Source organism: Anolis sagrei, chromosome 3 (genome assembly GCF_037176765.1).
Source record: "Anolis sagrei isolate rAnoSag1 chromosome 3, rAnoSag1.mat, whole genome shotgun sequence".
NCBI lineage: Eukaryota > Metazoa > Chordata > Lepidosauria > Squamata > Dactyloidae > Anolis > Anolis sagrei.
The window spans coordinates 163,409,360-163,553,538 of NC_090023.1; the positions used below are offsets into that span (position 1 = coordinate 163,409,360).

Sequence of the window (144,179 nt, forward strand, 5' to 3'; positions counted from 1 at the left end):
TGGGAGGGTTAGCTAATACTCCAGGAGAATTCAAAATTATCTTAACAGATTGGAGAGATGGCCCGAAACTAACAAAATGAAATTCAACAGAGACAAATGCAAGATACTCCACTTAGGCAGAAAAAATGAAATGCAAAGATACAGAATGGGGGAGGCATGGCTCGAAAGCAGTACGTATGAAAAAGAGATTGAAGTCCTCGTGGACAACAAGTTAGACATGAGCCAACAATATGATGTGGCAGCTTAAAAAGCCAATGGGATTTTGACCTGCATAAATAGGAGTATAGTGTCCAAGGAAGTCATTCTACCCCTCTATTTTGCCTTGGTCAGACCACACCAGGAATACTGTCTCCAATTCTGGGCACCACAATTTAAGAGAGATATTGACAGGCTGGAATGTATCCAGAGGTGGGCGACTAAAATGACCAAGTGTCTGGAGAACAAGCCCTATAAGGAGCAGCTTAAAGAGCTGGATATGTTTAGCCTGTAGAAGAGAAGGTTGAGAGGAGACATTATGGCCACGTATAAATATGTGAGGGGAAGTCATAAACAGTAGGGAGCAAGCTTGTTTTCTGCTGCCCTGGAGACTAGGACACGGAACAATGGCTTCAAACTACAAGAGAGGAGATTCCATCTGAACATAAGGAAGGACTTCCTGACTGTGAGAGCCATTCAGCAGTGGAACTCTCTGCCCCAGAGTGTGGTGGAGGCTCCTTCTTTGGAAGCTTTTAAACAGAGGCTGGATAGTCATCTGTCAGGGGTGATTTGAATGCAATATTCCTGCTTCTTGGCAGGGTGTTGGACTGGATGGCCCATGAGGTCTCTTCCAACTTTTTGATTCTTTGATTCTATTATTCTATGATTCTATCAAATTAGGTAAATGGCATCCTCCACTCTCCATTCTCCATACACTGAGTAAACCAATTTCTGGGGTTTGTCATGACTCTTGCCAGCATAGCAGGCGTTATGTTGGCAATTTCTTCCTGGATGCTGGTCTTCAAATCTTGTAGGGTCCTTGGATGGTTCACATAAACATGGGATTTCAAAAAGATGGGGAAATAATCACAAGGGGCCAAATCTGGAGAGCAGGCCGGCCACTCCAAATCCGCTTGAAAAGTAGGCTTCAATGGCAAAAGTATGCTCCTCACTGTTTCAACGCTTGATGGCAACTGAACTGTGTCAGGACAAAATTTATACTCTGGCGTCTCGAATGAGACCACTAGCACTCCGCTACATCTTCAACCGACTGAATGGTGTGCATTTTAAAAAAGGAAGTTATGCTGCCTCACCCTGTATAGAGCAACTTAAAGAGCTGGATATGTTTAGCTTGTAGAAGAGAAGGTTGAGAGGAGACATTATGACCATGTATATATATGTGAGGGGAAGTCATAGACAGTAGGGAGCAAGATGGTTTTCTGCTGCCCTGGAGACTAGGACACGGAACAATAGTTTCAAATTACAGGAAAGGAGATTCCACCTGAACACTTGGAAGAACTTCCTAACTGTGAGAGCTGTTCAGCAGTGGAACTCTCTGCCCCGGGAGTATATTGGAGGCTTTGTGAAACTTCCAGGGATTGATGCCCTGGTTATCTTATGCATTGTAAATAAAATTCACATCGATAGCTCTTGTGGTTGTGTGTGTGAGTGTGTATTGTTTATTTAAAAAATCAATAATTCACCCCAAAATTAGTGGATGAGTGTAACATTCTGAAATTTGGTGGGACAAGTGAGGCACAGTTGTAGCAAGTTTCATCACAATCACTCATTTTTAGAGGAAGAAATGAGCACCTGAAGTTTCCCCACTTGCTCAATTATTTAATGAAAAAATAATTAAAAAACGTTACTTTGTTAAAGTTACAAAAAAATTTAGGTCCATCATTTTGGTAACACCCTAAAAATGATTCAACCCCACCCCCCCCCCCCAAATTTCTTAATGAGTATTGAAACACCTTTTTTCATTGATCACACAGCCCTAATAGGTAGTGACGATCATCTCTAGTGGTATGCCTTAGTATTTTTTACTCAGAGGTAAACTATCCCCTAATATCAAGCAATAATTTGCCTCCCAATTGAGAATTCATTGCTTGACAAATAACTGGAAGAAATCATTAACACAGCCTTTCTCAACCTGGGGGTCGGGACCCCTGGGGGGGGGTCGTGAGGGGGTGTCAGAGGGATCACCAAAGATGATTAGAAAACACCGTATTTTCTGTTGGTCATGGGGGTTCTGTGTGGGAAGTTTGGCCCAATTCCATCGTTGGTGGGGTTCAGAATGCTCTGTGACTGTAGGTGAACTAGAAATCCCAGCAACTACAGCTCCCAAATGTCAGGGTCTAATTTCCACAAACTCCACCGGTGTTCAGATTTGGGCATATTGAGTATTCATGCCAAGTCTGGTCTAGATCCACAGTGCTCTCTGGATGGAGGTGAACTACAACTCCTAAACCCAAGGTCAGTGCCCACCAAACCCTCCCAGTATTTTCTGTTGGTCATTTTTGTTGGAGTTCTGTGTGCCAAGTTTGGTTCAGTTCCATCGTTGGTGGAGTTCAAAATGCTCTTTGATTGTAGGTGAACTATAAATCCCAGCAACTACAACTCCCAAAGGACAAAATCAATAACCCTCCCAACCCCACCAGTATTCAAATTTGGGCTTATCGGGTATTTGGTCCAGTGAATAAAAATACATCCTGCATATCAGATATTTACATGACGATTCATAACAGTCGCAAAATGGCAGTTATGAAGTAGCAACGGAAATAATTTTATGGTTGGGGGTCACCACAACACGAGGATCTGTATTAAGGGGTCGCAGCATTAGGAAGGTTGAGAAACACTGCATTAACAGGAAAGAGTCAGCTTCCATCTGCAAGCCTGTTCTTTAGTCTATAAAGGCCATTAGTTCGTCTTAAAATACAAAGTGCATGGCAGAGCAGAATTAGTTGTGCCTGACACTAATGTACAGTTTGGAAACCTAGTTGGGAAGTGGGATCTTAAATTCACTTGACCAGAATAGCGATGTGTCAAAACCTTTGCAAACTGAAACCAACAGGAGGTATTGAGCTGCAAATAGGTCACTTAATTCTAAGTGCCTATTAACTCCTGCTTAACCAATGATGAAGCAGGCAGTATAGCAATAACTGTAAAGTTCTCCTGAATACTAAGGAATGGTAGATTAATACATTGGCAGCCCAGGCCATTACAGTAAAGGGAAAATGAAATCTTTCTTTAATGGCGCAGTTAAAGTATTATAGGCACAGTAGATGAAGGGCGTTTGGGTAATGAAATGGGCCCTTTCCTAGCAACTGGTGACCTGTTTCTTTCATTAAGTTTAAAATCAGTTATTACAGAATGGCACGTTTTGGAGACAAGTCTTGTGTAGTCCTCAGGCTCCTGCTAGGAGAGAAGTGGGTTACTGGTTAATACACTGAAAGAAAACACCTTCCTTCCCTTTATTCTCCTGTCAAGTAATTTTATCACCTCTTAACCTTTCACAGAGAAATGAACAAAGTCAGACATATATGAGATTGCGTAGAATGGCCTTTCCAACATTGATTCCCAGACACAAGGATATTCAGTTGTATCATTGTGCTTTATACTGCTTGGCTCACACATAGTCATGGGTCAGATTTACTGCACCTTTATTCCCTTATATGTCTGGACCTAACAGATGGAAAAGTACATTTTTCACTAGACAGAAGTATATTTGTGACCAAGCTATCTTAGTGTGAAAAATTAACACCAAGTGGAACCCCAGACTTTGGAATCCTTTCCTCATTGCCCATGAATTCAATTACGTTTGAGGGCAGCAAGAAAGTATACAAAGTATTGGCCTTGACAATGTAATTGTACCTACTATTGCACTCCAGAACAGGAATAACCCTCTGACTTTAAACACCACACGTTGAATAGGAAAAATACTCCTTTTATTGAAGATAAGTAAAAAGCAGCAAAGTAAAAAAGCACTTTGAGGAAATAGGTACATCCAATTAGGTAAGAAGATAAGCATCTGGGCTGATCCCAGATGGTGAAGCTGGGAGACGCCTGCTCAGACCCCTGGCCTTTGACCTGTGGGGTCCCGCAAGGCCCTATTTTATCTTCCATGCTTTTTAACATCTACATGAAACCGCTGGGAGAGGTCATCCGGAGTTTTGGAGTTGGGTGCCACCTCTACGCATATTACTCATTTCCACCTAATTCCAAGGAAGCCCCTTGAGTGCTGGACGAGTGCCTGGCTGCTGTGGCTGGCTGGATGAGGAGGAACAAGCTGAAGATCAATCCTGACAAGACAGAGGTCCTCCTGGTCGATCGACAACCGGATCGGGGTATAGGGTGGCAGCCTGTGCTGGACGGGGTTACACTCCCCCTGAAATCACAGGTCCGCAGTTTGGGAGTCCTCTTGGATGCATCTCTAACGCTTGAGGCTCAGGCATCGGCAGTGTCCGGGAGGGCTTTTGCACAATTGAGACTCGTGTGCCAACTGCGACCTTACCTCGTAAAGGCTGATCTGGCCGGGGTGGTCCACGCCTTGGTCACCTCTAGATTGGACTACTGTAATGCGCTCTACGTGGGGCTACCCTTGAAAACGGCTCAGAAATTTCAGCTAGTTCAGCAGGCGGCGACCAGGATGTTAACTGATGCTCCGTACAGAGAGAGGTCAACCCTCCTGTACAAGGAGCTCCATTGGCTGCCGTTCATTTTCCGGTCCCAATTCAAGGTGCAGGTTCTCACCTACAAAGCCCTAAACGGTTTGGGACCTGCCTACCTGCGAGACCGAATCTCTGTTTACGAACCCGCACGTTCTCTCCGATCATCTGGAGAGGCCCTGCTCACGATCCTACCTGCGTTGCAGGCACACTTGGTGGGGACGAGGGACAGGGCCTTCTCTGTAGTAGCCCCCCCAACTCTGGAACTCTCTCCCCAAGGATATCAGACAAGCCCCAATGTTGTCTGTCTTTAGGAAGAGTCTGAAGACCTGGCTGTTCCAGTGTGCCTTTCCAGAATAGGAAACTCCTGGCCTCAAGTCCCAAATGCACCTTGTTAGAGATTCAGGATTATCTGCACATTGCACCTACGTCCAACACCCTTCACATTTTACTTGTCAAGCTCCGCACTTTTAATTTTGTCCATTACATTTGGCCCAGCCCTTGGTTTTAATTGTGTCACGATGTTATTGTTTATTGTTTTATTGTCTTGCTTGATGTTTATTATTTTCTTATGTGTTTATTGTGTATTGTATGCTGTGTTGTCGGCGGCCTTGGCCTTTGGAAGCCGCATCGAGTCCTTCGGGAGATTTTGTGGGGTATAAATAAAGTTAATATAAATAAATAAATAAATAAAAGCAGGAACAAATTAGTCCAAGGTAGAATACAGCAATGTCCATAAAAGCAAAGTCCACACATCTCCAATACAATCCAAAAAAATCAGGAATACATTGATCCAAGGCTTGGGTAAGCAATCGTGAAATATAGGAATCCAAAACCATGAACAAGAAATGTCTTAGCATGAAACTTCAAAGCAAGGTTTCCATAAAACAAGAATGAGAACTTGGCGTGATTCTAAACAATGCTTCATCTGGCTACACATCCCAAACTTAAGACTTTTATCCCCTCATTAGCTAGGTCACTAGCAGTCAGAAATTGGTTTCTTTTTAGTTGAGGCTTTGTTATTGTTTTATGCCGAAGCCTGGCAGATTGCCTAAACCTTTGCACAGTCCTGTTTTGACTGAACTCTTCTTGTCTATCTCTTCGCTCGTTACCTATTTACTCTCTTGGCTCATTATCTATTTGCTCATTAATTTCTGCAGGTGCATCTCCACACACCTCAGGGACATTCTCTCGGGAAACTACAGGGATCTCCTGGTCATTCTCTGCATCAATATCACTGACCAAACCATTGTCATCTTGAAACCCATCTTGAACCTCATTAACATCATTCTGCACATCCAAAGCACCCTGATCCTGAAACACAATCACAGGTTGAACTCCAACACCTACTAGGATGTAGTTGGCTATGGTAGTCCATACCTTAATCACACCCTGTTTCAACTATTGCAATACATTCTTTTGGAGGTTCTCTTTGAAGAGTGTTCTGAAATTTCAGCTGGTCCAAAGAGCTGTAATCAGACTGTTAACTAGGGCAGGTTGCAGAGACCATACTATGGACCTGTTTCCACATAGTTTCTGGACACAATTCAAAGAGCTAGTATAACCTATGAGGCCTCATATGGTTTAGGTCCATGTTATCTGACAGATCATATCTCCCTAGAGCAGTGGTTCTCAACCTGGGGTCCCCAGATGTTTTTTTGCCTACAACTCCCAGAAATCCCAGCCAGTTGACCAGCTGTTAGGATTTCTGGGAGTTGAAGGCCAAAAACATCTGGGAACCCCAGGTTGAGAACCACTGTCCTAGAGGAATCAGTTTAGATTCTGAGATCAGGATGAGCCATTATCTCAGTGTCATCAGCACCATTAGCATGGTGCAGACGTGCGAGATGGCCTTCTGTCCCATAACTTTGGATTTCCCTCCCGAAGATGACTAGAAAGCACCTCAACCACTTTGTTGTCCTTCCATTGGAAGTATAAAACCTTTTTATTCTGACAGGACTTTTTCTAAAAAGAAAGTTTTAAAAGTATGGGTTAATATGTGCTATATTGTGCTAGCAGAATTGTGCTTTTTAATCTGATTTAATTGTGTTTCTTTGTTTTAATTTTAAAACTATAAGCTGTTCTGTCGCGCTCTGGGCCTGTAAAGAATTTCCTTTAGAACAGGACGTGCAACCTTTGTCCAGCAGGAAGCCAGGGGGCCCAAAGAGAAGCTCTTAGGAATTTTCCACCACAAACAGTCTTTAGAGGGGTTGTGAAAAATAACAAAGTTTTTTATTGAGTAACAATCAAACAGAAACATCTCTTGTCTTCAAAAGGTTAAACCAATGCTTCCAGGTTTTTGTGCAACTGGTGGCTACTAACTGTTACTTTACTTTAAAGGAAAATCCCTTTTTAACTTCTCCCAGGCTGACTGTGAACCTAAACCTAACTGATGTGGGCTCCACTACCGGGTTGAACTGCATCTCAAAGCACTGAGTGGACCTATCAGCAAGGCCTGTAGTCTCTTCAGCTGGAGTTCTTTGATATTCAAAGCTGTTTTTTCCCTCCAAAATTCCTCAGAGCTTTAAGGCTGTTTCCCTGGGAATCTTTGGGAAACTTTTGATGCTCTTAAGACTGTTTCCCCCGGAAAGTCTTAAGGGTTGAAGCTTTTGTACAGGGGAAGCTTGAACACATCCTGCACATTAGCTTTCCTTGCTGAGACTAACTAAAAATGGCTCCCTTCCCAATTGCCCTGAGCAAGGGGTGGGACCAAAACTTAACGATGATGGACAGGTGACTTGCCCTACAACTGCAACCAAAGGAAGCCACCTATCTGCAGAGTCCCTGAAACCTAGGACTGCAAACAAACATTTAATACAAAGCAAATAAAGTTGGAGCTTCTGGTACAGCCGTACCAGAACATAAGCAGTTTAATTACATTTTAATGTCCATGTTTTGTGCATTTTATATGTATTGTTCTTTTAAAATGTGAGTCATTTTGAGTTTGAATTTTGGTTTTAAAAAGATAGAAGGAGAAGAACAAGGAGGAGAAGAGGTGGTGGTGGCAGCAGCTATCATTTTTTCTTAGCAAGTAGAAAAAAATAACAGTTTGCCTATGAGGAAAGGCTTCAGCTCTTTGATTTTTATAGACTTGCGGATAATATGGAGCATATAGACAGGGAGATTTTTTTTCTTACCTTAGAATCCTTAAATCGGCATCAGGATATAAAAATAATATTTCATTTTCTCACAATAAAATTACATTTCTTTTCAGCATAGATGAGATGACTACCAGCTGATACACCTTTAAAGGAAGGGGAAAATTGTACAAATAGTGGGCTGCTGGAAAAATGTGTGAAATGAACAATTTTGCTGCAAAAAGCCATAATGGGGCATGGTGGCCATTTCAGTGCTATTTAGGTCTGCAAAGCTTTCAGGGGTCCCAGAAAGCCTCTTTTCAAAATCAGATGTGATATTTCAGCTGCTTCGAGAAGGATGGGCATGGCCTGCAGAGTGAAAACGAGATAGGTGTCATCCGAGGAAATGAAACATTTAGAGGGCCATGCATTAGTTGTCCCAGCTATATTGGAATATTTCATCTTCTCTAGCAAGGTGATTTCACAGGGGTTTGAGTCTTAAGATCTTAAGATCTTCACGGGAGCCCCTCTCTCTGTTCTACCTTCTTTCTGTATACGAACCCACACAATCCTTTCAATCATCCAGAGAGGCCCTGCTCTCAATCCCACCAGCATCGCAGGCATGGTTGGTGGGGACGAGAGAGAGGGCCTTTTTGGTGGTGGCCCCTCGACTCTGGAACTCACACCCTAAAGACATCAGACGGGCCCCAACTTTGGCAGTCTTTAGGAGGAGCTTGAAGACGTGGTTGTTCCAGTGTGCCTTCCTGGAATAATGATCCCATAGCACTTTGTCCTCCAAAGCACTTTACATTTTTTAGATCTGCTCGTATGCCCTTGCACAAACGCTACTATCACTTTTCGTCCATGTCCCAGCATTATTTCCATTTTAACTTTACATTTTACTGTTACTTTACATTTTACTTTACTGTTTTTAATTGCGTGTTGTCTTATTGATAATGTTGTATATCTTATTGTCTATGTTTATTTTAATTGCTTGTACTGTTGTTGTTTTGCTTGTATTGTTGTGTTTGGGCTCGGCCTCATGTAAGCCGCACCGAGTCCCTTGGGGAAATGGTAGCGGGGTACAAATAAAGTGTTGTTGTTGTTGTTATTATTATTATTATTATTATTATTATTATTATTATTATTATTATTATTATTATTTCTACGCTCATTTAGTAGAAAGGAGGGAGAGTACCTTCTTAGTAGATGTTCCCATATTTTGGAAATACCTCCCTGGGGAATCTAGGATGGCTTCTTGTTGTCCTTCTACCGGCAAGTAAATTTTTTCTGATTGCATCTGCCTTTTGCATCTGCTGCTGAGTACGCATGCCCAGTGTGGAACACATCTCACCACGCTAAAACAGTGGCTGTGGCTCTTAATAAGACATGCCACATTATCATAGCCTGTCTGCACCCTACACCACTGGAGAAATTACACTGTCTAGCTGGTATTGCACCACTTGACCTCCACCGGGAAGCAGCAGCCAATAGTGAAATAACCAAGGCAGTGACATCTCCGGCCCATTCCCTGTTTGGATATCAGCCAGCACGCCAATGCCTTAAATCAAGAAATAGTTTTCTAAGATCTACAGAGATACTCACAGGAACACCTCAGCAAACGAGAATCCAAAGTGGCAGGCTAAAACCCAGCATCTTAATCCATTTTTTGTTGTGTCAGGAGCGACTTGAGAAACTGCAAGTCGCTTCTGGTGTGAGAGAATTGGTTGTCTGCAAGGACGTTGCCCTGGGGACGCCCGGATGTTTTGATGTTTTATCATCTTTGTGGGAGGCTTCTCTCATGTCCCCGCATGAGAAGCTGAAGCTGATAGAGGGAACTCTATCTGGCCACAGTGGTCCACACTCTTGTTACATCCACAGATCTGGCCACAGTGGTCCACACTCTTGTTACACCCCGAATAGATTCCTGCAACACACTCTACGTCGGGTTGCCTTTGAAGACTGTTCAGAAACTTCAATTAGTCCAACGGGCAGCGGCCAGATTACTCACTGGAGCGTCATATAGAGAACATACCACCCCTCTGCTATGTCAGCTTCACTGGCTGCCGATCCAGTTCCGAACACAATTCAAAATGCTGGTTTTGACCTACAAAATCCTATACGGCTCTGGCCCAGTGTACCTGTCCGAACGCATCTCCTTCTACGTCCTGCCTCGGAGTTTAAGATCTTCTGGGGAGGCCCTGCTCTCGGCTCCACCTCTATCACAAGTGAGGTTGGTGGGGACGAGGAGCAGGGCCTTCTCGGTGGTGGCCTCTCGCCTGTGGAATTCGCTTCCCGGGGAAATTTGGTCATCGACATCCCTCCTCTCTTTTATAAGGAAACTAAAAACATGGATATGGGACCAGGCCTTTGGGTAATTTGGCAGACAGACAAAGGACAATGACGACTAGAACTGGATAGGATTATGACAATGCGGAATGAACTTACAGATTTTGAGCTTGGCGAACATTGATATGGGACCAGGCCTTTGGGTAATTTGGCAGACAGACAAAGGACAATGACGACTAGAACTGGATAGGATTATGACAATGCGGAATGAACTTACAGATTTTGAGCTTGGCGAACATTGATCATAGCAGAGGGGTGGTATGTTCTCTAGTTTAGTTTTTGTTAGTTGTATTGTATAATTGGATTGTTTTAATTATTTTAAAATTGTTGCTGCTATGTATTTTATCTCACTATGTGTATTGCTGGCATCGAATTGTGCCTTTCGTAAGCCGCCCTGAGTGCCCCTTCGGGGGTTGAGAAGGGTGGGGTAGAAATGCTCAAAATAAATAAATAAACTCATCCGTGCTCTCCCCAGATACAAACCTGCGACTGGTCGGTCTTCAGTCCTGCCAGCACAGGGGTTTAAACCACTGCACTACTGAGGGCTCCTACCAAAATCCATGACTGATACTAAATGAGAGACTCCCTCCTGGGCACACAGAAGACTGGGCGACTTGGAAGACACTGAACAGACTGCTCTCTGGTAACACAAGATGCAGAGCCAACCTTAAGAAATGGTGCTACAAAGTGGAATCCATGACATATGAGTGGGGAGAAGAGAAAACCACAGACTACCTATTACAATGCAGCCTGAACCCTGCCACATGCACAATGGAGGATCTTCTTATACCAACACCAGAGGCACTCCAAGTGGCTAGCAACTGGTGAAAGAACATTCAACAGAATGCCAAGTTTTTAAACTTTGTTTTCTCAAACACATCACAATTGTATGCTTGGTTCGCTCCTGACACAATAAATAAATAATAATCTGCCTTTTATGGATTGGTTGTGAGGGACTTTTAATGTGCTATTTTGTCAAATGAACATGTTCTGTCTTTGAATTAATTTCAAGTCATGCTTTTTAAAAAACCAAAAAATCTGTACTGGGGTTAATCATTTATAAGCCACTTTTTGGGGAAAGTTGGTATATCAATGAATAAAAGGAGGAGGGATGGATATTAGGGCTGGGCGGTTTCATTTCGTAATTTCGTAATTCGTTAAAAATTCGTTATTTTTTTTTGTTACGAAGCGATAACGAACCATTCAGGAGCATCTAAAAAACGAAACGAATGTTTCAATTCGTTTCGTAATTGCTTCATATTCGTTTCGTATTCGTTTCGAAATCGTTTCGTTATTATTTCCGCATGTCTGGGGCAAGTTTTATAGCTGTTGTTTGTTTAATCAGTGAAAAAAATTTATAAATATCACACCAACAGTCAACAACAGAGGGAGGGGGAAGCTTCAGAAGTTCCCCCTGTCCCATATGGAGGTTTTTTAGTGTATTGCGCGGTCGCGTCCGCCATTAACGAATCGATTCGTATTCGTTTCGTATTCGTTTCGTAATTTTACGAAATTTCGTAAATATCGAACTTTTTTAAAGAAAAATTTTGGAATTCTTTTAAATATCAAAACGCAAAAAACCCCAAAAAACGAATCGAGTTTAGAAACAAATTTTTCCGTGGTTGCCCAGCCCTAATGGATATGTTAGCATGCTCTAAAGTGCAGACAATTCTCAATTCTGTGTTGAATTCTAGACAGTTTCAGCTGATGCAGTTGGGATTCCAATAAGCCTAGCAACCCTGGAATCTAATCCAGGCCTTCAACCATTTTGCTGATCGCATTATCCATAGGAACATTGTTCTGCTCACATAATGTAAAGAACAACCCTCCCACGCAACATAGCCTGACAACTGCAATAGACAACTGCTGTGTTCAAGCTGGGTGGAGAGGAGTCTCCAAAGGTGATGATGAGATTATTCACATTCTTTACTGAAGTAGATTAAAGGCAGCCCATGGAGATGATATCCTTTTATGAAAGCTGCAGAGCTGTGGAAATGAGAAAAGTGACTGAGAATAAATTCTGACAATGTTTATTTTGTTTGTCTAAGAAATAACCCAAACCCCCAAAGTACAGAAAAATTAATTATTACCAAACCTTTGATGGAAAGAAGATGGATACTGCAGGCTTCAGACAGCAGGCAAATACCTCCAAGGTGCAGGAACACAGCTGAAAAGAGATTTCTGCAGTTTTGCTGGTAAGAGGTTAATTCAATGTCAATTTACCTAATGCTGATGAAAGGCTGGTGTCAGCCAGAGTTATGATGATAAAAGGCTCAGCAATACTTACAATACCCCAGGGTCACCATGTAAAGGGGTAATTTAGAGGCAACCAACAAGCCACAAAAATATAATCAGACTGAAATGTGAGCCTGAGGGAAGAGACAATAGCACTGAGTAAGTGGGGACCAATTGGTAAAGAAGCTGGGACAAGTAATTGATCTCAAGATAGGTTTTTAGAAAGGAAAATGAAATGTTTGCTTTAAAAATATAATTGAGCAGTGATTGTTATTACTAGCAAAATGGCTTCCTGAAACAATATACAGGGTGGGGCAGCATAACATCCTTTTTTCAAAACTTAATAACACTCATTGTACGAATCAGACTTTTTAAATATAATATAGGCGCATACCTAAAGTTTTGTTTTACGTAGTTTTGAAGATCAAATTAGGTAGGTGACGTCCTCCATTCTCCGTACACTGAGTAAACTGATTTCTGGCGTTTGTCATGACTCTTGCCAGCATAGCAAGCGTTATGTTGGCAATTTCTTCCTGGATGTTGGTCTTCAAATCTTGTAGGGTCCTTGGACGGTTCACATAAACACAGGATTTCAAAAAACCCCATAGAAAAAAATCACAAGGGGCCAAATCTGGAGAGCGGGCCGGCCACTTCAAATCCGCTCGAAAAGTAGGCCTCAATGGCAAAAGCACGCTCCTCACTGTTCCAACGCATGATGGTGACTGAACTGTGTCAGGACAAAACTTTAGACTCCTGCCTCTCGAACGAGACTACTAGCACTCTGCTACGTCTTCAACCGACTGAATGGTGCACATTTTAAAAAAAGAAGTTATGCTGCCTCACCCTGTACAATATATATCATCTGTTTGTAAAACACTATGGACCTCGTCACACATGTCACTAGAATCACCACGGATTGTCCTGGGATGTGGGGAACTCATTGCCCCATGCCCCACATCACCCATCCCACAGGGTGTAGTGTCTACCACCCAGCTTCTCCCTGTTGATTCAAGGCAACATGAGAAGCCTCCCATGTTGTCACAGTGGTGGCATGTACATCTTTACCTTCTCCTTTACAATGGAGCCATGCCTGAAGTTGCAGTACATCATGGGATAGGAGCCGGTGGTCTCCGTCATAAAGTAGAATCAGCACATGCTGCTGATTTTGCCCTTATCTGATGAGGTCATAATAAGTGGAACTTAGGAAAGATCATATTCATTTCAAAAACACCGAAGCATTAACTTAGGAAAATATACAGTGGAACCCCCTTATCCAAGGATTTGGTATTCACAGTTTCATTTTCCCATGTTCCAAAATATATTTTCCCCGCAGAAGTGTTTTTGAACCTCTCTAGGCCCTCCAATGCAGTTGTATGGCACATTTCCAGCCCAAGTATAATTAAAATATAGGGTTTAGTATTATTTACTAGGCCTGGGTAACAACGCAAAAATTTGTTTCTAAAATCGATTTGTATTTGGGGTTTTTTTTGTTTCGATATTTAAAATAATTACAAAATTTTCCCTTAAAAAAGTTCGGTATTTACGAAATTTCGTTAATATTTACAAAACATTTTGTAAAGATGGCGCCCTTTTTTTTCAATATTTTTAAAATATTTTTTAATTTAATTATTAATTTAGTAGAATAGGGAGGAGAAATTATTATTAAGGAGGGAAGGTAGGAACTCACTCTGGCGGGCCCTCTCGCTCGCCCTCTCGCTCGCCGTTCGCCCTCTCGCTCGCCCTCTCGCTCGCCGCTCGCCCTCTCGCTCGCCACTCGCCCTCTCCTCCTCCTCCTCTTTCAGGCTCTGCCTCTGACTGGCTAAGAGAGGAGAGAGAGGAGAGCTCCCAGCAAGCATCGCCAGGCGGCCATCTTACGTATTTCCGAAATGGACGGAAATACAAAATTTTTTGGCGCCTGCCATTTCGATATTTAAAAACATTTCCGGGTTTAAAAATAAGTTTTGTAATAGTTTTGTAATTGCTAAAATTAACGAATATTTAACGAATTACAAAATTAACGAACGAAACCGCCCAGGCCTATTATTTACAGGTCCAAGTACTTGAGCATATTCCCTACAGATGTGGAAATTGTGCTATACAAAGGTAAATCAGCCTTTGCATTGCTGCTTAAAGAAAAATACAAAATAATATCTTCCCCTCATCTCATTTACTCAAGGTGTTGAACTTGAAGTTGAAACATACGGCAACACTGGTAACAGGATTGTGTCTTCCACAAAACTTTGAGATACATGGCCACTTCATGGAGTCAAGGAAAAGCTGAGTGACATATACTGACTTTTCCTTCTAACAGAACAGCTGGAGAATTAAGCAGGAGGCTTCCCCAACCAACCCCAAATCATCCACCTGACTCCCAATTGCTACACTGAAGCAGCGTGTTGCTCTGTATTGTCCACAATAATTAGTAATGATCTCTCAGGAGTTTAGACAGAAGTCTTCATGTAAAATGTGCAAGGTGTGACCTTTGCCAGGAAACTGTCCAGAATGCACACAGCATGCTGCCAGTGATCCCTGTTAGTGCAAAACCAACCACTGATGGCAAATTAACACTGGTGGAGAAGGCTGGAAACAATAGACTATCCTTTTCTGCCGTTTCTCCAAGTTCCACATGGAAATGGGAGATCTGTGCTTTTGGCAAAAGTATGATCGTTGGGACCCTATGCTGGTTGTGCACCGCAAGTCAGAATTAATGAAGGGAACACGTGGGCAAGACAGCTCAGCAAGTGAGAGTCGCAGCTGCGAGGGAGGGAGGAAGAGGGGGTCTACGGCTCACACATCCTGCCCTCCCAGAGCCCCGGCTCCTCCACTGTAAGAAAGTGTGTAGGGGAAAGCACAAGAAGAAGGGAAAGGCGTGGAATCTGGTTCCTGCCACTCTGTTTGCACTAGGGCCTTGTAAAAACCTTCCCTGGCCACCAGCACACTTTCTGCCCTTTGGAGAAAGCAGCCCCAGCAGCTGGGAGTAGTCCAAGCAGACTTCCCTTCATTAATTCTGCTGTGCATTGCACAACCAACGTACGGGTTCCAGCTATGCGTAGGGTCCCAACTATCATACTTTTGCTGTGCTCTTTAATATTAAATGTTTGCTGATACAGTACTTATTTTTTAAATGATGCATGCAGATCCAAGTAAGGTGGCCTTTTGCAGTTGACAAATCATGATTTTTTTCAATGTTTATTGTTTCCAAATGCCGGCTGAGAGCTTTTGGCACGGTACCCAGTGTGCCAATTACCACTGGGACCTCCTGTACTGGTTTATTATATTTATATCCTGCCTTTCTATCCATGGGGACTTTCTGTATCGCACTAAACAGTTTAAGAAGAGCAATGCAAAAGTTTTTTTAAAAAAATAATGAGAGTTTGGTATTTTGTTGCTGTGGTTGTTATGGCAAGTGCCTTAGGCGGAAAGAAACATTTGTTCATATTCAGTTGAGCATCTATCATGAAAAACATGTCGCATATACGAAGAGTGGTGTCCTAGTTTGGATTGAGAAAAGCTATATGGGATATGGAATAAAGAGGATTTTTAAAAGACTGTCAGCATTTTTCTAAAGAAGTGCAAACTTGGGCAGCTTTAAATGGAAATGTTTGAATTGGTATTTATCCAAATGTATTATGCAAGGTAGAATTATTGATTGAGTTTTATTCTGTGTGCAGGTTGAATATAAAATACTTGAATCCTTTACATTTCAAGAAAGATGATGGCATAGTAATGCTACAGCCCTGACAGATGGCCATCCATCTGTTTAAACGCTTCCAACGAAGAAGCTTCCACCACACTCCGGGGCAGAGAGTTCCACTGCTGAACAGCTCTCACAGTCAGGAAGTTCTTCCTCATGTTCAGATGGAATCTCCTCTCTTGTTTGAAGCCATTGTTCCGCATCCTAGTCTCCAAGGAAGCAGAAAACAAGCTTGCTCCCTCCTCCCTGTGACTTCCTCTCACAAATTTATACATGGCTATCATATCTCCTCTCAGCCTTCTCTTCTTCAGGTTAAACATGCCCAGCTCTTTAAGCCACTCTTCATAGGGCTTGTTCTCCAGACCCTTGATCATTTTAGTCGCCCTCCTCTGGACACATTCCAGCTTGTCAATATCTCTCTTGAATTGTGGTGCCCAGAATTGGACACAATATTCCAGATGTGGTCTAATCAAAGCGGAATAGAGGGGTAGCATTACTTCCTTACATCTAGACACTATGCTCCTATTGATGCAGGCCAAAATCCCATTGGCTTTTTTTGCTGCCACATCACATTGTTGGCTCATGTTTAACTTCTTGTCCACGAGGACTCCGAGATCCTTTTCACACGTACTGCTCTTGAGCCAGGCATCCCCCATTCTGTATCTTTGCATTTCATTTTTCCTGCCAAAGTGGAGTATCTTGCATTTGTCACTGTTGAACTTCATTTTGTTAATTTTGGCCCATCTCTCTAATCTGTCAAGATCGTTTTGAATCCTGCTCCTGTCCTCTGGAGTATTGGCTATCCCTCCCAATTTGGTGTCGTCTGCAAACTTGATGATCCTGCCTTCTAACCCTTCATCTAAGTCATTAATAAAGATGTTGAACAGGACCGGGCCCAGGACGGAACCCTGCGACACTCCGCTCGTCACTTCTTTCCAGGATGAAGAGGAAGCATTGGGGAGAATCACCCTCTGGGTTCGTCCATTTAACCAATTACAGATCCACCTCACCGTAGTTTTGCCTAGCCCACATTGGACTAGTTTCCTTGCCAGAAGGTCATGGGGGACCTTGTCGAAGGCCTTACTGAAATCCAGGTACGCTACATCCACGGCATTCCCCGCATCTACCCAGCTTGTAGCTCTATTGAAGAAAGAGATCAGATTAGTCTGGCATGACTTGTTTTTGATAAATCCATGTTGACTATTAGCGATGACTGCATTTGTTTCTAAGTGTTTGCAGACCGCTTCCTTAACAATCTTTTCCAGAATCTTGCCCGGTATCGACGTGAAGCTGACCGGACGGTAGTTGTTTGGGTCATCCTTTTTTCCCTTCTTGAAGATTGGGACCACATTGGCCCTCCTCCAATCTGCTGGAACTTCTCCTGTTCTCCAAGAACTCTCAAAGATGATTGCCAATGGTTCCGAAAACTATAGGGAGTCTGCTGTGGTGTACAAATGTGCTTTGTTCAAATGTATCACTCCATCCCTGGCTGGGCTGAATATGGTACTGGGAACCACCCCGTAAGCCCTTTTCAGAGTGAGTAACTCTCCATTCCCTACACAGAATTCATTCCCCCTTCCTATTTCTTTCTGCAGAGTTATGACTTATAAAAACAATCACCTGGAACCAAAATGACAAAAGCTAATAAACATTCTGTTCCTAATTACAGACCTACACTCTCCACGAAGGTTATCAATCTCTTTCTATGCCTCTTCTCCTCCAACAATAATAATGACAATTTATTTCAGATGAAGATTATTAGCCGAGTTAATTTGCTGTTACTCTCTGTCAACTATAATGGGGAGGGGGCATCAGGAATGATTTTTAGTGTTTAATTTGTGTACTATCCATCAGCAAGAACAAGACAGGTGTGAGGAGCAGAACAACGCAACTGTATTTGTCAGGTACCTGACTGTTAAACAAGGAAGCTGTTTTGACATAGGCAGCTGATTTTTCAAAATTCAGTTTCCTATAACGTTGCATCACAGTGCCCTCTGCTGCACAGCAGTTGAAATGTTGCTTTCCATGCTGGTCTTGGATCATAATACATTGTAATACATTACATTTCTTATGTATTTGTGTTTCTTGTTACATCTCATCACCTGTCCTCTAGGGTCATACTTAAATTGCTGGGTGTCCAGAATCATCTGCATACGACTTTTGTTGTTGTTCTATTAATCTCAGTTTAATGACCAGTGCGGATTATTTGATCCCTTGCAGCCTGGCTTCTGATTTTAATTCAGTCATTAGTCCTAGCTTCCATCTGTGCTTTATAGAGCATGGGTAAAGATTCTTGCATGGATCAGCAGGCATGTAGCCGGAGGGGGGGGGGGGGGGGGCTCGGGGGGCTTCAGCCCCCCCCCCCCCGAAATTTTCATGGTGGTTCGCGAAAAGGCCTTACTGGTGCATTATTTAAACTGTTATGTTTATTCATATCATGATCTGATCACCATACTCAATATATCCCATATGCATGGGGGTATTCGGGTAATGATACAAAAGGTTTGCTAGGCTAGACCCTCTTTCACTCAGACTCAGCCCCCCCCCCGAAACTCACCCCCCTCAACCCCCCCCCCCCTGAATTTTTTTTAGCCCCCCCGAAACGAAATCCTGGCTACGGGCCTGTGGCTCAGTATAGGAATTTGTTAGTAATGTGAAATATATTTGATTTCTCCCAGAACTGTGATCTAGCATTAAAAATGTTTATATTTGAAATATGTACCACCACATAGGTCCAGATGTTTTCTAACGTTTTGTTCTGTTGCGCGCTGGGCTTCAGACGAATTGCTTTTAAAACAGGACATGCAACTTTAGCCCAGTGGGAAGCCAGGGGGCCCGAAGAGAAATTCTTAAGGATTTTCACCATAAACAGTCTTTGGAGGGCTTGAGGAATATAACGAAGTCTTTATTGGTGAACAATCAACAGAAACTTCTTTTGTCTTCAAAAGGTTAAACAAATACTTCCAGGCTTTTGTGCAACTGGTGGCTTCTAACTGTTACTTTACTCTAAAGGAAAATCCCTTTCCAAACTTCTCCCAGGCTAACTGTGAACCTAAACCTAACTGATGTGGATCAACTACCAGGCTGAACTGCGTCTCAAAACCGAGTGGACCTACCAGTAGGCCTGTAGTCACTTAGCTGGAGTTCTTGATGTTTAAAGCTGTTATTCCCTCCGAAATTCCTCAGGGCTGTAAGGCTGTTTCCCTGGGAACCTTTGGGAATCCTTAGATGCTCTTAAGACTGTTCTCCCCCGGGAAGTCTTAAGGGTTGAAGCCTTTGTACAGGAGAAAGTCTGTACACGTCCTGTACATTGACTTTCCTTGCTGAGACTGACTAAAAATGGCTCCCTTCCCTTCTCAATTGTCCTGAACAGGGGGTGGAACCAAACTTAACGATGATGGACAGGGGGCCTGCCCTATAACTGCAAACCTTTACAGGAAGCCACCCTTCTGCAGAATCCCAAGCCTTGGGCTGCAAGCAAACACTTAATACAAAGCAAATAAAGTGGGAGCTTCTGTACCAGCACACGTTTGTATATCAGAAAGTACTATTCAAGATCAGTAAGTAATATTCCCCTATGAACCAGTGCGTATTCTGAGATCATCCGGGGAGGCACTGTTCTCTCTCTCTCCGCCATCTCAAATTCGGTTGGTGGGGACGAGGGAGAGGGCCTTCTCGATGGTGGCCTCCCAGGTCTGAAACTCCCTCTCTAGGGAGATCAGAAAGGCTCCTACTTTGTCCTCTTTTCGGAGACAACTAAAAACCTGGATGTGCTTTTGATTAAGCAGTCCACCAGTAATTTTCCTGGCCCTATTTTAAGTTCAGCACTCTGTTGGCCCTCTTCTAATCTGCCTCAAAACTTTTGGTGACAGTTTTTCCAGCCCTGTCTACTTTATTGTTGCACTCCCTTCAGGATGTATTGCACTATTTGAGCCTGAACCTCAGCTATGTTCTTTTTCTCAGCCGTATTGTTTTGATGTTTTTTACGATTGTGATTGTTTTTATATTTGATCTGATGTTTTTGTTTGTTTCTATCTGTAATTTTTTGGGCTTGTCCCTTGTAAGCCAACTTGAGTCCCCTTGAGGAGATGGTTGGTGGGGTATAAAAATAAAGTTGTTGTTGTTATTGTATTGTCGAAGGCTTTTATGGCCGGAATCACTGGGTTGTTATAGGTTTTTCCGGGTTATATGGCCATGTTCTAGAGGCATTTTCTCTTGACGTTTCACCTGCATCTATGGCAAGCATCCTCAGAGGTAGTGAGGTCTGTTGGAAGTAGGAAAATGGGTTTATATATCTGTGGAATGACCAGAGTGGGACAAAGGACTCTTGTCTGCTGGGTTATTATTATTATTCTCTCTTTATGCTAAAGTATTTCAAGTCTGTTTCACTAAGGCTCCTTCGACATTGCTCCTATATCCCAGGATTTGATTCCAGATTATCTTCTTATCCAGATAATCATGCTGTGGAGAGTCATATAATCCTAATGAAATCAGATAATCTGGGATCTTATCCTGGGATATAGGGCAGTGCAGAAGGGGCCTGACTGTGTCTGAGCCAAAGTTTGTTGCTATGGTGTTTAAGGTGCACATGACTCTCCTTAAATAAAATTGAACTGTAAAAAGTAATTTATAAGAAGTAAAAACATGCCAGTGCAAAATATGAAGTTGGGATGAGAATTGGTCCTAGGGAGAGACAAATTGGAGTTTTTAATGAAATTTGCTTTTGAATGGGTCAGCTCTTTGAATCCCTCAATTTCAGAACAAGGAAAAATAAAATCCACTTATATATGAACCTGACAGGTGGTAAACTTTTGTGAAGATGTTTATCCTATCCATTGTCAATCTCCACATCTGTAAATGTAGCACATACACTCTCATGTGAAATATTGAAAAGCTGCCGTGTCAGGGATAAGCATAGGTATGTTTCGTCTTTGTAAAACTGTTGTTTGCTTTAATGTTTTTACTATTACCTTTTTAGGTTTTTGGCTAGATGAATACTTCATCAAAATGGTTTCAGTTGAAAAAGGTCACTCCATGGAGGTATGCTCCTCCGAAATGTAGGCTATTCACGAACCCTAATGTCAGGATTTTCCATACTGCTTGGTTCCAAAGAAGGTAGATTTGAGCGTCCTGTAAATAATAATAATAATAATAACAACAACAACAACAACAATAATTCATTGGAACTTGTGCCACAAATACCATCTGCCTGCGACAAAGAACTGGTGGGATCACAAGCCGGAAAAAGTTACAGAGAATGAACACGTCAAACTCCTCTGGGTCTTCCGAATTCAGACAGACAGGGTTTTGGAGCACAATACTCTTGATCTCACGATCATGTTAAAAAACAAAGTATGGATTGTCGATGTTGCAATCCCAGATGACAGCAGGATTGAAGAGAAACAACTGGAAAAGCTGACACAATATGAGGATTTAAAGATCGAACTGCAAAGACTCTAACATAAGCCAATAAAGGTGGTCCCAGTGGTAAACTGGCTGGGATTTCTGGGAGTTGTAGGCCAAAACACCTGGGGACCCACAGGTTGAGAACCACTGGTTTAATTCCTTGAGTTCAATTATATTTCATTCAAGTCACTTACTGAATGATTTTCAGGGGGAAGAATAACAGGCCCTGCACATTTAACCAGAAGGTAGGCCTTTGTCAAAGTTTTGGTGTTCTGGGAGACAATAATTGGCTAAGATCATCTGGGGAGGCCCTGCTCTCTGTCCCGCCTGCATCACAGGCGTGCTTGGCGGGGACGAGAGACAGGGCCTTCTCAGTGGTGGCCCCTCGGCTGTGGAATGCCCTGCCTGCAGATATCAGATCGCCCCCCTCCCTGCTGGCGTTTCGGAGGAAAGTGAAGACCTGGCTGTTTGAACAAGCATTTGATTAAACAGTGTAATTGAACATGGAATAATGGATGATGAGACTGAATTCTGATTTTACTGTTGAGGCACTAATGATTGTTATACGGATGTTTAATGATTTATGTTACAAATTGTTTTTAATTGCCTATATTTGTCTTGTGATGTTTTGGATTGATGTTGTTCACCGCTTTGAGTCGCCTGAGGGCTGAGGAAAGCGGTATATAAATAAAGTAAATAAAGTAAATAAATAAATAAATAAATAAATCTTACCTAAAGCAGTGATTAGTTTGAGTAAGACACTTGGAATGAGGAAGAGGAAATACTATGTATAGTCACTGTAGCTTATGGGGTAGGCTTGTGGATAGATGAGTGCATGAAAAAGATCAGATTCTGCCCACTTCAGAAAGGTACTACAACAAGAACAGGCATTACCTTTCTCTCCACTATAGTTCAAAAAGGAAGAGATGTGTAGTTATGTGCTCAGTGAAGGGGTGGATGCAGAGGCAGCCCTACGTAATTTTCAATGGTAAGCAAACAGTATGTGTGCCATATTTCTGTGTGCCATATTTGATTCAATTCCATCATTGGTGGAGCTCAGAATGCTCTTTCATTGTAGGTGAGCTATACAGCCCAGTAACTATAACTCGTATATGTCAGGGTCTATTTTCCCCCAAGAGCACCTCAAGAGTGCCCCTGGGCAAAATCAACTATACTGCAAATGCTTACTTCACATAATGTTTTGAGCCTGGTGGATGAAACTGGGAAAAACTACACTACAATCTGGCTTATCGCCTACTGCAGAGTTAAAGACTTGTTTGGCAGGTCAAAGATTTCCATTCACAACACTAGAAAATTGTTCCATGATTTCAAAATTATTAGCCATCCTTGGAAGTACCTAGAATTTTCTTAAACACATCCAGATGCAGATAAAGACAAAAGACATTTAGAATTATGAATTTTATTCACTAAAGCAACATTGAGGAATTTTTACAATGCAAGTTTTTAAATTTTTACAAGCAAGTTCTGATATACAGTATTTATTTAGATTTTTTTTCAAAGAAATATTATGTAATAAGGATACTTTGCAGCTAGTACTGAATTTAAGACAAATACTAACACTGCAGGTAATATTTTTGTGGTGCTTTTGATATTAACATAGGCAGTGAGCAGCTTTACCACAGCAGTGATCAAAATATTTTCAAACTTTCCTAGAACATGGTTGTAGATACATCTACAACCATGATCATGTGTCAACAGGGCATGATCTACCAATGTCAAGCACTTAAGTTCCACTGATATTCACCAAGAACAAACTCTCCTGTTAAAAATCAACAGCTCTCAGAAGTGCTTATCTTCAGCTGGAGTTTGTCAATTGTTCAGAGAACCACTGCAAAACAGATGAAAGACAGACATTCCAGAACTTAAACCCAGTTTAAAGGGTGTAAAATGTATCTCTACCAAAAATAGATGTTAAGCCAAAAAGGTAAGTCTGTTTCTCCCAAAGCATGCTCATCTACCAATATTTGAAAGTCTTCATGAATATACATGGAGTGACATGCAAGGGACAAAATAAACCACAAACACCATTCAAGTATCTAAGCTGCATTATAACAAATAAAAATCAGTATTTGAGATGGGGAATCTACTCATGTGGTCAGTGGCTGGATTCGGAGTCTGTACCACATATTTGTCTGTGAACCACTTGAAGGTCTGTTGAGTAACACAAATGATTCACTCAACCATTCTTTTTTTTGGGAAGGGAGGGAGGTTAGTATTGCACATTGGCTTATCAACACTTCAAAAATTAGATCTAAACAATACAAACATGAAGGACAATCCTCTGCGAAATAAAGTATCTGGCAATGATTTCTCTTTCCGTTCAAATTGTTCCCAATTTTTCAGAAACACTATGTAGATTGTGGATGCCATATAATTGGCTGCTTAGTATAACAAACCTTCGTGAAACCAAGCCATGTGATCATGGAACCATGTTGGGAGATAATGAAGAGCTCGTAGCATACAATAGAAGAAGCTACAAGTATTTCATGAACTACATCATCTGTTGTTGGTTTTCATTAAAAAAAAAAAAACCTCCCAAACCCTAACATCAATGATCAGTGAAAATTGTCTCACTGATTCAACCACCGGTATTTATTTTAATTTTAGGCACAATTCCAAGCAATGGAGCTAACAGTTTAAAGTGCAAATTAGTTTTGCTCCAGTTTTGCATCTATTGTTAAAAGATCAGTATTTTAATTATACACATTTAAGGACTGGTTTAATACTTTAGGAGTTATTGCATAATGCAGGAGAATCCAGAAAGGATAAAATGCACAATCTTAAAATTCTAAATATAAACCAAGTCCCCACTGTTAAATATAGGTATTTAAAATAATTGTTCTTCCTAGTACTATATCCTATTTCTTCACTGTAAGTGTCCATTTTAATTGAAATATGCACTTACACCTCTTAGAGTCTTCATCGAAAGTTTGACATTTCACAAAGAACTTCCTACAAATGGTAACAAACCCTCTGATAAACCTAACTAAAAGTTTTTGTCTTTTCCTCTGAACTTTCTAAACATACATTTCAACTTCTTTAATACTGGCATTTTCAGGGAAATTTGTGCATCCTGTTAAAAAAGTTAGACCAAGATATGATGGTAAAAGCCATCATTTCCAGCTTGTGATGAGCCTTCCAGAAATGAAATGTGTATGTTTAGAGCACAGACCATTTAGGCTACCCTTATTAACCCTTACATGCAATCAGTTTGTTATCCTCAGCTTGCCAGTCTGACAGTTGAAGAAAGGTATGGTTTGCAATGCTAAAATTATCTTTGGAAAATCTTTGTTTTTCATAAAGTACTATTCGTACTGCTAAGGATCAGAAAACTTGTTTCTCCAGTGCTTCCTTTTCATTAACTCTTGTGCACAATCAAGTGATTTTACTAATATGATATATAGCTTGAAAACCAGTAGAGGTGCATGGCTCGAAACTTACACAAATTTTCTTTGTTTCAGAAATTGTTTTGCTGCAACTGCTTGCCTTAGGAAAGTGACAACTCTTTTGCAAAAACTGCTCGTCAGTTCAACTTGTCCTGTGACATCAATGTACATTACAATGTTCAATTTCTCTCTCTAATTCTCTGTAAGGCGTGACTGAAAGTGACATAACAAAACTAAGGATGAAACAAAATTTAATCACATCAGTCCTGAAACACTTGGCAATAAAACATTTCTCTTTAGAAAGATGAATCTAAATGGGTGAGTTGATGAAAACTCTTTAAAAATACAGTGGTTGACATATTGGAATATATTTAAGAACAAAACTGTAATATACTGTGGGATTCTGTTATATCTGATCAAGGGGAAGGCCTTATCTGCATCTTGACTTCAACCAGAATGAAAAAAATACTTTTTTTAAACTTAAAATGATACAATAGCTGCCATAACATCTGAGGCAGAACTGCATGCTCTAAACAAGTAGTCTATCACATCTATACAGACATACTCAGTATAAAGAGTTCGGTTTAGTCAGCCCTAGTTATGCTACATGAATCAGTAAGTTGGTCTGTATCTCACTGACATCCAAGATTTGTAGGAGTACTGCTACAATAGAAAACAGCTGTACATTATAAAATTTAGCTTTTACGTTATCCCATCAGTTATCACTTTAAGGCAACTGAACTCTGCAAGTCATATGGTAATTCATGAGCAAAGTATTGTGCAGCTGAGAGCAGCAACTAAGAACACTTTACTGCATGTCCTTGCAAATTTTAATGACATGTAGATACTTAGGTGTTATAAAGCAAATGGTAGTTCAGTCTTATCATTAACGGACTAAATTTGGTGTGTATATTATATATATATTCAACATCCCTTTTGAGAGAGGCAACTATGTTTGACTTAAGAAGAGTCAGAGCTACAAATGCTCTAACTTAAATTCTTTTATCACTGGTTGACCAACAAAGGCTCAACTCCACTATCACAGTGTCCTCAACAATAACTTCATTTATCGCTACAAAAACCAGCATTTTGATATTGCCATTTCTAATTTTTCTCCAGCTGATATCACAATATGATATAGATATATGTTTAAAAGGTATTTGTGTTTGGCTTTGTTTTGGATTATTTTTCTTTCAACACTTCAATGCATGCTTGATTTGTGGGCCTATATCTACACTTTGTGCCATCTGACTGCAAGGCTCTTAGTACAGAATATCTCTAAAAGACTCATCAGAAAATCAGTAATATTAATTACTGAAAGACAACATTTCTATTATGGGGGGAAAGCGATTGAGAGAGAATGTGTGCATGTTTTATGGAGCTTTTAAAGGAAACACTTTTATTACAAAAAACATATGGCAAACATTTCGAGTTGCCTCCTTGAGACTCACAGGAGCAACAGAAATCAATTAATACTGTTGTAATAAAGTTAATCTCTAAAAGGAAGAATGTGTGTCAAAATCTTCAATATGGAGCATTATTCCCAGAGTTACATCATATACCATTTCACAAGAGTCTATATGAAAAAGGGATTTTGGACATGTATCCTAAAAATTAGGTTTTTTTATACCACAATACCTGTAGAACACAGGAGCATTTTACAGATTATATACAAGACATGAATGAACTGATACTTAAATAAAATCAAGATCCATTTCACCCAGTGAAATTTTGTGAATAGTGAATATAGATCAAAGAAGCAAAAAGCAGTCTGGAGATCACCCTGGCCAAAACAAAATGAAAAAAAAAAAGCTCAAACTCTAAATATACATTTTTCTAGAAAGTTTTGGGTTGGGTGTTGTTATAAATAGGAGCATTTTGCATAGGCTTCTGAGATACAGAGTCAGAATTATGGCTGAGGATAGAGATAAAAAAGACCAGCTCTGTATATTTTCTCCATCATTTATAATTAAATATATCAGAACCAAAACTGTAGCCTTAGCCACCTATTATTATTCAGTGTTCCAAATAAATATAAATAGATTTCCCAGAAAGCAGCCTGTCCAACTGATAGAAATGGTCTGGCAACCAGTTATCATTGCAAACTTTACTATTAAGCCAAGCTATCTTTAAAGGAAGGTAGGGTCACTGCAATTAGTGGGTAAAGGCCTTTATGGACCATGTTTTGAAGAATTTCTAGATGGCACAAAATTAAGAGTGATTGGAACAGAACAGGTTGGAATCAGAGGAAATGCAGTCTTTAATAGTTATATGTTTTTGACGAAGGATCGTAACCAAGAGAAGAACGGATGATGATAAGCAGCTTCATAATACAGGACATTGAAATGTGCATATGAAAATTATACTTTCAATATGTCTTTGGTTTAGGGAGGCGGGACTGCCGACTAGAACTCAAACGTTCCCCAGGTTGGACACTTGAATCTTGATGTTGTATATTTTCCTTCGCTTGCGTCGTTTGTCTTGAGTGGTTTGTCTGTGATGAGGGGTTCTGATGCTCAGGAGGCATCATGACTTTTGGGTTTGTCACTGGCTTGGGCTTAAAGGAAATGGTAGGAGGACGAAGTTTGGAGTTTCTCTGGCTCTTATTACATAAATCAAACTGACTGGATACAGACTGTGGTTGTGCTGCACTACTTGGTCGCAGCAGCTCAGGATCTTTTGAAGCAAAGGTGCTATTCGAAGAAGCTGCTTCTGCTACAGGTACTGAAGGAGGCACTAAAGCATTCTGCTTTGGGAGTTTGGTAGCTCTTGAAGTCTTTGGCAGCAAAGCCTGGTTAGTCCGTGAGCAACTGGTTTTTAGAACTGGTTTGGTTTGCCCCCCTCGAGCATTCATTTTGATAGCTGATGATGAAAAAGAGGGATGAGAATGTAGTGTATTTATTTTTCTATCAGTCAGGTCTTTAGGTTTCTCTCTAATTTTAACATTCTTGACGGAATGTGCATTTTCCTCTGACATTTTTTCATTCAACTGCGTATTTAAAGTGCTCAGTTCATCTAGGCTACTGGCACAGGAGCCATTTGCAGCATGTTGATATTCTTGGCCACCCTGCTGCAGATCGTCTTGATTGAGATGTTCACTGTGGGCCGCGATGCGTGATGTTTTTGTTAGTTTTCCCTGGGTGAGGTCTGTGAAACGGGGAAGGAGACTGGAAGGCTGTAGTATTTGAGGCTATAGGAGAGAAAGTTGCAAATCAAGAGATAGGGTTAAAAATCAATCAATATAAATACTTCTCAGTAATAGTTCTTAGAAACACAACTTCTACATTCATGTTTACATACCAAAGGTAAGTGAAAATACATTCCAGACCAGTGCAAGAGCAAAGGAATAAAATCCAGCAATTCCAAATGAATTATGAAACACAAAGACATTAACTGACAACTGTAGCAAAAACTAACAAGAAGCCTGAATAAGCATTTTTGCCAAAACGGGGTAATTTTTAAAAGAAGTTTTAACAACTGAGAAAGAATAATTTCACAAATAAGACAACGTAACAATGAGTAAGTATGAATGAGAAGTTACTTTTATCATTCTGGTTAATATTCATAGGATAAAGCTATTGGTGAAATTCTGAGCATTGGAGGACAAAAAACCCATATTTTACAAATTTGAGTTAGAAATATTTCACAATGCATTTCAAAGATACTTTTCATCAGAAGTTGAGATGGACTGAAGGCTTGATTATATGGTTACTCTAATTAGGTTATCAAGTTCAAATAGATTTTAATAAAGGTAATGCATAACTATTTATATAATGTATATTCTGAAATTCCTGATTTTACACTAAAGTCACCACTTCCTGGAAAACACTATAAATACATAGTTGAAGAGTGGTTATACACTATTCATTTAATGTATAAACAAACAAGGTATGAATAGTATGTGCACACAATGACCTATACTCACCCAGTTTCTCAGGTTACACAATCAGTGGTCGCAGCTTGGGTTAGATCTCTCCTTAAAACTTTGAAGTACTACTAGTCAGACTGAACCAGAGTTTTTTCCAGACTAGTGTCATCCAAAAGTTTTGGACAACAGCTCTCATAATTCCTGCTTCTTGGCCATACCACTTGGGAATGATAAATGTCAAAGTCTATGACATTTGGCAAGACTTGGAGTTGGCACCAGTGGCCTACACAAAGTATTAGGTTCTCTTTATTTTATATTTAACTAGCTGTCCCCTGCCACGCGTTGCTGTGGCCCAGTCTGTGTATATGTGTTTTGTGTGTGTGTATATGTGTATATATGTATGTTTGTGTATATATGTGGTTTTGAGCATATATTCTAATGCATTTTTCTTTGTTTTTTTGCTTTTTAAGTCTCTTCTGCTGTGTTTTTCAGAGTTTTTATGAGTGATGGTCACTCGTTGGCCCGAGGTGTACTGTGTCCAAATTTTGTGTCAATTCATCCAGTGGTTTTTGAGTTATGTTAATCCCACAAATGAACATTACATTTTATTTATATAGATTGTACCAAAGGAATTACTGACACTCATTCTCCCTTTTATTTATCCACTTTTATCTACTATTTTTATTTATCCACTAAAGATTTAAGTTTAATGAATCAAGAAATATAAATATGATCTACAGAATGAAACTGGTATACAATCAGTTCCAGATTTTCTAGAGCACTACATAGACTGAAATATGTCAAGAAATAGTAAATGTGGCTCATAATCGTAAGTGAAATCATGGTATTACAGTGGCAGATATAAGACTATGTTCATTTAGGAATTATCAATTGAAATGAATATATTTACTACTATTAATATGTTGATTCTATCTGGAGAGAGTTGTAGGTGGGTGACTTTGGGGGCAAGGCAGGCATGTAGCCGGGGGGGGGGGGGGGGGCTTGAGGGGCTTCAGCCCCCCCCCCAAATTCTCATGGTGGTTCGTGAAAAGACCTTACTGGTGCATTATTTAAACTGCTATGTTTATTCATATCATGATCTGATCACTATACTCAATATATCCCATATGCATGGGGTTATTGGGGTAACAATACAAAAGTTTTGCTAGGGTAGACCCTCTTTCACTCAGACTCAGCCCCCCCACCCGAAACAAACTCAGCCCCCCCCCAAATCGAAATCCTGGCTACGGGCCTGGGGCAAGGGGAGGGGGAATACCACAATTTGCAGAGACAAAAATGTAGCATTTTCCAGAAAATTTAGATTTTATAAAGCATAGAAAACAACATCCACCATAAATTAGTAACATTATTAAGCAGCGGGAAAGAGGAACATGGGTACACAATAAAGCACATGCACAGGTAATTGCTTATACAAAATTCCAAAGCAGATGGATATTCAAACAGGGAAGGAGGAGCAGAGGGCATTGGAACATAGCAGGAATTCTGAACTCTTTGGCAAGTACAGGGGATAAAGGGCAAGTTTAGATGCACGGTACCATTTACAGAGGTGACCAGATAGCTAGATTAGGGAAAAGTGCTCAAATCAGCAATTTAAATTCCCAACAGAATTCTCCCTATGCACAAACTCAGCATCTGGCAGTCAGACCATTGAAGGACTCGGAAAATAAACTGGACTACTTGAAATCCTGGCTACGGGCCTCGGGCAAGGGGAGAGGGAATACCCTGCTCCCATGGTAAAAATGGTAAAAATTGAGGCAAGAGGGAACATGCAGGAAAACCTCGCATACTTTAGAATAGGCATCCTCAAACTGCGGCCCTCCAGCTGTTTGGGCCTTCAACTTCCAGAAGCCTCAGTCAGCTTGTTCAATGGTCAGGAATTCTGGAAGTTGGAGGGCCACAGTTTAAGGATGCCTTTATTTAGAATGAGTGAGATGCCTTTTAATACCAAGCTTTTATTAAAATGTATTCTGTATATATGTGTACTGCAAAAATGTGCATGCTATACATAAAAATGTTCATGCTGTACATAAAAATGTACACACTGTACATTTTATGTATAGTATTTTAATGTACACCATGATTATTTCTCTGTTCATACACAAGACCCATTATTTCACTACTCAGACAATGCTCTCTTTGTGCTTGTCAATCTCCTTTCTGTTGACCTTTAATCTAATGAACAGAGCAAGCATGGTATGGAGGTTGAAACGTTGGACTATGACTTTGAAAAATAAGAGTTAAAATCCCTGCTTGACTATAGAACCTCCCTGACTGATGTTGAGCACATCATACTCAATCTCAGAAAAAGGCAAAGGCTGCTGAACAAATCTTTCCAAGAAAACCCTGTGACAGTCTGAATGAACTAGCTTAGGGATGCCATAAGTTAGAAATGACTTAGGTGCACAAAACCAACAACAGACATCCTAGAATAAAGATATTGGTTCAGCTCTCCTGACCAGGATTCCTGCTTGCAGTCAGACAGTTCACTATGCCCATCAACCTGCTATGGCAAGACATCGTGCTTCATATTGGGAAACAACCAACATATTGGCTTACTCTGCTGGAAAATAATACCTCTATATATATATATATATATATATATATGAGAGAGAAAGGAACTTAACACAATCTGAACCTAAACAGTAGGTATGAAAATAATATTAAAATAATCGAAGAGATAAAAAAGAGAGAAAGGGGCCTTTCAAGTATCTGAAAACCCCAATAAGGATATTTTTTCAAGTATTTTTCTTTCCCATTGCCCACCTGACTCACCTATTCCTGTCCCATATTATTTCCTGAACCCTGTCATATATAATCCTTCTGACCTCCTGTACTCACTTCTTAAAAAGAGTTGTAAATCTCAAAGCTTCACCTCCCCCACCTGTATTTTATCAGATATGTAAAGCTGTTTCAAAAGGAATAGAAAACAAATTCAATCTACAATATAATGCTTGTCTGCATATAATGCAGACAAGAGTCCTTTGTCCCACCCTGGTCATTCCACAGATATATAAACCTATTTTCCTAGTTCCAACAGACCTCACTACCTCTGAGGATGCTTGCCACAGATGCAAGCGAAACGTCAGGAGAGAATGCCTCTAGACCATGGCCATATAGCCCAAAAAAACCTACAACAACCCAATATAATACATTGTTTTTGAACCTCGACCAGATGGGCAATACACTACTCAAACATGCTCTTATATTACTACTTCTTATACATCACATTTTTCCCAATAGGAAAGGGAACAATATTCATGTATTTACATCTTTAAGCAACTCAAGATAAACTTCCAATTTCCTGAGGTGTGTCTGATGCCTTCACTTCTACAGACAATCCAAAGTAACTATTAGTCAGACTGAACCAGAGTTTTTTCCAGACTAGTGTCATCCAAAAGTTTTGGATCATTTTAAAGAAGATATTGCTTTTTTAGTGTTCCATATGAATGTGCAGATTTTGCCTTGTTATACTGGCTAACACAATTTGTTGCTTCACATGTGCTTCCTCGCCACAACTTTGTGCTTCTACCATTTTAAAGTTGATCTTTTTTTCAATGTCCCATGTGAATGTGCATATATAATCATTTATTATTTACAAAGTACATTTTCTTATTTTAAAACACGTAGCAAAAATGGGGGGGGGGGGGGTGTTTGATGGGCCGGAATGGAATAGCATTTCAATAGCAACATTCATTTTGAGATAAGAGTTTTTTGAGTTAAACTGTTTTTCAATATTAATATCAAGTCAGACAGAGTTTACGATATGGTATAGTATGCGATATTGCATTAGGTCTATTTTTAATAGTAATTCTCAAGCAACCAAAAACTACATTTATCCCCCATGGGTGCTGGTTAACTGAGAGTCAATTGTACGTTTTATTACTTTGTTTTAAATCATTTTAATATTATAGATAATTGGAATACATTTGCACAAAAACTTTTTGTATTTTATTTACTTCTTGCATTATAAGTAATTTTAACTATATTTTTATTTTTGTTAGATCCCTTGGAAACCAAGTATTGGGGAAAAGGCAGGAAACATTGAATATCAACACCAGGCATGTAGCCTGGGGGGGCTTGAGGGGCTTCAGCCCCCCCCCCCTGAAATTCTCATGGTGGTTTGCGAAAAGGCCTTACTAGTGCATTATTTAAACTGTTATGTTTATTCATATCATGATCTGATCACCATACTCAATATATACCATATGCATGGGGGTATTGGGGTAATGATACAAAAGGTTTGCTAGGCTAGACTCTCTTTCACTCAGACTCAGCCCCCCCCCCGAAACTCAGGCCCCCCGAAACCCCCCCTGAAAAAAATTCACCCCCCCCCCCGCCCCCAGAAACGAAATCCTGGTTACGGGACTGATCAACACTATTCTGAAATCTATTTGGAGGTAAACATCTTGTTCTGGCATAGTGCCTGATGAAAGAACATGAAGCAGTGAGAAGAAAGGGGGCAAGTACATGGATCCAAATAGAAGCGAAGTACATAGGAATGCATTTTTTCAAACTTTCTGTACAAACACTTAGAAATCTAACTTTTTTGAGAAAACTACAGAGAGGACAAACAGTTGTCATTCAGGCACTCAGCACCTGCCCCTTTGCTTTTTCCTGCTTAAATTACCGCTGTGAATAGCTATATTTTGTCCCTCTGGCTCCTGACTTATGATGTATTAGGGAACAGACAGCTGCGATAACACAAGTTAATGCTAAAAAAACAGTATAAATGAGAGCAGAAAGAAATCTAGCTGGAGTTGCAACTTGGTTACTTTCTTTGCTCCTGAAAGTATTTTTTGTAACTATCTAGTAACTTATAATTCATTCCTTTATCAAATACAAAATAAAGAATACAACAAAAAGGAGTCCTACAGTTGGAGAGCTGTCTGGATACAAAATGGTAAAGAGAGTAAAATATTTAGGAATAGACTAATTGAAATAAACTTATTAAAATGAAAACAACTTTATTCCAAGAAAATTTTGAAAAGATGTAGAAAGATATAAAAGATTTGCGTAACCGGTAAAGTCTCAATCTCTATTAGAAAGAATATCAGCAATAAAAAGTAATATCTTTTCCAATTTCTATAAACAATCTTCCTTTCAAAAATTGGCAAAAAGACTTCTCAATATTTATATGACAAGGTAAAACAAACAAGGATTAAATTTAAGATTCCTCAAGCAGTCAAAAAAAAAAAAGACTTGGGTCTTGGAATAGCTGACCTGGAAATTATATTTTGCAAGTTTTTCTTTACTGGCAAATAATAGACTTCTGCAATTTGAAGGTCACAACCTTAGATTTGATTGGTATTGTTATTGGTGGTGTGGCAAAATAAAACAAAACTAGATAATAAGTGGCATTGTATAAATTAGAGAAGATAAAAAATGAAAATGGACAAGATATAGAAATCTAATTGGTTTTGAAAAGGATTAACAGAAACTGTTGGACAAAGGATTGGAATTTAACTGGTACAAACATAAACAAACTCTGTGAAAAAACTTTCTTTGAATTAGAAGAAAATAAAACTGAATGTGAAATCAATTTATGCGCAGATGATGTTCATTTAATTGGAAACCATGTCTAACAGCAGCTCTCAAGTTGCCTCCTTAGAACAAACAAAAGTGTGATGCAGTTTTGTTACTCTCACCACACTGCTCCAAAAGCAAATGAGATTTGTTATGTAAATCCACAGCATCATAATTACTTTGTTTCACTCGACTAGTTAGAATCACTGAAGGAAAAACAACACAGGGCCACAAATGATGCCAAAGCAGCAAACAGAAAAACTGTAACTGAAAATCTGAAAATATCCACCAAAAGTTAAGGTTGAGGGAATTTTAGTTGGTTGTTTTATGTGCTTTATGTTCACCTTTAAGATGCTTTATGTTCACCTTTAAGATGTTTAACAGAAAATATGTCTAGACTTAACTGAAATCATATAGCTGTTTGTTAAACAGTTAGATGGAGATTTTCATTAATATAGTGCTTGAGAAGTCAGTTTTGCTTGGTCATTTGAGAGAATGAACTATAAGCCAAACAGACCACAGTTCAAATGTAATTTTCTGCATACATTCATTGGGTAGTAACAGCCCTTTCAATCACATCTCTTTTGCATTACAACTATAGATATATACAAGCCTTCTTACAGGGATGTTGTAAACAGTTTTTCTTTGTCGTGTCAGGAACGACTTGAGAAACTGCAAGTCGCTTCTAGTGTGAGAGAATTGGCTGTCTGCAAGGACATTATCCAGGGAATGCCCGGATGTTTTGATGTTTTACCATCTTTGTGGGAGCTTCTCTCATGTCCCCGCATGAGGAGCTGGAGCTGATAGAGGGAGCTCATCCACGCTCTCCCCGGATTCGAACCTGCGACCTGTCGGTCTTCAGTCCTTCCGGCACAGGGGTTTAACCCACTGCGCCACCGGGGGCTCCTGTTGTAAAAAGTGACATATGTAAAATGCACTGAGTACCTAAAATAGCTTCTGTAGTGTAACTGAGAAGGTCTGTTAGCACAAATATGAAATATGAGTTGATTATATTTTACACCCTCAATGTTACAAACAAAAATAATTTTACAACAATTGTAGCTTCTAGAATATAATACTGGGTTTCTCTAGATGCACTAGTTAAAAAAGACCCAACATACCCTGCCACAATATAGCAGCATCCCGTGAAGATTCGTTCTACATGAGTTGTTGCGGAATGCTCAAAAGTAAAAAAATTAAATGAAGAGAATCACTACTTAAGACACAGTAAACCATAATTTCAAATGTCTTGCAGCTTCACATATAGCTTGACGCCAAGGTGAAGAAAAAATATAAGCATGGAAACTGTGGCAATTATCTTACTTATCATACGTGAAGTGAAATAATGACGTTGATTTTAATAATTCCAGAGCAGTTTTTCTCTAAATATGTATGTGAGGCATGGAGCAAAAGAGAAAGCTGCATGCAAACTTTGACATACATGCACCATGCAAGAAGCAAATACAATAGTGAAGAAGTGGGAGGAGGAGATGGGAAGAAATCTGAAGTTGTACTGTACCACGCTTTATCATAGAAGTAATGGACTAACTCCTCAACTCCTTGCCAATAGCAAAATGGAAAGCAGAGACAAGAAAAAGACAAGGACAATGATGTCAGAGGACTAAGACACAACAATGAGCAATTGCCATGACCAAAGTGTACCCTCTCTTTCATTTACATGATTTTATTTACATGATGAGGTACATGTATCTATCCAACTTCTGTTTCAATGTGCATATGTATTCCTCTTTTAGAAGGATAAATATCCAGAAATTTTAAATTTTAAATTTCTACTCACCTTTGACAGGATATCAGCATTTACATTTACTTTTGATCAGTAGGACTCCATATCCATAGATCCTCAACAAACTGTCATCTAATTGTACATGTCCAAAATCTATCATACTGCCTCATCAACATTTTTACAAGCTATATTCCGCCTGAGAGTTTTTTCCCAAGTGGGAAAGAATATCTCCACATTCACAATCTTCTAAAATAATTTTAAATATAGCAATTATGTCAAATTTCTTTTACCTGCTTACATCATTTTATCTCCAGACATCACAATAGTTTCAAAGAGACTGAAAAAGCACACCTCTGATTCTTCATGTCAAATGGGTTTGAGTAGCTAAAATATTTTATTTACCATGCTCTATACCAGGGGTCCTCAAACTTTTTAAATAGAGGGCCAGGTCACAGTCCCTCAAACTGTTGGAGGGCCAGATTATAATTTGAAAAAAAAACACGAATGAATTCCTATGAACACTGCACACATCTTATCTGTTGTGCAAAAAAACCCATTTAAAAACAATACAATAATTAATATGAAGAACAATTTTAACAAATATAAACTTATTAGTATTTCATTGGTAAGTGTGGGCCTGCTTTTGGCTGATGAAATAGGATTGTTGTTATTTGTGCTTTCAAGTTGTTTCAGACTTAGGTTGACGCTGAGCGAGGGCAGGGTAAATGACCTTGGAGGGCTGTATCTGGCCCTTGGGCCTTAGTTTGAGGACCCCTGCTCTAGACCACAGACGGTACTATGCTTGTGGAGCTTTTTTGTCATGGCCTTGAGCCCATATAATAAACTATTTTGATGGTGATGCTGCTATAGCATTGGCTGCAGCAACACAACTTTGTCCACTTTCTGGCTGAGTAAATGCAGCAAAGATGATATTCAAACTACTATGGTCCTAACAAATAGCTTGCTTTTGTGGTGCAATTAATACTGCTAGAATTCTCCCATATGGTATATTCTAGTTCAATCAAGCTAATGATCTTAATGGACTTTGAACATTCAGTGGACACTTAATGGACTCTAAGCACACAGTGTAGAGTGTGAAACTCCTATGCTTAATCTCTTCAGTATGTACTCTCATTTGCTATAAACAACATTAATAATTTTCTAATGCAGAGGTGCACTTCTTTGAAGTACCAGAAATGCAGTCCAGTCCTATGCATGTTCATTAAGAACTGCTACTGCATTTAATAGGACTTATTCATATCCACCAAGGCTACAGACCTACAGTCACACAGAAATAAATCCATGGAAATCAACGGGGCTTCTAATAAATGTTTATGGGACCGCACTGTGAATCCCACTCATGATAAAATAATGGCTAACTCATTCTTCTAATATTTTCATATGAGTTCTTTTAAGAACTCATTAGTTCTTTTGTTTCCTCACAATTCTGGGCTGCAGGTTCGCAGTTTGGGAATAATTCTGGATTCATAACTGAGCCTGGAACCCCAGGTCTTGGTGGTGGCCGGGAGAGTTTTGCACAACTAAAACTTGTCCACCAGCTGCACCCGTTCCTTGGGAAGTCTGACTTGGCCACAGTGGTCCATGCTCTGGTTACATCCCGTATAGACTACTGCAACGTTCTCTACGTGGGCTTGCTTTTGAAGACTGTTTGGAAGCTCCAAATGGTCCAACGGGCAGCAGCCAGGTTGCTAACAGGAGCGGCGCCCAGGGAGCATACAACTCCCCTGTTGCGCCAGCTCCACTGGCTGCCAATTTGCTACCGAGCACAATTCAAAGTGCTGACTTGAGCCTATAAAGCCCTAAACGGTTCTGGTCCTGCTTACCTGTCCGAACGTATCTCTCCTTATGAATCCTCTAGCAATTTAAGATCTTCTGGGGAGGCCCTGCTCTCGGCCCTGCTATCTTCACAGTCTCAATTGGCAGGGACAAGGGATAGGGCCTTCTCAGCGATGGCCCCTTGGTTGTGGAATGCCCTCCACAGGGACATTAGATCAGCCCCCACTCTCTTAACGTTTCGCAAAAAAGTTAAAACCTGGCTATATGAGCAGGCCTTTCCAAACGCAGTGTAGCTATTAAACTCTGATCTCGGAATGGTTGGACAATGTGACTGGATAATGACTGGTAATGAAATGCGGAGGACTTATGGGTTTTATTGTGTTACTGATGTTAATTGTAATGAATTTTACCTGTGTTAAATGTTTTAAATGTTTAAATTATTTTTGTACTGTTGTGGGCATCAAATTGTGCCATTTTGTAAACCGCCATGAGTCACCTTCGGGCTGAGAATGGCGGTATAGAAGCATAGTAAATAAATAAATAAATCTAGAAAAGAGTTAAACTCTGTATGGATGATGCAACATGCCATTCCTATTCTTACACTACAAGCGTTTCAAAGCTGTGGTACTCAGAACAATCAACCACTGGTGTTCTGTGTAAGCATCTCTAATGCAAGATCATGAAAGCCAGTCACCAGAACTGTTTGCAGAGGCCTGTTATTAACAGTTTAGACTGTGAATCAGCTGTTAAAGCACATTAAATAAAATGGCATTGTTCTAGGAAATTTAATAACATCTAAAGTAGAAACCAAAAATAATACTCTTAGAACAACACATATACATTGGTATTCCTGAAGATAATTGCACTTCTGGTGCGGCATGATGAAGGCTGTCTGGGTGCTCTGAGCCTTCTCCAAGTGCCAGTCCCTATTGCGATAGAGTGTATAGCTCCTTCCTTACAGGCAGATTGGTGCCTGAAGGACTGCAGAGCCTGTAGGTTGTCAAACCAATAATCGGAGAGAGACGCTTCCCCTCAAGGGAGACGTTTCTGAGCTTGGACAAGGTGTTCGCAGGGTGGAGTGGATTACGAAAGGGAGAACTGAGACCCTGGCTGGGGATTCCGGGTTAACAGCTGTCCTATGCTCATTTTAAAATAAAGAGCAGAAGAGGTCCTTATCAAGTTTTCCAGTATGTATCCTACCTTTATTTCTGATCAGTGATAAAAGATAAGGGAATTCTTCCTCTTCACAGTGACATTAAAATGATGGTACCAGAAAGACCTTCCAGTGATGGAAATATTTTTAAAGCTTAATTGTTAACTGGCCAGCATCTGAGCAGATCACTGTTTTCTACTACTGTATTTCACTCTCACCTCATTCTCTTTCTTTCTTTCTTTCTTTCTTTCTTTCTTTCTAAAAGATGTATCTTGTTGAACTGCACGCAGGAGATGCCTCATACTAATTATACATAAGCTGGTCCAGGAACTTTAAGTAATAATAAAAGTCTTCTATCTACTACTGCATCGGAATGTAGATAATTTTAACAACCTCAGTAGTGTATTGTCGAAGGTTTTCATGGCCAGGATCACTGGGTTGTTGTAGGTTTTTTCGGGCTATATGGCCATAGTCTAGAGGCATTCTCTCCTGATGTTTCGCCTGCATCTATGGCAAGCATCCTCTGAGGTAGTGAGGTCCTCACTACCTCTGAGGATGCTTGCCATAGATGCAGGCAAAACGTCAGGAGAGAATGCCTCTAGACCATGGCCATATAGCCTGAAAAAACCTACAACAACCCAACCTCAGTAGTTCTACCTCAAACAGCAAATAGAAAATTGATTTTCCTTCCTTGAAAAGTACAGCTTTACTACAAATAGTTTTTTGTTTTTTGGGTTTTTTTTTTTAAAAAAAAAAACAACTAAAATTTGCTATTGAACAACAGCTATTGAAAGTATCCTGAGATGTGTGAAGACCTCCACTTTGCTTTTAAAATTCTCTGGCTACAAGTCCTAGCTTGTTCTGTGAACTCTAGAATTACAGAAAAGAAACTGATGAGATGTCCCCTGACTAATTTCCTCCCTGAAATACAGTAGTCTTTAGCCTACAATACAGCAAGAGCTACATATGGACAAATCCAGCTGTGCAGCTACAGTTCTATACACTAATACAGATGCAGGCTTTTATTCTGTTCAAATCAAAACAAAAAGAAAAAAGCATCCAGTTTGTCTTGAATCTGTAGAACGCTAGTGCATATATATGCAGTATTTGCTCATCTTGTAGACAACATAAAAACCTATCTTACCTTCTAGTTAACATATTTCTATATTACCAGAAAACCTGCAATTAATAGCCAAACTAATTTGTTCTTGACATCCTGACTACTCTCTATGCACCTAAATATGGAAAACAAATAGGATAGAAAATAGGTCACTGGTACTGTAGTTTGGATAAACACATTAGCAGTACTTTGCTAATGACCTGAATTTTTGTTCATATTGAGTTCCTTTATCAGCATTTGAAACAATAAAGGGAAAATTCTTACACAGCTAAAAATGGAATGCTATTACATAGGTTTTTCTTTTTAAATTTTTTTGCTTTGTAAATCAGCCTTTGGGAGTACTGCTACTTTAAAACTGTATCAACCATTAACACATCAAGATGTTTGTATAAATACTTCTTTCACTTTACCCATTTTCTTCAATTATTTAAGAAATTAACCCACAAAAACAAAGGCATACTGATTTTCTAGTACCTATTTCAGTACAGTACAAATCAGCAAAAATAATGTTTCGTGTTGTGTATTAAAAGCAATACAAATAACCAATTTTTTAGTTCACGCTGCTAATTAAAGAGTGATATTAATACATCATGCTTTGCTGGAAAAGCCACTTGTTCCTTAGTTTGTTAGGCAGCTTTCTAGACACATTGTTGAGGAGGACACCTCTAAGAAAACCATACAGCTGAAACAAAACACTAATTTTACAAAGGAAACAATGTGTCATATACTGTTATCAAAGTATGATTTTACTGAAAAACATCACCACAAATATGCAAATATATTTGTATGAAAGCACATGCCAACAACGTGAATGAACGTAACAAACACACACTTTGAAAAGCCAAGGGAAAGGGGGAGAAACAAAACAAGCGAGGTACGTATTGCAGGATAGATGAAATAAAGCTTTCAGATTTTAAGATCTATTATGGAAACTGGTTTCCATAGAGCTGTAAGTTGCAGTTATCTTGTAAGTAAAAGAGGGACTGGCGTTAGGCCACAGACCAGCATGTGCTGTATGTGTTTTGCTTGAAAGAGCAGAATGCTACACAATGGACAGTGCGTGCAAAGGGGAAATTGCTATCGGAGCACAGTGAGGGATATGAGTGAGAAGTACAGACTCACTCTGTCTGCGTTGCGATGGAAGAGTCCGAGGGATGCCCTGGAAGGAGCCCTGCCAGGGAGAGAAGGAAGGAGCAGAATACCCACCCTGTGCAGAGAAAGATGGGGGAGAAAAAATAATATAAAAAGGAAATGGGGAAAAAACAGCACCAAAAAGCCACATTTTCCTTCGTTAACAAGAAACCCTTTTGAACCAGGTCACCGAGAATTACTCAAAAGATCTGCAAAGTTATCCAAAAGGTAGACAGAGAAGCTTTGCACTATATAAATCAGTTTTCTGGAAAACATCCTCTAGAAAAAATATTAGAAGGGAATACTGGTTTATGCATTCAAAACAGATTTCCCAAGTGCAATTCTATGCCGAAAAGCAAGAAAATAACCGTTAAATCCATATTTAACACCTTGTAAAAGTAAGTAAATTGTTTATCAATTTGTTTAAAAGCCACATTTTAAATAGGACAGGCTTCTCTGAAAGGCTTCTTTCATACATGTGAATAACAACACATGACCTAACAGTTATTTTAACAGGAGCTATGTTGTTCCTTAATTTCTAAGCCAAACAATATTTCTGTTGTTCAAAAATTCTAATCATACAATGTTTTGTTTTTAGACTCTTTGACAAGAATAGAACTATATCAGTGATTCTACATCTGCACCAAATGATTCACTTTGAGATTGTTTTGCTTTAAGATTGTTTTGACATTTACTCACCAATAACTTATCAGAAATAAACTACTGTTGAAGTATAAAGTAACAAGTTTAATCTGAGATTTTCTCTACAAATCTGAAGTAAAACCTACCTTAAAAGAAAAGTGATTTCTTTCAAATGATCAGAACAGTACTCCAGAGCATTCAAATTCAATTAGAAATTATGATAAGGAAAATGCTCCATTTCCAGATAAATCTGATTTTAAAAATAATACTGCCTGTTGCTTTTAAATTAATTTTAAATTAATTGCCTATACCTTAAAAGGGAAAATAATTTAAATTCTTAGGGGGGCGGGGGAGGCACAAAATTGCATAGATATTAGGATTTTTTATAATGCTAATTAAGGTCAACTTGACTTCTAAATAGACACAAAGAGACCTGAAGAAGAATAGCAGTAGATGATAGTTGCATCCAAGAAGATTGACATGGGAGTAGGTGCTGTAAACTTTAGTCAATTAGAGTCTGAAAGCCCAGTGGGTTGTGGAGAAATCTGGCATTCCAGCATTCAATTCCCTAAATACTGGAGGGACATTTCAACCAAGAAATACCAGGTACTCTAGAAGGAACTGCAAAACCACCTCTGAATATTCCTTGCTGAAAAAGCCCTAAGACATTCATGAGGACATCATAAGTTGACAGGTGACTTGGAAGACATAAACATGCAAGTGAGCACACGCAGACACATTTTCCCAGTGAGTTGTGCTAAATCAAAAATATTATACCTACATTCTGAACTATATTTTGCATTCATATTATATGAAACAATAGCTCTGCACAATAATAAGCAAGTAATCACAAGAAAATAACAAGAGAGAGGTAGTTCTGTGGGGTTTCCGATATCTTTCAAATTGTTGAATTTTCAAATAAAGTTTTTTTTGCTGCTGTTTCACATTTTATTCAGGCATAATATCTAGTGTGTTCAGTGAGATTTACTTCCAATATATATACATGGGACTGCAGCTTCAATGAAATGGGAATATGATTTTGTGAATGTGCAACAAAAAAAGTTTAGATGGTATATGTGTGTTGATTTGATGAGGAATCGTAAAGATGAGAAAATCAATCCTACATGTATGGAACATATACATAGTAAGTACCCTTAAACATGACACAAAACATTCAGTGACATTACCTGAAGTCATTTTTAAAACTTGGTAGTACTTTTGAAAAGTATGTATCAGTACAATGATCAGTGGAACAGATGACAAATATAGTAATGGGTTTTGCAAATACAGGTTGAGTATTCCTTATCTAGGAATCAAAAATGCTTCAAAATCCAAAATTGTCCACATTGGTGGCTGAGAAAGTTTTTTGATGGTTCAATATATACAAACTTTGTTTCATGCACAAAAATATTTAAAGTATTGTGTACAAAATTATCTTCCAGCTATGTGTATAAGATGAATATGAAATATAAATTCTGCATATGCAAACATTCCAAAATAAAAATATATATATCAGAAATCCAAAGCACTTCTAGTCCCAAACATTTCCAATAAGGGATACTCAACCTATATCTGCTCCTCTGGTTGCGTATGGAAAGTTGCAACAACAGTGATTCAGAGAGTAGGCATTTGAGAAATGATACCCAGCTCTACCTCCCTTTACCAAATGATGACAAGGAGGCTATGGAATTCCTGCTATTTGTTTTCAAGGGCGGCCTAGAAAGACTGGTAATTAAAACATGAACTATTGGCACTGATGTGCTTTTTCTAGGGAGAAGAACTGGCACATCAATAGGAGCTAGGAAAAGACACTCCTGGTCACAGCAGCCCTGTGGACTGATAGAAGTACAGTTGTGGACCTCCACTTTTGTGGGTTTCACATTCATAATTTTGATTATTCACTAGTCGGAAATAGCACTGATTCCTGAAGTGAGGGCTGCCATGTGAATATTCACATAGCAGCGCAATCCTCAGGAGATGAAATTCAGAGCTGTTCGGGAAATGTATCTGCTACAAGTATCTGTTCTGTCTGGTATCATCCTTCCTTTTTCAGATAAAATAGAGACACATAGACAAGAGGAGGAGCTGGCCTCATGCTCCTCTTTCTGTTTTTCATGAATCTCTCTTCCCCTTGAACAAAGAAATAGGAGTATTGGGGGTGGGGGGGGGGGGGGAGAGAAACACAGATCCATCAGGGCCAGTTACTCCTCCTCCTCTTCCATTTTGCTCCATGTTTCTAGTCCTTTCAGTATCTTCCTTTCCTTTGCCCGGGCAAAGGAAAGACTGTGGGTTGTTGTAGGTTTTTCCGGGCTATATGGCCATGTTCTGGAGGCAATTTTTCTCCTGACGTTTCGCCTGCATCTATGGCAAGCATCCTCAGAGGTAATGAGATCTGTGGGAACTAGGAAAAATGGGTTTATATATCTGTGGAATGACCAGGAAAGACTCATGCCATGTAGGAAGGGAAAAAGCAGCCAATTTCTGCAAGATCAGTGAAGTGGAAAGTGGAGCCAGCTCTCCCCAACCATCACTCCAGGGACCACAGCAATGGCACCCAATTACCGCTTCCCCAGAATTATTTGTAGTTTTTCCACTTTTGTGAAGGAACTGTGCCCATGCCTTCCATGAAAATGGAGGGACAACTATAATCCTAGAGTCTAACAGCACAAATCTCAACTTTTTGCATCCAGAAAAGGTTGTGAGCACAATTCCAGCCTGTTTTTTCTCCTCTACAGCAGTACTGGTGTCTTATCAAAACTGACCCTTAATTTATTCATCAACACCCAAATTCAAACTGCAATGGATCCATCAATTTTACCCTAAAAAAGTCTGGAGATGTGATGCGACCATTTGCCATAAGTCCTTATTTTTGTAAGACATATTTGTTTCGACAGGCTTTTGATCTTTGATATGTTGTTTGTGTTAGATTTTAGTTTGTTCTTGTAAGCCACTCCGAGCCCTAGGGGCGTGGGGGCATATAAGTTTGAAATATAAATAAATAAATAAATAGATAGATAGATAGATAGATAGAAGATTAGAAACTAGATTATAGCTATCTAAAGTGGTGTGGTCCAGTAAAGGCTTTTTCAAACTGCTTCCTTAAAAGAAGTTACTTTCAAAAAGCATTCCCAACCTCCACCACTTCACTGTGCATCCTTCTACAAACATCTCTGATGTACAGGAAAAAAGCCGTCTTCTTTCTCCTACTAATTTTTCCACCATCAGGCTGAACAAAGTGAAATGAATCCATTAAACTGGACAAGTGTTTGTCATAGATACCTCCCAGAGTGTAGTCTTAAAGTGAAAACCATTCAGAAAGAGAAACAATTGATTATGTCAAAAATATTTTGCCAGTTCATCACTGAAAGTGTCTGAGAGCAGCTCCTCATTACACTAAGGATTTGAATGGGCTAGGGATCATACAACCCTTTTAAAATTGTAAGTGTTTATTCTCAGCATTCCATACAACTACGGGTAGCTATGTGCTACAAAAGTCACGGGAATTGCAGTCTAACAACAATGGAAAATCATGTGAATCCCAGTCTTATCTAGAATGTAATCGCTGATTGTTTACAAAAGCTGTACTGGATTAAATTCAGCTGATACAATGAAGCAACAAAGACCAGTTTCTATGTTGTTGTAATCACTGCAGCATGAGTCTTAACATGCACTTTTGGCTGTGTTTAATTATATTTCCCCATATTTTTTTCCACTGTTACTCTAGAAGTACTTTGCTGCCTTGAGTTTGTCAGAAAACCAGTAAGTCCATGCTTTCCATTTAAACTAAAGGGCTTGCTACAGTAATCATAGCTGTGGATCACCTCTCCATTGCACAGGTCAACAAGGTATCTACAGGATCATCAGTTCTAAAGGCAGCAAAACACCCTGGAACACCCAGGAGACTTTCTGGATAAAAAATAGTTTCTAACAGTAGATATCGGGAGTCCTAGTAAAACTAAATCATACAAGATCCTATCCTATCAAAGATCATCCTGATAGATAATAAAAATACTCAAGGGTATGCCTTGACACACATCTAGAGCCAAAATATAGTTGAAATAGTGTCAGGATACTCTTCTGATAAAACGGGCTTTATATATATATATACATACATACATATATATATCTCCTAGCAGAATTAGTTTGGTGAAACCAAAATCATTCACGTCTTAAATATTGTTTTTGAGTTTAATTGTTTGTAAGCCATTTTGCCCCAAACAATGGGACATAAATACTGTAATACATAATTTAGTATTTATATTTCTAAATGGGATTTTTCTAAAGCAACACTGCATTCGAATTTTAAAGAATAGATAAAAGGGTGATCAAAATGAGGTCAAACATTTTTTTTCACCTGGTATACAATTAATGTATCCTAACGTGTGTGTGTCTGTGTGTGTGTATGTGAAAAAGATAGCAGCAGATATATCTAGAAGCAATAGAGTACAGCTCAGGAAAGATGGTGCAAACAAAATGAGGATTAAGGGTGATTATGCTTGTCCTGCAAATGGAGGCCCACATCAGATTTTATGGAGCTTATATATGGCCTATTATTACTTCGTTTTATAGGCCTTCTACAATTTACTTTCAAGCTTATATGTGTGCATATATTATTTCTTTTAAGCACAACTATACAATTGTATTAAGAATTATAAAAATGACATTTAGTAGTACAAGTATAAATCATGCCTGTCCATTTTTAATGCTTGGACAACAGTTTTGTTTGTTCATAAACACAACTTCACACAAAATAAAATCTCTCAGACTTCACATAACACTAAGAGAGAAGAAGAAGGAGAGAAGGTTCTAAAGGTTGCCTTCAACATAAGGGTCTCAAAATATCAATTAAATAAATTATCTGAATAGGTACAAATTCACTATCCCAGATGATAAAAAAGAGGTGAAATAAAGGATAGCATTCTACAAAATTCATTGCTAAACTTGTTTGGCTCACTTATATTTTCTTCCAAATAATATTCAAATTAAAAAGTTCAAGAACAGTTAAAATCTCAACTTCAAGTGTTTCTATATTTACTTTAATCATATCATTTGCTTTCAAAAAGAAGCTTCAGCACAACCATATTGTACTGTGTTATCTATTTTTCACCAAAGATATAAACACAAACAACCACAAAAGAAGCTGAGATTCTAAGGAATGATTATGTATTTTTTCATATTATATTGGATAACTAAGATCCATTCCAGATTCACTGCACTTTTTATGAGTTTGTCTTGCCTCTGGGCATATACTTGTTCCATTATTGTCCTGCGTGCCACGTGTGAGTGAACTGCATTTTATAGAGTTGGCCATAGTTACAGATAGGTGTCTATGATTATCAGAGAAGGGAGAGGAGAGCAATAATGAAGAAGTTTTATATTAAAAACCAATTAAAACAGAATTTAACAGAAATTGAACAAGGAAAAATGTTATTTTGTTTATAAACTGGTTCACAGAAATTACATATCCCTGCACCAAGTATGGTTTCTAGTCCATAAAGGAAAGAAACAAACAAAACAAAAGGGGGGGGACGGGGGACGACAAAGCAGTATTTGCTAACAAATCTTGGAAATGGTACTGATGATCTTCCAATTCTGAATGTTGTATTGAACAATTAGGCTCATATTTTATTAGAAGTCACACAGCAACACATTATTTTAGAGCAAATGTTTCAGAGGGCTTTCCCCTCTTTTTGCTGAGCAATTAAGCAGCCAGCAGTACAGGTCAACAAGGCTACAAGCTTAACTATATCAAGACTAGGTGTGCTGATCCATTTCCCAGAAGCAAAACAAATCCACATAATGCCCGTGTCACTTGCAGCATTTACCTAGTCTTGAAGTACATGACGTACATCTGCTATTAAAAAACAAACAAACAAACAAACAGTAAACTCCATAATTTAGGACTCTATTGTAATGGCCACCAACTATTTTAAATGTTCTGAATTTTAAAGTTGCCATTAAAAAGCTGTGCAATCATCATATATACACATGTATAATATAAGATGGACTCATATTTAAGTCAAGGGCAGGTTTTGAGGCAAAATTTATAGATTTTGATACAACCCATGTCGAGGAAAAAAGCCAGGGACATGGAACAAGCAAATATTTTCCTCTCCTTTTCAAAATGCATAAAGGCAATGTACTTAAAGAGAAGGAGAGGATCTGTTTCTTTGAGGGATTGCAACTGGGAGGGGTAAACAGCATTGCTGATTTTAAAGAAATACAGACAGGGAAAGGAAATTATTTCAGTTTGCTAATATGTATAGATTTCATTCTGTTACATGTGCACTCCAACTCTACAAATACTGATAAGCGATAATGTTCTAATCAGTATTCATCATATTTGCAAAGAATACTGCTTTCAATATAGTAATAAATTCCAGAATTAGAAAGTAATTTCCAGACAAGATATCAGCACTCTTGAAGTAGTACATCTTGCTGTAATAATTTCTGTAAGATTCTAAGGACAAATTTGAGAAAGAGTGGCCTTCCAGAAGCTGGACTGCTGTCAGTCTTATCACCAATCTAACAATGACAATTCATGAAAACTGTAGTGACAAATCATGAAAACACATTCCCCTTCCTGGGTTTAAGCAAAAAAAAAAAAATTATATAAGATTGATTAAAAAAAAAAGATGGGAATAATTTGAGAAGATGAACATAAAAATGGATCTGCACAGAAAATTGGATCAACTACTCACAGCACTTTTTCTCCAGGATGTCTGTGTGAATTTGTCAGCAAACGTACACATAGCCCTTTCAGTCCGCTTGCTGTCGTTGCTGCAGTTACATCTTGTGGACTTTATGCACACAGAAAAGACAGATAGTCAATGAATATGGATAAGACATACATCTGATATTTAGATCCAAAAGCTGAGTTACATAGACTGCAGTACAAGTACTTAATCAAATGTGAAGTGTATGTAAAAGCAGTGAAAAATGTCTGTAATTCTTACAGTCTCCCGGAATAAATCTACCCCAATCATTCATAAGCACCTGGGCAATTCTTAGTCAACAACATGAAAAATGTCCAAATGTTCGCTAATGGTTGAAATCCAGTATCTCTCTGTCCAAATTAGTTCAGTTGCATGTTTGAAGATTAAATTTTAGCCTTCACACACAAACACATATATAAAATCACTCTCCCAAAAGAAAGGGGGAAAAAACGAGTATACTAAGACTTGTGCCTTCAAGTCTGTTCCAACTTATGGCAACTCAAATGGTTTTCTTGGCAAGATCTATTCAGAAGCGGGGGTTGGCTTTGCCTTTTTCTGAGGCTGGGAGTGTGACTGGCCCAAGGTCACACAATGGGCTTCTGCAACTGAAACCTGGTCTTCAGAGTTGTAGCCCATCCCTCAAACCACTACACAGGCTCTCAAAATTAATAAATTATCCTATTAAAACCAGTGCTAACTGATAACAGTTTTAAAACATCTGATGTATAATAAAATGAATACAATGTATAGCATATACACACAATTAAAAAATTCTTGCAATAATCCATTAATAGCTAAAGCATGTGAATAAAAAAGTCTTTGCCTTCTAGTGGATGGAAAGAGACTAAGCTTGGCCTACTGTGGGATGTTAATGTTCGCTCATGTTACAATACAGTTAATGTGATTCTAATCAAATCTCACCCCATGTTACAAGTTTACAGTTGCTACAAGTGTTTTTAAACTACATGTGTGCAGCAAATGTAAAGTGACTAGACACCATAATATGCTAAACTTGTATCTCAATGCCTAAATTTGAGAGAAGTTTGTTAAAAAAAACTTTGCACTTCCATATTCAGAATACATAAACATCACAGACCACCCAAAACAACATAACATTGATCCAGCAGTTCCTAGAAAATCTCCAATTCACATATGCGGGTCTTTAAAAAGGATTTCCTATCTGGTTAAATACTGAGTACATCTCCACAAATACTCAAATACTCAGATATTGGACTGTAATTCTAAGCAGCACTAGTTGACACAGTGAATGTGGAGGGATGTAACTCACTTTGGCCTTAGCACACTGATGAAAGCCTGTAAAGTTTTGAATGTCAACACGGCTTCATAGAGGCATGCCAAAAAGGTGCTCATTATAACTAAAATCAACATCTAATACAGTCAGCTCCATCCTCTTCAAGAGATCACATTCTGTCCTGTGGCCTTCCCCAACTGGATGCTTCCAAGAAGTGTTTGTTCAGCATCCATTATCTGAAATGCTTTGTCCAGAAGTGCTTTGGATTTCGACTTTAAAAAACTTGGATTACCTATATTTGCATACATGTACTTCAAGCACTTTTTCTTGATGAAGGGACCCTAATCTGAAGATGAAATTAATTTATATTTGATATACACCTTATACAAATAGTCTGAAAGTAATTTTATACACAGTATTTTAAATAGTTTTGGGCATAAAACAAACTTTGCGTATACTGAACTATCAGAAAGCAAAAGGGTCACTATCTCAGCAGCCCATGTCGACAATTCTGAATTTTGGAATATTTTGAATTTTGGGTAAGGGGTGCTCAGCCTGTACAACTGCAACGATTTCTCATTATGTCAGTCTTTATGTCTGCTGTAATCTAAAATATTAAGAGGCTTCCAAATTGAGAAAGGATACATGTACAGGGTATACTTACAAGTCGATGCTCTAGATGCTTGATTGTATCATCTTTTTTCTTTAAATCTTCCTTAAGTTGGGTGATCTCATTCAGCAAATCTTCAGTCTGATATATAAAACAAAAAAGCCATTAATGTTTCATTAAGAGAAGTACAGAAATAAATCTGTTGTGAGTGGGCAAGTTTGAAAGCTTTTGCAAAGCAATGAAACAACTGTTGATAGGAATTCTATTGCCCATGAACATCCCCTTTCATCACGCAGAGTTAGCTCAGCCCCTTGGTTCACTGAGGAAGTAAGACTGATGAAGCAGACGAGGAGACTAGAATGCTTCTAGCAGAAAACTCAGAGTGCACCTGACCAAACACGAGCTAGAGCCTCTCTTAGGGCCTACTCCGTGGTGCTGAATACAGTCAGGAAGGCCTTCTCAACTGCCCACATCGCGTATGCAATAAATAGACCAGCGGAGTTGTTCAACGTGGTTGAGGAGCTCCTACACCCTCCTGAGGGTGGGGAGACTCCTGACCATCTGACTACTTGATGTAGCAAGTTTGTTCATCATTTTGCAGACAGTCACTCAGATACGTTCTGACTTGGACGTCAGTATTGATACAGTTCCAGGAGAGGAAACTGAGGCACCTGTTTGCCCAGTGTTATGGGATTCATTTCGGTTTGTTCAGCTTGATAACGTGAACAAGATCTTGGGAGTGGTGAGGGCGACTACATCTGCTCTAGATCCTTGCCCATCCTGGCTAAAGGATCTAGAGCAGATATAGAGCCAATGAGGGTTTGACCGAGTGGTTTGTGAGGATCATAAATGCCTCTTTGGGTCAAGGTCAAATGCCAACTTACCTTAAAGAGGTAATAGTAAAACCAATCCAGAAAAAGGCTTCACTTAACTCATCTGTTTTGAACAACTACCAGCCAATCTCAAATCTTCCCTTCTTGGGCAAGGTTCTGGAGTGGGTGGTTGCGACTCAGCTCCAGGGATTCTAGGATCATACTGATTTTCTGGACCCATCTCAGTCTGGCTTTAGGCCTGATCGAGGTACAGAAACGGCTTTGGTCACCTTGGTGGGTGACCTCAGCAGAGAACTGGATGGGGGAGGGTGTCCTTGTTGGTTCTCCTGTATATGTCAGCAACTTTCGATACCATCAACCATAGTATCCTTCTGGGTCTACCCTCAGGAATGAGTCTTGGGGGCACTGCCTTGCAGTGGCTCCATCCCTTCCTGGAGGATCGTATCCAGTCAGTGAAGCTGGGGGATACCTGCTCGGACCCCTGGCCATTGACTTGTGGGGTCCCGCAAGCTTGTATTCTTTCCCCTATGCTATTTAACATCTACAATAAATCACTGGGCAAGGTCATCTGAAGTTTTGGAGTTCGGTGCCATCTCTAGGCAGATGACACTCAACTCTACTACTCTTTTCTACCTGATTCCAAGGAAGCCCCCCCCCCTCCCAGATCCTTGACCAGTGTCTGGCTGCTGTGATGGGCTGGATGAGGGCTAACAAACAGAAGCTTAATCCTGACAAAACAGAGGTCCTCCTGGTCAGTTGTGTGACCAATCAGAGTATAGGGTGGCTACCTGTGCTCTTTGGTGTTAAATTCCTCCTGAGGACACAGGTCCGCAGTTTAGGGGGACTTCTGGACTCCACTTTGACACTTGATGCTCAGGTGTTGGCAGTGGCCAGGAGGGCCTTTGCGCAATTAAAGCTTGTGCACCAACTGTGCCCGTACCTCATGAAGTCTGACTTGGCCATGGTGGTCCATGCCCTAGTTATCTCCACGTTAGATTACTGCAATGCACTCTACATGGGACTGTCTTTGAAGACAGCCCGGAAACTGCAGTTGGTTCAGAGATCGGCGGCCAGGTTAGTAACAGGAGCTGGCTACAGGGAGAGGTCAACACCACCACCCCACCACCCCTTTAAACAGAAATAAGGTATCCTCTCTAAGAATCTGCTAAGCCCTTCAAGGCAACACCAAGGTCATATACCTCAAATCTCAGAGCATAAATCTTGTCCTAAAGCAACCTCATACAAGTTATTTTTCACCTGTATGCAGACACAAATGCACTTAATTCTTTTAGTTTGGTGCCAGGGAAAGTGGTATCTTTTCAACTAAGAGGGCACAGAGCAATACATTTAGTTATATAGAGAGAAAATATGTGCAGATTACATATTGAATTCCACTCTCCTCTTGAACTATATATTCCATGTTTACTATACTATTGGTTTGTGGGTGCTACCAATGAATAACAAGCTGCTTCTCTATGATTGTTCCTACATTCACAGCATGAATCTGGATCAGGGGTCTGATTTAAGCAAATAACCAGGGATGGGGAAGTCTCTTCTAGCTATGCTCCTCCATCCCAATGATCTGTTTAGCATCAGACCAGGCTCAACAGTAGAAATGATGCATTTATATGGTCTATAAACATTCAATTTCTCTACAAGTAAATGCTAATGTGAGGTTAAAGGAAAGCAGAACAATTGGAAGATTTTGCTGTATTGGTCACTCCACTTCCCCAATCTTAATATTATAGCAAGCAACATACTAAAGAAACATATCAAGCAACTAAACCAAAAGGCGCTTTTCTTGAACAATCACATTGACAAATTATTGCAGGTAAAGAATATCGAAACTTAACCATTTTGAAATCACATTAAATTTTATTATTAATGTTTATTTAGGTAAACGTAACCTCTAAATTATCTGCTTTAGTGAGATGTTTACTTCATCTTCTTCACTTGAAAGTCTCCTTTCCAAAACAATAATAGTAGTTTACCTTATAAATTAGTTCAGGCTCTTGCAGTTCCGGGCTTGAGGGCAGTGAAAGAGTGATGTTATGGAGTGACACATTTTCATCATTCTGTAAAAAACAAAATAAACCCTCTATTTTTTTTCTTTAAGTCTTGAAGATGTTTTTCAACTGTAGGTAAAAGGTAAAGGCTTTCCCCTGATATTAAGTCCAGTCATGTCTGACTCTGGGGGTTGGTGCTCATCTCCATTTCTAAGCCAAAGAGCTGGCGTCAGAAGATACCTCCAAGGTCATGTGGTCAGAATGACTGCATGGAGCACTGCTACCTTCCCGCCAGAGCAGTACCTATTGATCTAGTTACATTTGATTTTTTTTTCTCGAACTGCTAGGTTGGCAGAAACTCACGCTGCTCCCAGATTCGAACCTGTGACCTTTAGGTCAACAAGTTTAGCAGCTCAGCGGTTTAACCCACTGTGCCACCGGGGGCTCCCTGTAAGTACTAATTATTCAACCCGTCTAGTCATTTTCTACAATTTTTATACAATTCTTGAGACTTATGAGATATCCCAGTCAAAGAGGAATTTATGAGGTTCTCTTACAATGTTGATACTACAATCTTACTGGACCTTACCTAAAAATCCAGTCTTCTTAGTATGTTTCACAAGTTTTCCAAACTATATAATTCTATATTTCAGCTAAAATATATGTGGTATATATTATATTGTTAAAGGAATAAAATATGTTTAAGATTCATAAAAAGTAAGTACAGTACAACACATATTTCAGTTTTACACTATGTTTTAAATTCTTCCACACCTGTAAAATCACCAATTATTTTTCTGGAATTCTTCATTGTTCAATAGCACAAAATAGCCTTTCCAGAACATCTTGTCTAAAACATTTCTGTAATGTTTTGTTGTCTGATGAAAGCCCCTTTATTTACCAAAGAGTTTTAAGCAATCTTGCACTTTCTTAGAACAACTTTAAAGATCTGACATTTTAAATTGTTTCACGTTTCTTCAGTTAAAAGGTGTTTTAGGAGGCATTTCCCCCCAATTTTAATTACTGCATTATATATTAATATTCTATGCTGTTACACATCTCCTAAATTGTACATAGAACTATACATGGTCAAAATTCAAAAACTTTTCATGTTAGTCTGGGATATCAATATGCAAAGGGATCATGTCATATTTTAAACCTACAGTTTGAAACTGGTAGAATCGTCTTGTTTGTTCATAAACTGGCAATAAGTTAGTTGAAGATATGTTATGAAAGTAACATGACAGAAAGGATTGTGTACCTAGGGAAAAGTTTGTCCATTTCTCTTCATTACAAAGTTAGATCACCTGAACTGATTTTTAGATGCAGGAAGCCCAACATTTAATCATCGATTTCCTGAGTTAAACGAATCAGGTGGCAGGTGATATAAAAGATGTCTGTATGAAATATTGTACAGTTACTACAAGTTAGAATACATAAAACTGGAAGGGAAATCTGAAATAGTATATATCAGCTTTCTGTGTTCTGAAAATCAGAAAAGGCTTCATTACAGATGAACTGAAGAGTACCTAAACAATATTTTAACACAAAGGCATTATATAAACATGAACTGTAACATTTATGAGGGCTAAATTAAAACATTACATTTCCAGAGTCTCCTTAGAGGCATCCTCCGTAATATAAACCTTTTTTTTACCGATTTTACTTTTCGCCTATGTGGCCTATACTGAATTCTTCGTATATTGTTCAGGGTTATTGAAAGATACATAATCTCTCTGACCGAAGGCTACATAAGCTGCATTAAGGAACAAAGAATCCTGGGCTCTATTAGTCAAACAGGCATCACCAATGACATCATAAAATATTTATATCAGGCAGCATTCCTTTACAGAACCACTAGAAAATATCATTTAAATTAACATTAAACTTAGCCACAGCATAATCATTGTCAACAACACCAATTAATTCTGAAGAAATGTGACTGATGTGATGTTTTAATTTACTTGTGGCCTTAAGAACAGATGAGACACATGTCCTAAACATCTGGTTCTGTCAACCACAGCTTTATTTATCAGGGAGAGAAGCTCAGGAAGAAACTTCCAAGCTGCTGAACTTTTTTTTGCAAATTCAAACTTAATGGTGGTCCTTTAATGTACACACTGGGGACACAGCTGCTAAATCAGAAAGCCTACACTTGGGACACCCTTGTTTGAAGCAGGTTGTTCTCTGACTAAGAGCAATCCTGGTTGGAGAAAGGGTAACCTAGCTATCCATTACCACAACAATGGAATGTATCATTGGCAGAAGCTAGGGCTAACAGCAGGAGATCACGCCGCTCCACGGATTCGAACCTATGACCTTTTGGTCAACAAGTTTAGCAGCTCAGTGGTTTAGCAACAAGTTTAGCAGCTCAGTTTAGCAGCTCACTGCACCACCGGGGGCTCCTTATAGCCCCTTAAACCCCTTATAGCCGCCTTATTTAATACTAATACTAGTGTTACTACTAATAACAACAACAACAACAACAAAACAACAATTATGTTTCTTACCCACTTCTCCTCCCATGCCCCCACGTCCACCTTCAATATGGTCCCCGGGTTCTTCCACTGAAGGTATGGCTGCTTACCTATTACCATTTTTCTCCAGGTGTTTTAAATATTTTAGAATTGCTTTCACATTATTTAATTCAAATTATCCAGTTTCCTTGTTCCACAATTTCCCCATCACCAAATCTCTGACTTTGCAGTTCATGGATGCAGTTAAACACAGAGAGATCAGCGATGTAGTTCAATCCTTATCTCCACATGTGAGTGGCAATGAGTATAGTATCATTACTGTTATCAAATGCTAGAAACCGTGGAATTATCTAAATATAGAGTGGTGCAGGAGGAGAATAACATCTGACAGTATCCCCTCATAATTCATGAAGTTTTGTGCTGAAGAATCTCTTAATTTTGGATGAGAACTCATGGTAAAGATAAAAAAGGATAAAACCCTTCATAGTATCTTTGGATACTAAGAAAATGTGTGCGTACTTGTGCTATATACTAAGAGTGAATTGGTTTTTACAATGAATTACTACATACAGTTTCAACAGCAACTACCCTGAGTTATGTTATGTGATATTTTATTTGCAAAACAGACCTGCCCTGCTTACAGTGTTTAGCACATTTGGAAACGCTATTCTAAATATTAGACGATCCTTAGAAAAAGCATCCAACAGGGTGTGCCAGGAAAAAAAAATAGAAGACATCATAAATATCTTACTCTTCCTTGTATGTACTTTTCTCCTCATAGTAAACACTTTTACTTCCAAATCACAATCCAGAGAAAAACAGCTTTTAAATGTTACTGTCATAAGACAAGCTTTAATAACTGCCTCAGTCTAGCTTGATATTGTATGTTGAACTTACTGACCTGTTGAAGTATCCTTTTCATTTTTAATAACTGAGTTTTCACAGCCGTACAATCTTGAACCATATGCTGAAGGGTCATTTCATCCAACATCACAGTGTTCGGCGGGAAACTTCTCAGAGGTGGGTACAAGCTTTGTGCTGCATAGCCTTCAAGGTGTCCAACAGGAGGGGGATCTAAATAGTTGCAGCTCCTGAAATATGTTTTAGGAAAGTTACCAGGAGGTAGTTATATGAGTGTGTCACAGGAAAAAAAAAGTTCTTGTGCCATCTTAAAAACTAAGCATAAAATTTCATGGACTGCAGTCCATAAAGTTTTATGCCAAACACAACTGCTTGTCTGCCATGTGCCATAAGACTTCATGTAATCAGAAAAGTCATGCTACCCCTCTATTCTGCCTTGGTTAGTGTAATACTGTGTTCAATTCAGGGCACCACAATTGAAGGAAGATGTTAACAAATTGGAATGTGTCCAGAGGAGGGTGACTAAAATGATCAAGGGTCTGGAGAACAAGCCCTATGAGTAGCCACTCCTCATAGGGCTTGTTCTCCAGACCCTTGATCATTTTAGTCACCCTAAAGAGCTGGGCATTTTTAGCCTGAAGAAGGCTGAGAGGAGACATGGTAGCCATGTATAAATATGTAAGAGGAAGTCATAGGGAGGAGGGAGCAAGCTTGTTTTCTGCTGCCTTGGAGACTAGGACATGGAACAATGGCTTCAAACTACAAAAAAAGGAGATTCCATTTGAACATGTGGAAGAACTTCCTGACTGTGAGAGCTGTTTAGCAGTGGAACTCTCTGCCCCGGAGTGCGGTCGAGGCTTCTTCTTTGGAGGCTTTTAAACAGAGTCTGGATGGCCATCTGTCAGGGGTGCTTTGAATGCAATTTTCCTGCTTCTTGGCAGGGGGTTGGACTAGATGACCCACGAGGTCTCTTCCAATTCTAGGATCCTATGATTCTAATGTTGCCTTCTAGAACAGAGCCTTTGGATGTGCAATACAGCTATGTTTTGAGAACAGTCTAAACTTCCTATCTGCTTTGATAGGAAGCATATTCAGTCAACTCATGTATCAGAATGATACTAACCTCATATCTAATTTAAGATCTTAGGACTGTCAGATACTGCTCTGCTCTGTATATTCTTCCATTAAGAATTTGTTTTGCTGCAACACGCAACAGAACCTTTTCAGTACTAGTAACCTTGGCAACTCCTTTCCTCAACAGTACATTGGTGCCAAGCTTTCTAGTACTTCAGTACCAAACGAAAACCTATTTGTCGTAATATTTTAAAGTTTGTATACTTTTAATTCATTCTGCCCTTTTAAAAGATGTTTCTATTGTATATCATGTTAGTCATGTTTTATTCATCACTCTGTTACCTTCAGATGAATACTGGATGAAAAAAATAATGCTCACTAGAGTTGTCACCCAATCATATATTTGAGTGAAACAGATATTTAAATTAAAAGGTTATTTTATATTTGTGACATGTGTATGTTAAATCAGGGAAATCAGCCAAACTCCCATACTTCAATAGTTCATGAGGGAGTTGAAAACCTGCTTTTTAAGCAAGCCTTTAACAATGGTTAAGGTAACTGCTAAACTAGATGACCAAATAATATCAAATACTAACTCTGGCACTTTAATGTTGCTTTTAACTTGGTTGTGGCTGGGATGTTTAATTTGACCGTCTTGCCCATTTTAATTAGTAGCTATTCCTATGTTTTTATTGAGTGTTTTATTTAAATTGTTATTTCTGTACATGTTGTTTTATGTTAATTGATACTATTTTGTCATGGACTTATTTATTTTATATATTATGGCACTATGATGAGCTGTTTTGTAAGCTGCATTGAGTCCCTTTTTGGGAGATGGTAGCAGGATATAAATAAAGTTGTTGTTATGTGCCATACAAGGTGAAACCTTAAAAGTCTTTTTATTTTCCTTGCAAATGAAGAAATAATGATTTTAAAAAATATTTTTAAAACCTCAAATAGCAGAACATTTCAGAGAATTTGTTGATATCCACTTTTGTATACTGCATCTCTTGAATGGTCATTTGACTTAAGTCAACAAAAGCTTATGTTGCCAACCTCTTCCTCTCACTTTCAAAGGTGTCACAAGATCATTTAATTTTACTGTGCAATAGTACAATGATAATAAAGCTATTATATCCTATCTATTCTATTTTGCCTTCTAGAACATAGTTATCCTTAATGTGGCAGCAGAGCCTTTTGATGTGAAATATAGCTATGTTCCATGGAGAGGAGATAAAAAACATTTATTTTCAGACAGATACCACATAGAGAGCTATCCAGAGTCTAAACTGAATAAACCAGCATTCCCATCTATACAGAAAATCAGCTAACATAAAGATATAGTGCCTTCCCACTCACAACAAAATACCATCATAGAATCAAAGAGTTGGAAGAGACCTCATGGGCCAGCCAGTCCAACCCTCTGCCAAGAAGCAGGAATATTGCAGTTAAATCACCCCTGTCAGATGGCCATCCAGCCTCTGTTTAAAAGCTTTCAAAGAAGGAGCCTCCACCATACTCCAGGGCAGAGTTCCACTGCTGAACGGCTCTCAGTCAGGAAGTTCTTCCTCATGTTCAGATGGAATCTCATTTCTTGTAGTTTGAAGCCATTATTCCGCGTCCTAGTCTCCAGGGAAGCAGAAAACAAGCTTGCTCCCTCCTCCCTGTGGCTTCCTCTCACATATTTATACATGGCTATCATATCTCCTCTCAGCCTTCTCTTCTTCAGGCTAAACATGCCCAGTTCCCTAAGCCGCTCCTCATAGGGCTTGTTCTCCAGACCCTTGATCATTTTAGTCGCCTCCTCTGGACACATTCCAGCTTGTCAATATCTCTCTTGAATTGTTGTGCCCAGAATTCGACACAATATTCCAGGTATGGTCTAACCAAAGTGGAATAGAGGGGTAGCATTACTTCCCTAGATCTAGACACTATGCTCCTATTGATACAGGCCAAAATCCCATTGGCGTTTTTTGCTGCCACATCACATTGTTGTAATACTTTTATTATAAGACATTTCCCAGGAATAGAATGCAAATACATCATAGAAATGATACAAACATGTTGTCTCTTAAGCACTAAAGGCAGTTCCCAAGTTACAAGCAAGATACTTTCTGCAACGTTTATCTGAAGTTGAATTTGTTTGTAATTCAGAACAGGTGCATTTTAACTGTAATTCCAGCCAATATTTTTTTTAGCTTTGGATAGCATAGGGAAGAATTTACAGTCTTGTTGTGTTTTTTTGAAGTCACTGCTTCTATTCAGAAGATTTCACCTCACTTTCTGTCCCTGTGATAACTGGATTTTGAAAAAAAATGACTTGTCATGGAAAGAAAGCTTCAGTTGAGACACGTTTTCCCCATCAACACTTTTTCAGGAATTAATTTCCCTTCCGAGGGGTAGATTTATCTCACTTCCTGTTGTCTCACCCCCATTTGCAACTACAAGTTGTCTGTAAGTCAGATGTTTGTAACTCGGGGACTGCCTGTATACCAAATACACTAACTATTATGGGTCTTTGTATTTAAGCTAGCATGTTAAAAGCGTGTACCAACATACAATGAATTGGCTAATATGTGCTGAGTTAGTCAATATACCCACTAGGAATAAGCACCATTGACTTACTGACTTATTTCTGGTTGAATGTGAAAATAATTAAACTGCTAAGTCGTCAATACACCAGTAAATATGCACATGTATGTGAGCTTAAGTTCCATTAAGATGGGCAGTAGGAAAGAAGGGTGCACTAAACTAACCTATCTCATATTTAAATAGCATTTATAGAAAAGAGGACATGACTGGAGTATTGTATTAAATAAAGCTTCAGCCTCAGCTTCCTTGGTAATCTTCTACTATTGCTTCCTCTAAATTTGTATTTTAAGTTCCTTGGGGCAGCAACCATTCTTCTTTTTAAATTAACAACTACTCCAATGGCAGAACATAAAGTTATCATCTAGTCTTAACACACACACAAAAGCTTGAAAATATTCCTTCTCTGAGTACTTTACCTGTTAAGATCATTTTTGCTGTGGGCATACTGGTCAGGATGCCCAAGATGATAATGGTCTTGAGCACTCCATCGTTGTGGCATCCTCTTCCACAGCCCCTCCTTCTGCTGTCTGATATTTCGCTCTTGCCGCTCATAACGGTTCATGTTTTCACAATCCACTACAGACAGGAGTAAATAGTTCAGCCTCAGTCTATAAACAGAAGTGTTCTCACTCAGAAATGCAACATAGCTGTCAGACCTTATCCACTTCCAATTTACAATGATGTACCTTTAATAAGTACAAAAACTAGAGTGTAGAAAGTTAGCTACTGGTGCTAACTTGTTAGTTTTCTTTTTTTTAATGAAAAAATAAAGTTGATGGGAATCTGTCCATTAAAAAAACAACCAGATTTTAATAATATCTACTTATATACATTTTTAAAAGTCCACTAATTTTCCACTCCCAGAAATTTCATAGTTGACACCCTTAAACTAATTTAATCCCACAAAACTGTTACTTCACCAAAGCATTTAATTCTTCAGTCATGAAAGATTGCATACGAACTAAAACTTTTATTTAGAGCATCTAGGTACTGTTGGTTTGTTTTCCACAATAATTTATTTGGTATCTGTATCTAAAAGTGATTCTAACACCATTTTAGTGTAAGAAGCCTCCTTTTTCAATATTCATATTACTAACTACTCAGACCGATTTTTTTTACAAAAAAGTTTTAGAAAGTTTCAAGCTGAAACAGAAATTTTAGCATTCTGTCAATATAAGTGAGCAGCAACAGTTTGTTTTTGAAAGCTGTATCTGGAAATGATTTATAAACTTCTAACAGCAAAGCCATAACATAAATTTTAGACAGAAAGAGATTCAAGAAGCCCTTCAGGCTTTCCACTTACCAAATACTTTCTCTTCACATTATCAGGCCCTGACTACGAGGAGCTTTTCATAACTGAACAGTCTGCTATTCTGCCGCCTACTCAGACAGTGTTTTGCATAAGACAGTGGTAAACAGGCCTTGCTTCCTGCTCATTCTCTGCTTGCGTATTGCTGGGAAGGGAGCCCAGTTTGACCCTGTGATTTAGAACTACCATCCTCCTTCACTGAGCACATACTTGTTCCACTAGAACAATCACTATAAATAGAGTGCAAGCTCCTTCAGATGCCAAAATGGAACAAGAAAACCTATGAACTATTATATACTTGGTTGAGTCAATTCAAGAATACTAAATCGTCTGTAGCTTGCAAGGTGCATTTGAATGTCTTCATGAGACACTAGAAATCTTGCCCAGTTTAACAATTTTCACAATTTAATCTAAAGATGTCTGAAAGTATTTTTAAAGGTATTTTTCACTTAGCACCCACCCTGTCCACTTTCCGCAAAGCGTTAAAGACATGGATGTTCCATTGTGCCTTTGAGTAGACAATTCCTTACCCCAGATAAGTCCAAAAATCTGTCCTACACTTTACCATTGCTCTTATCCTTACTGTTGCTGCATGATCTATGCACTTTACTCATTAGCCTATCCTTTAAATTATTGTTGCACTAGTGATGATAAATTATTTATTTATTTACAAGATTTCTACCCCCAAGGGCGGACTCAGAGTGGCTAACACTGGCAACAATTCGATGCCGCAATACCACAACATAACACAATATAAAACCATAAATACACAATTGATTAAAAACAATAACATTAATTATACAGTCATTGCTGTTTTCATAAATTGAATTTGTTTACTGGTTGTTGGTTTCAATGCCTTTTTATACATTGCGATAATATTGTTGTTTTATTTTGTTATATTGTGGCTTTGCATTTTAATGTGTTACATTTCAACTGTGTTGTTCAGGCTTGGCACCATGTAAGCCACCCCGAGTACCTTCGAGGAGACGGAGGTGGGATACAAAAAAAAAATATTGTTATTATTAGATGGCAGAGGATTTTTTTTTCAAAGAGGTAAGTGCATAAAAAAGTATATTTGCATTACATAGAATACACTGTATAATACACTCAAAGCTTTTTAAAAGCTGAAATGTGTGACATTAAGGACAACTGAATATACCGAAAACAGTGGAAGAACTGAGTAAAATTTCAATTTAAAACAAAACCAATTCTGACATGGTGCTACAGAAAATTATCTAGCAATGGCTGTATTTTTCCCTGAACATAGATATGAGGCTGAGCTGCAGAATCTAGTGTTGATACTGATACCTATAGGACAGGAGTGTCAAACACATTTTCATCAAGGGCAACATCTGACTTTGGGAGCCTTCAAAGGAATGTTGAATCTATGGGCAAAGTACTGGTGAATACAGAGAGCAAAACAATTTTTTTCCATAATAGTCAGTGCTCTTTAGGTTTTTCTCCCCAATTTGGCTCCCCAAATTATATAACACTACCATTACTTTTTATTATTTATCATGCGGACTGGAATGATGGGAATTGCAATCCAACACCACTTGTGGCCCTGGGATTGGAGAAATGTTAAAGGACACTTGAAAGTCAGACATCATAGCCACAAGCTTTGTATCTAAATTCAAAATATTATCCTGACTAAACAAAACTACAGCCTTCCAGATGTTACTGTATCTCAACTCCCATCAGCTCTAGTTGTCAAATGATATAGGAGTTGTCCAGCATCTGGGGGGCCACATAAAAATGATATGGCAATTCTTGTGTTTCACATGTCCTCTAGAAGTATCTCACATTTAGGAAGAAAAAGTGATCAATGACAAGGAAAAGGCAAAGAAGGAAGAGAAATCATCTACCAGCAGTGAATTGCAAGATAGACACCACCAGAATTGTTTTACTAACCATTATCACAGGGTGTATCTTCAGGTAAGTCGACATCAAGCATAAGATCATCATCTTCCAGATCACATGAATCAAGGTTGTTCAAGATATCCTACAGGGGGAAAAACATGCTGCAAGTTGTGTATATCTGAGCTGTTTTTCCAGTTTAACAATGTTTACACGCATTTTGAAATAAAAATGTTATGGCAATTCCTGCAATAAATAGAAATTAATTAGCTCTGAGCCTCTTAAAAAGCAGTTCTCTTTGTTTCTTATGGAAGTACCAGAACAACTAACTTTCTTCACACTTCTTGTGCAAGTTCTAATTTACTGTTTGAGCTTTCAAAAGATGAATAAAACAGGTCTGAAATTTGGAAATGAAAAAATATAGCATCTTCCTGTACTATTCAATTAGTATGGAACAGCTATACAGAAATTTATAAAGAGGGAGGGAACAATTGCACCAGTTTCATCAGATCATTTTGCAAAAGTCTAGCTCCAGATATGGGAGCAAAAATGTAAATTCTGACAATATCTTTTTATGTACCCTTAAAGCTCATTTTCCAATTTAAATACATGGTTCCTCTCACAATTTTTCTCATTACAAATTCAATTTTATAGCAATAAGAATAATTGTAAAGTCCTATTTTAAAAGTTCTATGTCGTAAAATAATTCATATGCATCTGTCATACATATTACATAATGATCTGAAACGTTATAAACCAATCTCCTTGTTGTGCCATCTTTACAAAGTTCTGGAAAGACTTAGTTTGCATAGAATTATGGAAAAAATAGACCCATGTAGATTCTTCAGCAAGCTGGCTTCGGGAAAGGCAAAAGCTGCACATCACAAGTGTTGAACCTAACTCAGCACATAGAAGATGGTTTTAAAAGGCAGCAGATTACAGGGGCTATCTTCATAGGCCTGTCACAAGCTGCTGACACTGTAAGTCATCACCTTCTCCTGAAGAAAAAATATAACATCACAAAGGACTACCACCTCTTTCGCCTCATAGGAAATCTAGTATAAAACAGGAGCTTTTTTGGTGAATTTCAAAGCCAGAGAAACAGATGACGAAAACAGAAGAACAGCCTGCCTCACGGGAGCGTGCTTGCTCCAACAATGTCTAACATTTACACAAATGATCACCTATTGCCAGAAAGGACAGAGAGTTTTATCTATGCTGACAATCGTGGCATCACTGCTCAAGCAGGTAGCTTTGAGATAACTGAACAGAAGCTCTCTGAAACTTTAGGTGCTCTTAGTGCACATTACAGGGAAAAACCAGCTGATTCCTAATTCATCTAAAAAAACAGACATGTGCTTTTCATTTTAAGAAAACACAAGCATCTCGAGCTCTGAGGATTACCTGGGAAGGAATCCCACTGGAGCATTGCAGCACACCCAAATACCTGGAAGTCACCCTGGACCGTTCTCTGACCTACAAGAAGTACTGCCTGAATATCAAGCAAAAAGTGGGTGCTAGAAACAATATCATATGAAAGCTAACCTGAGGATCACAACCAGATACAGTGAAGATATCTGTCCTTGCACTTTGCTACTCTGCTGCTTAGTACACATGCCCAGTGTGGAACATATCTCACCATGCTAAAACAATAGATGTGGCTCTTAATGAGACATGCTGTATTATCACAGAATGTCTGCACCCCACACCACTGGAGAAATCACACTGTTTAGCTGGTATCACACCACCTGACATCCACTGGGAAGTGTCAGCCAATAATTAAAGGACCAATGCACTGACATCTCTGGCCCATCCCCTGTTCGGATATCAGCCAGCACACCAATGCCTTAAATCAGTGATTCCCAAAGTGGGTGTTACTGCCCCCTCGTGGGTGCTGCAGCGATCCGGGGGGGGGGGGGTGTAATGGCCACAGGTGCAATTGGGGACGATGAAAGCATAACAGAAAGGAGATTTCCAGGGGGTAGGCCAAATAAGTTTGGGAACCACTGCCTTAAATCAAGAAATAGTTTCCTAAGATCTACAAAGATACTTGCAGGAATACCTCAGCAAGCAAGAGTCCAAAAGTGCCAGGCTAAAACCCAGATCCTCAATCCATGGCTGATACCGAATGAGGGACTCCCTCCACAGAAGACTGGGTGACCTGGAAGGCGCTTAACAGATTGCACTCTGGCTCCACAAGATGCAGAGCCAACATTAAGAAATGGGGCCACAAAGTGGAGTCCACGATATGCGAGTGTAGAGAAGAGCAACCACAAACCACGTATTACAATGAAGTCTGAGCCCTGCCACATGCACAATGGAGGACCTTCTTATAACAACACAAGAGGCACTGTAAGTGGCCAGCTATTGGTGAAAGGACATTTAATATAATGCCGTTTTTAAACTTTGGTTTTAAAAAAAACAAAACATTACAACTGCACCCTTGGTTTGCTCCTGGTACAATAAATAAAAATACATATTACACATATTTTATGTATAAAAAATTATTATTTACTTCCCCTGGCTCTGATATCAAACTGCCTTAAACATTAAAAATAGTAAGAAAGAAGAGTACAAGAGGTCAGCTAATAGAAATCAATATAAATTAACATTTTATGAGAGATGCAATCCCTCATATTACCCCTAAGCACTGCCACAATGTCAAGTTCAATGATATCTTGTACTCAAGTGAGTAAAATAAAATTGTGGGTATGCTACTGTGTTACAATTGTTACCTAAAATGTGTGACATAATTACAGAAAAGTTTGGCTACTGACTTTTAACAGTGGCACTGTATCAAGATAATATGATGAAACTGATTTTAATATATGGACCTTTAATTTATGGTGTTGACTTTGACCTATCATATCCCATATACTATTGTTTTCTGATGTTAGCCATGAAGTTACCAACACAGGAATATCCATACCTTTAAGGGGAGAAAAAAGTAAGATGAACAGTTACAACTTCACAGTGGTTCAGGAACAAGATGTAAAGTGAGGGCATTGGGTTATTATTGAAGCTACCATGGCAATCATATTAGGTCAGAGATTACTTCCAGCCTAAGAAACTTTCTGTCCAATCAGGAAGCAGCAGCAGCCAGTGACATCGCAATCAGCATCTTTAGTCTCCCTGAAGTCAACTAAACAATCACATAGTAAAAAAACCCTAATGTTTAGGAAGACACCACCTCACCATCCTTTCTTACTATCTCTTGCAAGCAAAAAGCCCTGTTTTACCCAATAACAATCCCTCCCCAAAGGATGAAGTAGAGGAAGAAAAGGAGGAAGAGACCTTGGAAGATTAGATTTAATCAACTGATGTAATACTCTCTATTTCCATTTAACAAGACATTTACTATTTCTTGACTGCAATTTCTCTTCAGTTTGGGATGCCAAGCACCACGACATCGGAATCATCCAAATGTGTGCTGTTCATTTATCTTTCTGGTTTCCATATTTATATACCATTTCTGCAATGAGACTATAGATTGGGCTTATTTCTTTTCGTGTTACTGCTCTCCACTAGTAAGATTTAAATACATTTGTCCTTGCAAGCCCCAGCTTACTCATGTTTTGGTTTTCAGTTACATTCTTCTCACATTTCTTTTTATAGTTTTATATTTGTCCAGCGTGGCAGGGTGTGACATCTATGTCACTGTGTTATATTTTCCAGCCAAAAGCAACATCTAAACTTGGAGTTGTGGGGAGGGGGGATATGTGCAGATTTCATATGTTTTGAAGTTTGGAAAACACAAGTGCTTTTCTAGTTACATGGGTTCTTAGCATAGCAATGAACTACTTCGATTCATTTAAAGAATCCAACGTAAGTTCTCTTTTTGGATGAGAACATAGATATTATTGAATTGTATAAACAAGCATATTTCAGAGCTCTGGAGTAGAATGACAAATCTTTCCAAAGAAAATGACAAAGATAGTACATAACAAGGGTGGTTTTCCTCCTGGTTAAGAAGACTGCAACTCAAGTTCGACTACCATTACCATTATCATCATCATCATCATCATCATCATCTTTAATTACTTATTAATCGCCCTCTATCTGAGAACGCTCTAGGCGATTTACAGCTAAATTGTAAAAGATAAAATACATACATACAGAATTTAAAAATTAACAGAGATCAAATACTCTAGTAAGAAGCCAGGTCTTAAGTGCTAGAGTAAAAGGCCCTAAGTCACACATGGCTCTCATGTAGGGCGGCAAGGAATTCCACAAGGCAGGAGCAGAAATAGAAAAAGCCCTGTGTCTGGTACTTTCCAAGTGCACTTCTCTAGGACCCGGTATATAGAGTAAGTTGTGTTGGGCTGGTCGTTGCGACCTCCGATGATGGGAGAAGGAGAGGCGGTCCCTAAGGTACGATGGACCCTGGCCGTAAAGAATTTTAATGGTCACAACTAACATCTTATACAGGCCACGGTACTCAGTTGGAAGCCAATGTAAATGTTGCAGCACTGCTGTTATATGGCATTTCATGAGTGTTCTTGTGAGTAACCTGGCTGCCGCATTCTGAACAATACGGAGCTTTCGGGTCGTAGACATCGGAAGGCCAACATACAGGGCATTGCAATAGTCCAGCCTAGACGTGACCGTGGCATGGATGACAGTTGCCAGAGCCTCGTCAGATAGGTAGGGTGCCAGCTGCCTCGCTTGTCGTTGATGGAAAAAGGCCTGTTTGCTGGAAGCAGTGACCTGAGCTTCCATTGTCAGCTGCGAATCCAGGACGACACCTAAGCTCTTAACAGTGGTCAATGGAGACAGGGCTATAAGAATGCTTGAGTAACAGAATGCTATAAGAATGCTTGAGTAACAGAAAAATGGGAAGTGATTTGAATAACAAAATATATGGTGCTTAAGATCCGCATAGTATAAGCAATGGTATTCCCCGAAGTCACCTACGGATGTGAGAGCTGGACCTTAGGGAAGGCTGAGCTAAGAAAGATAGATGCTTTTGAACTGTGGTGTTGGAGGAAAGTTCTGAGAGTGCCTTGGACCACCAGAAGATCCAACCAGTCCATACTTCAGGAAATAAAGCCTGACTGCTCATTGGAGGGAAGGATAGTAGAGGCCACATCATGAGAAGAAAGGAAAGCTTAGAGAAGACAATTATGCTGGGGAAAATGGAAGGCAAAAGGAAGAGGGGCCGACCAAGGGCAAGATGGATGGAAGGCATCCTTGAACTGACTGGCTTGACTCTGAAGGAGATGGGGGTGGTGATGCCCAACAGGGAGTTCTGGCATGGGCTGGTCCATGAGGTCACAAAGAGTCGGAAAGGACTGAATGAATAAACAACAAACTCAAGGAGACAGTTTTTTTAACCCTGTCACTGTACTCAGAGAAGAGGGTTGTATGAATACATGTAGGAAGGGCACACACTGGTTTCTCCCTCCTGAAGCTTCCATAGGCCCCAAGAATCATAAAAGCATAGCTTAGAGAGCAGGTTTTAAGTTCAAAAAACGTCTGTGGAGAATTGTCTGTGTAGTCTGACATGTAGTTGTTAGAGTGGTCCAGCATTTCTGTGTGCTCGAATAATATGCTGTGTTCAGGTTGGATCATCAAGTGCTCTGCTATGGCTGACTTCTCTGGTTGAAGTAGTCTGCAGTGCCTTTCATGCTCCTTGATTCTTGATAAACTGGGCTCTACAGGCCAATGGATACTCCACCACAGACATCAGAAGAGCTTCAAGACTGAGATCAAGCCACAAGAGTAAACACTAAGATCCCTCTAGAGGAAAAGTGTTCTTACCATACATCAAAGGAACCACTGACCGCATAGGGAAGCTGATGAAGAAACAAACATACAAACTATTTGCAGACCCACTAAGAAAATCCAACAAATGCAACGCTCAGCAAAAGACAAGAGGGAACCTCCTAATTCTGCAGGAGTCTACCATATACCATGCAGCTAGGCCACTAAATGCTAATGAAGGTAGCCAATTGCTACATTCACACTTCAAACAGACACAAGTTATTTCTCCCACCCTGGACATTCCAGAGATATAAACCCAATTTTCCTAGATTCCAACAGACCTCACAACCTCTGAGGATGCCTGCCATAGATGTAGGCAAAATGTCAGGAGAGAATGCTTCTGGAACATGGCCATACAGCCCAGGAAACACACAACAACCTATCTGTAGGAAGGCTTGCAGTTTTATTCAAGGTCACTCAGTTAACGGAAATGACTAAATATTCCAAAATTATTACAATAGTTTGGCAAATATCCTGTAAAATATCATTAGGTTGTCTTCTATTTAAAGGCAAAATAAAACAAATCAAGCAGAACTGATTTGCTGTATTTCACCAATTCATTTAGATTTACAAAGGAAGGGCTTCCAACTGCATTCCAAGAGTTGAAATCTACACAATGACTTTGAAAGTCCTCAGGACACTCCCTTTCCTTCCTGAAGGGATCGGTTCAAGGACTACCATTTGTGTGCTCTTTCCAACATCCTAGCAATCAGTAAGCACTAAATGGTCAGAATCAAAGATAATTATTTCTTATACAAACTGTGATTGCAAGTGAAATTTGCTTTTAACCTAAGACCCATTTTTAAAAATTAATTTCATCACATAATTTTTAGCAACTCAACTGAGAATCATAGAATCATAGAGTTGGAAGAGACCTCATGGGTCATCCAGTCCAACCCCCTGCCAAGAAACAGGAAAATCGCATTCAAAGCACCCCCAGCAGATGGCCATCCATCCTCTGTTTAAAAGCCTCCAAAGATGAAGCCTCCACCACACTCCAGGGCAGAGAATTCCACTGCTGAACAGTGTACAAATAGTCTAGATTAGGAAGAGACTTTTGAAAGTCCTCTGGGCTACAGAAAAAAAAACCAGATTATTTTGTTCCCTTAAGACTTTACAAGGAGGACAGATCAAAATTAATTTGCAGATTTTAAAAACAGCAGCAAATACTTCCTGTGTTGGAAAAAAGGTGAGGCATAACAATCAATCAATCAATCAACTAACAGTTTTGCCTATGCAAGCAGTATGCTGCCCCTTCTACACTGCCATATAAAATCAGATAATCTGTTTTGTACTGGTGTTATATGGCATTGTAGGCTGAGGTAACCCAGTTCAAATCAGGTAATGTGTATTATGTGATTTTATAATCTGGATTATATGGCAGTGTAGAGGGGGCCTAAATTGTATTCCAACAAGAAGCATGATTTATATTTTGTCAATCTTCTCTATTTGTAAGTAAAAATCTAAAGTTATGATAATGAGTGCGAAGTTGATGAAGCAATTTGTTTGTTAATACAAAACATGGAAACATACATTTTCAAGTTCCTCAAAAGCATTAATAAACTATGAGGCAATACAGAAGGTTGCCTCTTATGATACCTTACTATTCACTTTAAATGGATGTCCATGTCCTAAAAGCAATCAGCATGCTAGTTCTTTGTATGGAAAAACCAAATATAATTATAGAACATCGCTGTTTTAGTCAACATAAATGGGGTCCATTAGCTATAGTTTTGTACATGGTGACAGTATTGATCTAGAAGCAACTTTCTGACTGATGCTTCATCTACACTGCCATATAAAATCCAGATTATCTGCTTTGAACTGAAATATATGGTAATGTAGACTAATATAATTCAGTTCAAAGCAGATAGTGGCAGTGTAGAACGGGCCTGAAAGTTTTAACAAGGATGTAACAGAAAAATATAAAAGTTTGGTAACTGCTAGATAATCACATATTTAGCACAGTGTTAATTATGAAAAGTGTACAAAAGCACAGTCAACAACAGTGCATCCCTCATTAAAACAAATTCCAAATAGCTAAAAACGGCCCTTCTGTGCTGTACATTTTGATATATAATCAGATAAGAATACAGAAAGCACATGAAAGCAACCATTCCATCAAAACTTTTAACATTTAAACCAGAAGATTATCCAGTGCTGCCACCTAGCATCATTTTATGAATTTACCAGAGAAATGTAGGAACTTGTTCAGCAAAACATGGAACTTAACTAGTTTTGTTTATTTAAAAAGTTAGAGGTTTTGGAGTAAAGAATGATTTCATTTTACCAAAACTATTATTTCCTGTCCTCACCAGCTCTTCATTGCCTTGGATTTCAATTCAGTTATGATCCAAGCAATTGACAACTTCAGTGCATGCAAACAAATGGAACAAATCTATATAGAAAATTATTAAGTACAAGACTGAAGAAATGACATACCGAAGTCAAATCAAAATATTTTGTGAGTTAAAGAGTAACAATATGTCCTTCACTACATGAATTGGCAATTACAAAAGCCAAAGTAATCATAATTTATTCAGGACACTGCTTAAAGTAGACCATAACATTGGCAATATTTTTTTAAGCAGGACAGCTTCTTTCCATTAGTAGTGACACTCCCAATTTTTACATATAAAGTATCACTACCCAGCATGCTCTAGTCTTACTTTTGATTATTTCTGCTTCTTTTCTATGTCTTTTAGTTATTTACACTTCAAACCTCACCAGATATTAATTGGACTTTTAATTCTCTTTTGTTTATAACACACTACACAAATAATTGAGATAGTAGCACAGAGACTTGAGTACTTACTATACTATTCATTTCTGAAGAATCATAACTTCCACATGGATGGATGCTTCCAATGGGCTCCAACCCTTCTTCATCCCACATGTATGTCCCATCAGAGCTATCAGATGGAGAAAGTTCAAAGGAGGAGCCAGCTCTGTAATCCATGTCAGAGGAAATCACATTGTTTCCAGCTGGATGCTTTGTACTTTCACTCTTGTCATCTGCTATTTAAACAAAAGCAAATAAATCAAACTACATACTCATATCTGTTTGTTCCAGTATTTATATGCATACAAAGGGGAGTTTCGAGTCATACTATATAGTGCAATACAGTATGATCCCCACATTTGTGGGAAAATATGTTCCCTGATTTTGGGAGGATATACAAAACTGTTGATAACAGCAAACATTATTGAAATGAAGAATACTACAGAGTCATACTGGAGGAAAATGTCTAGCTAGGGCATTTTGTAAGACATAGACAAATGAAACCATAGGTCAAAGTTTCATGGATATGGAGGTTGTACTGTACTGAAAAACAAAAAAGATAGATAGATAGATAGATAGATAGATAGATAGATAGATAATAAAAACAGCAATATTGTAACATCAAACTTTGACAAAGCAACAATTTAAAACAATAGAGCACACTAGGTAAATGTGTTTATTTGGCTGCTGTGCAATTCACAATTAGCTTAGAAGGTCGGAATACTTTCTTTTCCTTCTTTCTTCTGTTTTCCCCTTTTCTTAAATATCTTGTTTTATATTGCAACATTTGATTATGTTATTTTACAAGGTGATTTATAACTTTAACACAAAAGAGCTAAATAGCTGCAAAGGTTCTAAATATTTTGAGAATTTATGTGAGATTTTTTAAAGTTCTGCATTTTTGTCTTCCCTTTAAAAATGTATAGCTGGACTGAAGGCATGACTCCTTAACAGAAAGGCTTACACTACACAACTGGATAGACTGGGGCAGTGGTTTCCAACCTATGCTCCGCAAAGCCCAAAGGGCTCCACCTGCACTTCCCAGATGCTCCATGGTGACTCAAGAAAAAGAAATAAAATTAATAATATTAAAGAATAAGAAACAAAAAGTAGAATAAAAAATTAAAAATTAAAAATTACACTCTGAACAGAAATTTGTTATTGTTGCACTACAAGGCACTCTAGTTCTGTTGTAATGCAAATGGTTTGCTTTATTGAATTTTGGAAGATTGTTATGTATTACCAAGTTTTGACAATACCATGTGTATTGATGGTAGCTGAGAATAAATTGAGATATTGTGGCAAATTTCAAAGTTTTTAAAATACAATATTATTGTATGGACATTGCATAATTGTTTAATATCTCTTTATTCTATATTCCCTTACTATATATCCCCCCTTAATACCACTCTTACACACCATTAACTTGCAAGACGTAGCGTAAAGGCTCTGCTATATACATTGATTCTAAAATGGCTCAGTGAGTCAAAAAAGTTGGAAACCACTAGACTAAGGTATGCCAGGAGGTTCATCTTGTTGCCAACCTATCAAAAACTCTTTTCAAGGAGAAACCTTGTAAAAGTTCTATTAGTACATTAACTCATCCTGACTCCCAGCACTGAAGCAAGAACTAACAAGCCTGGTTAATTTTCATGGGTGCAAATTATGCACATACTTAACTGCTATGACATTCAGTATGACTTAGACCATACCTAACTTTGGTTAAACTGTCTCCACTGTTTGAACACTAAATTGTGAACATTTTTCAATGGGACATCAGTGCTAAAAAAAACTAAACACGAAGCTTTTAGAAATCAGACAGTAAGAGACAAATGCAGAATAATGTCAAAATTATGATATGGGTACAAACTGATCCCATCAACTTTTAGAATCAGTTTTTAGAAACAACTTTCTTAGAATCATTACAGTTATATTTTGTTAATGAGTGTGCAAATAATCAAAAACTGAACTGGGATGAGTCTGAGGGGGCCCATTTCACTGGCAGAAATGAGGGATGAACTCAGTAAGATTTTCTGTTGTAAGAATGGTTCTACAATTAGTACATAGAGAAACAGCATATATATACTGTCTCCTGTGCTGCCACTTGCAAAACTATTAAATCCATTTTAAGCATACTAGCTCACATCTTGAAGGGGCCATATTTGCCTTATAATTGTCTTCAAAGGACCATTTGTAATTGTATTAAAGTAACTATATTGCCCCCACGCTGAAAACCTCATGGGCTACATAAAAGGATATGGAATCAATCCATGGGGCTAGTATTTTATTTAACACGTGTGCTCTAGTGTCACATTGGATCAAGGCCCAAGTCTTCTAAAATTGGCTTAAGCCAAGTTTTTTAAAAAAATGGAAGGTTTTACTCATTTGTTATTCACAACCGAACTTTCAATCCTATAAATATCTTATCAAAATAAGTCCACCTGAGTTCAATCAGGCTTACATCCAGGAAACTTCAACCCAGGAAATGAGAAACAATGTACAGGGACTGAAGCCTATTAAAAGATAAAAGAATGGTGGCAATACCTTTAAGGCAGTGGTTCTCAACCTGTGAGTCCCCAGGTGTTTTGGCCTACAACTCCCAGAAATCCCAACCAGTTTACCAGCTGTTAGGATTTATGGGAATTGAAGGCCAAACCATCTGGGGACCCACAGGTTGAGAACCATGGCTTTAAGGGCATCACATAAATATATCATATATTATCATACAATAAAAAAGATAACCACACATATTTACCAGATACGTGTCTATCCCTCCATTCATCGGAATTACAGTTGGTTTTTTCACTTTCTTTAAGAGATGGATGTTCTTCTAACGATACTCTACTCCCATGCTCCAGCTCTTGAACAGGAATGTCCTCTTCTTTGATTTTTATTGTTCTATTGTGATCTTCTAAATCTATGAAGTCATCACTAAAGTCTTCGCTCAGATCATTTTTCTCAGAAGAGGATAAGGAGGATATAGATATTTCATCCACATCGCCATCCATGCATATTTTACAACCATTTTCTCCAAAATTATAATAATTACTTTCTCCCTCTTTTGTTCTTTCACAATCACCTGCACCAATACCCCCAGCAATATTGATTGAAACTGAATCCTCTACTGCATAGCTCCCAGTATCTTTACTTGTACTTCCATCCACAGGGATCTTTCTACCCAAATGCTGATTGCTAGGCTTCAGTAATGAAGGCCGCCCTGTCCTAAATCTGAGAGAAGGTGCCTCTCCAGATCCATTTGATAGTTGCTGTTTCTTCAAAGCAGGGGGGACTAAAGCAGAGTATGTTCTACCAAACCCATACCTTAAAGGTTCATTGCCATTGGGCACATCCAGCTGCCGTAAACTTCTTGACAACAGATTTGATCTCTGAGATGTTCTAATAGCTAGGTGTTGGTTTTGATAAGGCCTTGTAAGATCCACAGCTTTATTAAAAGAGTGTGACCTGGTTAAGGATGCAGGGGGCACGAGAGAGCTTTGAATGGAATGTGAAAAACTTTGTGACCTAATCATTTTTTCGCATGAAGATTTAACATTGTCTGTTGACATTGACAGACTCTCCCCTGAGCTGCTCCTTGAGGCAGTACAATTTCCTCTACCCTTCTGCAACCCTACAGTTGACCGATTTCCACAAATTCCATTTAAGTGAGATTTTGGAGTGTTAAGTGCCGAATAAGAAGTCCTACCTAACAATGTACTTTTGGTAAATGTAGCTGTGCTAGAAAGTCCAGGCAAAGACTTTTGGTTTAATTCTTCTGAAGATGAAACAAACATGTTATTTTGTTTTGCTGTTTTGGAAAAGGAGTTTTGTGAACCCAACCTGAGCTCTTCTTTACCAATTGTTCTGTCAGACTTAGAGCACTTTTCAGTATCAGTCAATCTTTCATTGGAACTTGTATGGGAGCTAGATTCACTACTGATCTTATCAGCCAGTTGGTACTTATTTGATTTTCTCCAATTAAAAGAGAAGGAAGACATATTAATAGTGCCATTGTGCTTTCTGAAGTTTTTATCAATGCTCTGAGTATTCCCTGATAAATTAAGAGCTGTTCCATTTGAAACCGTCTGTAGGATATTCCCAGCAGGTTTTGTTCCATACTTTGGTAACCTGGAGACCAAGGTTGTTCTGATATGATTTTTCTCTTCCATGAGCTATAGTCCATCCATGAGATATAGCGCTCTAAGACCAATCTATAGAGAGAACAGAGAAAGGGAGATTAATCTCAGCATACATTGAGATGTTATAGAAGAAAAAAACAGATTGTTTAAAATAAATGTCATACCATAAAGCAGTGGTTCTCAACCTTGCTAATGCCGTGACCCCTTAATGCCGTTTCATATGTTGTGGTGACCCCCAACCATAATATTGTTTCCGTTGCTACTTGATACCTGTCATTTTAGTACGGTTATAAATCGTAATATAAATATCTGATATGCAGGATATATTTTCATTCACTGGACTAAATTGAGCACAAATACCCAATATGCCCAAATGTGAATGCTAGTGGGGTTGAGGGTGGGGGGAGGATTGATTTTGTAATTTGGGAGTTGTAGTTGCTGGGATTTATAGTTCACCTATAATCAAAAAGCATTCTGAACTCCACCAGCAATAGATTTAAACCGAACTTGGCACAAAAAACTCCCATGACCAGCAGAAAACACTGGAAGGGTTTTGTGGGCATTGACCTTGAGTTTGGGAGTTGTAGTTCACCTATATCCAGAGGAGCACTGTGGACTCAAACTAGGATGGATATGAACCAAACTTGGCACAGATACTCAGTATGCCCAAATGTGAACACTGGTAGAGTCTGGGGGAAATAGACCTTGACATTTGGGAGTTGTAGTTGCTGGGATTTATAGTTCACCTACAATCAAAGAGCATTCTGAACTCAACCAACAATAGAATTGGATCAAACTTCCCACACAGAATCCCAATGACCACCAGAAAATACTATGTTTTCTGATGGTCTTTGGCGACCCCTTTGACACCCCCTCACGGCCCCTCAGGGGTCCCGACCCCCAGGTTGAGAAACACTGCCATAAAGTCTTAAGCATGTGTGTGTGTGTGTGTGTGTAGCCTATACATTCATGTTGGATAAAATTTGCTTACAGAAGCAAATATTTCAACTGGAGACCAACTAAATCTCCCAAATGCAACCAACTTTGCTACGGTTGAGAAGGAGGAGGGAGAGAAATACAAGCATTGAAACATATTAAATATATGGCATGTTTTATTACATGACAAGGCACACATTTACATTAACCATTTAATGCCATTCGAAGGCAGCATGCAAGTGTAATGGCTAAATAACTCATTCAGTGAAAGAATACTCCAGCATCCTTTAAGTGCTCTGAATCAATAAAAGAAAATTTGGGGAAGGGCTCAAAATAAAGCCTTTAATGTATATGAGCATGTTCTAGTGTAAAGCACATCACATAGCAAAATTAATTCCAGAGAATGCAGATAGTTGTGCAGACACTCAAAGCATACCACAATTGAAAAGAGATATTGACAAACTGGAATGTGCCCAGAGGAGGGCGACTAAAATGATCAAGGGTCTGGAGAACAAGCCCCATGAGGAGCAGCTTAAATCGCTGGGCATGTTTAGCCTGAAGAAAAGGCTGAGAGGAGACATAATAGTCATGTATGTGAGAGGAAGTCATAGGGAGGAGGGAGCAAGCTTGTTTTCTGCTTCCCTGGAGACTAGGAAGTGGAACAATGGCTTCAAACTACAAGAAGGAAGATTCCATCGGAACATTAGGAAGAACTTCCTGACTGTGAGAGCCGTTCAACAGTGGAACTCTCTGCCCCGGAGTGTGGTGGAGGCTCCTTCTTTGGAAGCTTTTAAACAGAAGCTGGATGGCCATCTGTCAGGGGTGCTTTGAATGCAATTTTCCTGCTTCTTGGCAGGGGTTGGACTGGCTGGCCCATGAGGTCTCTTCCAACTCTATGATTCTATGATTCCACATATGTGCACATGCGCAGGGAAAATTTGGGGCGGGGGGGGGGGGGGAGAGAGAGAGAGACAGTATTCTTCCTGGATGTCAAGGCATAGATATTGAGGATCCTGTAACCAGTTCAAGGCCAGCCTCTGAAATTTATGTAATCACTATCCTGGCCTCAAACCAGTCCAGGATTTCCAATGTAATCATCTGCACACTGAAACCTCTTTCTTCTATACCAGTTTCAAACTGACCTAAGCAGTCAGTGTAGACATGTTCTGGTATGAATCTGGCATAAAATTTCACATCTGGGATGTGACATGCCTGGGTGTAGGCTTCACCAGAAAAAAACAGCACATCCAAAATCTTCAGAATTACTCTATGGATTGTAGCCAATACAAATCCTTGGTTTCACATTAAGACATCTTTTTTACCTTCTAAGAATTCTAATTGAAAACTGAATGTCATTCTCTCTACAACAAGCCCTGGTGCTCTTGTTGAGAGGGTACTACTCTCTGTACATGAGTTTGATCCCCTTTCAGCTATCCCCCCGCCCCCAAAATTCCAATGCTTTCAGGACCTCTTTGAGAATAGCAGCACCTTATCCACACATTTCTGAGATAGTAAGAACCACAGCAGCATAACAGTGCTTCATTAGCTGAATATATCATGCAGATAGAATAGGCTCAGTTGTTTCAAATAAAAATGAACAAAAATATTTTTCTGAATCCAAACACAGGAAAATATTATCTACTAGTATCACTAAAATCTGATTGACCAATGTTCTTATAAATCAGAAAATCCAATTACCAAAAAGGACTTAACATTATGGAAAGGTTGACAAAATGAATTGTATACTGTCAATTATTACAATTCCCCTCTAAATAAATCTAGAACTAATTTATGCAACTTTGAAAAATAAGACTAATGTTTGGTGACTTTTTAAATACCACTTAAAATTCAAGAATAAATATGTGAATAACCAACAATATAGAGATATTTGTGTTTTGAATAATATAGTTCTACAGGAAAGATTTCATTTTATTGCTTAAAATTCTGCACCTATATATTTTCTACTTGCACAGATAGTTTATGATCTATAATGGACTGATTTAGTATTTATCGGATCAATACATATGCCTCATATGCAAAATAAAATTGGTATCACAAATAGCTTGGGTTAAACAAACATTTGCATCATGAATTACCAGTAACCTTGAAGTTAATTGTTATTGCTGGCTTCATTTCACTAAATTTAGTATTATGTTCTAAACATAAAAAGATCATAGAAAACTACAAATCCTTATCACAATCTTTTACAGAAAATGTACAGGAATCAACTGCAAAAAAAATTTATATTTTAGAAAATAAATGTATAAGAAAAGGTAAGAACATATTAAATTTATTACATTGATATATACCTTCTTCCACTAAGCCTTAACAATCTTACTAAAGAAAGTCAAGCTTTTCAAACAGTTACAGTCAAACTGCAACAGTCAAACCAATATCCAACTAATACATTTGCTTCCAGTTAGTTATGACCTACATCTGTGCATGTGAAATATAGGTCACATGAAAGAGTCATTTCATTTAATGAAGCTTTGCAAACAGCCACGATTCAGCCATCACCAATCTGCAGCAGTTCCTTCTTAAATTTCTACCAGTTACCTTCCCCTTTGTGGAATTATGCTAGCTACATGTCCAAAAATGTAAAGACGACACAAAGCATCCACACTAGGATATACTGAGATGCTAATGTAGCTCTATATCTGAAGAAATGGAAAATGATCTCATAACAATTTTTGTGCACCTCAAACAACCATAGGAAGCCACAGGGAGGAGGGAGCTAGCTTGTTTTCTGCTTCCTTGGAGACTAGGACACGGAACAATGGCTTCAAACTACAAGAAAGGAGATTCCATCTGAACATTAGGAAGAACTTCCTGACTGTGAGGGCCGTTCAGCAGTGGAACTCTCTGCCCCGGAGTGTGGTGGAGGCTCCTTCCTTGGAAGCTTTTAAACAGAGGCTGGATGGCCATCTGTCAGGGGTGATTTGAATGCAATATTCCTGCTTCTTGGCAGGGGGTTGGACTGGATGGCCCATGAGGTCTCTTCCAACTCTTTGATTCTATGATTCTATGATTCTATGATTCTATAGATTTCAAAGGCAAGGAATACTCAGAGGTGGTTTTTCCAATTTCTTCCTCTGAAATACTACATCTAGCATCATGATGGCGAACCTATTACATGCGTTTCAGCACTGACATGCGTAGCCATTTTTGATGACACGCAGCCGCATATAGAGAAGCATGGGGTCACATGCCAAGAACGTTTCATCCTTGGCTCCTGCACGGCCAAGTGCAGTAGCCGAGGATGAAACATTTGCTGTAGTGTAGACACACTGTGCTGGATGTCTGTAGGCCAAAATAACAGAACTCTGGCACAAAGCATCTAGTTCTGGGACTTCTGGTTAGACTGTTAGGGGATCTTTGACCTCACTTCCAGCCGGCGGAGCAGAGAGCAGAATGCCGTGGGGGATGCATCTTTGGGGGCCCTGTGATCACCATTATTAGCAACCACATAACCACAGCAGCCATCATCCAATCTACTGTTCTGCGGTGTTGTGGATATCTAATTTACCAGCATTACTGAAATAAATGAGGGGGAGGCTGGGAGAGGCAAGGGTTGTGCTATGAGTGCCATTTCCCGCCATTAGAAACAGCAGCCATCTTAATTTATACTAAGCAGGTAAGTTAAATAATTAGTTTTTGGTTTATTAAAATTGTATATTATAATTATACTTTTTTGTTATTTGAACTATAAATATCACAAAATTAATTTTTCCCCCCTCAAAGTGACACCCCACCCAAGTTATGTTCAATTTTTTTGGCAAATTTTGACACACTCAGCTCAAAAGCTTGCTCATCACTGGTCTAGCACCTGGTATTCACTGACAGTCTTCTATCTTAGCATTAACCATACTTAGCTTCCAAGATCAGTTGATATTTTATGCCTTGAGGGAAGTTGCTGTTTAACAACATGGTTGATCACATTAACCATAAAATTTCAGTGCCTCTGTTGAAACAGCCTTCAAGTATAATGTTGCTGAATTTCATTTATTAACCAACAAAAATGCACAAAATACATAATGCAAGTTTTTGAAGCTCCTAGCTTCTTCATCAGGATCAATATGTTTTAAAAAATCATACAGAAGAAAGATGATAGGAACAAAAGTTGATAGTATTGGAGCGACAGTCCTGAATTTTTTACTAGATGTTGCCTCTGTTGAAATTCTGGTAATCTAGATGGACTACAATTTGGGCAGGGACTGCTCTGGACTAAATGGAACCAAGATAAAAACAGTAAAATTTAAACTCCATTAGCAGCAGTAAAGTAACCTCTTCTAAGAACCAGGCATCTGTGTCTTTTGTAAAGCCAAAGTATTGCTCTTCTTTGGATTTTGTTTTATTTTGTAGCACAATTATTCCAAATATGCTTCCTTGCTGAATTTCATATGTGCGTTTTACTAAAGAAGTCAAACAATCCTTGAATCAAATTTCAATGTGACATCTGTTACTAAAGAAATTATGATCTATTGTATTTATTTGAATATCAATGCTTGATTTACTAAAACACTGACAATAATAGCTATTAAATGTTTCAATAATTTATTTAAGCTGTTCAAAACAAGAAATATGTACAAAATAAAAATGAGACTGAAACCTAAAACATAAATACAATGAGATACATCTATGCAATGATTATGGGTTTCCCTGTACTATGAATAGAAATGTGGTGACCATTCAAAACGATTACTCACTAATTATTCCATATTCCACCAAAACAACATCATTTTAGCAGTGGAGAGAGTGTTGTGGCATTTGGTACCTTCAACCTTTCTTGCATTTTTTGTTTTGCATGTTAGAAATAAATTCACAAGTTGCATGTGGCTTCTATATCTAGAACAACTGCACTGTACTGAACAACACATTAATCAAATTTGTGTAGGAAGCATTTCTACTGACCTCTTTTAGTGTTGTGGAGCCTTATATCAGAAACAATGCGTATTTTTATTCCAGAAGTTGTGAGTGATCAATGTAAACATTTCTTTGTGAATAGTAGGCAGCGGCCAAACCACTGTTTGGGGATTTAGAATTGAACTACATATTTCTTCTTTAGGCTCTGAGAAATGTTAAGTAAATTTAATAATTTCCCTCCCTAGTGCCTATGTTTAATGTAATTCTAAATATCTCCCTATGCATTTTCTCTTGCAGCTTATCATTTTGTTAAAAACATGATAAATTTAAAGCATTTGGAGTGATCTAAATGTTGAAAATACCACTTCAAAGAGATCAAACATGACTGTTAACAAAGCACTGAAAACCTCATAATGGTGTAACATAATACATGTAATTAATATTACAGAACATTTGTACTAATGTGCTCATAGAAGTGTAACTAATCTCCCTAGTGAAACATGTTTGCTCAAAACTACTAGACCTCTAAACACAATTCTCAAGGTAAATAAGAGTGAATCAAATCCAGTTAGTCCTAACTAAAGTAGACCCATTGAATGAATGGGAGTTATTTAAATGTAGATTTTTCATTTAGTAGTATGTTTATTCTAGTTGAGATCAGCAATTGGATTTAGACAAGTGTTACTTTCTTTCTCTGTTCACTGACTGCTACAAATATCCATGTGCACAGCTGTCTGTAACAATTCTGAATTAAACATAATATTAACAGATGAAATTTAGTATTAGATATATTTTCATGAGATACAAGGTGCTTTTTCCATCAAACATTATGGATACAATACAGTGAAAACACAATACTTTTAGGTACAATTTGTTCCAATGGAAGAATAAAACAACAGTTGGGTGTCATCATCAACAGGATACAGAACTATTTAATTTAGGATGAAAATGTCCTACATTTTTAAAGCTGGGAACACATCCTACATTATTAAATCAAGAATTACTCATTCATATTGATAGTCAGGTGGTTTATCTACTCCTATTTCATTTGCTAGATCGGACTATCCTTGCTTCTCTAAGATTTCAGCTCTCTACAATAAAGTATTTTGGGAACATATGACCCTCCTTGGATTTTTCTTTTAAACTACTAGTTAAATTTCAAATTTGGGATATGCAAAATTAAATGAAACAGATTATATGAAAAATACATAATAGTAGCTAATAACCCAATGGTTTGCAATTAAATTTTATCAAAATGAAATAGAAGTAATTCATAATAATACGTTATAGGTTTTAAACAACTATAGATGCCCAAACATCAACCACTAGAAAACTTCGTTCTTAGAATCAGTTAAGTTATAACATTATACAGTGTAACCAAATTAGTGCACCAATAAGTAAGTTGCTAACTATGTTTTCTCCATGTTGTCAAAGGCTTTAATGGCTGGAATTACTGGGTTGCTGTGAGTTTTTTGGGTTGTATGGTCATGTTCCAGTAGCATTCTCTCCTGACATTTTGTTTGCATCTATGCTTTCTCCCATTACAATTCCATCAGCTTTTTACCTCCCCATCTCAATTATGTAAATAAACACAATTAAGAAGTACTGAAGTGCATTTTGTTGTATATCTGATTGTGTTTTAGATCTCCTATGTCTAAATTCGAATAAAAATGGCACTAGAATAAGCCACAGTGAGGCATTGGTGAACTGTTATCCACAAAGTTAGCTATTATCCAGCAAAGTTAGCTATAATCCAGTATTGATTTTCCTTTTGCAGACTTTTTTCGGTAAATTCTTTTCAATATCAACTTAACAGTATTCATATTAATACTGAAGAACATTGTGATATTTCTACAGTCAGCCATGAGGTAGCTATTGTAGTAATGAGTTGTGCACACTAGAGATTACTTTTCTCAAGGGATAAATCTTGAAACAACCTGGGTACTGTTGCATTATCTGGACTCCAAAAGGGGGCCAAGCAAGAGAAAGATAGTCCATTTTATGTGGGAGGGGTAATTGAAGGAGGAAAACCATTTTCCCCATTTTCACTAGTTATTTCCCCTTTCCCCTTCCCATATCATAAATGGTTGTTGTTTCGAGGGTGACATGGGTGGGGGGAATTACAGAAAAACAGAGGAAATTGTTCAGCTCCTTCAATCCCCTTTACCCCCACAAAATGGACTATCATTCTATGTCTAGCGCCCCCTTATGTCCTCTGCTGGGATAATACAACAGTACTACAACCTGTTTCCCTTCAAATAACATAAGCAGTCAAATTTGGTTGTTACTGGTTTCCCCCCAGAAAGAATCATTTGAATGAAATTAACTTCCTTCTGTTTTAGTCTATTTATCAGATTCCTAGTGCCTACAGAATGTTATCATTATCATTTACCATTACTGAATCAAGTTCAATGCATTACCACGGGGGGGGGGGGGGGAGCTCTGCAGCTGGAGGTCAGCTATGACCAGCAGTGCTGCAGAATTTGAAGAGGCACGAATGGAGGGCAAAAGAGAGAAATGTGCCAAGAGCAAGGCGCATCAAGCCAACCTGGACCGGGACTGCCTTTCACCTGGAAACCAATGCCGTCACTGCAGGAGACAATGCAGATCAAGAATAGGGCTCCATAGTCACCTACGGACCCACCCTGGAGGATTATCCAACTCGGATAACGAGGGATCACCTAGTAAGTAAGTAAGTAAGTAAGTAAAGTAATTACCACCAGAACTATAGACACAGAAAAAGTAACTGCAAAACTGAAAGTAAAAGCAAAATAAATGATTCTGGCATCCTTAGTTGCCATAAATAACACTGTGTTCCAGTGAAATAAAGTTACTAATCAAGCTGTTATCTTGGATGAAGATTTCATGCTACAGCCACTGAACTGAGGTATTTACTATTATTCCCTGTTCTTAAAGATTTGCTATTTCAGAAAATCATATGACCAGATCCTTACAATGCTGTATTACACATGTTTCTCCAAAAAAAAAAAACCCCTCACTGTGCTCAAGTGCATTTATTCTAGAGGGTGCACATATGGGAATGCAGCATTACTGTGCAATCCTCTGTATTATTGGACATAAGTTCCATTGCATTCAAAAAATATATTGACTTGTAAGTATACTTAGAACTGAAACTTTAAGGTTCCCAGGCAGCTCTCTTTGGCACAAAATCAGTAAAAGAAAAAGAAAAAAGAAACAGAGGCTTTAATTATTATAAATCAAGTTGTGCCTTAGATATATATGGGTAATTTAATATTTCAGACATGCAACTTTAATTGTCACTGGAAAATTCACTTCATCCAAATTTACACAATATACTTAACTTCAGAGCACTTGTTCAAATAAGGACAATAAGACACTACCATCTCCAATCTATCATCCAGTTCTATCAGCTCATTTAATGTAATGAGCAGCATTACTGCATTGAACCTTCAAATTATTTGGAACATTCACTTTGCCTTTGTCATACTAAATGCTACTTTGAGTCTCCTTGTGGAGAGAAAAAGCAGGGTATAAATAAACATTATAATTATAATAGAAAAATAAAAATATTTAAATATGAAAAGATAATGAAATAGTGTTTCTAAATTAAATTTTCTACTATAATCCAGAGATACCCATCTTTTCAGAGGAAGAGGGCAGGAGGAGCTTTAGACAGATATGTACCTGGTTGATGCTACAGATGTCATCTAAGGGATCAACCCTATGGATAATCTGCAGCAGCAACTGGATCATGACAGGTGAAGTCAAGCTCTATCCTGAGGGAAGAGTACTTATCCTTCAGAATGTGAGGCATTAATAAGATTTTGTGATTCAAAGTAATGAACTATGAAAGTAATAATCCAATGAGTGTAAAATTTATAATTTACAATTACATATTGTATAAATATCATTCAACCATCCAAAGAAGATGGGAAGGGGGATCACTGGAGATTGAACATGGGAATGCAAAATAATCCTTTTTCCTTCCCTCTACATTCTTAGGTTTTGGGAGAAGCATTATGCCTTGTAGCAATAGAAATAACTAAAGGATTATATTGGTAACTAATTTGGTATAGGATCAAGTAGTCATTTGTATGAGGCAAATCTGAAATGCATGCACAGCAGGGTCATCTATCCTTAACTGTTCCGTTAGACAATTGTGATAGGACATAAGAGGTAGCTGAACAAACAGAAAACTTTCCTTCTGGACACTTCCTTGTTAACTTGTTATAGGATTCTAGTTTGATGCTGGGCCATTTCCCACTCCTAGTAGTCGCTGTATTCACCAGCAACCTGATCAAAATGTTCCCCATAACTTCCAGAAACACCTGTGAGGATTATAGATGACTACAGGGGAGCTACAGGGAATAAGATACTTTTCCAGCAAATTTCATTTGCTGCATGGCAAATGTCAGTAAGTTTTATGAAGAAACTTCAATATCCCACAAATATTTAAATTCAAACTGAAAAGATACAAGTTCATGTCTCATATTCTACAGGCATTAAAATGAGCAACTATGACAGTAAGAAAATATACTTTACTTTTTGGAAAAACTATTTTTGTAACTGAAGTAAATTGCTCTTCCGTGAACATTATGTTCTCCTGTTATGCTTTTATAAAACCTATGCTTCATCATTGCTTTTTAGCAATTGTATCATAATCAACATGACACATCAACTGCTTTTGTAGGTACTACTGCTGCATTTCTGATTTGGCACTAAAAGCACTGGTTTGGCAGCATAACCCACATCCAGACACACCAGATTTTCATCTTGAAAACCAAAAAGTCATTGCATCCTAATCTGTGCAGAGTCAGGTACACCCAAATATGATGGTTTCAAAAGATTCTGGTGTATTCTGTGGCTCTGTTAATCTTACAGACCTACTAGTCACCATTTTCCAAGAAATGATATAAAATTTCAAAAAGAAGTCCTGAGCATGTCATGAGTCATACCAGAATGAATTTTCTCACTGATAAAATATTCAGGAAATGTCCTTTGGTAGACATCTGACATTACTTTTTTGGAAAAAAAAATCCCCCTAAATATTTATGATTAAAAACTTAAAGGCAAACCTATTATTCACAACTGACAAACATATTAATTTAAACTGTTATAAAATATTTGTTACATTTCATATTTCGAGTTAAATCAAATTTTAAGATATAGTTTGTTATTTTTCATCATCTATAAAATCTGTGCTTCTGTGATTGGCATTATCTGGTCAATAAAATATATATTAACAAAATTTGACTTTTTGATTCATTAAGTTTAAATCAGACTAACTGTATGCTTCTGCTGCAAAATAGTGGAGAAAGGCTGGTGCATAGTTGTTATAAGCAAGACACTTAACCCTCTCACTAAATGCCTATCCTATATGGAAAGCCTGAAAAACAACACCCAGTTGATTACCCCAGGGAAATTTCCTTCCCTCCAACAAAAGCAACTGAGAATGAAGATCAAATTGTCCTCTTCACCTCAACAGCAATTAAACAACATAAGATGTACTACCATAATTATGTGCCAACATCATAATGTGAACTTTAAAACAGGCAGTGGTGATGTGGAGATGCTATCTATTACATTTTCATCTCTTTAGCATTCAGCTTCAGAAATGCATTCTAATTTCCAAGGACGGTAACTTTCTGAGCCTGTGTTTGACAGTGATTTGCAAATTTAGACCTTATTGCAAAACACAGTTAAGTGGAAAAATTGGCTTGCAACCCCGCTTAAAACTATGGTTCAACAGCCTTTTAACAAACTGTAGCTTGTGAACAAAGATTTACAAAAACCAGTTCACCATTTCATATGAACACAGCCCCTGTCTCTTACATGTGGATTAAATTGTCTAAAGCCAACCCCTCTCCCAACACCAGCTGGCAGGAAGTTGAAAGGATCAGTGAGCAGAGAGATTGGGTTTTTCTTTTAAGTGATATTGTACCACAAAAAAGAAAAGAAACCCCAAGAAAATGAGTGTAACAATAAGGAATATTGTTGTGCTATTTCAGAAATTCTCTTAGAATGGATTGAGTGATAAAAAGATATGAAGTTTCGTTATTAGTTATTGTTATTAATTCACTTTGCTATATGTTAGGTTTAGAAACTATAATTGTTTCATAGTCTCTGAAGTGATGTTGGGGGGGGGGGGATCTCTCAGTATTTTCCTCCCCAAGAAAACAAGTTTACAATGAGCCACTATATTTAAAAGAAAAAAAAAGAAGAAGAAAATTAGCACGACTTTATTCAATGTCCCATATTCACAAGTAACAGCCTCTGTGGAATTTTAATCAGTTCAAGACCAAAACAATATGCCATCTGCCCTCAAACAAAAATGGGTTAACTCATACACACTGCCTTAGACATAATACCCCCAGACAGAATGGAAGTGTCAGACACTGAGACACTCTTACCAGCTACACAAATCAACAACACAAGGCCACCTCCTGCTGTAACTCAATGATCAAACAAAGGGAGAGAGGGAAAGAAATAAAAGGCCTGCAATTCTTATATACTTGTCTTCTCAAAAATAAGCCCCACCTTTTATAATGGGATTTACTTCCAAGTAAGCATTCTCAGTATTGACTTCTCTTTTAGGACCAACTACAGGCTTGACTCATACTAAAAGTAACCCTGTCATTGTTGTAGTGTCTAACTTAAATCCAGGAAAATTAAGGTAAATACACCTCACAGGGCCCTTCCACCAGCCATATAACCCAGAATATCAAGACAGAAAATGAACAATATCTGCTTTGAACTGGATTCTCTGAGTCCATACTGTCATATAATCCAGTCCAATGTTGATTTTATACAGCTGGGTGGAAGGGGGCCACAGACTCCTGATACAGAGCCCCACAAATTCTGGGTTTAAGAATGAAGAAGTCTTCCAAGTCAGTTTTCCAGATGGTTGGGCCTGAAGTCTTTCTTTCCTGTAATTAATCACTGGCTAGGAAGGCTGTTTACGTAGCAGTGCACATTGTGAGAAAAACGCCACCCAGCCATCTTCTTGGCCTGGGATGAGGCAGGGCGGATAGTCACGATGAGAGAGGATGATGCAGCTGTACAAGAAGAGACAGCAGCATCCTCACTGCCTGCACGGGAAGCGAGTCACGGGTGTGGTGCAGCCAATCACACCCACTGAGGCACCAGGAGATTTGGAGGAGGGGGAAGGAGATGGGAAAAAGGGAGAAAACACTGGGGAGATGAAGAGTGGCGCCACGGGAGGGAGAGAAAGAGAGAGGCAGTAATGGAGAGAAGAAGAGGAGGGAAAGGATAATAAGAGGGGGGAGGGGGTCCAGAGACGAGTAGCAATAGGGAGAATTTATTATAACAAACCTCACTACCTCTGAGGATGCTTGTCATAGATGCAGGCGAAACATCAGGAGAGAATGCCTCTAGAACATGGCCAAATAACCCGAAAAAACCTACAACGACCCAGTGATTCTGGCCATGAAAGCCTTCGACAATACAATTTATTATTTATTTATTTACTAGATTTATATACTGTCCCTCTCAGCCCTCGGGCAACTCGGGGCGGTTTACAGTTGGTGCCAAGACCATAAAATACAATTTCAATACAATGAAAACAATCAGATAATAAAACCATAACAAAATCAATAAAAACATGAACATTAAGGTCTTCTATTAAAACACAGTCACACTGTCACATCGAGAAGACGAGGCTGGCAAGGAAGAAATGCCAATGGAGGGGAAGAGGAGGGTGGGCAGAGAGGAAATGGCAGTGGGGTGAAATGGCAATGGAAGGAAGGGGACAGCAGGTGGTGAAGGCAAATAGGAGAAGGGCAGAAAGAAGGATCAATGCAAGAGATGGGGGTTAGGGGAGAAATGGCAATAAGGCAGAGAAGAGAGGGAAAGGTTGGCAAGGAATGAAAGAAGAGGGGGCAGGGGAGGGATGGTAATGATATATATAATACTGATATTGTACTATGCTAATTTTTTTTGTCATGTCAGGAGCGACTTGAGAAATTGCAGGTCGCTTCTGGTGTGAGAGAATTGGCCGTCTGCAAGGACGTTGCCCAGGGGACGCCCGGATGATTTGATGTTTTTATCATCCTTGTGGGAGGCTTCTCTCATGTCCCTGCATGAGGAGCTGGAGCTGACAGAAGGAGCTCATCCGCCTCTCCCCGGATTTGAACCTGCGACCTGTCGGTCTTCAGTCCTGCCGGCACAGGGGTTTAACCCACTGTGCCACCGGGGGCTCCTATATATAATACTGATATTGTACTATGCTAATAATATATTGTATGTACATATATAGGAGCCCCCAGTGGTGTAGTGGGTTAAACCCCTGTGCCAGCAGGACTATCAGCTCCAGCTCCTCATGCGGGGACATGAGAGAAGCCTCCCACTAGGATGATAAAAACATCAAATCATCCAGGCGTCCCCTGGGCAACATCCTTGCAGACGGCCAATTCTCTCACACCAGAAGCGACTTGCAATTTCTCAAGTCGTTCCTGACATGGCAAAAAAAAAGTGGGTTAAAGCGCTGAGCTGCTGAGCTTGTTGACTGAAAGGTTGCAGGTTCAAATCTGGGGAGTGGCATGAGCTCCCGTTGTCGCCCCAGCTTCTGCCAACCTAGCAGTTCGAAAACATGCAAATGTGAGTAGATCAATAGGTACCGCTCTGGCGGGAAAGTAATGGTGCTCCACGCAGTCATGCCAGCTACATGACCTTAGAGGTGTCTACGGATGATGCCGGCTCTTCGGCTTAGAAATGGAGATGAGCACCACACCCCAGAGTGGGACATAACTGGACTTCATGTCAGGGGAAAACCTTTACCTATGTGTGTGTCGGAGTCTCCGGTGGCGTAGTGGGTTAAACCCCTGTACCGGCAGGACTGAAGGTTCGAATCCGGGGAGAGGTGGATGAGCTCCCTCTGTCAGCTCCAGCTCCCTAAGCGGTGACATGAGAGAAGCCTCCCACAAGGATGATAAAAGGTAAAGGTAAAGGTAGTCCCCTGACATTAAGTCCAGTCATGTCTGACTCTGGGGTGTGGTGCTCATCTCCATTTCTAAGCCGAAGAGCTAGCGTTGTCCGTAGACACCTCCAAGGTCATGTGGCCGGCATGACTGCATGGAGCGCCGTTACCTTCCCGCTGGAGTGGTACCTATTGATCTACTCACATTTGCATGTTTTCGAACTGCTAGGTTGGCAGAAGCTAGGGCTGACAGTGGAAGCTCACGCCGCTCCCCGGAATCAAACCTGCGACCTTTCGATCAACAAGCTCAGCAGCTCAGCGCTTTATAAAAACGTCAAATCATCCGGGCGTCCCCTGGGCAACGTCCTTGCAGACGGCCAATTCTCTCACACCAGAAGCGACTTGAAGTTTCTCAAGTCGCTCCTGACACGAAAAAAAAACACCCTATGTGTGTGTGTATATATATCTTGTAAGCCGCTCTGATTCCCTTTTGGGGTGAAAAAGGAGGCATATAAATGTCGTAAATAAATAAATAAATAAATAGAGTGGCGAGATGAAGTGGTCAAGGAAGAAATGGGGGGCGTGGGGGAAAGGTAATTGGGGTGAAGCGGGGTCAGGGCAATGTCAATGAGGAGGAGCAATGGGCAGGGTACATAATGAGGCGCCTTTCTGCTGACTCAGTCCTTGGGAGGGGGGAGGGGGAGGGGTGAAAGGTCGAGGTTCCCACAGCATCGGTTTGGGCGTAGGACAGGAAGGCCCTCTTGCCCCTCTTCCCTCAGAGCCATTCTGTGGATGTCTCCCCCTCCCCGCTTCTTTCAAACACTCACCGCAAGGGCAAGACGGGCCGGAGGAGAAAAGAAGCGGCTCTCGGTGGAGTGGACTCCCTCACAGCTGGGATAAACGCTACAGAGGAGGGCTCTCTTTCTCTCTCTCTCTCTCCTCTCCGAAGCCCGCCTTCCCCTCAGACTCACACGCCCCGGAACTGGCGGCCGGCCTCTCGCCTCAGCAGCAGCGACTGCTGCCGGGCAGCGCCGGGCTGACAGCTGACGCTGACGTAATGCGACACGCACTGCGCACGCGCGTCGCTGCCGTGGCCTCGCTTTTGTCCTTCCTCCTTCCAGGCTGCGCTCTCTCTCCTCCCCGAGGAACAACGCGCAGGTGTGTGTGCGTGCGCGCGCACCTTCCCAGCGCGAGAGGGCTTGGCCGTTGCCGAGCAACGGGGCCACGCGCCCCTCACCTCCTCTCCTTCGCGCGCTCAGCCAGAGCCTAATGTTTTAAACAGGGCTCCTCCCTCCCTCCTCCCCCCCCTCTCTCTCTTCCCGCTCAGATTTCAAAACCACGAATCAAGGAACATGAAAAGCACTGCAGACTACTTCAGCCGAAGAAGTCAGCCATAGCAGAGCACCTGATGAACCATAGAATCATAGAATCAAAGAGTTGGAAGAGACCTCATGGGCCATCCAGTCCAACCCCCTGCCAAGAAGCAGAAATATTGCATTCAAATCACCCGTGACAGATGGCCATCCAGCCTCTGTGTAAAAGCTTCCAAAGAAGGAGCCTCCACCACACTCCGGGGCAGAGAGTTCCACTGCTGAACGGCTCTCACAGTCAGGAAGTTCTTCCTCATGTTCAGATGGAATCTCCTCTCTTGTAGTTTGAAGCCATTGTTCCGCGTCCTATTCTCCAAGGAAGCTGAAAACAAGCTTGCTCCCTCCTCCCTGTGGCTTCCTCTCACATATTTATACATGGCTATCATATCTCCTCTCAGCCTTCTCTTCTTCAGGCTAAACATGCCCAGCTCCTTAAGCCGCTCCTCATAGGGCTTGTTCTCCAGACCCTTGATCATTTTAGTCGCTCTCCTCTGGACACATTCCAGTTTGTCAATATCTCTCTTGAATTGTGGTGCCCAGAATTGGACACAATATTCCAGATGTGGTCTAACCAAAGCAGAATAGAGGGGTAGCATGACTTCCCTAGATCTAGACATTATGCTCCTATTGATGCAGGCCAAAATCCCGTTGGCTTTTTTTGCCGCCACATCACATTGTTGGCTCATGTTTAACTTGTTGTCCGCGAGGACTCCAAGATCTTTTTCACACGTACTGCTCTCGAGCCAGGCGTCCCCCATTCTGTATCTTTGCATTTCATTTTTTTCTGCCAAAGTGGAGTATCTTGCATTTGTCCCTGTTGAACTTTATTTTGTTAGTTTTGGCCCATCTCTCTAATCTGTCAAGATTGTTTTGAATCCTGCTCCTGTCCTCTGGAGTATTGGCTATCCCTCCCAATTTGGTGTCGTCTGCAAACTTGATGATCCTGCCTTCTAACCCTTCATCCAAGTCATTAATAAAGATGTTTAACAGGACCAGGCCCAGGACGGAACCCTGCGGCACTCCACTCGTCACTTCTTTCCAGGATGAAGAGGAAGCATTGATGAGAATCACCCTCTGGGTTCGTCCATTTAACCAATTACAGATCCACCTCACCGTAGTTTTGCCTAGCCCACATTGGACTAGTTTCCTTGCCAGAAGGTCGTGGGGGATCTTGTCAAAGGCCTTACTGAAATCCAGCTACGCTACATCCACGGCATTCCCCGCATCTACCCAGTCTGGACACAGCATATTATTTGAGAACACAGAAATGCTGGACCACTCTCACAACCACCATGTTAGACTACACAGAGAAGCCATTGAAATCCACAAGCATGTGGACAATTTCAACAGAAAGGAGGAAACCATGAAAATGAACAAAATCTGGCTACCAGTATTAAAAAAAACTCTAAAATTACAACAGCACAACAACAGAGAGGAAACAACCAGGCACATCTTAACACCTCTCAACAAAAGATTCCCCCAGGCTCAGCCACGCCTTCAAATGCTAATGAAGGTGGTCAGTTGAAACATTCACATCTAGCTCCAGCAGAGAAGAGCTCTTTGCCCCACCCCAGTCATTCCACAGATATATAAACCTATCTTCCTAACTCTAACAGACCTCACTACATCTGAGGATGCTTGCCATACATGCAGGCGAAACGTCAGGAGAAAATACCTCTAGAACATGGCCATATAGCCCGAAAAAAACCACAAGAACCTAACCTGGACACAGCATAATATTTGAGAACACAGAAATGCTGCATCACTCCAACAACCACCATGTCAGACTACACAGAGAAGCCATTGAAATCCACAAGCATGTGGACAATTTCAACAGAAAGGAGGAAACCATGAAAATGAACAAAATCTGGCTACCACTTTAAAAAACTCTAAAATTACAACAGCAAAACAACAGAGGGAAAACAAACAAGAACATTTAATCACCTCTCAGCAAAAGATTCCTCCAGGCCCTGCCAGGCAATCAAATGCTAATCAAGGTGGTCAGTTGAAGCATTCACACCTAGCTCCAGCAGACAAGAGTCCTTTGTCCCACCCTGGTCATTCCACAGATATATAAACCATTTTCCCTGGTCCCAACAGACCTCACAACCTCTGAGGATGCTTGCCATAAATGCAGGCGAACGTCAGGAGAGAATGCCTCTAGAACATGGCCATATAGCCCGAAAAAACCTACAACAAAAAAGCCCACAATATGGTTCAGATATGTGGATGACACTTTCACCATTTGGAGCCATGGAGAAGAACTCAAGAGGTTCCTGGACCATCTTAACAGCATCCACCCAAACATCCAGTTCACCATGGAAAAAGAAAATGAAGGCACTCTTGGGGGAAAATAGACCTTGACATATGTGAGTTGTAGTTACTGGGAGGTATAGTTCACCTACAATCAAAGAGCATTCTGAATTCCACCAATGATGGAATTGAACCAAATATGGCACACAGAACTCCCATGATGAACAGAATATATGTATCAGTGATTGGTTGGGGGGTCACCAAAATACTGTTTGCTTACCGTTGAAAATTACCTAGGGCCGCCTCTGGTCAACGCATTAACTTATGCGTCAAGACACACAGGTGGAAAACTCTGTCATAGGCCCCTTCTACCTTGCCATATAAAATCCATATTCTCTTTTTTTGAACTGGATTATATGGCAGTGTAGACTTAGGTAATCCAGTCGAGATAATGTGGATCATCTGCTTTGATAAACTGGATTATATGGAAGTGTGGAAGCCTAATGCATTTCCTGTTCATCCTGTGTGTGTTTTTTAAATGCAGTTGGTAGTAATTGAGAACATTTGAAATCCAGCTGCTTTACAGCAATGAGTGAAGGCATTTTCAAGAGGATGCTAATACTGAAGAATATTGAATTCTCCTTTCATTTTTCATCTGACTCTATTTTTTTCAGTCTGTCTTTGAAAATGGTGAAGAGACAAATCAAAGAAAGATGCTATGTGGTTTTTTTCTTTTCATTAACTGCTTTCAAAGAAACAACTATATACACACACACACAACAACAACAACAACAACAACAACATATGGAGAAGGTTGAGTGTAGACTCCAGTCGTGGTGCCTTTCTTTTTATCATTCATCTTTTCACATTCATCTTTTTACAGAAGAACGGCCTGCCTCAGGGGAGCGTGCTTGCTCCATCCATGTTCAACATTTACACAAATGACCAGCCACTGCCAGAAGGGACAGAGAGTTTCATCTATGCTGATGATCATGCCATTACTGCTCAAGCAGGGAGCTTTGAGATGGTTGAACAGAAGCTCTCCGAAGCTCTAGGTGCTCTTACTGCCTATTACAGGGAAAACCAGCTGATCCCTAATCCATCTAAAACACAGACATGTGCTTTCCACCTTAAGAACAGACAAGCATCCCGAGCTCTGAAGATTACCTGGGAAGGAATCCCACTAGAGCATTGCAGCGCACCCAAATACCCGGGAGTCACTCTGGACCATGGGCTGACCTACAAGAAGCACTACCTGAATATCAAGCAAAAAGTGGGTGCTAGAAACAATATCATACAAAAGCTTACTGGCACAACCTGGGGATCACAACCAGACACAGTGAAGACATCTGTCCTTGCCCTTGCCCTATGCTACTCTGCTGCTGAGTATGCATGCCCGTTGTGGAACACATCTCACCATGCTAAAACAGTGGATGTGGTTCTTAATGAGACATGCCGCAGTGGTGTCTGCGCCCTACACCACTGGAGAAATTACACTGCTTAGCTGGTATTGCACCACCTGACATCCACCGGGAAGTAGCAGCCAATAGCGAAAGGACCAAGGCAGTGACATCTCCAGCTCATTCCTTGTTTGGGTATCAGCCAACACGTCAATGACTTAAATCAAGAAATAGTTTTCTAAGATCTACAGAGACACTCGCTGGAACACCCCAGCAAGCGAGAGTCCAAAAGTGGCAGGCTCAAACCCAGAACCTCAATCAATGGCTGATACCAAATAAGAGACTCCCTCCTGGGCACACAGAAAACTGGGCGACTTGGAAGGCACAAAACAGACTGCGCTCTGGCACCACGAGATGCAGAGCCCACCTTAAGAAATGGGGCTACAAAGTGGAATCCACGACATGCGAGTGTGGAGAGGAGCAAACTACAGATCACCTGCTGCAATGAAACCTGAGCCCTGCCACATGCACAATGGAGGACCTTCTTGAAGCAACACCAGAGGCACTCCAAGTGGCCAGCTACTGGTCAAAGGACATTTAATCAACTACCAAGCTTGCAAAATCTGTGTTTTCTCTGTTTGTTTGTTTGTTTTTGTTAAATATGTAATACAAATGTCTGGTTGCTGATGACACGATAAAAATAAATCTTTTCACATTCACTTCAGTTCAAAAATCAAGACAGCTAGGCTAACTAAAGTTGTCATGACAAGCATGACCCATTGAGTTAATTGGGAGTTGAGTGTGACTAAAAGTTGTCTGGGCTTGAAAGAAATGTGATAATTGTTTAAAATAAATTCTCTTTCATCCCATATTTCGCATTGGCCCTCTTAAAATCTTCTTTAAAGCATGTTGTGTTTAAATCGAAAGCTGATAGCCTCAAAGCCTCAATAGCCTCAAAGAGGTTCAACTGTTTCCTGTGAAAGGAAATGATCTTGAAAAAGTTACAACTTCAGAGCACAATGAAGGGTAACCCATTTCTAACATTTCCTGCATATTAAAAAGCAAAGGTCATGAAGACCAAGAATAGATGTGTGTAACAAAGTATCAAATTATAAGTTTTGAATATGTTTATTAATGTTAGTATATGGCAAGAGCAGTCCAACCTTAGCTACAGCTGCTTGGCTTTCTCTGTGGTGGCCCCCCAGCTCTGGAATTCACTCCCCAGAGATATTAGGCAAGCCCCCACGCTGGCAATCTTCAGGAGGAACCTGAAAACCTGGTTATTCCAATGTGCTTTCAATGATTGAGTGTAAGATACTCCCTGACCAAACTTTGCATAAAATGACCTCAGAAGCACTTTATTTTATGGTTCGGGCAATTAAATCCTTCCTCATCCCCGGATTCCCCTCCTGATAATTTACATTGTCCTATCTCCCAGTGTTTTAAAATTTTATCTTTGAATTTGGCCCTGCCCAGTGTAATTTTTTTGTGTTTTAATGTTTGATTTTATATTGCTGTGTTGTTTATTATATTGGTTTTCCATTTTATGTATTTTATTTTCTGGTTTTGTTATGCTTTTGTGTTATATTGTGTTTACTGTACCGATTCGGTGTTTACCACACCAAATCCCCCTGGGGGAGATGGAGCGGGGTATAAATAAAGTTTTATTACATTATTATTGGTCGATGTGTTGTCATAGTAATGGAGCCTGCAGTAGAAATGTATCCATTTCAGCAGAGCTAGGGAAGAAAAGGGGTGGAGCTAACTGCCAACAGAAGAGTGGACATTTTAAAATGTTAGCGAGTCTTTAACTGGGTGAGCTAAAGGAAGGTTGATTCTGGCTATGTTATTGCTGGACCAAGGAGTTTAGGTCTTCAGCCTTGATATTTAGAGTGTTAAATGAACCAGTTCTGAATTAGAAACTAGCTTGTGAGCTAGGGGAAAGGAATCCTCAATATTATATTGTGTTTTCAGTGGCAGAGCTGAAGTAAATAAAAGGAAAAACTGTGCCTAAGTCTCACTCAGTGGGACTGAGGAGAAAAGTGTTCTTTGAGAAATAAATTCACAGTTAACCTATTGCTAAGGTGAATAAACTATAAGATTAAGATTACCCAGTCAGGAGACTGAGAAAGAATTACATTTTAAAGTGAAGGAAGTTAAGAAACCAGGCTGGCAAAAAGATAAGACATTCTGGAAGTTATATAGTAACTGTTTCAAGTGTAGAACATGGCCATATAGCCCGAAAAAACCCACAAGAACCGAGTGTTTCAAGTGTTCATGATAATAAAAGTTAACTGCAACGATAATTACTGTGAAGAAAATACTGTGTAACCAATATGCTTTGTGTGCCTGAGAATACTTAAATAAATATTTCTTTGTTCAATTTCTTACAACAAAGACTTGTGTTAAGTTACCGAAGTGAAGATTTACTTCAAGGAAGACGGTTGAAGATCATTTGGAACAGGATACAGTTTATGGTATCGGGTTACACATATTAAAGTGTCACATACAAAGTATATTAAAAGGCAAACATCTCTCATTAAAAAAAACCTGTTTAATATAAGCCTCATAATAGTCTCAGTCAAATCTCTCTTAAGTCTCACACAGATATATATATGTGTGTGTGTGTGTGTGTGTGTGTGCGTGCGTGCGTGTGCTCAGCCACAGTTACCCACCACTATCCTCTCCTCATCGCCCCATTGTTGTTACTGTCCCAATGTGGATCCTCTTGCAATCATCTATGAGTCTATGAATTCCAATCATCCTTTAAATCAGTGTTTCTCAACCTGGGGGTCAGGACCCCTGTGGGGGTTGCAAGGAGGTGTCAGAGGGGTCGCCAAACACCATCAGAAAACATAGTATTTTCTGTTGGTCATAGGGGTTCTGTGTGGGAAGTTTGGTCCAATTTTATCGTTGGTGGGGTTCAGAATGTTATTTCATTGTGGGTGAACTATAAATCCCAACAACTACAATTCCCAAATGGCAATGTCTATTTTCTCCAAACTATACCAGTGTTCACATTTGGGCATATTGAGTATTTGTGCCAAGTTTGATCCAGATCCATCGTTGCTTGAGTCCACAGTGTTCTCTGGATGTAGGTGAACTACAACTCCAAAAACTCAAGGTCAATGCCCACCAGACCCTCCCAGTATTTTCTCTTGGTCATGGGAATTCGGTGTGCCATGTTTGATTCAATTCCATCATTCATGGAGTTCAGAAGACTCTTTGATTTTAGGTGAACTATAAATCCCAGCAACTCCAGCATTACCAAATGACAAAATAAATCACCCCCAACCCCACCACTATCGGGTATTTGTGCCAAATTTGATCCAGTGACTGAAAATACATCCTGCATATCAGATATTTACATTACAATTCATAACAGTAGCAAAATTAGTTACGAAGTAGCAACGAAAATAATGTTATGGTTGGGGGGTCACCACAACATGAGGACCTGTACTAAGGGGTCACGGCATTAGGAAGGTTGAGAACCACTGCTTTAAATGATCTCTGACTGAAAACAATTGTGGGCTGAATAACTAATGCTTGAGAACTGAAATTATGATCAGCAGTGGAAGTTGTTATTGTAGGTCTATGCATTGTAATGTTAGAAAAAGCACTTATGTTGGAAACAATAGAGCAGGCAGATTGTTCTTGATTGTGCATTTGGCCTTCTTCCATTTCTAAATTGCTTTCTGTTATCTGTTCAGAAGTATTTTGAACCACAGACTGTAACTATGAGTTGTACTCGATTCTGCTCTATATTTTTATAGCCACTACCATCCTTTCTTCCCCCCAAGATTATGGACTACAGTGAAAGCAGTGAGATGAACAAGACGTTGAGTGTCCCAGGCGAACACTGGTTAATTATGTATGGCCAGCTGCTTTGGTTGACTATGATATATATGTACCAGATGAAAACTGGAAAGGAGGGTAAGCAAGGGAGACAAAATGCAAGTCTGCATCATTTTTGAAGGTAATTTCAAGGTTATTTTTTAAAAATCATGGACCGTAGCATTGCATTTCAACAGTTTTCAATATTTGGCAGAAACACAAGGATGTTTGCTCATAATAATACAAAGCATGCCATAACTGCATTTAGTCTTAAATATATTTTTAGAGAAGAGAACCTCTTTAACAGCTCATGTTTGTGTAAAAGTGAAAGGAATACACCATTTTCACTGGATTAGCCATGCTTTTGTTTTCTCTTTAAGAAAAACTGCAGGATGACAGAGCAGGATAGGCGACAGCACACAAAGGAATACTGTATATACTCGAGTATAAGCCTAGTTTTTCAGTCCTTTTTTTAGGCTGAAAAAGTCTCCCCCGGCTTATACTCAAGTCAAGGTTATTTATTATTTTACTTTGTTGTTGTTGTTGTTGTTTTACTTTATTATTGTTGTTATTACATTTATTATTTTACTCTATTATTGTTATTGTTACATTTATTATTTTATTCTATTATTGTTATTATTACATTGATTATTTATTATTATTATTACAGCTAGCCGTCCCCTGCCACATGTTGCTGTGGCCCACATGGGGGTTCTGTGTGGGAGGTTTGGCCCAATTCTATCGTTGGTGGGGTTCAGAATGCTCTGTGATTGTAGGTGAACTATAAACCCCAGCAACTACAAGTCCCAAATGTCAAGATTGTATTTTCCCCAAACTTCACCAGTGTTCATATTTGGGCATATTGAGTATTCATGTAGAGATTGGTCCAGAGACATCATTGTTTGAGTCCACAGTGATCTCTGGATGTAGGTGAACTACAACTCCAAAACCAAAGAACACTGCCGACCAAATTCTTCCAGTATTATCTGTTGGTCATGGGAGAACTGTGTGCCAAGTTTGGTTCAATTCCATCGTTGGTGGGGTTCAGAATGCTCTTTGATTGTAGGTGAACTATAAATCCCAGCAACTACAACTCCCAAATGACAATGGCGGTTGATGCTTAATGTGCCATGTTTAATGACATCACCAGGACTCATCCCTATGACACTACTAAGAACTGCCCGCCATAACATCTAATTGGGCTAGCCTTGTTTGTCAAGGTTTTGCCATGAAAGCTCAGGTTTTGAATCGGCAACCCTAGATGTCAGGGATGAAATCTCAATTCCCAGAACTTGATAGTAGGATGGGAGAGATGGCCATGGATAACAAAGGCAAGCTGTCTTCTAAATAATGAGCTACTAAACCAACACTGGTATATCTGAACCAAATATATTACAACAACAACAGTAATAATAAAATAAGAATACAACTCCCAAATGACAAAATCAATTTTTTTGAGTGAAGGACATATGTTGGGTTATTAGGTGTCTTGTGTCCAAATTTGGTGTCAATTCGTCCAGCGGTTTTTGAGTTCTGTTAATCCCACAAACTAACATTACATTTTTATTTAGATAGATTATTATTATTATTATGAGTTTTTGCTGTCATCCAGCCTAATTGCATCAGTTAGTTAATTGCATCAGGCATTACATCACCTGCCATAGGTTTTATTCTTGGTCATGTTTGGAGGATACTCTGCTATCTTTTGTAAACTTATGGTAACTTAATTTCTTACTAGGACCTTTATGGGAAGGTAACTGGAAGACTACTGTAAAAAGGAAATGAACTGCGTGCTTCATCTCTGTGTATGTTTGAGAAGTTCAACTTCACACACATTTGGCAAGCCTTGTTAGTTACTCAGACTGTAAAAACCTGAGATAATATGGAAGAATCTGTGTCTTCTCAGGGTTCAGTATAAACATCGGCATATGGGGAGGTTTCCAAGGACAGTTGATAAGCGTTGGGAACATGACCTTCAAAGACCAGTGTGGTGGATGGCCTATTGTAATGTCTAGACACACAGATGCACACATAAAGACAGACATGTAAAATCACACATCGACCTGCAGGTGTGCTGAATTCTTTCCCTCTCTATGCACTGCATCTTTCTCAAAATAAGACATAACAATTAGTGAGAATGTGCAGCCTTCCAGATGTTGGTAGAATGCATATCACAGCAACTCTAGCCAACATAATCACTGATGATGAAAACTAGAAGTTGCATACTAAAAAAATGTAGAATAATAAATGGATAGAATAATAAATGGCCCTATTATGTGAGGATTTTAGGATATTGTCTCCTTATGTTTCAAGTTGAAAGAGGATATCAACATGTGTGATGAAGAGAAGATGGATGCAAAAATAAACAGGATCTGTATCTAGCCACATCAGGAATAATGAGGTATATGCATTCTCTAGTTCACAGGAACATTCAGACTAAATTGTTACTGTCCAGACAGTATCCTGACAACTCTTTTATTAAGAGTTGTAACTATAAAATGTATGACATGAAAATAATGTGTTCTAAGCTACAATCAATACAAGGAGTTACCACTACATGATGCTGAAATGGAGAACGTGTGCCTTATGCTACATGCATTCAGATAAACATTTTTAAAGAACAAGTTAACTATCTCTTATACAAAAAGCTTGGTTTTGTATTTTTTTTCCCCCCCAAGATTTTGGAATATTTATATTAGCATTTATGTACATAATGAGCTATCTTGGATATTAACATGAAGCCTACGGACTATGAATTTATTAATTACGGACTTGGCCACCAGGCTGGCTTTTATTGTATTAATGTAATGTTTTAACTGTTTATAATTATTGTTACTATGTATTTTATTGTGTTGAATTGTAGGCATCAAACGTATGCCGGTTGGAAGCCGCCCTGAGTCCCCTTTAGGGGATTGAGAAGGGCAGGGTAGAAGTACCTGAAATAATAAATAAATAAACAAGCCTAAAAAATATGTTTCCTAATAGACATAATCTGAAGATAATTTTATACACAGTATCTATATAAATAAAAATGTAATGTTTGTTTATGGGATTCACAGAACTCAAAAACCACTGGACGAATTGATACCAAATTTAGACACGATACACCTAACAACTCAGTGTATGTCTCAGTTCTTGTGGGTTTTTTCGGGCTATATGGCCATGTTCTAGAGGCATTTCTCCTGACGTTTCGCCTGCATCCGAAACGTCAGGAGAAATGCCTCTAGAACATGGCCATATAGCCCGAAAAAACCCACAAGAACTGAGTGATTCCGGCCATGAAAGCCTTTGACAATACATTCAATGTATGTCCTTCACTAAAAAAAAAAATTGATTTTGTCATTTGGGAGTTGCAGTTGCTGGGATTTATAGTTCACCTACAATCAAAGAGCATTCTGAACCCCACCAACGATGGAATTGGACCAAACTTGGCACACAGAACTCCCATGACCAACAGAAAATATTGGAAGGGTTTGGTGGGCAGTGTCCTTTGCTTTTGGAGTTGTAGTTCACCTACATCCAGAGATCACTGTGGAGTCAAACAATGATGGATCTGGACCAAACTCTACACGAATACTCAATATGCCCAAATGTGAACACTGGTGGAGTTTGGGGAAAATAGAATCTTGACATTCGGGAGTTGTAGTTGCTGGGATTTATAGTTCACCTACAATCACAGAGCATTCTGAATCCCACCAATGATAGAATTGGGCCAAACCTCCCACACAGAATCCCCATGTGGACCACAGCAATGCGTGGCAGGGGACGGCTAGTTTTAAATAATTTTGTGGTTGAATTAAAGTTTGCATACACTGAATCATCAGAAAGCAAAGCTGTCACTGGCCCCATTTACACTTTCCACACAGGTTGGGTGGATTTGGATCAGCTCCAGGGCAGACATACATACTGATCCATCTTAACCTGGGAAGAGCCACATTATGTAGCTTTCACCATGAATTAAGCTTACTGGTAGAAAACCTGACTCCTGAAGCAGGATTTGGGTCCTTCCCTGAGCTAGGGACCAGCCAGAGTACTGCAGTAGAATTGGCTGTTGCTGTCTCAACAGCCATTCTGCACTCCCACAGGCTCAGGCATCATGGGCACACAGGATGGCTGTCCACTCCTGTTCTCTCTGCCTGTATTGCTGCAGGCTGCAGCAACACAATTACTTTTCTGATCCTGGAGGGATTCTCCTTCCTATAACTGGGTTGCATGATCCCCATTGAAGACGGGGGGAAGGAAAGGGGGCTCCCCCCCCCTCTTCCTCCTTTGTGGATCGTATGACATGGAAAAGGAAGGCAAAGCCCTCGGGATCAAAGAGCTGATTGTGTTACTTCTGTAGCCAACAGTAACACAGGACAGGCGGGGTTGCTGTAGGGCCCAGCTACACTGAACCATTTTCCCCATGGTTCAGTAGTAGGTTCCTGTTGCCACCAAATAAATATCTGTCTTAGATGCCTGTTCCATGTCATATGTTCCATAGTTGGTGGTGGTAGACCTGGCAGTTGGTGATGGAAGGGTTAATCTAAGTCTTGGTTATAAAGGGCTGAGTAGTTTATAAGTAACAGTTTACAGGTAAAAGCAATTAAGGGTGGAGGTGTGCAGGGGATAGGTTGCAGCTGGGTGTTACTGGATTTGGGACTGACCTTGGGACTGATCTTTGGGAGAAAAGTATCTGTTGTCATATTTTGATGGTGGATGCTCCTGGTTTTCCCCCCAGGTCTGTTGGATTTTCGGTATCTTGACCTGTCTCATGTAATCTTGGAACCCTGGAACCTTGGACTGGCTTTTGACTATGGTATAGACTCTTGATCCCTGGACTCTGTTATTGAACTCTCGCGTTTGACCACTGGACTGGATCTTTTTGACTACGGAGTTGTTTTTGCTATCAGGTTTTTGTTTATTTTGTGGTTGAGTGCTATCTTTGTGTTTTATATTTTGGTCTACTAAAACAGCCAGCAAGTAAGTGCTGTTTTAATTAAACTGTTTGATAAAACTGGGAGTTTGGTTCATCTCTACCTAAATAAGGCAGAGCCCTGGCAACGTGACATTCCATTTGGTATCTCAGGCATCCATTAAGGATTTTGGAATTCTAGATATATGATGCTGAACCTGTACTGCATAAATTCTAATGGTACAATGGTGCAGATAATGTGCTGGGAAATTCTGGGAGTTGCAGTCCAAATTAATACCTTCAATAAGCTCTGTTTTGTTCCAAATAATCAAGAGCTATTATCAACATGCAAGCTTATCAAGTATATCTGCCAGATGGCAAAATCCTAGAGGTTACAAACTATGAAGGAGTTGTGTGAGACTTTCAATGGAGCTTTGTATCATAGACATGAAGCCCTCTGTTTACTCTCAGAAAAATGCAAAACATTCTCCTTGTTTCATTGGTGGCCAAACAAATAATTTATTTAGGATTAGATGCCTCCCCGCTGAATTTTTTTCCAAGCTCCATTGATTCTACAGAGAGTGATAAGCATATATGTAAATTTCTCCTGCTGTAATCAATAGAACTTAAAAGTGTCATCATGTGTAATGGCTGTTACAGATAGTACACTGGAAAAAAGCATTTAATGACACATATCTTTTAAAAATATTTCTTGTAAGAAAATACAAGATGTTTCAAGTCATTTATTTTTGATTTATAATCTACCTATAATCACTTGAGATGATTTATAGTGGAATCATAAGCTTCACTGAATTCAATGTAGCCTATTTCCAAGTAAATGTATACAGGAATCATAGAATCAAAGAGTTGGAAGAGACCTCATGGGCCATCCAGTCCAACCCCCTGCCAAGAAGCAGGAATATTGCATTCAAAGCACCCCCGACAGATGGCCATCCAGCCTCTGTTTAAAAGCTTCCAAAGAATGCAGATTTAACGTATTCATTCTTAAGAGACGCATCATTTTGGAGGAGGAAACATGACTAAATATAAAAAAGCAGTCAAATAACTTGCAGAGATCTTCTATAGAGATAGTTCGTAAACTATTAGCTGAGACATTTCTACTGCAGCCTCCCACTTTCAAGAAACACAATCATCCCATGTCATTTTTGTGAACTATTTTGACAATGATTTAAAAACCTATGGCACTCCAGATGTTTTTGGCCTACAACTCACATCATTGTGTAAATTAAAAAGGGGAAGGGAAACAACAACATTGCATACCACAATAAATGCAGTGAGGAAGAGTGAAATACAAAAGAATTATTCTTATGTCATTGAATCAATTTCTTGCCCAAATTTGGACACAAGACACCTAATAACCCAACGTATGTCCTTCACTCAAAAAAATTGATTTTGTCATTTGGGAGTTGTAGTTGCTGGGATTTATAGTTCACCTACAATCAAAGAGCATTCTGAACCCCACCAACGATAGAATTGAACCAAACTTGGCACACAGTTCTCCCCACGACCAACAGAAAACACTGAAAGGGTTTGGTGGGCAGTGCCCTTTGGTTTTGGAATTGTAGTTCAACTACATCCAGAGATCACTGTGTAATGATGGATCTGGACCAAACTCAACACGAATACTCAATATGCCCAAATGTGGACACTAGTGGAGTTTGGGGAAAATAGAATCCTGACATTTGGGAGTTGCAGTTACTGGGATTTATAGTTCACCTACAATCAAAGAGCATTCCGAACACCACCAATGATAGAATTGGACCAAACTTCCTACACAGAACCCTCATGGCCAACAGAAAATACGGTGTTTTCTGATGGTCTTTAGTGACTCTTCTGACACCCCCTCATGACCCCCCCCCCAGGGGTCCCGACCCCCAAGTTGAGAAATACTGCTTTAAGGGCATCCAGTCCAATTCCCTTCACCAGGGCAAGAAAACATAATCAAAGTCCTCCTGACAAAGAGCCATCCAGCCATAGATAGATAGATAGATAGATAGATAGATAGATAGATAGATAGATAGATAGAGATAGATAGAGATAGATAGATAGATAGATAGACAGACAGACAGACAGACAGATACCGTAGATAGATATATGATTCACATACACACATATATGTATATGACAGATATAGTATCATAGATTTGAAAGGGACTCCTAAAGAAGGGCAATGATATGTTGCATGTTCCAGAGTAGGCAAACCAGACAATTTCTGCATCAACATTGACAAAGAAGCAACAAGAAATACTGTTTACTCACAAGCATAAAGGAATTACATATGTTAGAAAACAACACTTTCTCATTACTTTATTTTCCAGATCACCAGACTGGGCCACAGCAACGTGTGGCAGGGGATAGCTAGTTCTTTATAATATTCTTTATCATTTTGCAGTCTTGAATCCCAGGGGAAGAACAATGAAGTCTTTAAACTCATTACTGATTTTTGTTTGAACAAGTGCACAACACACCACGAAAACCATCATGTTTTGAATTCCCGTGCCCTTACTACCTCTCTAATAAATAGATTGAGTGTGTTTCATGCTTTTATTTTACAACTTAGAACTGTGGATATGCCAAAAATATAACACGTCTCATTAAAGTGAGATCCTTGAAGGAAGGCAATATTCTGTCTAGTCTAAAATACTATATTATATTATTCTGGAGAATTTTTTTTTTATGGAGAAGAATAAATGTCTGTCTGGAGCAATTTCCACTTTGAAAAAAAAACCCTTTGAAATAGGTTTGTAATGATATAGCTATTAAAATGGAGATTTCAAACTCTCATCCCATCGTATTGTCGAAGGCTTTCATGGCCGGAATCACTGGGGAACGGGGGAGAAGGAGGGAGTATTCAATAATATCCACTTGCAGCTTAATGTGGTAGTCTAGATATGGATTTGCATCCTTAATGAGGCCAAGAAACAGACCTGTTGGAACTCTAAGGGGGAATCATATCTATGTATGAATGTCTTGTATGGACAGTCACAGAAATGCTGACTGGAGCATTTACCTAGGGAATTATGCAACCTCTAGACTTGAATTGTCCACCCAAGGCAGTCATTTGACTTCCCTAGGCAAGAAGAACTATAAAGAGACTTCATTTGCAATGTAGGCCTTGTTTGAGCAACAAAATCTTTACCATTCTTGTGCATTGCAATGTGTTCCTCATATACCCTGCAAAATTTCATGAAAACTGGGAAACATATTTCATGAAAACTGGGAAACTGGAAACGTATCTCCTGTTATGAACCATCACGAAGCTTAAGATCGTCAGAGAAGGCCCTGCTCTCGATCCCACCACTCTCACAAATGCGGTTGGTGGGGACGAGGGACAGGGCCTTCTTGGCAGTGGCCCCCCATCTGTGGAATTCCCTCCCTAAGGACATCAGGATGGCCACCTCCCTCCTATTCTTTAGAAGACTATTGAAGACTTGGCTGTGGGACCAGGCATTCATCTAGTGGACAGAGAGCGTTTGTGGCAGGCAAGGCTGCATTATTGGCTAGTCAGGTCAAGTAGTCGCCTAGTTGCTTGTGGGTGTTTACACAAGTGGTTTGCTCTCTGGGTAGAGTAGATTAGCTGTAGAGAACTCTGATTAGAGTGGGCTAATTGCTCTGAAGACAGCATGAGTAGGTTAGTCTGGAGAACTCACTGCTACGGCGTTACTGTAGAGTGAGGAATTTTGGTAGTGATTAAGTCAAGTAACCTGTTTAAAGAAACCATCAAGAATATTGTACTTTGGTAAACATTTAAGCTTTTGTGCCTCATCAAAGAAGACAGTTGTTTGTTTGATCTTATCAATAAATCTTTTCTCTATTTCAACTTTCAAAGAAGCCCCGATGGTTATCCATTCCGGTGGGGATAATCCTAATTTCTTTTACATCTTAACATCACAGTCATCTCTGGGAGCTAAGGGAGAGTTGAGTTGGCAGGGAAAAGTTTACCTCAAAGAATCATCTTTAATATCCTAAGGTATCTTAGGTGGTGGCAGCAAACATACTGGGAGAAGATTGAAGTGGTGTTCATTTCTACCAAAGCACACACATTACGTCATATACATATAATAACTCCATGTAGAATCCTTTAAACTGGTGGCAGTAGCGTGATTTATAATAAGATATAATGTGCAATACTTTAAACTGGTGTCAGCCGATGGGATCTAATATACCCCCCCCCCCCCCTTTGAAGGTGTAAAAGGTCTCTTCATCTTTCCCCGATACTTTAAACCCTCCCTCCCTGACAATGTTTCTGGCTTTAATCCAGAAGTCAGTAGAGTTCTTCTTCAGATTTACTTTATTGTTGATATTAACAATTCACAGTCTATGCCACAATCTGCCTCTGAACTTGTTTTTGCCCAAAGAGCAAAGCTTTTTCATCTTCTGCTTCTAACTAAGAAGCCCATTGATTTCTATATTGCCTATCAGGTGATTTCCGTGTAAGCTTCAATACTGTAGCTTCTTGGGTTGCTTTAGGAATGTGGTGCTCAAAAAGAAATCAATTTTTTTCCTGGACTGTGTCATGGAATCTTTCAATTTCATCTTGGTCTGTCTTTGTAGTTGGAGCACAGACTTTGTTGTTGTTGTTCATTCGTTCAGTCGTCTCCGACTCTTCGTGACCTCATGGACCAGCCCACGCCAGAGCTCCCTGTCGGCCGTCACCACCCCCAGTTCCTTCAAGGTCAGTCCAGTCACTTCAAGGATGCCATCCATCCATCTTGCCCTTGGTCGGCCCCTCTTCCTTTTGCCTTCCACTTTCCCCAGCATAATTGTCTTCTCTAGGCTTTCCTGTCTCCTCATGATGTGGCCAAAGTACTTCAACTTTGTCTCTAGTATCCTTCCCTCCAATGAGCAGTCGGGCTTTATTTCCTGGAGGATGGACTGGGTGGATCTTCTCGCAGTCCAAGGCACTCTCAGAACTTTCCTCCAACACCACAGTTCAAAAGCATCTATCTTCCTTCACTCAGCCTTCCCTAAGGTCCAGCTCTCACATCCATAGGTTTGTACAGGGAATACCATGGCTTTGACTAGGCGGATCTTTGTTGCCAGTGTGATGTCTCTACTCTTTACTATTTTATCGAGATTGGACATTGCTATCCTCCCAAGAAGTAAGCATCTTCTGATTTCCTGCATCTGCAGTAATCTTTGCACCTAGAAATACAAAGTCTGTCACGGCCTCCACATTTTCTCCCTCTATTTTCCAGTTGTCCTGAAACCTTACTGACATGATGCAGTCAAACATCTGTGTTAGATCTTTTGTCTGCTTTTACTATGGCTGAATCTACACTGTGCTATATCCCACAATCTGATCCCAGATTATCTTCTGGGATCAGGGAGGAAGTCACAGGGAGGCTTTCACAGGGAGGAGGGAGCAAGCTTGTTTCCTGCTTCCCTGGAGACTAGGACTAGGAACAATGGCTTCAAACTACAAGAAAGGAGATTCCATCTGAACACGAGGAAGAACTTCCTGACTGTGAGAGCCATTCAGCAGTGGAACTCTCTGCTCCGGAGTGTGGTGGAGGCTCCTTCTTTGGAAACTTTTAAACAGAGGCTGGATGGCCATCTGTCAGGGGTGCTTTGATTGCAATATTCCTGCTTCTTAGCAGGGGGTTGGACTAGATGGCCCATGAGGTCTCTTCCAACTCTAGGATTCTATGATTCGATGATTCTTTGAACTGGATTATATGAGTCTGCACTGCCAGATAATCTGGGTTGATAAATAATCTGGGATAAGATCTTGGGATATAGCACAATGTCGATCCAGCCTGAGTCTCCCAGAGCCCTAATCCAGTGCTTGAATCACTACACTACAATAATGGAGGACAAACACTCATACACTAGCAAGTTAAAAAATAATAAAAGGGTGTATACGCAAGTCAAGGGCCAGCAAATAGCTTCAAACAAAATATTTTGAAAAAGAAGTCAGGTTTCCCATGCAATAGTGTGTTGAGCTTGCTTTTTGCACACTTGCCTGATCTAATGGCACTAGCAGCTTCTTTATTTTGACCTCTCACTGATGCAGATGCAATATGACAAACAACAGGCCAGAGGAAAAGCATTCACCTGGAACTGTCTTTGGATTTACTGCATTTATATGCAGTGAGGCATATCTAAGTGGTATACAGAATGAAAGCAATTTCCAAAGCCAAAATGCTGAATACAACAAGGCAAAAGATTCCATTTGTCAACATCCCCGTTTGTTTAATGTGTACAATGGGTCTGGTCCTTTGCCAGTTTTGTTTGTTTATTTGTTTAGCAATCTATTTAAAGCAGCAAAATGCTGCAACCGAGGAAATGATGCTTGGCTAATAAAGAAGAATCTACATAAATGTGAGTCTGTGTGATTTGGAGATATCACATAAGCAATAGGTAAATTTTCTTTCAGGTAGGTTTTTTTATTTAGCAGGTCAGAAGCGACTTGACAAACTACAAGTTGCTTCTGGTGTGAAAGAATTGGCTGTCTGCAGAGACATTGCCCAGACGTCCAGATGTTTTACCATCCTGTGGGAGACTTCTCTCATGTTCCCACATGGGAAGCTGGAGCCGACAGACAGGAGCTCACCCCATCTTGTAAATTCAAACTGCCAACCTTCAGGGCAGCAGTTCAGCTGGCACAAGAATTTAACCTATTGCACCACCACGGCTCCTGTTTCAGGTAGGTGAAGACAGTGCAATGGTTTGAGCATTAAACTATGACTCTGGAGATCAGATTCGATTTCCCGCTGGGTGAAATCAAATCTGAAGCCCCTAGGGTGGGTCACCTGAGGGTCACCAAAACTCAAAAATGACACAAAGGCATTCAACAAGAATAACAAAAAGGAACAAACATGAGGAAGGAAAGGAGTGGATGGCCATTTGTCAGGGGTGATTTGAATGCAATATTCCTGCTTCTTGGCAGGGGGTTAGACTGGATGGCCCATGAGATCTCTTCCAACTCTTTGATTCTATGATTCTATGAGTGCCTTTAGCAAAAAATTATCCTGCTTTTACGATAAGGGAGAAATGTATTATTTACTAGCTGTACCCGGCCACACGTTGCTGTGGCGCAGTCTGGTGGTATGGAAAATTAAGTAATGAGAAAGTCTGCTTAATAATGATAATAACAACAATAATAGTATTAGTAATAATAGAATCCTAAGGTAGGAAGAGACCTCCAAGGGCCATCCAATCCTGCCCCACAATCAAAGCACTCCTGACAGATGGACATTCACCCTCTAATAATAATAATAATAATAATAATAATAATAATAATAATAGAATCCTAGGGTAGGAAGAGGCCTCCAAGGGCCACCCAGTCCAGCCCTTTCTGCTATAAAGGAAAAACACAATCAAAGCACTCCCGATAGATGGCCATTCAGCCTCAGAAGAAGAAGAAGAAGAAGAAGAGAAGTTTACCTACATCTGGAGAGCACTGTGAATCCAAACAAAAATGGATCCAAACTTGGCACAAATATTCAAAATTTGAGCTCTGGTGGAGGATGGACCGTGGATGATGGGACTTACAGTACCTTCACTCACTTCCTGAGACCACAGCAACACTCATCCAATTACCAATAAAGACCAAACTTGGCACACAGAGCCCCCATGACCCACTCTACATCCTACTACAGTTTGGAGGAGGATGGACCATGGGACTTTCATCTGCACTGGCGTCAAAAGAACATTATTGCAGTTTAAATATGGGCAGAGGGGAAGTCTCATCATTTCAAAATTAACCCAACTCAACAAATACAAAATACGAGGGGTATTTTTTAAGTAAGGTCCGTTTTGTTGTAGACACTAGTAGTTCGCGCGAATACCGCAACGAGCGTGTGCGTCGTGTACCGGCATGCCTCGGGAACAACTGTGCTAAGTTTCCGCTCTGTAGCTAACCTGTACGGTTCTGTGCTGTGCTTTAAAAATGTTTAAGACTATCAACTCACCCTCCGCATGTGAGGTTCGCTCAGTGATACGGTTTTTGTCAGAAAGGAACCTGCCTGCTGCAGAAATTCATCGACAGATTTGTGAAGTGTACGGTGATGCTGTTATGAGTGAAAGCAAAGTTCGTAAGTGGGTACGACAATTCAAAGATGGCCGTGACAACGTCCATGATGAGGACCGCTCCGGTCGCCCTTCTTTGATTACAGTGAACTCTTGGTTATCGGAGCAAGCGGCAAGTTTTTATGAAGAGGGTATTTTAAAATTGGTTCAGAGGTATGATAAGTGTTTGAACAAACTTGGCAACTATGTTGAAAAATAGAGTGAAGTATGTACTTTCTGAAAACAAATTTACTTTTTTGAAATAAACTTTCGTTGTGTACTTGTGTTCAAACGGACCTTACTTTAAAAATACCCCTCGTATATACAACTAACCCTTTAACATCAGACCAAGTGCTGGTGAAGCCAAGCATCCACAGGGCCAACCAGATACCTTTGAGAAGCAGCTGAGTCTGAGCAACTGGTTGTCTAAGGATAGTGTACTTTCAGTACTGAAGATAATAGTAGACATAATAACTGATAGGCATCAATCTTGCTCTCTATGCATTTATCTAAACTGTTTTGTTTTTTTAAAAAAATGTCCAAATTGGTAACAGCACATCTTGTTCATTGTATCGCAAAACATAAAATAAATAAGAACTTTTTAATCCTCTCTCAGCACATATTACAGACCCACAAAATATCATTCTCCAGTTCTGGAGAACAGAAGCAGGGCCAGGCATATGAGGCAGTTTCATATTAAATACAAACTATTTTGCTCAGTTTGGAAGGCTATATTGGTTTCTTTATAAACTACAGAGGAGAATAAGGATGAAACATGATTCTCTTTCTCTCTCATTCACACAGAGGAGTCAGAGGAGAGCCTTTGCTTTGTTTCGGGTTAATGGGATTACTTTGCAATTCTCAGATAAAAAGATGGGACAGAAAGCCTAGCCAAGCTTTGATGTTCTTTGAAAATTCTTTCCTTCATCGTTTATGATTGCAAAGCACAAATGACTTGCAAACAACTGCCATTCCACAAGTGGAATCTTCCATAATACAGGATTGTTTGATGAAAAAAGATGTAATGTACTGCATGAACCCTTTAATACAATGGGTCTAATACTTTCTTGGGATATTATGCAGGCAAGTATCTTTCTTCAGTCTTTCTTCTATAACACAGTGTAACAAAGATTGAAAAAAAAAACTGTTCCTGGTTTGAAAGCGCTCTTTCCTGTGTAATTGTACAGTACTTACTTTGAAAGTGGTTGTTATACTCAGGAAACTTCATTTTTGAGGATGCCACAAACCATGTTGAATTGGTTGAGACTCTATGAAATATTCATTGGAAAACTATAGCAAAAGGTGCTGCAGTTTAATAAACTTTCCCTATGTTGTTATGACAGAACCAATTAGGAAATGACATTTCTAACCCAGAAACAAAAATCATGTCACATAGTGTAATATGTTATTGTGCTGGTACGGCTGTACCAGGAGCTCCCACTTTATTTGCTTTGTATCAAATGTTTGCTTGCAGTCAGGGATTCTGCAGCTAGGTGGCTTCCTTTGGTTGCAGTTATAGGGCAGGCCACCTGTCCATCATCATTAAGTTTTGGTTCCGCCCCTTGCTCAGGGCAATTGGGAAGCGAATGGAGCCATTTTTAGTTAGTCTCAGCAAGGAAAGCAATGTACAGGACGTGTGCAAGCTTCCCCTGTACAAAAGCTTCAACTTTTACGAATTTCCAGGGAAGCATCCCCAAAACTTTGAAGACTTTCCGGGGGAGAACAGCCCTAAAGATCAAAGAACTCCAGCTGAAGAGACTACAGGCCTTGCTGGTAGATCCACTCGGTGCTTTGAGACGCAGTTCAACCCGGTAGTGGTGCCCACATCACTTAGGTTTAAATTCACAGTCAGCCTGGGAGAAGTTAAAAAGGGGATTTTTCATTTAAAGTAAAGAAGAAGTTATTGAAGACACTTGCCTGTCCTTCGTGGGCAAGATTAGGAAGTCACCAGTTGCATTAAGCCTAGAAGCATTTGTTTAGCTTTATTGAAGACAAAAGAAGTTTCTGTTTGATTGTTCATTAATAAAAGACTTTGTTATATTCCACAAGCCATCTAAAAGTCATTTGTGGTGGAAAACCTCTGAGAACTTCTTCTCTTTGGGCCCCCTGGCTTCCCGCTGGGCAAAGGTTGCACGTCCTGTTTTAAAGACAATTCTTTACAGGCCCAGCGCACGACAGAACAGTTATTGCTAGCCTCCTTTGTAAAACAGCTGAGTTGGATGGATTACAGAGATAGTCTTTATTGCTCTATTTTTTTTTTGTTCTATAATACCCATCGGCCTCCATTCAGCACACCCAATGGTAGAAAATTGTGGAACCTGTACAAAGCATTTCAAGGGCTAGGTTCACCATTCCTGGTTTAGAGACATACATTTTTTCCTCTGTCTTTCTAATGATAATAATAAAATCTGACAGCTTCCCCCATGACTGAGACTATATGTACAATATGTCAATGAATTGGCAAGTTCATGTGACAACAACTGAAGAGGCTCCCTTTCTCCTCAACCAATAAAGCATGTGGAAGATCTGGAAATGATCCAGAGATACACAACAGGAACAACAACAACAACAACAACAACAACAACAACAACAACAACAACTTTATTTCTTACTCACCTTTCCTCATGGCTTGAGGTGGGTTACAAAACTTCTAAAACACAAAATCATTTAAAAACACTCCATAGAATATACATATTAAAACACATTTCCGTATGATACACGATACAAAAGTTAGAGTGAAAGTTTAAAATTCATCATTAAAACTGTCTTGGTAGATCTGCTGGAAGAGATAGGTCTTCACATGTACCTTGGCCACGGTAGTCCATGCTCTGGTCACATCCTGTATAGATTACTGCAACGCTCTCTATGTGGGGCTGCCTTTGAAGACTGCTCGGAAGCTTCAAATGGTCCAACGGGCGGCAGCCAGGTTGCTAACAGGAGCGGTGCTCAGGGAGCATACAACTCCTTTGTTGCGCAAGCTCTACTGGCTGCCAATCTGCTTCCAGGCACAATTCAAAGTGCTGGCTTTAGCCTATAAAGCCCTAAATGGTTTCCGTCCAACTTACCTATTTGAACGTATCTCTCCTTACGAACCACCCAGAATGCTAAGATCTTCTGGGGAGGTCCTGCTCTCGCTCTTGCCTTCCTCACAGATGCATTTGGTGGGGACGAGAGACAGGGCCTTCTCAGCGGTGGCCCCTCGACTGTGGAATGCCCTGCCTAGAGAGATAAGATCGGCCCCCTCCCTCCTGTCCTTACGAAGAATGGTGAAAACCTGGCTTTTTGAACAGGCCTTCCCAAATATGGCATACATATATGATATTACGGACAACTGACAATGCAACCAGACAACAAATTGAGATGGAGATGCTTTGACAATGTTTTTAAATGCCGTGTACGATTTTTATGTTTTATATTGCTGTTAGTATTTTAAAGTATCTATGATTGTTTTAATTTGTTGTAACTGCACCGGCATCGAATTGTTGCCTATTGTTAACCTCTCCGAGTTGCCCTTGGGCTGAGAGGGGTGGTATATAAATGTAGTAAATAATTAATTAATTAATTAATTAATTTTGACAGCTGATCTAGCTGTCGGAGCTCTGCTGGCAAGTTGTTCCACAGTTTTGGGGCGGCTGATTAAAACGGCCCTCTGCGTGGTGGTTGCCAGTCAGGTTCTGACACTGAGGTCTCCCCAGAAGATCTCAGTGTTCAGGGGGGATTGTATGGGAGAAGGCGATACTTCAGGTAATCTGGACCCAAACCGTGTAGGGTTTTAAAGGTCAATATCAACACCTTGTATTTATTTATTTATTTATTTATTTGCTTTATTTCTATACCGCATTTTTCAGCCCTTAACAGGCGACTCAATGCGGTTTACATGATACAATTATCAAACAGTGTCAGTGCAATTAAAACATAACAATGCAACAAACAGGATCAACAGCATCAATCCACAACAGTTAACAATCAACAAGACAAATCAACAAAACAGACATAACATAACGCCTCAGTTGAAATCAGATCCGTTCTCATAATCCTTGTGCCATTCCTATGTTCCATTTACCGTCTTCCTATGATTGGTTGCACTGCTTAACCAAACGCTTGTTCATAAAGCCAGGTCTTAACCATTCTCCGAAACGTCAGCAGCGAAGGTGCCTGTCTGATGTCTGCCAGTAGGGCATTCCATAGCCGAGGGGCCACCACTGAGAAGGCCCTGTCTCTCGTCCCCGCCAAGCGCGCCTGTGACGCAGGCGGGATCGAGAGCAGGGCCTCCCCAGACGATCTTAATGTTCTGGTCGGTTCATAGGTGGAGATGCGTTCAGAGAGGTAAGCAGGGCCAGAACCGTTTAGGGCTTTATAGGCTAAAGCCAGCACCTTGAATTGTGCCCGGTAGCGGATTGGCAGCCAGTGGAGCTGGTTCAGCAAAGGAGTGGTATGCTCCCTGAGTGCCGCTCCCGTTAGCAACCTGGCCGCCGAGCGCTGGACCATCTGAAGCTTCCGGGCAGTCTTCAAGGGCAACCCCACGTAGAGCGCGTTGCAGTAATCAATCCGGGATGTAACCAGAGCGTGGACTACCATGGCCAAGTCAGACTTCCCAAGGTACGGGCGCAACTGGCACACAAGTTTGAGTTGTGCAAATGCTCCCCTGGACACCGCCGAAACTTGGGGTTCCAAGCTTAGCGAAGAGTCCAGGATCACACCCAAGCTGCGAACCTGCGTCCTCAGGGGGAGTGTAACCCCGTCTAACACAGGCTGTAACCCTATACCCTGTTCGGCCTTTTGACTGACCAGGAGTGCCTCTGTCTTATCTGGATTCAGTTTCAATTTGTTCGCCCTCATCCAGACCGTTACAGCGGCCAAGCACCGGTTCAGAACCTGAACAGCCTCCTTAGTAGCAGGTGGAAAGGAGTGACAGAGTTGGACGTCATCTGCGTACAGATAACACCGCACCCCGAAACTCCGGATGATCTCTCCCAACGGCTTCATGTAGATGTTAAATAACATGGGGGACAATTGTACTTTGCCCAGAACTTAATTGGCAGCCAGTGGATTGACTTTAGGATAGGTGTAATATGCTCACTCCTAGATGTTCCTATAACCAGTCTAGCTGCCGTATTTTGAACCAACTGGAGTTTCTGAACTTGGTAAAAAGTGTTGCATACCAGGGCTGAGAAGGGACCTCTGAACCAATCTCACATACCAGAGTTCGGTCTAAGTAAAGCAGTTTATTGAAGAATAAAAATAACTTCCACAAAAGGATAAAAGTACTATAGAGTATTATCCATAATAAGAGTCGTTTAAACATGGAAAATAAGAATCCAAACATCAAGTTCAGGAAATAGGAATGCCCCAAAACCATGACAAGATCCAAAGGTAACAAGAGTCTGTGATTCCAAAATAATCTAGGACAGCAAAACCAAGACACATGAAAATACAGGAACAAAACTTGAGCATTAAATCCAAGGTATGAAAAATTACAGGAATATCAACATGAATGCAAATTCAAGGCACAAGAAACTTGAACACGAGAAAAGAATTGCTGTCTAAACAATTTTTCCCATCTTTCCCTCTCTTTTTTATATTTTTATATTTTAATTTTTATTTCAATTTTTTGCCTTTCATTCCCCTTTAACCCTTTTACTCCCGCTCCCATTAGTAAGGAAACCTCCGTACCCCTTTTACCACAGTTAGTTTCCTTCCCCTTTTTTCTTTTTACTAATCTAATTTTCCTACCCCTTTTTACCAACCCCCTTCTACTCCCCCTTTTTTTCTTCATTCCATTTTCTTCCTTTTCTCCCCCCCTAAATAATCAATAAAAATTATTTAAAAAAATAAATAAACCAAACATTGGTTCCTTTGAAGACACAAGCTTAGTTGCCCTCATTTATACTTAAAAATCCATGCCTTTTCCCTAGAGAAGATTCAGGAGGAAACCTCTTGTCAATTAATCTTTGAGAGTGGCACCTCTCCCCAGATAGATGTTTCTGTTGACAAATCTGACCCCTTCTATCGAAAGAGGCATCCTTCCCTGGATCCCCAATTTAAAAATTCTGACCTTGACTCCTTTGGGAAAGCTAACACAATCCTGTCAGCCTCTTTCTCTGTCTGTACTGGCACATCTAATGAAGTCTTGACCATCCCAGAATCCTCAGCTTCATCATGGCTAACAACACTCTCCTGTCCAAAATCCCCATTTCCAGACCCCTGTGGACAGAAGCGGGCCTAGGTAATTTTCAACGGTAAGCGAACAGTATCCCCCCTCCCCCCCTCCCCCCCACCAATCACTGATATATTGTCGAAGGCTTTCATGGCTGGAATCACTCAGTTCTTGTGGGTTTTTTCGGGCTATATGGCCATGTTCTAGAGGCATTTCTCCTGACATTTCGCCTGCATCTATGGCAAGCATCCTCAGAGGTGAGGTCTGCTGGAAATGGGAAAAAAGGGGTTTATATATTTGTGGAATGACCAGGATGAGACAAAGGGCTTTTGTAAGTTGGGCTAGGTGTGAATCTTTCCATTGACCACTTTGATTAGCATACAATGGGCTGACAGTGCCTGGAGCAAACACTTCTTGAAAGGTGATTAGATGTCCCTGCCTGTTTTTCTCCCTGCTGTTTTGCTGTTGCAATTTTAGAATTTTTTAATACTGGTAGCCAGATTTTGTTCATTTTCATGGTTTCTTCCTTTCTGTTGAAATTGTCCACATGTTTGTGGATTTCAATGGCTTCTCTGTGTAGTCTGACATGGTGGTTGTGAGAGTGGTCGAGCATTTTTGTGTCCAGGTTGGTTCATCAGGTGCTCTGCTATGGCTGATTTCTCTGGTTGGAGTAGTCTGCAGTGCCTTTCATGTTCCTGGATTCTTGTTGGGCGCTGCGTTTGGTGGTCCCTATGTAGACTTGTCCACACAACATACAAACAATCTACAAACCCACCAAGAAAATCCAACGAATGCTACGTTCAGCAAAGGACAAGAGGGATCCTCTCACCTCTGCAGGAGTTTACCGTATACCATGCAGCTGTGGACAAGTCTACATAGGGACCACCAAATGCAGCATTGCCCAAACAAGAATCCAGGAACATGAAAGGCACTGCAGACTACTCCAACCAGAGAAATCAGCCATAACAGAACACCTGATGAACCAACCTGGACACAGCATTTTATTTGAGAACACAAAAATGCTCGACCACTCTCACAACCACCATGTCAGACTACACAGAGAAGCCATTGAAATCCACAAACATGTGGACAATTTCAACAGAAAGGAAGAAACCATGAAAATGAACAAAAACTGGCTACCAGTATTAAAAAATTCTAAAATTGCAACAGCAAAACAGCATGGAGAAAAACAGGCAGGGACATCTAATCACCTTTCAAGAAGAGTTTGCTCCAGGCACAGTCAGCCCATTGTATGCTAATCAAGGTGGTCAGTGGAAAGATTCACACCCAGCCCAACTTACAAAAGCCCTTTGTCTCACCCTGGTCATTCCACAGATATATAAACCCCTTTTTTCCCATTTCCAGCAGACCTCACCTCTGAGGATGCTTGCCATAGATGCAGGCGAAACGTCAAGAGAAATGCCTCTAGAACATGGCCATATAGCCCGAAAAAACCCACAAGAACTGAATCACTGATATATTTTTTTCTGTTCCTCATGGGAGTCCTGTGTGCCATATTTGGTTCAAGTCCATCATTGGTGGAGTTCAGAATGCTCTTTGATTGTAGGTGAACTATACATCCCAGTAACTACAACTCGCATATGTCAAGGTCTATTTTCCTCCAAGAACTCCTCAAGAGCGCCCCTGGGCAAAATCAGCTATACTGCAAATGCTTACTTTGCGTAATGGGTTGAGCCGCTCCTGCCTGTGGATCTGCAGGATCTTGGTCACTATTCACTCAAAGCTCAGGCAATGGGGCAAATGCAGGCTGAACCACTACAGAAAGGTAGAATCATAGAATCATAGAATCAAAGAGTTGGAAGAGACCTCATGGGCCATCCAGTCCAACCCCCTGCCAAGAAGCAGGAATATTGCATTCAAATCACCCCTGACAGATGGCCATCCAGCCTCTGTTTAAAAGCTTCCAAAGAAGGAGCCTCCACCACACTCCGGGGCAGAGAGTTCCACTGCTGAACGGCTCTCACAGTCAGGAAGTTCTTCCTCATGTTCAGATGGAATCTCCTCTCTTGTAGTTTGAAGCCGTTGTTCCGCGTCCTAGTCTCCAGGGAAGCAGAAAACAAGCTTGACTTCCCTGGACCTAGACACTATGCTCCTCTTGATGCAGGCCAAAATCCCATTGGCTTTTTTTGCCGCCACATCACATTGTTGGCTCATGTTTAACTTGTTGTCCACGAAGACTCCAAGATCTTTTTCACACGTACTGCTCTCAAGCCAGGCATTGTCCCCCATTCTGTATCTTTGCATTTCTTTTTTTTCCTGCCAAAGTGGAGTATCTTGTATTTGTCACTGTTGAACTTCATTTTGTTAGCTTTGGCCCAATTTGGTGTCATCTGCAAACTTGATGATCCTGCCTTCTAACCCTTCATCTAAGTCATTAATAAAGATGTTGAACAGGACCGGGCCCAGGAGGGAACTCTGCGGCACTCCGCTCGTCACTTCTTTTCAAGATGAAGAGGAAGCATTAGTGAGCACCCTCTGGGTTCGTCCATTTAACCAATTACAGATCCACCTCACCGTAGTTTTGCCTAGCCCACATTGGACCAGTTTCCTTGCCAGAAGGTCATGGGGGACCTTGTCGAAGGTACATTGGTAGCCCAATGTAAAGCGCATTTTAGAGGTCCAGCCCTAAGGTTACCAGTGCATGCACTACCATCTTAAGGTCCTCCAAATCTAGGAAGGGGTGCAACTGGCAAGTCAGCCAAAGCTGATAGTAAGCACTCCTGATTGTCGCATCTACCTGGGCTGACATTTGGAGGGATAGATCCACAAGCACTCCCAAGCTGTGAACACAGTCTTTCAGGGGGAGTGTAACCCCATCCAGAACTGGCTGACACACCTCCATCCCCATATTAAGATCCTTGGTGGCAAGCACCTGTTTTGTCTTGATTCAGTTTCAATTTGTTTTTCCTCATCTAGCTCATTACCTCCTCCAGGCATCCATTCAGAGAAGACATGCTATCTAGGGTGGGTAACAACAGAAAAATTTGTTTCTAAACGCGTTTCGTTTTCAGGGGGTTTTTACGTTTCGTTTTTTAAAAGAATTCCGAAATTTTTCTTTAAAAAAGTTCGAAATATACGAAATTTTGTAAAATTACAAATCAATTACGAAACAATTACGAATCGATTCGTTAATGGTGGACGCGATTGCGCAATACGCTAAAAAACCCTCCAAATGGGACGGGGGGACTTCTGAGGCTTCCCTCTCCCTCTGTTGTTGACTGTTGGTGTGATAATTTATTTTTTATCACTGATAAAACAAACAACAACCCTAAAACTTGCACCAGACATACAGAAATAATTACGAATCACTAGGTTCTTGTGGGTTTTTTTCGGGCTATAGAGCCATGTTCTAGAGGCATTTCTCCTGACGTTTCGCCTGCATCTATGGCAAGCATCCTCAGAGGTAGTGAGGTCTGTTGGAATTAGGACAATGGGTTTATATATCTGTGGAATGGCTGGGGTGGGGCAAGGAGCTCTTCCCTGCTGGAGCTAGGTGTGAATGTTTAGCTGATCACCTTCATTAGCATTTGAAGGCCCGCCTGAGCCTGGGAAAATCTGTTCTTGGGAGGTGTTAATCTGTGCCTGGTTTTTTCCTCTCTGTTGTTTAGCTGTTATAATTTTAGAGTTTTTTTAATACTGGTAGCCAGATTTTGTTCATTTTCATGGTCTCTTCCTTTCTGTTGAAATTGTCCACATGCTTGTGGATTTCAGTGGCTTCTCTGTGAAGTCTGACATGGTGGTTGTTGGTGTGGTCCAGCATTTCTGTGTTCTCAAATAAAATGCTGTGTCCAGGCTGATTAACACCTCCCAGGAACAGATTGTCCCAGGCTCAGGCGGGCCTTCAAATGCTAATGAAGGTGATCAGCTAAACATTCACACCTAGCTCCAGCAGGGAAGAGCTCCTTGCCCCACCCCAGCCATTCCAAAGATATATAAACCCATTGTCCTAATTCCAACAGACCTCACACCTCTGAGGATGCTTGCCATAGATGCAGGCGAAACGTCAGGAGAAATGCCTCTAGAACATGGCTCTATAGCCCGAAAAAAACCACAAGAACCTAGTGATTCCAGCCATGAAAGCCTTCGAGAATACAATTACGAATCAATTACGAAATAAATTGGAAAAATTTGTTTCGATTTTTAATTACCCCTGCATGGCTCAATATCGGATCGTAAGCTAATTTAAATACGAATTAATAACGAATTACGAAATTAACGAACGAAATCGCCCAACCCTAATGCTATCCTTAGCTGAAGCTGTTTTTAAAGGCATGGAGAAATATATTTGGGAGTCATCAGCATACTGATAACACCCTGCCCCATGCCTATGGATGATCTCGCCCAGCGGCTTCATATAAATATTTAAAAGCACTGAGGATGGAATGGCTCCTTGTGCTATGGCACCACATAACAGCTCCTTTTTTTGAGAAGCAGCTATCCCCAAGCACCAACATCTGCAACCTGCCTGAGATGTATGACCAGAACCACTGTAGCAAAGTGCCTCCATTTCCCAGCCCCTCCAGGCAGTCCAGAAGGATACTATGGTTGATGATATTGAAGACTGCTGAGAGGTCTAGAAGTCTATATTGTCTGCAATGTGGCTAGTGCTAACTACATTAAGACTTGTAAATTAGAAATAAGGTCTATATATTGTCGAAGGCTTTCATGGCCGGAATCCATGGGTTGTTGTAGGTTTTTCCGGGCTATATGGCCATGTTCTGGAGGCAATTTTTCTCCTGACATTTCGCCTGCATCTGTGGCAAGCATCCTCGGAGGTAATGAGGTCTGGTGGAACTAGGAAAAATGGGTTTATATGGGTTTTATAGATATATAAACCCATTTTTCCTAGTTCCAACAGACCTCATTACCTCTGAGGATGCTTGCCACAGATGCAGGCGAAACGTCAGGAGAAAAATTGCCTCCAGAACATGGCCATATAGCCCGGAAAAACCTACAACCACCCAAGGTCTATATAATTATTATTTTTTTACGAAAGGTTAATGGGACTGAATATAGATGTTGCAAAAAAATACACAGTAGAGATTAAAAAATTACATAATAATAGAACTAACTAATGAAATTAAAACGCAGAACGTTTAACACATAATCAAAATTACATTCAGGAAACTAACTCTTTAATCATGACCTAAACACAGTTACTAATCACAACTATCGTAGATTTGTTGAATCAATAATATTTACAGCAACGTTGAGTTGCCATTCAGCAATTGATTTGGTGAACCACTCTTACCTGGAAATAGTAATTTGATTTGGAAATGGCTCTAATACAATCTGACCTGGAGATCTGTACTGGAAAAGAAGACGTAAATTGATAAAAAAAAAAAAGGCAAGACAAACTCTTGCCAGGTCCAAAAGTAAGCAAAAACATAAAAGAGGGTGCCCCTTAATGAGGTCAGACACGGCTTCTTTTCCAGTACAGATATCCAGAACTGGGCTTCTTTTGCTTTCTTCTCCCCCTACTGTGCATTCTCCCAACCATCTGATAGTAAGCTGACTTTGTAAGCATCATATTTTTTTTTCTTGCTTTAATTTCCGAATAAACATTTGGAACATCACATTTTTTGATTTGATCATTTCTCTCCTTACAAGCCATAATCATTTTATGATTATGGATCACTTCATCAGCCAATCTCCTAAATTCCGCATAACAATCATCCAAGGAGGTAAATTTTTTGAGGGGGGGCTGGCCATGGGCATCTCTGACGTCGGTGTCTTTCTGCCTCTTACGCGGTTTAGATGGTTTCTGAGTTTCTGGTCTGCTATGTTTCAAGCCTTTTCCTAAAAGTAATGAATAAAATATCAATACATGAATAATAGGGCTGGGTAACAACGGAAAAAAATGTTTCTAAACTCGTTTCGTTTTCAGGGGGGTTTTGCGTTTCGTTTTTTTAAAAGAATTCCGAATTTTTACTTTTAAAAAGTTCGAAATATACGAAATTTCGTAAAATTACTAATCAATTACGAATTAATTACGAAACATAGAATCATAGAATCAAAGAGTAAATTGCATTGTTTTTAGTGTTGTTACTGATTTGGGAGAAATAAAGTGGGAAATAAATGATGATGATGTCATTAGAATCACATTGAAAAACATATCTAAAGTGGAGGTGTTGATCATAGAATCATAGAATCAAAGAGTTGGAAGAGACCTCATGGGCCATCCAGTCCAACCCCCTGCCAAGAAGCAGGAATATTGCATTCAAATCACCCCTGACAGATGGCCATCCAGCCTCTGTTTAAAAGCTTCCAAAGAAGGAGCCTCCACCACACTCCGGGGCAGAGAGTTCCACTGCTGAACGGCTCTCACAGTCAAGAAGTTCTTCCTCGTGTTCAGATGGAATCTCCTCTCTTGTAGTTTGAAGCCATTGTTCCGCGTCCTAGTCTCCAGGGAAGCAGAAAACAAGCTTGACTTCCCTGGACCTAGACACTATGCTCCTCTTGATGCAGGCCAAAATCCCATTGGCTTTTTTTGCCGCCACATCACATTGTTGGCTCATGTTTAACTTGTTGTCCACAAGGACTCCAAGATCTTTTTCACACGTACTGCTCTCAAGCCAGCCATCCCCCATTCTGTATCTTAATTACGAATCGATTCGTTAATGGCGGACGCGATTGCGCAATATGCTAAAAAACCCTCCAAATGGGACAGGGGGAACTTCTGAAGCTTCCCTCTCCCTCTGTTGTTGACTGTTGGTGTGATAATTTATTTTTTATCACTGATAAAACAAACAACAACCCTAAAACTTGCACCAGAAATACGGAAATAATTACGAATCAATTACGAAATAAATTGGAAAAATTCGTTTCGATTTTTAATTACCCCTGCATGGCTCAATATCGGATCGTAAGCTAATTTAAATACGAATTAATAACGAATTACAAAATTAACGAACGAAACCGCCCAACCCTAATGAATAACTAATTCTCATATGTGCAGCAAGACATTCTGTAGGTGAGACAAACATACCATTATCTTGATTTTTTGAAGTTGATGGATTGGATGTGCCATGGTTATTGGATTGCTTATCTAGAAAATACAAATGCAACCACATGATTAGCTTTTCCTAAATACTTCCTTATGAATGGTTATCTTATTTATTTTAGTGGGATGTTCTATTGTTTTCTGTAAGTTTATTATTTCATGTGGTTGAGACTGTTTATTGCTTTGATTAAATTTTATTTAGTATTTTATGTTGTTTTTTGATACACATTTGTCACTTTATAATCCGGGGGGGGGGGGGGGGGCAGCAATACCTGTATTTATAGAATCATCGGTAGAGGTCTTTGGGGCAGGAGCAGCAGCGGCGGCAGCAGCAGCATCCACGAAATCGACAGAAAACACTTCTTCTTCTGAAAAAACAGGCAAGTATTTCAGAAAAACACACAGACACACTCATTGTGCAATCATTTTATTATTATCATTATTATATATATTCTTTTAGGGTATAAGGACAAACCTATCAGTTGTGGATCCGGATCCCCCGCAGCTAAAATTTCATCATCTTCTAAAACATGCTGTAGTGTGTTATTTGGATCAACATATGGTGGGGGCTGAATATTCGCCGTGGCGTATACGTGGCCGTTGTATTGACTCATTTCTGAAGGAATGGATGTGTTATATCTAGGATGGGCGAGATGGGGAAGGAGATTCTGGTTAAAACAGGTTGCACATGGATAAAGGTTAGAATGAGAAAGGAAATGATTATGGATGAAATTAGAGAATTAAAATTGACATGGTTCCATTATATACACTTAGAACGACGGTATAAAATTATGAAAAATAACAAAAACGGATGTAAGCTTAAGCAATTTGAACTTATTTATTTATCGTGTCATCAGCAACCATTGAATTACAATTCTGACAGAGCAAAACAAACACACAGATTAAAAAGAAAAAGGAAAAAAAACACAGATTTTGCAAATTTGGTATTTGGTTAAATGTCTTTTGACCAGTATCTGGCCACTTGGAGTGCCTCTGGGGTTGCCGCAAGAAGGTCCTCCATTGTGCATGTGGCAGGGCTTAGGGTGCATTGCAGCAGGTGGTCAGTGGTTTGCTCTTCTCCGCACTCGCATGCCGAGGATTCCACCCTGTAGCCCCATTTCTTAAGATTGGCTCTGCATCTCGTGGTGCCAGAGCGCAGTCTGTTCAGCGCCTTCCAAGTGCTGGGTTTGAGACTGCCACTTTTGGACTCTCGCTTGCTGGGGTGTTCCAGCGAGTGTCTCTGTAGATCTAAGAAAACTATGTCTTGATTTAAGTCGTTGACGTGCTGGCTGATACCCAAACAGGGGATGAGCTGGAGATGTCTCTGCCTTGGTCCTTTCACTATTGGCTGCTACTTTCTGGCGGATGTCAGGTGGTGCAATACCAGCTAAGCAGTGTAATTTCTCCAGTGGTGTGGGGCGCAGACACTCTGTGATAATGCGGCATCTCTCATTAAGAGCCACATCTACTGTTTTAGTATGGTGAGATGTGTTCCACACTGGGCATGCATACTCAGCAGCAGAGTAGCACAGCGCAAGGGCAGATGTCTTCACTGTGTCTGGTTGTGATCCCCAGGTTGTGCCAGTCAGCTTTCGTATGATGTTGTTTCTAGCACCCACTTTTTGTTTGATGTTCAGGCAGTGCTTCTTGTAGGTCAGAGCACGGTCCAAAGTGACTCCCAGTGCCTTTCAAACACAGCACCCAAACACGAATCAAGGAACATGAAAGGTACTGCAGACTACTTCAACCAGAGAAGTCAGCCATAGCAGAGCACCTGATGAACCAGCCTGGACACAGCATATTATTTGAGAACACAGAAATGCTGGACCACACCAACAACCACCATGTCAGACTACACAGAGAAGCCATTGAAATCCACAAGCATGTGGACAATTTCAACAGAAAGGAAGAGACCATGAAAATGAACAAAATCTGGCTACCAGTATTAAAAAAACTCTAAAATTACAACAGCAAAACAGCAGAGAGGAGACAACCAGGCACATCTTAACACCTCTCAACAGGGGATTTTCCCAGGCTCAGCCAGGCCTTCAAATGCTAATGAAGGTGATCAGTTGAAACATTCACACCTAGCTCCAGCAGGGAAGAGCTCCTTGCCCCACCCCAGCCATTCCACAGATATATAAACCCCTTTTCCTAGTTCCAACAGACCTCACTACCTCTGAGGATGCTTGCCATAGATGCAGGCGAAACGTCAGGAGAAATGCCTGTAGAACATGGCCCTATAGCCCGAAAAAACCCACAAGAACCTAGTGATTCCAGCCATGAAAGCCTTCGACAATACAGATAATTAGCCGTTAGTATACAAACTTTTTCCATGTGTATTTGCTAATCCCCTGATCAAATACACTTAGTGTTATTTCATGGCCTTTTCCCGGCTTTTTTGTTAAGTGGTAACTAGTAAAAGTGGAACACATGTTTAATGGAATAGTGATACAGTTATTAAATTATTTAAATTTATTTATAACTCATACCTATACAATGTAAGTAGAATACACAGAATTACCTTATAACTTCTTAAATAATGTAATTGTTAAATAGAATCGGTTTCAGCCCCCTTTTTTAAAAGATAAAGCAGGACAGCCTAGAGCAGTGGTTCTCAACCTGGGGGTCGCGACTCCCTGAGGGGTCGCCTAGTAAATTTTGAGGGGTCGCAGGACTGCCTCGTTTGCCCCCCCCCTTTGTGTCCCTGGAATGGCTGCCGGGCAACCTCTGGCAGCCAAAGAGCCAGCAAACACCCATGCCTGAAAGAGAAGGACGTCCCTTAGTCCGCACATGGGGCTTGGGGGAGGGAGTGTGATGTGTCTTCTGGCCTTCCAGCAAGTCCCCCCCCCCCAGTGGCCCCTTGGGGGATGGCTTGCCTGCCATTCCTCGTGCGAAGTGGATGCGGAGACCAGGTGAGGAGGGGACTGGGGGAGCCTTTGTCAACCCCACCAAACAGGGTTCCCTTCTTTTAGTGAAAAGAAGGGAACCCTGTTTTGGTGGGGTTGAAAAAGGCTCCCCAAGGTGGGCGGGTGCTGCTCCACCGCTCACCAGGCCTCGCCTTCCCTTGCCTGGGTGCCTGCGGGAAGAGAGCCTTGCAGCCCTTAGCCTTAGCTTTGAGATGGTTGAACAGAAGCTCTCCGAAGCTCTAGGTGCTCTAACTGCCTATTACAGGGAAAACCAGCTGATCCCCAACCCATCTAAAACACAGACATGTGCCTTTCATCTCAAGAACAGACAAGCATCCCGAGCTCTGAAGATCACCTGGGAAGGAATCCCATTGGAGCATTGCAGCGCACTCAAATACCTGGGAGTCACTCTGGACCGTGTTCTTACCTACAAGAAGCACTGCCTGAACATCAAGCAAAAAGTGGGTGCTGGAAACAATATCATACGAAAGCTGACTGGCACAACCTGGGGATCACAACCAGATACAGTGAAGACATCTGCCCTTGTGCTGTGCTACTCTGCTGCTGAGTATGCATGCCCAGTGTGGAACACATCTCACCACACTAAAACAGTGGATGTGGCTCTTAATGAGACATGCCGCATTATCACAGGGTGTCTGCGCCCTACACCACTGGAAAAATTATACTTCCTAGCCGGTATTGCACCACCTGACATCCGCCGGGAAGTAGCAGCCAATAGTGAAAGGACCAAGGCAGAGACATCTCCAGCTCATCCCCTGTTTGGGTATCAGCCAGCACGCCAACGACTTAAATCTAGAAATAGTTTTCTAAGATCTACAGAGACACTCGCTGGAACACCTCAGCAAGCGAGAGTCCAAAAGTGGCAGGCTCAAACCCAGAACCTCAACCAATGGCTGATACCAAATGAGAGACTCCCCCTGGGCACACAGAGGACTGGGCGACCTGGAAGGCGCTGAACAGACTGTGCTCTGGCACCACGAGATGCAGAGCCAACCTTCAGAAATGGGGCTACAAAGTGGAATCCTCGACATGCGAGTGTGGAGAAAAGCAAACCACTGACCACCTGCTGCAATGCAACCTGAGCCCTGCTACATGCACAATGGAGGACCTTCTTGCAGCAACACCAGAAGCACTCCAAGTGGCCAGCTACTGGTCAAAGGACATTTAATCAACTACCAAACTCACACATTTTGTAACTTGCTTGTTTTCTTTGTTTCTGTTAGAAATGTAATATAATTTCACTGGTTGTTCTGACACGACAAATAAAGCCCTTAGCCTTGCAGGGCCCCTTTGCAGGAAAGGGGCGCTTTTCAAGGTGGGCCCTGTTCAACTGCAGGGTGCTTTCCCATCCCCCGCCAGGCAAAGGATAGGCCACTCACTAGGCCTCGCCTTCCCTTGCCTGGCCGCTAGTAGGAAAGAAGCCTTGCAGCCCTCAGACAACCAAGGCTGCAGTGCCCACCCGCCAAACAGGCGGGAAGGCGTCCCGTGGCAACGATAGACAGAACAGGGGGCTGGAAAGCACCTCCTGCCTGCTTCGTGCCAAGCCCACCACAGCCGAGAGCTGCATGGCTCCCTTCCCGCTGGTGCCCCGGCAAGGGAAGGCGAGGCCTGGTGAGCGGTGCCTGCACGGAGCAGTCGTCCACCCACCTTGCAGGAGTGAAAAGAAGGAGAAGGGGTCCCTGTTTGGTGGGGCTGACAAAGGCTCCCCAGTCCCCTCCTCACCCGCTTCTGCTGGAAAGTGGGTGGGAGAGGGACTTGAGGAGCCCACCCACTGTCCTCCTCTCCTTTCTTCTCATCTGAAACAGTGGCAGTGGCTCCCAAAGTGACCCATTTAAAGTGGAATCCAGTGTCAAACAGGGATGTGTTATTGCCCCAACTCTATTCTCCATCTTCATCGCTATGATACTTCACCTTGTTGATGGGAAGCTTCGCACCAGAGTGGAAATAATCTATCGGACAGATGGCAAGCTATTCAACCTCAGCAGACTGAAAGCCAAAACCAAGGTTACAACAACATCTGTTATAGAACTCCAGTATGCTGATGACAATGTCGTCTGTGCGCATTCAGAAGAAGATCTACAAGCCACTCTAAACACCTTCGCAGAAGCATATGAGAAGCTTGGCCTGTCACTGAACATTGAGAAAACCAAGGTGCTGTTCCAGCAGTCGCCAGCCAATCCCTCTCCAATGCCAGTAATACAGCTTAATGGTGTAACATTAGAAAATGTGGACCATTTCTGCTACCTTGGCAGCCACCTCTCCACCAAAGTCAACATCGACGCCGAAATACAACACCGCCTGAGCTCTGCAAGTGCAGCATTTTCCAGAATGAAGCAGAGAGTTTTTGAGGACCGGGACATCCGTAGGGATATCAAGGTGCTTGTCTATAAAGCTATTGTCCTCCCAACCCTGATTTGCTTGGCTGCCCCCGGCAGCTCACACTCACACACACACACACACTCTCGCCTCTCCCCCCCCCCCCCCCCCATTAACAGCCAGACTGGGAGGCAGCTTCACGCGAGAGGACGGTGCTTCCGAGTGAAGGACCTTGCTTCCCTCTTCATTCCTTTCCTTCTTCCTCCCTTTCCTTCCTTCCCCTTCTTTTCCTTCCCTTCCTTCCTTCCATCCTTCCTTCCTCCCTTCTCCCTTTCCTTGCCTCCCTCCTTTCCTTCCCTTCTTCCTTTCTTTCCTTCCTTCCCTTCCTTCCTGTCCCTCCTTCTTCCTTTCCTTCTTTCCCTCCTCCCTCCCTTCATTTCCTTCTTTCTCCCTTTCCTTCCCTCCCTCCTCCCTTGTCAGACTTTGGCTGACAATGTAAGATTTCCTCTTCCACACACTCACCTCCACATGCCCACACTTCCCTATTTCTCACAATCAATATGATTCAAAAAAGATTCCTTGCAACAACCTTTTCTGAGGTAACTATCTACCGAACATTACTCAACACCGAGGAGCAGACATTTTGGAAGCCAGAGGACAATATTTCCTCCCACAGCCTAACACCAAATGGGCTACAAAGAAAAGCAATAAAAGCATCACTGCTTTGAACGGCATAATAATAATAATAATAATAATAAGTAGCAGCAGCAGCAGCAGCATCAGTAGTGAGAGCAGCCAATAGTTGCAAGTTTTAGACCTCTCCTTTCTCTCCTTCTTTTCCTACTTTCCCTCCTTCCTTCCCTCCCTTCCTTTTTCCATCCTTCCTGTCCCTCCTTCCTTTCCATCTTTTCCTCTCTTCCTCCCTTTCCTTCCTCCCTCCCTTCTATCATCATCATCATTATCATCAAGCAGAGGCAGAGTGGCCATCTGTCAGGTGTACTTTGATTGTGTCTTTCCCTTATGGCAGAAGGAGGTTAGACTGAATGGCCCATGGAAGTCTCTTCCCACTTTAGGATTCTATTATTACTATTATCATCATTAAGCAGAAGTAGACTAGCCATCTGTCAAGAGTGCTTTGATTGTGCATTCCCTTACACAAGAATGAGGTTGGATTGGATAGCCTTTGGATGTCTCTCCCACCTTACGATTCTTTTGTTGTTGTTGTTAAACAGAGGCTGAGTGGCCATTTGTTGGGAGGGCTTTAATTGTGTTCCTTTATGACAGAAGGGAGTTGGACTGGATGGCTTTTGGGGGTCCCTTCCAACTCTAGGATCCTATTATTATTATTATTATTATTATCAGCAGCAGCAGCATTATTATTATTATCATCATCATTAAGCAGAAGCAGACTGGCCATCTGTCAAGAGTGCTTTGATTGTGCATTTCCTTATGCAAGAATGAGATTGGATTGGATAGCCTTTGGATGTCTCTCCCATCTTACGATTCTATTGTTGTTGTTAAGCAGAGGCTGAGTGGCCATTTGTTGGGAGGGCTTTAATTGTGTTCCTTTATGACAGAAGGGAGTTGGACTGGATGGCTTTTGGGGGTCCCTTCCAACTCTAGGATTCTATTATTATTATTATTATCAGCAGCAGCAGCATTATTATCATCATCATCATCATTAAAGCAGAAGCAGACTGGCCATCTGTCAAGAGTGCTTTGATTGTGCATTTCCTTATGCAAGAATGAGGTTGGATTGGATAGCCTTTGGATGTCTCTCCCACCTTACGATTCTATTGTTGTTGTTAAGCAGAGGCTGAGTGGCCATTTGTTGGGAGGGCTTTAATTGTGTTCCTTTATGACAGAAGGGGGTTGGACTGGATGGCTTTTGGGGGTCCCTTCCAACTCTAGGATCCTATTATCATCATCATCATTAAGCAGAAGCAGATTGGTAATCTGTCAAGAGTGCTTTGATTGTGCATTTCCTTATGCAAGAATGAGGTTGGATTGGATAGCCTTTGGATGTCTCTCCCACCTTACAATTCTTTTGTTGTTGTTGTTAAGCAAAGTCTGAGTGGCCATTTGTTGGGAGGGCTTTAATTGTGTTCCTTTATGACAGAAGGGGCTTGGACTGGATGGCTTTTGGGGGTCCCTTCCAATTCTAGGATCCTATTCTCATCATCATCATTAAGCAGAAGCAGATTGGTAATCTGTCAAGAGTGCTTTGATTGTGCATTTCCCTTATACAAGAGGTTGGATTGGATAGCCTTTGGATGTCTCTCCCACCTTCCGATTCTATTATTGTTCTTTTTGTTGTTGTTAAGCAAAGGCTGAGTGGCCATTTGTTGGGAGGGCTTTAATTGTGTTCCTTTATGGCAGAAGAGGGTTGGACTGGATGGCCAAACTCCTCCAAATAATAGGATCCTATTATTATCATCATCATCATCACCATCATCATTATTATTAAGCAGTCTGAATGGCCAACAGTCAGGTGTGCTTTGATTGTGCTTTTCTTGCATCAAGGTAGGAGGGGGTTGGACTGGATGGCCCTTGCGAGGTCTCTTAACTCTAGGATCCTATTATTATTATTATTAAATCACTATGAATGCTTCCCAACCCCCTCCAGTATTTTCTGTTGGTCATTGAGATTCTTTGTGCCAAATCTGGTCCAGATCTGTCATTCATTTGGGGGGGGGGGGGGATGCCAGTGATCTGTGGAAGACAGAGCTGTATCGGTTGAAAGTATTGCAAATCCCATCATCCATTGTTCATACTCCCCCAAACATATTGTTTTTGTGACTAATCACTATGCTTTAATTATGTTCAATTTGTAACAATAATACATCCTGCATATCAGATATTTAGGCCTGGGTAACAACGCAAAAATTTGTTTCTAAAATCGATTTGTAATTGGGGTTTTTTTTTGTTTCGATATTTAAAATAATTACAAAACTTTCCCAAAAAAAGTTTCGGTATTTACGAAATTTCGTAAATATTTACAAAACATTTTGTAAAGATGGCGCCCTTTTTTTTCAATATTTTTTAAATATTTTTAAAATTTAATTATTAATTTAGTAGAATAGGGATTAATTATTATTAAGGAGGGAAGGCAGGCACTCACTCTGGCGGCCCCTCTCGCTCGCCGCTCGCTCGCTCACCCCTCTCGCTCGCCGCTCGCCATTATTATTAATAGGCAATGCTAAGCAAGCTGGCCAATTGCAACATTCAGGCAGGAAGCAGCCAGACCATGAAGCTGCAAGGCCATTCGATGCTCATCAAGCTGGCCAGCTGCAACATTCACGCTTGCCTCCAGCAGACAAGAGTTCTTCCTCCCACCCTGAACATTATTCCACAGATATATCAACCCCACTTGCCTAGTTTCCAACAGACCTCACAACCTCTGAGGATGCCTGCCATAGATGTGGGTGAAATGTCAGGAGAGAGTGCTTCCGCCCCTCTCGCTCGCCGCTCGCTCGCCCCTCTCGCTCACCGCTTGCTATTATTATTAATAGGCAATGCTAAGCAAGCTGGCCTATTGCAACATTCAGGCAGGAAGCAGCCAGACCATGAAGCTGCAAGGCCATTCGATGCTCATCAAGCTGGCCAGCTGCAACATTCACGCTTGCCTCCAGCAGACAAGAGTTCTTCCTCCCACCCTGAACATTATTCCACAGATATATCAACCCCACTTGCCTAGTTTCCAACAGACCTCACAACCTCTGAGGATGCCTGCCATAGATGTGGGTGAAATGTCAGGAGAGAGTGCTTCCGCCCCTCTTGCTCGCCGCTCGCTCGCCCCTCTCGCTCGCCCCTCTCAGCAAGCATCGGCAGGCGGCCATCTTACGTATTTCCGAAATGGACGGAAATACAAAATTTTTTGGCGCCTGCCGTTTCGATATTTAAAAACACTTCCAGGTTAAAAAAAATGTTTTGTAATCGTTTCGTAATTCAAAAATTAACGAATTTTTTAACGAATTACGAATTAACGAAACGAATTGACCAGCCCTAATATTTACCTTATGAGTCATAACAGTAGCAAAAATTTCAATTATGAAGTAGCAACAAAAAATAATTTTATGGTTGGGGGTCACCACAACGTGAGAAACTGTATTAAGGGGTCGCGGCATTAAAAAGGTTGAGAACCACTGACCTAGAGGCTTTTTAAAAATTCAATAAACTAAAACTAGCAACTTTACACTATTTTCTCTAATAATTAAAATCTTAATACACACACGCACATTCATTCATTCATTCATACAGAGAGGTAGAGAGAGAGAGAGAGAGAGAGAGAAGGGGGGGGGGACTTACCAATTCAGCCAGAAATGCAGCATGACAAAGGAACGAACCTACATTTCAGGGTTTTTTTATGCATGAGTAGAGGAGATGGGTGGGCACATCCTTTGGGCTGACTCTCCCCAATTTTGAAACTGAGAATGCTCATTGGCTGGGGCCCTAAACACAGCCCTTTTGTGGTGTGCTAATATTTCAGTTAGATGCAACATGTGTTTACTAGAAAACATCACGATATGTGGCATTTCCTATCAGACATAGCCTTGTGTATTTGCTGTGCATTAGTAGTAAAAGGAATGAGACATCCTGTTTTTGCAGAAAGAAGGACTGTTTTCAGATGGGCATTGTTTTCATATGTGCTTTTCTTAGCAAACATCACGACATGTGGCATTTCCTATCAGACATAGCCTCGTGCATATGGTGTGCATTAGTAGTAAAAGGAAACTTGACACCCTGTTTGAAGAAAGATAGGCCTTCTTTCTGCAAAGAAAGGGGTTCTTTCCTGGGTTTTGCCTGGGGGCCTGCTTCTCTGGAAAACAGCACAACATGGATTCTATCTTAGAAAGCAGAAAATAGAATCAAAGAATCAAAGAGTTGGAAGAGACCTCATGGGCCATCCAGTCCAACCCCCTGCCAAGAAGCAGGAATATTGCATCCAAAACACCCCTGACAGATGGCCATCCAGCCTCTGCTTAAAAGCTTCCAAAGAAGGAGCCTCCACCACACTCCGGGGTAGAGAGTTCCACTGCCGAATGGCTCTCACGGTCAGGAAGTTCTTTCTCATGTTCAGATGGAATCTCCTCTCTTGTAGTTTGTAGCTTTCCTTTAAAGTTATTTTCTTAAAAGTTTAATGAGAATAAAAGGCAGAATTGGCATATTGTTTTTTAAATCATTTTTATTATTTTAAAATGTTATTGTTTTTATAATTAGTTATAATAGGCCATAATTTGATATGTTTATACCCTTGAGGTAGGCATCCTACAAAATGGGCAGTTTCTGGTCGTGGTATTTATTGACAGGGATTTTCCAGCAGAGTGCAAGGACATGTCTGTAGGTTTAGCTAAGTGGCATCAAAAAATGTTGGGCTTTTCATAGAATCAAAGAGTTGGAAGAGACCTCATGGGCCATCCAGTCCAACCTCCTGCCAAGAAGCAGGAATACTGCATTCAAATCACCCCTGACAGATGGCCATCCAGCCTCTGTTTAAAAGCTTCCAAAGAAGGAGCCTCCACCACACTCCGGGGCAGAGAGTTCCACTGCTGAACGGCTCTCACAGTCAGGAAGTTCTTCCTCATGTTCAGATGGAATCTCCTCTCTTGTAGTTTGAAGCCATTGTTCCGCGTCCTAGTCTCCAAGGAAGCAGAAAACAAGCTTTCTCCCTCCTCCCTGTGGCTTCCTCTCACATATTTATACATGGCTATCATATCCCCTCTCAGCCTTCTCTTCTTCAGGCTAAACATGCCCAGTTCCCTAAGCCGCTCCTCATAGGGCTTGTTCTCCAGACCTTTTATCATTTTAGTCGCTCTCCTCTGGACACATTCCAGCTTGTCAATATCTCTCTTAATTGTGGTGCCCAGAATTGGACACAATATTCCAGATGTGGTCTAACCAAAGCAGAATAGAGGGGTAGCATGACTTCCTTAGATCTAGACACTATGCTCCTATTGATGCAGGCCAAAAACCCATTGGCTTTTTTTGCCGCCACATCACATTGTTGGGTCTGTTTAGGGACTGTTTAACTAGTTGTCCACGAGGACTCCAAGATCCTTTTCACACATACTGCTCTCGAGCCAGGCATTGTCTCCCATTCTGTATCTTTGCATTTCGTTTTTCCTGCCAAAGTGGAGTATCTTGCATTTGTCCCTGTTGAACTTCATTTTGTTAGTTTTGGCCCATCTCTCTAATCTGTCAAGATCGTTTTGAATCCTGCTCCTGTCCTCTGGAGTATTGGCTATCCCTCCCAATTTGGTGTCATCTGCAAACTTGATGATCCTGCCTTCTAGCCCTTCATCTAAGTCATTAATAAAGATGTTGAACAGGACCGGGCCCAGGACGGAACCCTGCTGATGGCACTCCGCTCGTCACTTCTTTCCAAGATGAAGAGGAAGCATTGGTGAGCATTCAGTTCTGTGGAAGGGGGGGGGGGGGTATGATACCCTTGCTCTTTGAGGACCATGTGGCTACAATTCTGCCACACAAATGATCAGCGAATAATATATTTTCTTTAAGATTTCATCGGATTCTGACATTATGTCTCCTAATGCAGCACACGGGTACAGAACAAACCCATTTTATTGAGAAAACACACATAGCAGCTCTATTCTGCAGGATTGGTTTTAAACACAGGACATGATGGAAAGTTCCATGGTTTTATGGCTGCTTTTCCCAAATCTAGTTATACACTACTTTCTCACTGATCTGTACATCAGAGAATAATGGGAGTTGTTGTCTAACACATCTGAATGGTCCCAGGTTTGGGGGAGCCTGGTTAAGAGGAAATACCAGTGGGTTTCTTCTGAATGTGAATCACCCATCTTTGTTCCTACTACTTCTGCTTATCTTTGTGTGTTTGCAATGAACAGCATATCTCTTCTTGCAGTGAGAGATAGTGAGAGATAGTGGTAGAGATAGTGGTAGAAAGCTTTGAAATGGAAATTCAGGGTCTCCTCCCTTGTATGACTTCGGCTTACTTAGGCCAGAGCTGCACTATAGGGGAAGGGTTCGAAGTTCCCCAAATATGCCTGTCTTTGGAAGTCAAAGATCAAATTCTCTGTTTTCTCCATATTATGGATGCTTATAAGGGAAAGGGAGGGAAGACCCCCCCCCCCCCCCCACACACACACACATATACAAAAATAAGCCTAGGGCTCTTAATATTTTATTCTCATACACCAGCTATAAAATGATTATGGGATGTGAACCCATTACTTTGCCAGCTTGAGTTGAAGCACTTGTGCAAGTAAGGCACATAGAATCATAGAATCAAAGAGTTGGAAGAGACCTCATGGGCCATCCAATCCAACCCCCTGCCAAGAAGCAGGAATATTGCATTCAAATCACCCCTGATAGATGGCCATCCAGCCTCCGTTTAAAAGCTTCCAAGGAAGGAGCCTCCACCACACTCCAGGGCAGAGAGTTCCACTGCCGAATGGCTCTTACAGTCAGGAAGTTCTTCCTAATGTTCAGATGGAATCTCCTCTCTTGTAGTTTGAAGCCATTGTTCCGCGTCCTAGTCTGCAAGGAAGCAGAAAACAAGCTTGCTCCCTCCTCTCTGTGGCTTCCTCTCACATATTTATACATGGCTATCATATCTCCTCTCAGCCTTCTCTTCTTCAGGCTAAACATGCCCAGTTCCCTAAGCCGCTCCTTGTAGGGCTTGTTCTCCAGACCCTTGATCATTTTAGTCACCCTCCTCTGGACACATTCCAGCTTGTCAATATCTCTCTTGAATTGTGGTGCCCAGAATTGGACACAATATTCCAGGTGTGGTCTAACCAAAGCGGAATAGAGGGGTAGCATTACTTCCCTAGATCTAGACACTATGCTCCTATTGATGCAGGCAAAATCCCATTGGCTTTTTTTGCCGCCACATCACATTGTTGGCTCATGTTTAACTTGTTGTCCACGAGGACTCCAAGATCTTTTTCACACGTACTGCTCTCGAGCCAGGCCTCCCCCATTCTGTATCTTTGCATTTCGTTTTTCCTGCCAAAGTGGAGTATCTTGCATTTGTCACTGTTGAACTTCATTTTGTTAGTTTTGACCCATCTCTCTAATCTGTCAAGATCGTTTTGAATCCTGCTCCCGTCCTCTGGAGTATTGGCTATCCCTCCCAATTTGGTGTCGTCTGCAAACTTGATGATCCTGCCTTCTAGCCCTTCATCTAAGTCATTAATAAAGATGTTGAACAGGACCGGGCCCAGGACGGAACCCTGCGGCACTCCACAAGTAAGTAAGTAAGATTTCTATCACTTCCAAAACAAACCTTAGGAAATGCCTAGCTCTACACAAGCAAGCTAAGATGTGCTTTACAGTTCTGGCATTAAAGTCCAATCCTCACACCAATAAATGAACATCTTATTATTTATTTATTTATTTATTTATTGCATTTATTGACCGCCCCTCTCAGCCCGAAGGCGACTCGGGGCGGTGAACAACACAAAGAAGACAGTGTACAGCGGGTCTATACATACAAAACAGACAGATACAGCACAACATACACTTATACTAAAAATCCGCTTCGTCAAGTCCTGGGGTCATAGCCAAAAATCGCAGTCCTAATTCATTCCAGTGTCAATTAACTATACTTAGTTGAAGGCCTGCTCAAAGAGCCATGTTTTTAGGCCCCTACGGAAGGCCATCAAGGAGGGCGCCTGTCTAACCTCAATCGGGAGAGTGTTCCACAGCCGGGGAGCCACCACCGAGAAGGCCCGCTCCCTCGTCCCCGCCAGACGTGCCTGTGAGGCAGGCGGGACCGAGAGAAGGGCCTCCCCGGATGATCTCAAGGCCCTCGTGGGCTCGTAGGCCGAGATGCGGTCTGCAAGGTATTTTGGGCCGGAACCGTTTAGGGCTTTGTAGGAAAGCACCAGCACCTTAAATTGGGCCCGGTAGCAGATCGGCAGCCAGTGGAGCTGGGACAGCAGAGGCGTTGTGTGCTCTCTGCGTCCAGCTCCCGTTAGCAACATGGCTGCCGCGCGCTGGACTAGCTGAAGCTTCCGGGCCGTCTTCAAGGGCAGCCCCACGTAGAGAGCGTTGCAGTAGTCAAGGCGGGATGTGACCAAAGCGTGTACCACCGTGGCCAAGTCAGACTTCCCAAGATACGGGCGCAGCTGGCGCACGAGCCTGAGCTGTGCAAATGCTCCCCTGGTCACCGCTGAAACCTGGGGCTCCAGGCTCAGCGATGAGTCCAGGGTCACACCCAAGCTGCGAACCTGCGCCTTCAAGGGGAGTGCGACCCCGTCCAGCACAGGCTGTAACCCTATACCCTGTTCGGCCTTGCGACTGACCAGGAGTACCTCTGTCTTGTCTGGATTTAATTTCAGTTTGTTCGCCCTCATCCAGACCATTACAGCGGCCAGGCACCGGTTCAGGACTTCGACAGCCTCCTTAGTAGCAGGTGGAAAGGAGTGACAGAGTTGGACGTCATCTGCGTACAGGTGACACCGCACCCCGAAACTCCGGATGATCTCACCCAGCGGCTTCATGTAGATGTTAAACAACAAGGGGGACAAGATGGAGCCCTGAGGAACGCCACAGGTCAACGGCTGTGGCGTTGAACAGGAGTCCCCCAATAACACCTTCTGAGTACGACCCTCCAGGAATGACCGGAGCCACTGCAGAGCAGTGCCCCCAAGGCCCATCCCTGCAAGGCGCCCCAGAAGAATACCGTGGTCGACGGTATCGAAGGCCGCTGAGAGGTCCAGGAGCACCAACAGGGACACACTCCCCCTGTCTAGTTCCCGGCGCAGATCATCCACTAAGGCGACCAAGACCGTCTCGGTACCATGTCCCGGTCTGAAACCAGACTGTGCCGGATCCAGATAATCCGTGTCTCCCAAGAATACCTGGAGTTGTGCGGCCACCACGCTTTCCATGACTTTGCCCAAAAAGGGAAGATTGGAAACAGGCCGAAAGTTGTCCAATTTAGTGGGGTCAAGTGATGGTTTCTTCAACAGCGGCTTTATAATAGCCTGTTTTAGGCTCGCTGGAATCTTGCCCTCCCGAAGGGAGGCATTAACCACCACCGTTACCCACTCGGCCAATCCCCCTCTGGCCTCCTTAAGAAGCCAGGATGGGCAGGGGTCTAGGATGGACGTGGTGGGCCTCATTCCTCCAAGTATCTTGTCCACATCCTCGGGTTTCACAAACTGAAAAGAATCCAACAAAAACTGACAAGCAGGTGCTTGTGTCACATCCACAGAGACTGCATCTAATGTGGCGTCCAGCTCAGAGCGGATCAAAGCGACTTTGTCTGCAAAGAACCGAGCAAATGCTTCACAGCGCGCTGCCGAGTTGTCAGGGCTCCCACCCGAGGGAGGAGTTAAAAGACCTCTGACAACCCGGAACAACTCCGCCGGACGGTTTTTTGCAGACGCAATAGTGGCCGCAAAGAAAGTTTTCTTTGCGGCCTTTATTGCCACGGCATATGCCCTCAGGAAGGCCACAAACCGTGTTCGGTTTGACTCGTTTGGGACCGATCGCCACACGCTCTCTAGAACCCTCTTCTTTCGCTTCATCGCTGCCAGCTCCTCAGTGAACCAAGGAGCTGGTTTAGCTCGGTTACTTGAGAGGGGACGTTCCGGAGCGATCATGTCAATAGCCCTGGTCATCTCCCCATTCCAGAGAGCGACCAAGGCCTCGACATTATCACCTACCGCGGTGGCGGGAAACTCCCCAAGAGCCGTCAGGAATCCGTCCGGATCCATAAGCCTCCTGGGGCGGACCATCTTAATGGGTCCTCCACCCTTGCGGAGGGTAGGGGGCGCAGTGAGCCTAAATCTAATCAGGAAGTGGTCGGTCCATGGCAACGGAGAGATGGACAACTCCTCCACACCGCCACCCTGCTCCCATCCCTGACAGAAAACCAAGTCCAATGTATGTCCAGCGCAGTGGGTGGGGCCAGTTATTTGTTGGGACAGCCCCATGGTTGCCATGGCAGACATGAAGTCCTGAGCCGCACCTGTGAGGGTTGCCTCGGCATGGATGTTGAAGTCCCCCAGCACAAGGAGCCGTTGGGACTCCACCGCCAGGCTCGAGACCACCCCCGCTAGCTCAGGAAGGGAGACTGTAGTGCAGCGAGGTGGACGGTACACTAGCAGAATCCCTATTCTGTCCCGGTCACCCACCCTCAGGTGGACGCATTCGAAATTTGTGGTCTGCGGGATGGGGCTCCTGGTTAGATGGATGGAATCTCTGTAGATCACTGCGACCCCGCCTCCCCGTCCTCCGGCTCTAGATTGGTGTTGCACGGAGAAGCCTGGAGGACAGAGCTGGGAGAGATTTACGCCCCCCGCTTCATCCAGCCAGGTCTCCGTGATGCACGCCAGATCTGCCCGCTCCTCCAGGATTAAGTCCTGAATCCAAGTTGTTTTTCCGTTGACAGACCTGGCGTTCAACAACACCACCTTCAAGCCAGAGGGCCCGCTCACCTGGTTACACCAAATTCCCTTAGGAGACCTATTTGGAATAGTGAATTTGGGAAAGCGGTCCGAATTAGGCCGAATTCGTGGTCTCCTTCTCCCGCATCTCCTCCTTCCCACCACGACCTCTATGGGGGCCCCTCGGCTAGTGGAACATCTCCCCCCCTCCATGCCGCAGTTCTGAGCCATCAGAGTATTTTCTCCTATGCTTGTTGTTAACCTTATTAGTTCTTGCCAGCATCCCCTCTCCCCCTCCTCCCCCCTCCCTACCACACTCTCAATCCCAGGCTCCGGGCCACCTCTTCTTCCACCCCCACCACCACACCAGAGCAGCGTAAGCAGTATCCAAAGGGGGGCAGGGGGCCACATGAGTAGCGGCGATTCAGATGGTGGTATCAGTATAATTAGCTCTTAAAGTGCAAGATATCGCCAGGTCTTAAAGTGCCAGTTCTTAAAGTTCTTAAAGTGCAAAAATTCCGGGAGCAGTCCGTCAATAATCAAGAATGGTCGTAGGTTCTTAGCAGCAACACACATTCAACGTTCGACACACGTGATGAGTGCTAGATCTAAAGTGCTCTACTTAACGGTAAAGTGCGGCACAGAGGGATCGGGAAGGGGTGAAAGTGCTAATGCAGTCTAGCAGCAGGGAGCCGGCGCCTAGATGTTCTAAATCGTTCTTATTACAATGATAGTAATGACAACAGGACTACCGGACAGTATTGGTTGATAATTATGTAACTACCCGTCTGCGATAATGGTGGTATTAACTGAAATTGCTATGACCCCAAGGACTTGGACGGTTGGAAAATCAGCGGATAAGCTTCCGGAGTTGATATCTCGGGGGTGGGGCAGCATAGGTGGTTATTCACACTTGCTCAGTAGAGCCCTCGGTCTCTCCTTCCGACCAGTTAGTTGGTTCTAATGCGGAGGAGGCCGGGCCCGAAAACCTACAAGGGCCAACTCGAGGTCTACACAATATTAGGTCTACACAATATTAGCACAGGACCACACAATATTAGGCCAGCGCCAGGTGTTTACATAGATCTACACAATATTAGGGCTACACAATCTTAGCACAAAGGTCTAGGTGGTTACACAGGTCTACACAATCTGAGGAAAAAAGAAACACACCTTAGCACAAAGGTCTAGGTGGTTACACAGGTCTACACATCTGAGGAAAAAAGAAACTATTTGGGACGCCAGGTATAGTACCTTAATTCTCTGCATTGCCGACTCTGGTCTGTCCTGTCCCCTGAAGATTTATTAAACTTTGAATGTCCACATGTACCACAGACTAAGAACTTTTTATACAGTGGTGGAATTAATCAGTTGAGTTTCTTGGTGAATTCTTCCAGGCAAAAGGGTATAGGTAGCACACAGCAAGGCACATTTGGGCTTATTTTTTCTTGTTGCAAACTGGAAAATATTTTAAGTCTTGCTTGGTTCTTTTAAAAAAGGCTTTCTCATACTGCTAAGACATCAGCTTCCATGCTGATGTCCTTAAAAGCAAGGCCCTGGCTGCTGGAGCTGATGAACAACTGCACTGCATCCTGTCAGATCCCCAAAATCTGGAGGAAAGCAAGAGTCATCGCCATCTTGAAGCCAGGCAAAGACCGTAATGACCCAAAGAGCTGCAGACCAATCTCCCTGTTGTGCCACCTCTACAAAGTTCTGGAGAGACTTATTTTGTATAGAATTACGGAAAAAATAGACCCATGTCTGATCCCACAGCAAGCTGGCTTCA

At 40.7% G+C, this 144,179-nt stretch overlaps 1 protein-coding gene and 1 long non-coding RNA gene across 7 annotated transcripts; both read right to left on the minus strand.

The window, feature by feature from the left end:
- Window positions 1-22,808: 22,808 nt before the first annotated feature.
- Window positions 22,809-91,851, minus strand: CCSER2 (coiled-coil serine rich protein 2). Of its 6 annotated transcripts, XM_067465645.1 has the most exons (13): window positions 91,622-91,851; window positions 74,698-76,150; window positions 71,976-72,178; window positions 63,452-63,542; window positions 60,648-60,807; window positions 56,606-56,795; window positions 53,213-53,296; window positions 50,443-50,529; window positions 48,512-48,610; window positions 41,160-41,244; window positions 35,743-35,782; window positions 35,345-35,403; window positions 27,915-28,001 (listed from the first exon to the last, which is right to left on the minus strand). In XM_067465645.1, exons 2-12 carry the CDS (start codon window positions 76,106-76,108, stop codon window positions 35,382-35,384), a joined length of 2,472 nt encoding a protein of 823 aa, XP_067321746.1. In that variant the 5' UTR covers window positions 76,109-76,150; window positions 91,622-91,851; the 3' UTR covers window positions 27,915-28,001; window positions 35,345-35,381. The 6 variants fall into 6 exon arrangements, with proteins under 6 accessions (XP_060624945.2, XP_060624944.2, XP_060624949.2 ...); XM_060768965.2 differs by lacking the exon at window positions 35,345-35,403 and having other exon boundaries at window positions 27,846-28,001; window positions 71,976-72,175; XM_060768964.2 differs by lacking the exon at window positions 35,345-35,403 and having other exon boundaries at window positions 27,846-28,001; window positions 91,622-91,850.
- A 33,883-nt stretch (window positions 91,852-125,734) lies between these two features.
- LOC132771228 (uncharacterized) lies at window positions 125,735-135,391 on the minus strand. The gene is made up of 4 exons (XR_010909582.1): window positions 135,315-135,391; window positions 126,236-126,399; window positions 126,033-126,128; window positions 125,735-125,805 (listed from the first exon to the last, which is right to left on the minus strand). It is a non-coding gene; the product is annotated as an uncharacterized lncRNA (long non-coding RNA).
- Window positions 135,392-144,179: the final 8,788 nt, after the last annotated feature.

What these genes read in the sequence shown, in the direction of transcription:
- CCSER2 (XM_060768961.2), bottom strand. Translation starts at nt 76,108, where the DNA reads ATGGAAGAGAAAAATCATATCAGAACAACCTTGGTCTCCAGGTTACCA. An exon ending in GAGGGATAGACACGTATCTG is followed by an intron (nt 72,179 to 74,697) that starts GTAAATATGTGT and finishes TTGTTTAAATAG; the next exon opens with CAGATGACAAGAGTGAAAGT. An exon ending in AGATACACCCTGTGATAATG is followed by an intron (nt 60,808 to 63,451) that starts GTTAGTAAAACA and finishes TCCTGTCTGTAG; the next exon opens with TGGATTGTGAAAACATGAAC.